This window comes from Malania oleifera, chromosome 8 (genome assembly GCF_029873635.1).
Source record: "Malania oleifera isolate guangnan ecotype guangnan chromosome 8, ASM2987363v1, whole genome shotgun sequence".
Taxonomy (NCBI): Eukaryota; Viridiplantae; Streptophyta; class Magnoliopsida; order Santalales; family Ximeniaceae; genus Malania; species Malania oleifera.
The window spans coordinates 13,120,299-13,264,477 of record NC_080424.1 but is presented as its reverse complement, the minus strand read 5'-3'; the positions used below and the strand labels follow the sequence as shown (position 1 = coordinate 13,264,477).

Here is a 144,179-nt window from a genome sequence, read left to right as displayed (position 1 = left end):
CCTATTAAAATCGGCTATTCCATGGACAAACTGGCAGAGATATATGTTCAGGAGATAGTTCGTGTTCATGGAGTACCAGTATTCATAGTCTCAGACCGAGATCCTCCGTTTATTTCACGATTCTGGAAAAGTTTTGAGGAGGCTATGGGTACGCAGTTAGCTTTTAGCACTGCTTTTCATCCCTAGACAAATGGTCAGATTGAGAGGATAATACAGACGCTAGAGGATATGCTTTGTGCTTGATTTTGGGAGCAGTTGGATCTAGTTTATGCTGTTGGTAGAATTTGCTTATAATAATAGCTACCAGGCTAGTATCAGCATGGCTCCATACGAAGCATTATATGGTAGAAAATGTCATTCTCCTCTCTTCTGGGATAAAGTAGGTGAAAGGCGAGTTTTGGGTCCTAAAATAATACAATAGGCATCCGACAAAGTTTGATTAATTAGGGAAAGAATTAATACAGCACAGAGTCGGCAGAAAAGTTATGCAGACACTCCCCGCCAAGAGTTGGAATTTGATGTGGGAGATCGAGTATTTTTGAAGATAGCTCCTTTGAAAGGAGTTATTCGGTTCAGAAAGAAGGGTAAGTTGAGCCTTAGGTTTATTAGCCCTTTTGAGATACTCGAGAGAATTGGGTCAGTTGCCTACAGGCTAGCTTTGGCGCCAGCTTTGGCTCGTATTCATGACGTGTTTCATGTTGCCATGTTAAGGAAATACGTCATGAAACATGTCCCAGACCCATCCCACATCATTAGCTATATAGAGATAGAGCTCAAGGATTCCTTGGCATATGAAGAGGTACCGGTACAGATTTTGGACAGAAAGGTTCAGACTTTACACACTAAAGAAATACAGTTAGTTAAAGTTTTGTGGAAGAATCATGCTATGAAGGAAGCTTCTTGGGAGCTTGAGGAGCAGATTAGATAGAGATACCCACAGTTGTTCCAATAGGTATAGAGGTACTCAGGTAAAGTATAACAGTTAGATAGGTCTCTTTTGCAGGTACATGAATTGATTTTAGTTAGTAGATGGTTTTGGTTTTATATATGTAATTTTCCCAGAACGTAAATGTAATCATGGTATTCCTCCGCCACAAGCGAGGGCAAGAAATAACATAAGTAGACCCTTTTTCTTCTACAGAATGATGGAGTGTATAGATGGGGATACAGATAGTAAATTTCGAGGACGAAATTTTATAAAGAGGGGAGGATGTAACGACCCGAAAAATACCGATATTTAAATATTAAAGAGAGAGGAAAATAAAAACAGGAACAGAAAGAGGCAGTAGACTTCATCGACGAACGCAGAACGCTCCACGTTCGTCGACGACATCGCATTAATAATAATAAATTTCAAAGAATTTCCAGGGCTTCGTCAATGAGTACATAAGGAATTTCGTCGACAAATACAAGGTTTCGTCGGCGAGTACATAAGAAAATTCGTCGATGAATACACGGCCTCGTCGATGAGAAAATACCGAGAGAGGGTCTGGGGCAGTCTGAATTTCGTTGATGAATACAGGGCTTTGTCGACGAATTTACTGAAGGATTCCTCGACGAAGTGACGTGTCTTGTCGACGAATCTGGCCCTATAAATAGTGAAAAATCAGGATTTTTATCACTTATCCGCGACTCTCTCTCTTTACGTCTCCCTCTCCCTTCTCTCTTCGATTACGGCCCCACCAGTCACTGGATCAACGATCCAAAGCCACCACGACGCTCCTGGCGGAATTCTCTACAAGTCTGCCGGAGCGGATCGTCGGGAAAACGAAGTTGGATTTCATCCTAAATTCAGGGTAAGGTCTTTTATTCAATTTTTGACTTCCTGACAGTTATAGGAAATGATGTAAGTTAAGAAATACTGATGTTTTGCTCTGGGAGATTGTATTTTTAGGATGTTGAGTTAGGAACCCTACGGGTATAGAGCCAAAATTTTGTAGGGAGCTTTTCAGAGTTAAGGTAAGGGAAATATGCTATGCTAGGGATTTTAATAAAGTTAACAACGATTTCATATATATATATATATATATATATATATATATATATATATTTATGCCAGTTTATTATACAGTTTTTATGGAATATGAGTTTAAATGATTGTGTGGCCTGAGTGATTTTCATAAGATGAAGGAAATTGTATAGTTTTTATAATGTATCATACTATACTGAATACGAAAATATAGATAGCATGTACAGTTTATATGGTTTTTCCTAGTATATGGAGTTACACAGATTATACAGATATAGACTTATATTTACAGAGAAATTTACATGCATATACAGTCTTTATATGAATAATTTTATGAAATAGATAAATACATATATACATATACATGCATACAGTTTTACTCAGATTAGTATTTATATTACAGTTTTATATAGAACAGTATATACAAAGTTATAGTATACCATGTTTCCTATTACCATAACGTACAGAGTATACAGATAGAGTATATAGACAGAGTATACAGGTAGATATACAGAGGTAGCATCAAGATGCTACGGATACAGTATACAGAGATTACAACATTTACAGTACAGAAAGATAGAGTTATGGTAATTTTGGAAACATGATGAAGAAAACAGTAAAAGAATATATATGTATATATGTATATAGTATCAGATCCCTGTGGAAAGATTACAGACAGATACAGTACAGATATAGAATACAGAGCATGGTACCGTTGCTAGATACAAATAGAGTGCAACCACATATCTCAAATAGTGTGTGGGTACTGTCAGCCGTGCTCGGAGAGTTTGCAGCTCCCCAGTTCACTGGGTTGAGGGGGCCGGTTTGACAAGGTAGCAACCAGTCCCGCGCCTAGGAGAGTATGTAGTTTGGTCGAGCTGAGGTGGAGTAGAATATATTGACTTATTTGGAGGGCCGACCAGATGAAGTCCCGCCTACGGGCTGCATAACCCTATCATGAGGGGTCAAATTATGACGTACAGAGTCTAAAGGATAGAGCACATTTATGTATATGTATACAGTTTACAGTATATGATGAGTATAGTATGATATTATCAGTATGAAAAGTAGAAAATATAGACAATACAATATATTTTAAATTGAGAAAGATAGACATGCTTGAAAGATATATTTTACAGATTGTTGCATTACAATTCAGTTGCTATTTTTAAAAGTATTCTTAACTTAGCTGCCACACACTAGTAATAGCATATGTCCACTTACTGAGCGTCGACTCACCCTATTACTCTAACATTTTTCAGGTGAGCCAGTTAGGCGAGCAGATCAGGCTCGCGGATAAAGAGAGTGTTTGATCACCCTGGTTTAGAGTGAGCTTTTGACAGAGTTGGGTATATTTTTGAACAGATGATGATAGAAGGGCATTTTTGTATGGCTATGGTTTGTAGATACTGGATTCTGGTGTTGTTTTGTATATATGTAAATGATTGTATGATTTGTGTTCCCGCTGCTTAGGTATGAATGTTGATACACAGATATATTTTTATAAAAAAAAAAATGGTAAGAATTTTGAGGTCGTTACACTTAATGCTTGGAATGAAACATTTATAAGATTACAAACATAAATATATTAAAGTTTTCCTTTGGGAGAAACACTAATATAAAGAACTTTAAAATGATGCTAATTAAATACTTTGGTAACATTATATGCACTCATTCTATATATATATTATCTTTGGATAAATAGACAAAAGAATAATACATAATAATATTACCAAATTATTATTCTTATATTATAAGAACAATTAATCGACCTTTGGGTGATTCTTGATGTCTTATAATAATTTTTAATATCATTCTAGTATCAAACATATGAGAACTTTGCTTAATGATTTAATCACTTTGGTGATTGAAATCAAAACACTTTATAACATCACAATGTTAAAATATTGTGAGTAACATAAACATGCTGGCAGAATGCTAGCAGATTCATGTTAGCATGCATTAACATTATATATCATATTGACTTTCACAGATCATGTCATGAAATTTATATATTAGCATGCATTAACATTATATATCATATTGACTTTCACAGATCAAGTCATGAAATTTATATAACTTTTGTAGCCCATTCGTCTTATGCGTCATAAAAGGAATAAATTTATACCTTCAGAAATAACATTTCTTTTACTCAAATAATTATAAAATCATTCCAGCCAGTCAATCACATATTGACATTAATATATATTTATATATATTTACAATCACAACAAACGTTCTGTACCATCAGACTTTATTAACCAAGGCATACCACACTTACATCATTATACCTTAGAAAAACACAAGGTTACTGTGCCTTGATTCACGAACTAAAATTAATGAAACATGAACCTTTAATTATAATCGAAAATCATGAGTTTCTATAACTTTGGCTTTGATACCACATGTAAGTTTAGACACACACGATAAACATGATTTATACATCTTAATAACATGATTTATACGTCTTAATTTTAAGGACCTTCGAAACTCATAATTTTACACAATAAACGTTAAAAGAAAATCATACCTTGATACATAGCCTCAAAACATATATCTTTAAACTGTGTTTCTACCTTACAACCTTACGATTCCTTATGCTCTATCTTAATTTGATGGAAATCTTAACACAAGCTTTCTAGATTGAGATAGGACCAGCCCCAAACCTCCTTTATATATTCATCACTTCCATCAAGTGATTAATTAATATATATAATTTATCATAATTATAAACTTTTCATATTTCAAGATATTATTATTATAAATTATGATAATATTATTATATTTAATATTAAAGGCCTTTCATATTACCTCAATAAATATGATAATAATTTTATTTGAGGCTATTAATGTTTACAATGAAACACAAATCCATCATACTGAATGAAGCGGAACAATGGCCGCAATGACAGTTAAAAAGTTACATAATGTTGTCATTAAGAGTGGGGAGGAGTAGGCAGCAGTTTGAGATATGAGAGCCTTCACGTTAGTAGGCGGATTCTATCAGACAGCTAGCTTATTCTGATGAACTGAATTGTCTCCGCGCTATATAAAACAAAGTGGGCTTATTGAGAATTCCATCCACATGCTCCTTAATATTTCTTCCAAGGATTTCTATTTCGCAACGTTTAGAAATCACATCATACAGTTTATGACCTAAAAGGCAGCTAGGCTGTGTTTGGGAGTTGGATTTGCAATGATTTGTACTGAATATAATACATTTTTGTATTGTATTTTGATCAAACTCACGCGCAAGCTCTCAAACATTAGGTTAGAGTAATTCTCGAGATTACCAGTCCCAAAAAGCTCAAGCATTTCTAATGCAGAATGCAATAACTTTCATACATTTCAAGTTTCTTTTCAGGCTAGTCCCTACTGAAATGAGTCTTCGGGGTTAACCACAATGGATCGTCCATGGCAGGACTCCTGTCCCCATAAAAATTCAGCAATTCTTCAGTACATTCTGGCAAAACAGTTCGAATTCTAACCATTGGCTTCCTCGCTGGTAGAACGGGCAGTGGCGCCTCACCTCTAATGATCCTTGCAGCTTCCTTTACCCTCGGCCTCTTTTCGCAGTTTGGGTGCACACAAGACAGTCCAACCATCAACAGTCTCTTCATCTCCACCACATTAAACCTACCCCTCAACCTAAAATCAGCAGCTTCAGTCAACTTCCCATTCTCCCACAAGTCCCACACCCAATCGGTGATCGCAACTGCATCATCATCAACAGGCCTTCGCCCCGTTGCCACTTCCAGCACCACAACACCAAAACTGTAAACATCTGTTTTTTCTGTGGGAACACCGGAATAAACATACTCAGGAGCAAGATACCCCATGGTTCCTGCCGGTATAGTGGCATCCCTCGTAATGGAACTGTGTTCATAAACTTCTGCTAAACCAAAGTCTCCGAGCTTGGCATTGAACTCAGCGTCGAGCATTATGTTGCAGGACTTCACATCCCTGTGAATGATCTGCCTCTCACATTCTTCGTGTAGGTACGCTAGCGCGGAAGCAACCCCAAGGACTATCTTCATCCTCCGTTCCCATGTGAGGAATCTCGACGAATTGGAGCTCTTGTGCAGGATCTTGTCGAGGCTTCCATTGGGAAGGTACTCATAAACTAGGACTAGTTCAGTCCCTTCACAGCACCATCCTTGGAGCTGAACTAAGTTCTTGTGCCGCAGGCAGCCCACCATAGTTGCGAACTCAGTGGCGAAGGGATCACCGAAGCAATTGGTTCGATTTATCTGACTGAACCTTTTCACTGCAACTGCTTCACCAGAGGGTAGGAGCCCTTCATAGACAACCGCCGATGCACCCTCACCGATAATTCTGTTCGAGTTAAACCCTGCAGTGGCAGACTTTACCTGGGATAGTGGTAGTGTTGTAGGAACTCTGTTCATTTGAATTCTAGAGATCTGGCTTTCATTTCGTCTTCTACCCGTGAGCCTCTTCTTCCTCATGAAGCAAAACCCAATTGCAAAAACAGCCACTGCAGAGAATAGAAACGCAGCCAAGCCTCCCAATCCAAGCAGCAATTCTTCCATGCTTGTTCCTCCTTTATGGCGAACACCAGAGCGACTGCTGTTATTTGAATCTTCCGGAGAGCACATGAGACAATCCCCTTCTTCCACCGCAGCCATTGGAACGGCGGAAGCGAGGAACCCTGTGGTTTTGAATCGCCATCTGTCAATTAGATGAATGGCAGAGCCCCGTCCATTAGAAGCAGAGAACCCAACATGCATAAACTCTCTGAAATGCTTGGAAAGGTCGATTTGGGCGACAAGAAGGGGAGCGGGAGGCCTAATCAGAGAGTACCCAATCCAAACTCGCATCAATTTCAGAGTATCTCTGTACTCAATCCAAGCAGTCATTTGCCTGCCGCCTTTAAGATCAATCCCGCTGGAAATGGCATCGACCGAAGCAAAAGAGACGGGGAAGTTGATGTCGATGCCGATGTGATTGCCATTAATGTCGCCGAGAGACGGGTCGAAACTGGTATCGAATTCTACGGCTATGAAGGAATCTTGGGGGCTCATGGCAGACTCCGGAAGGCCGATGCGGCCGTCGGAGAGGCCGATGTATGCGGAATTAGAGGTAATGAGAAAGGTGAGGCCGTCGCCGAAAGGGCACATTGGGGTAGGAAGAATGGTGAAGGAGAAGCGGCAGGAGAAGGAGGCTGTGACATTGTTTGCTGAATCAAGAAAACGAATTGGGTAAACGTAGAAGGCTCTGCCCATTCCAGAGTAGGAAGAAGAGGAGGGAGGAGGAGGAGATAGGCAGTTGAGTTCTTGTGTGAGGCTAATGGAGTTGTTTCTGAAGTAAGAATCGCCAAAAAGAGTGATATTGTTCACAGGCAAGAAGGGAATGGAGAGGGACGACGAGATGGACTCACAGAAGAAGAAGAAAAGAATCAAAAACAGCAGAGAAGAAGAAGAAGAAGAAGAAGAAAAAGAAGAAGAAGAAGAAGAAGAAGAAGAGGAGGAAGAAGGCATTGTCTTACAATCAGTGGGAGGAAGATCTTGATGTTCTTGGCAGAAACGAAGACAATGCAGAGATAGATATGGATTGGGAAGGAAATGAAAGAACAGGGGTACAAAGAAATGAAATTTGCTGCCTGTTTGACCATTTGATCTCTATCTGCGACTGAATGTGCCCTATTGTTAGCCCTCGAGTAGAGAGTTTCTCTCCGCCTTCTTCCGCCCGTAGTTGGCGTTTTAGGACACATTCACAACAGTGGAATGAAATATAAATGAGAGTAAGCAATTCACTAAATTAAATGGGAAAGCAAGCGGCTAAATATTAAAAAAAAAAAAGAAAAAGACAAGTAGGGTAAACATGGTCATAATGACTAGTGAATTTTATAAGATTGATGGACACTTACCTTCCTAAAAAATTTTATATGCTATTTTAACTTTAATACTAAAAAATATCAAATTGTCCGAGAAGTCATACTCCCATTTTAACACTACAACTAAAATATCTTTTTAAAAATTTCCTTTTTTTTTACTTTATTTAATATCAACTTTGATAAAATTAGACCAGAAGCGAGAGGGAAAATAAGGAGTAATGAATGAATTTCTATTATTATGTTATTTCAATTTGTACAACCCCTATTTATACAAAGAATTGGGAAACATTCAAACAATCTGTACACCAAGATTTGCTGACTTTTCTCCTCAACATGATTTCAATCATGATTTGATTTCTTGATTCATGCCGCAGATTGCAGCATTTCCCAACGCTCGATTTATGCCGTGAAGTGCGGCATTCCTCAACACTCCCCCTCAAGTTGGCATGGATATTTATAAGACCTAATTTGCTAAGTAAATAATTAAACTGTGTGAATCCAAAATCTTTGGTAAAAAGGTCAGCAGGTTACTGGCTTTTATGCATGTAGACCGTTTAGATGATGCCACTCTGGAGTTTCTCTTGAACCACTTAACAATCTATATCGATATGCTTGGTTCGTTCATGGAATACTGGATTTGAAGTTATATGTTTAGAAGCCTTGTTGTCACAGTACAAACTGACTGGTTGAGAATGCATTACCTCAAGGTATGAGAGTAGAGATTTTAGTCAAAGTGACCTCACAACATGTAGAGGCTATAGACCTATATTCCGCTTCAGTCGAGGAGCGTGAAATTTTTATTTGTTTTTTTGGTCTTCCAGGAAATGGGTGATTTTCTGAGCAAGATGCATACTCGGTGACCGATTGTCTAGTATCCCTACATCGCACCCAATCTACATCACAATATGCTTAGGGCCGAATTTCACTAGAAGCAGATAAAAGAATTCCTTGACCTGGGGTTTTCTTAAGGTATCGTGAGACTCTATGTGTTGCATCCAAGTGTGGTATTTGTGGCTTATCCATAAACTGACTTAGCACATGCACCGAATAGGCTAATTCGGGTCTTGTGATGGTTAGATAAATTAAACTTCCAACAAGTCGCCTATATGACGAAGGATCTAAAACAAGTTTGCCATCACTTTCGTTAAGTGCAAGATTTTGATCCATGGGAAAGTTTCCAGGTTTAGCTTCAAGGAAGCATGTATCTTCTAATATCTCGAGTGCATACTTCATTTGGGATAAAAATATTCCTTTGGCTGAACAGGTGACTTCGATTCCCAGAAACTATTTAATAATTCTAAGATCTTTGAGTTTGAAATGATCGCTTAAGTATTTCTTGATCTCATTGACCTGTTCCAAGGTGTTTCTTGCAACAATAATGTCATCCACATAGAATAGAATGACAATGAAATTACCCTCATGGGATCAGACGAATAGTGAATAATATGCCTTGGATTATTTGTATCTTTCATCAATAAGAGTAGATGAAATCATTTCCTTGAAGCTTGTTTGAGACCATACAAAGACTTAACAAGCTTGCAAACTCTAGTCTCCCCCTTTCGTCCGAATCTCGGAGGAAGCTACATATAGACTTCTTCATCAAGGTTGCCACAGAGAAAGACATTATTGACATCGAGTTGATGGATATGCCAATTGTGAGCATAAGCAAGAGCCAAAATGGTATGGATGGTGGTCATTTTAGCAACTGGAGCAAAGGTCTCGGTGTACTCAATGCCATCCTGTTGACTATAACCCTTGGCAACTAGGCGAGCTTTGTATCGTTCGATGGATCCATGAGAGTTGTATTTGATCTTGTATACCCATTTGCATCCAATGTGTATCTTACCAAGAGGAAGAGGAGTAAGGTGACAAGTGTTGTTGAACTCGAGAGCATCAATTTCAGTACGCATGATGGTACTTAGTTGGGATATGTCATGACTTGTATAAATGACTGTTGTTCTTTGGCAAAAGATAGAGCTATGGTGAAAACGTGATGAGAAGGAGGCAAAAGGTAATAAGATAAAAAATCAGTCAAACAATAAGGGTTACCTAACGAACGAACCGTTGTAGAGTCAAATGATTAAGCGGGTCGAGATGGTAAAACTTGTTCCATATGAAAATCTTGCAAGTATGTCGGTGGCTGAGTAGGACAACTAGATCGTCAGGGAGGTGGAGAAGAGAGTAAAATATTAGATGGGAATTGAGGAGAGGTTGGTGGTGAAGGTGGAACTTCAGTGATGTCAAGAGAAAAAATAGGAGGTAAGACAGGTTCTGTAGAGGCCTGGGAAATTTATAGAAATTAAATAATAAAGGAAGGAGGAAGAAAATGAAATTTTAAAAGGGGACTTACAGGGTCTCATCAACGAATGCATGACACTCGTTGATGAGCATCCTTCTTGGGGTTCGTCAACGCGGACATGCGTCTTGTCGACGAGAACTTATTGTGAGACTTGTTTCCAGGGTTTGAAACTCGTCGATGAGGATTAAGTGCTCGTCGACGAACCTTCTTCATGGACTCGTTAACGAGGTATCGTTGCTCGTCGACGAGGCCACGTGGACAACACTCTATCTATAGCCCCAAAACGGATTTTCAGCGAGGAATTTCATTTTTTATTAGTCTCTCTCTCTCTCTCTCTCTCTCTCTCTCTCTCTCTCTCCCTCTCCCTCTCCACATGATTTTTATCCTTCTCTCTAGGTTTCCGGCTTTGCCTCTCCCCATTTTGACGATCAGAAGCTACCACGGTGATCCTAAGGAGATTCTGTACAACATAGCCAGAGCAAAATGTTGATTTGAGAAGTTTGGGAACCATCCCAAAACCAGGGTAAGTATTATTTGGGTATTGTTAGTATTACCAAGTTTATTTGAGCATAGATTTTGTATTATATGAGAATATACTGGAGTTTTGTGAAGTAAAATTAGGGTGTTATATTTTCAAGAATAAGGTGTTTTGGAGACTCTAGTGGGTGATATTTCAGGAACCCAGGCAAAATGATACATGGTTTATAGTCTAGAAATTATGCATATATGGATTTGGGGAGAATATGTATGTGATAATTATCTTGGTAAATTCAATTGTTTGATTGGGAAATTATACGTGTGTTATCTCAGGATGTTGAAATTATGAACGCCATATGCGTGAGATTATAAATAGCATTTAGTGCTTAGATAGTCAGGTAAGGGAAATATGCTATGCTAGTTAAATTAGTAATATTATCAGTAGGTTTATGTGTTTCGGGAAAGTATATTCGGTACAAAGACTTTTTGTTTAATTGTGTGGCATGAGTTAGTATCATAACAATATAGTATTTTTATAACTTTCAGATATCATGATTTACAGTATATTATCAGAAAATATTGTTATATCGAATTTTTACGAATTTCAGAATATCATGATGTATGATATATATATATATATATATATATATATATATGTACGTAAAAATATCTATAGATAGATAGATATTATCAGATTTTGCAGAATCACATTTTATGGAATATATTTAGAAATATAAATAATACAACATTTTTAGTATACCATGTTTTTCAAGTTTCAGAACCATAACACTTCAGATATTTAGTATTCAAATATACAGTTTTTTAGATTACATAGCATATTCAGATCAGTTATTTCATGTTATGGTTATTTTAGTTATATCAGAATCATGGTAAAACAGTAATATAGAAATATCAATTACATATATATAGTGTCAGACCCTGATGGACCAGATTAGTTTCAGAGCACGGTACCGTAACTACCGTAACTATTTTCAGTTTAGAGTGTAACCACATAATTCAGATGGTATGTGAATTTTCAGTAGTCGATTGTGCCTACGTTGTGGACAGGCTCCCCGTCAGTTAGGGTTGAAGAGGTCGATCTAACTTTCGGTGTTTAGTTGACTTATCCTAGTCATCTAGCCAATGATAGGTCTCGCCTGTGGGCCGCACAACCCTATTATGAGGGGTTAAATCATGTCTTTCAGTTAACCATCTAGAGAAGTTTTCTCATTTATTTTATATATATATATATATATATATATATATCCAAATTTACAGAAATCGTAGACATACCTGTAAATATTAGAAGTATTATGAATAGAATATTCAGAAAAACAGTTTATGTTAAGCAACATATGTATGAGCTATACTGTCAGCTTTGGTGTATTCCGAAGAGGGGGGGGGGTGAATTGGAATTTAAAACCTTTTCTCCTAGGTTAATCTATTTAGCAGCAGTATATACACAACCTAGGGTCTGTCTATGTAATTTTCAAAATGCACAGATAACTATGATGTGAAAATTAAATCATACGCATCATTCACACCATAACACACACGTATGATAAATATAAAGTGCAGAAATATAAACAAACACACGATATGTTATTGGGGTTCGGCCAACTGTGCCTACGTCCTCGTCTCTAGCTCGCAAGCCCGAGGATTCCACTAATGGCTCTTAACGGGTGGAGCGGTACCTAATACAACCACGTCAATTAACACAGGGCTGACCTCAACCTTTACAAACTCTCCTCGCAGGGTGGAGAAGGCCCTAGGTCAAATTCATAGGGCTGACCCCAACCTGATCCTTTCGGACTAAATCAAACCCTCTCAGGCCATGCTTGGAAATACAACAATATTCACTCAATCAGATGGTATAGTGACTATGCTTTCATGTAAAGTAGATATGTACCCCAATACGCGTAGTATACTTAATCAATCACATACACATCAACAATGTAGGTAGATGTAAGCTCAGTGATGTGTATTTTTGTGCAAGATACACTCAATAAGATATGATCGCTAGTATGCTCAAGAGTGTTCTAAACAAATAGTATCTTGAAATCTAAGCAATGCATAGTTTAGTAGCAAATCAATATTCCAAAGATATGAATAAGATAATCAAACTAGTTCAATAAAATTTTCCTCAATGAAATACGCACAATACTAGTTTGAAAATATTTTTCTTGTTTGAAAATATCTTTGCACAACCAAAAATAAAGCTATTGGACACTTGCAATAACAATGCAAATATCCTAAGCTTACTAGGTTATCCCAACACAAGATTTATAGTATGAAAATCTGTGGGGTAAACCTAAGCTAAACTCCCCAAAAACATTATCTCAATCACACAAGCATACTGGGAGTATTAGCAATACTAGCAATCACAAGCACACTCATTAAGCTCTTACAATACCAAGATTTATCAAAGGAATGAGTATTTGAGCGTATTTGAGCAAAGTGGGATTTTCAAATAGAGAGGATTTTTGCTAATTGTTTTTGGCTAATCTCACACTAATCCTCACAAATGAACCCATATTTATAGGTAGGGGTAAAATTATAACCGTTAGGGACCTATTGGGTATTATTAGAAAAGTTCAAAAAGGCTTAAGCACATTTAACCCAAATTAACCTGATTTTATCGCAGTTAAATTAATTTTAACCCATCGAGGTTCGGTCGCCTGACCAGACTCAGTAATAAAAGGTGTTCAATGCAGTTCAATCGTCCGGATTCAAGTTGGGTGACCCGAAACTAAGTCAGAAACATTTCTTCATTAATTCGGGTGCCTGGTCATAGGTTCGGTAGCCTGAACTTGTGTGTTTGGCTGCCCGGGGCTGTTTTGAACTAAATCGCTCGATTGCCCGAGTTGGTGGAATGTCCCTTTCAAAGGGTTCGGGCGCCCGTGGAAGGTGTGTGCAATTATGTTTGGTCGCCCAAGAACCTAAGTCTACTATTGACTTTTCAAAAGTTCGAGTGCCTAAGGAGTTTTGAACTCTTGGGGTTCGGTCGCCTAAGCTCTCTCAAAATTCTTAGAAATATTCAATTAAGTGCATTTTTAAGACTCCTAAGTTTTGTATGATATATGTGCATGAGTGTTGGGACCTAGAGTCTCACTAAAGTCTTTTCAAGGGCCGTTTTAAGATAGTTCCTAAAGTCATTCAGCCTCTATGGTCATTCTACGGTCATTTTGAGCTTACAAATCCTACATGCATAATATGCAGAGATTATTACAGACCGTTCCTACTTAAATATTACAGACCCAATAATAGTGAAATGAATTATACCATGAAAATAGTCTTCAGGATCTTCAGGCTTCACTTCAGGTTGTTGCATGCCATTATATGAGTATTTGCCAATAAGAACCTGCACACAAACTTGGCAACTATTAAATACCTGAGTATTGACATAATCAAAACAGGGTATGACCCACGGGGTTAACATATACTGTGTATTATTTATAAGTGTTTTCTCAAATTCAATTATTTACGGTACTTCTAAATTAGATCTTACAATTATGTAAACTCATTTGCCACATACTAGCAATAACATATTTCTTCTTACTGAGCGTTGTCTCATCTCAGTGATTTAACATTTTTTAGGTGATCTAGTTAGACGAGCAGATTAGACTCGCAGATAGAGGGGACTACAGTACTGCCTTGTCTGTAGGGTGAGTATTTTTGGGAAGTCAATTTTGAGTAGTCCCTAGGTCCATGTGAGGGGATTTTGGGAATGACTATGTATGCATATTCTGGAAAATTCTAACACTCTGGTATTGTATATATTGACGTTGTTATATGTATTCTGCTTTTCGCTGCATAGATAATTTATTGAGTTCCAGATTCCACGGTCCCTATCTTGTCCATGATGATGGTTTGGTTTATAGTAGAAGGTATCAGAGTAGTGAAATTTTATAGTTTATATATATATATATATATATATATATATATATAATATGGCATGAAAATCAGGTTGTTACAGGTTCCATGGATTCGGGTGTAGTAACCCGAAAATTTGTTCTAATACCAATTGTAATAATTCAAAAATTTCAACAACGGAAGACCTCAAATATATTTGCTAGAGTACTAAAAACCTTTTATTACAACAATATCTCCAATATCAAATTTAATACATCCTTAGGAAATTTCAAGATAAACAAAAAATAACAAAATTAGCATTTAACCTAAACCTCTCTTTCTAATCCCACCCACGCTTCCATTGCGCTACTCTAATTTTGATTATGCTCTTCAAGATATCTGAAATGTATAATAATAATTGGGCGAGATACTTCTTAGTAAGATGGAATAGATTAGTATTAGTGTGTAGCAAAAAAATGAGTTTTTATGTAAGCAAAATACATCCATTAATTTAACTTTAAATACAAATGGCATTTGTAAAATGTAACTCACACCTATATAGTAAAAAAAAAATACTTATTTTCCTTTAGATAATAACTCCGGTTCAATAATAGCCCCAATTACATAAATCTACAAATATGTATAAAAGAACCTCTCATTCTGGACTAACGACATGTTTAACTCCCATGACGGGTTGTGCGGTCTGAAGTCTGGACTTAGCCTTGGTTGGCCTACCAAGACTAAATCAAAATAACTTGTTTGTAAGTCCGATTTGCCTACCGCTTCCTAGTCCGGACTCCAGGAGGGTACACAACCCTTCTTCGGCCAAATTGACTTTTCATCCACCAACACTCTTAGAACAATGTGGCTGCACTGATTCTCGTCTCTAGCTATGGTACCAAGCATCCACTGGTCCATCAAGGTTTTTAGAATATATAATGAAATTTACATAATATAACAGATAGCATGATCTCAATTCTCAACACATAATTCACAATAGTCTTCCCAAAAATTTTCAACCATCCATGTGACTAGTATTAAATCGTCAAAATCAAAATATTCGCATTATTCCCAACAATTCTAGAAATCAATATAATACCACAACTTTTGTCATATAATATCATAAAAATTCCAACATGTTTAAATATGCAATATAATAAATTATTTTCATGCAACACAATTTGAATGTTAATATCATAGTTTAATAAAACTGATCGGAGAAAGTATATCCTAATATAATCGGTATATTTTGCTGAAAATAGAGGTATCATCACCTCCACTGTTCTTATTCAACACAAAATATATATTTTATAGGAAAAAAGAGATGATCACCCTACTCACTTTAATTTTTTCCAAATACGTGTATAATAAACCAAAAATCATAAATTTCATACACCTGATTCATTCAGAAAATCCAATATAATATTTATGTATCCAAATACTCAAGTTTAATTGGTTCAATTTCAAAATAAACTGACATAATGTATTCCCCTTACCTTAGCCCTAGAGTGGTACCTACGACGTCCAAACGACGAAATCTCTCTGGTTAAAACGTTGAGGAGCAGAGTTAGGACCCATAAATGATGTTCGTTTTTCAATGTTAAGGAGGCCAATCGTACTACAAAGGTTTATAGTTTGACTTAGCCTGGTAGGCTAGCTAGAGTTAAGTCCTGCCCACGGATCGCACAACTCGAGCATGTGGGGTTAATTAATGCATACAGTTATCCATTTAGGAAAGCTTTCACACTTAAATAGATAAATGTATATAGTTTTTTTTTTTCAAAGAACAGGATCTATCTATTACAGTTAAAAGTATGTTTAATAGAGAACTTATTTTAAAAGACATAGGAGTGAGTTATGATATGTTTTACACAGAAATGTTATCATAGTTACAGTTGAATTAATAATTATGTTATTCAAGTAAAACTCATTTGCCACACACTGGATGTAACTTATTATGTCTTATTGAGAGGTGTCTTATCCCAGAAATTCCAAACATTTTAGGTGATCTAGATAGGCGTGCGGAGCGTGCTCTGAGATAGAGGGGACTTTTGTATTACCATAGCTCCAAGGTAAGTTTTTGAGTTGGGAGTTGTATTTTTTGGTATGCCTCTAAGGCATTGTGTTTGGCTTTGGGAGATGTATATTTATATTTTGGGAATTACTGAAACTTTGGTATTGTAAATAAGGTTAATGTATTTTTATGCTTTCCGCTGCATAGGTGGCATGTTTTGTGAACAAGTATCCTCGGTACCACTTGAGGTCCGAGACGTGATAATGGATATTGTTATGGGTATCAGAGTAATGCTATTTTGTTACAGGATATATAGATATAAGTAATAATAATAATAAAAAAAATGGTAGTAATTTTGAGGTCGTCACATACTCAATCAACCTGTCAAATATAAAAACAACACCATCTCGTGCATGGAAATCAATCTCTTAATCAAATTAAAAAACTATTTTATAATTTTTTTTTAAAAAAATTAAATTTGTACTTTTAAAAATAATTAATTTTGGAGTTTTTGGAATTTTAGAAATTAAAAAAAAATTGCACGGATGCATGAATGATTGAAGAGAGTTTATACACTTTTGCAAAAAAATCAAAAAATAAATTGATAAATAAATAACTTGTAAGACTACCAAACTTATGCCTCCTCCTAGGTAGACACTTTGACCATTTGAAAATTAGATTTAGTCATTCAATTTTATATCATACTTGTATATTGTATATTGTATATGATACTTACCAAGTTGTATATTTTGATGTACATTATATCTATATTAATGTTAGATATGATATATATATATATGTTTGCATTTTATCTATAGTGACTAAAAGTTATTTGTTCAACATTCATTTTTGTTGGCACATGTTTACTTTAATCCTGTGAAATAATTTTTGTTGAAACCTTGGCTATTTAGTCTTTTTCAAAAAATCTAAATTAATAAATTGTAATGATAAATGATCACCTTATTTAGACCCTTTGTTCATCAATAGGAATAGGTTAATATGGACATTGAGAGTAGGTGGCTCTATATAAACACGAAGACAAGTCTCTACCCTTATCCTTGGCTATTGTAATTCCCCATCAGCTCACTGCTAAAAAAAGAGGGAAGATGGTATTACATGAATTTCCAAACAAAAAATTATTCTAATGGATTAGATGGTGCAAATTATATGTTAACCTTGATGCATATTTTATGCCCTCATTCAATGGCTTGATTGGATAATGAAATTAATATTTATGTTGTATTATTGAGATTCATATCCTACCTTGATAATTTACATTCTAATCCGGAAGACAAAATAATAATAAGATAAATCAAAATCTTTCATTGTATTTCAAAACCCCTAAGAAACCAAACCAACCAAATCGCAAACATGTCCAAACCCAGTAGTGCTGTGCAAGCTTAGGTTGGGTTTCAGGCTACATTTGGTTAATTAAATATCTATTTTTAGTAGTAGAAAAACTATAATAAAGTAATTGATAACTTGCAAATGAATATGCATTATAATCATAAACAAATGACAATGCAAAAATAAATAATGGAATAGATAAGAAATGACAATTCCTAACTTTTATCACGAGGATGTCTATTATCATCCCATTTCACAAAGGATGCAATAAACACAAGTTTTTGCATGAATAATTTTTTCTTAAAACAAATTATTTTTCCCTAAATAATTTTAATTGCATTCCCAACTTATTACATTTTAATGCTGCAAATAAACATTTTACGAACTAGATGTAACCCAAGTGTTTCATTAGGATAAGAGAAACCAAAGGAGGCCATGTAACTTATGGCTAAGTGACCAAAAAAGCATCTTGAATATTGGTTCTTGATATTTCAGGATAACAAAGGAAAAAAGCAAGAATGAGTAAGGAGCTAAAAACCAAAGAGCGACCTTTCAAAATTGCAGCCCCAACATTAATCCAATTTTGGCTCCTTTTGTCTTTATGGAGTAGAGCAAGCATATCTATGAATGTAAGACGATAGTCAATATCCAAATGGTCCAAGCAACTACAAAGATCACAAAATCAAAAGAGTTTAAGACAAAATAACCAACCTTTTAGTTTTTCAAACTCTTTTCGATCTTTCTAAGAGCACGGTTGTCCATACGAAGTAAAGTATTTGTGCTTCCCTCACAAAACACTAAAAGTTGGATTTTTCTCTAAAATAATATTATTTTTATTAGAAAATATTAAAATATGCTGTAATTTGAGTTTTTTGCTCATGATGATGTTGTGTTGGAGTCAGGAGATGTGTGAGCTGAGCTGGAGACGCGTGAGTTGCAAGCTGGAGACGCGTTTGCAAGCTGTTATCCGCAGCCAATTAATTTTGATGAATGTAATTTCTCAAATTTAATTTATTGTAATTTATTATGATTGATTACCAGCTACCTATAAATAGAGGAGCTGTGGAGAGATGAAATGAACAGAGAAAAACAGAGAGGAAGAAGAGAGTGTGAGGAAGAGAGAAGAAAGGCCTGAGAGAATCGTATTTTCTTTCTCGGAGGTTTAAGCGAATTGTGGTGTGCTCCATGGACATAGGTTAATCTTGACCGAACCACGTAAATTTCTAGTATCTCAATTTTTCTGGTTGCTCACAGGGTCTCAACAATTGGTATCAGAGCCCGGTTTGGAATAGAAAGGCCAGATTAGAGTTTTTCATCGAAATCAGAGCTTTATCCAGTGGCTCAAAATTAAATTTTGAGGTCACCATCACGTTCACCTCACCGAGACGAAGCCAACAGTGTAAGTTGGAGCTCGAAAGGAGTTCAGACGGACGCACATGCGCCAACACGTGCTTTGCCGGAGTGGTTCGCCTCGTCACGCTCCATCACGCACCAGTGACCTATCGGCCACGCACCTGCACGCGCGTCACACGTCTTCCTCGCCCGACCGCCTCGACCCGACCCAGAGACCCGCTCCACACCCGGACCAACCCGACGCACGCTCCAGACCCAGTCTGCACCCGACCCGGATCTATATCTAGTCCGACCTGACCAGTCCACGTCAGCGGCCTATCAGCACCGTGTCAGCCACCACGTCAACATGTGGGCTCCATAGTGCCACATTAGTAATGGGCCCCACCGTGCCACATTAGCATTTGCCACGTCAGCACTGTTGACCAGATTTGACCTGATCTTTAACCGGATTTTTCGGAGTCATTTTGGGTCCATTTTCCAATGACTTGAACCATTTTTAAGGTTTTCGACCATTCTGGATCCAATTGTGCTTTCCTTTTGAACTAATTCCATATTTAGATTAGAGAATCAAGATCTTGAATGAAAAGAGCTCAAAGATCGAGATGTTCAATGACAACAATTTCGGTTTCTGGAGGATGCAGATTGAAGATTATTTGTTTGGGAAGGAGTTGCACTTACCATTGAAGGGTAAGTTAGCATCTATGAATGAGGACGAGTGGGAGTTGCTTGATCGTAAAGCTCTCGGAGCTATCAGAATGACGTTGTCAAAGTCTGTGGCATTCAATATCAAGCATATATCATCCACCAAGTCTCTGATGAATGCATTTTCTAATATGTACGAGCAACTGTCAGCCGCTAATAAGGTACATCCTATGAAAATATTATTTACTATGACCATGTCTGCAAGTGAAAGTTTTAGCAGACATTTGAATAATTTCAACGAGTTGTCGGATCAACTCGTCTCAATCGGGATTACATTTGATAGAGAGATTCATGCCTTACTGATTCTCAGTTAGTTGCCCGAAAGTTGGAATGGTATTGTTACTGTAATCAGTAGCTCCACAGGAAAATCAAAGCTTGTATACCATGAGGTCGTCAGCATGATTTTAACGGAAGAAATCATAATACAGTCAAACCATGGTTCCACTTCGAGTTCAGCCTTGAAACATGGAAAGTCGAGGCAGAGGAAACAGGCATGGATGATCAAACAATCACAGCAGATCTAGGCCCAGGCGGTCTAAATCTAGAAATCTCATAGGTTCTCAGGACATAGGTTCTTAGGGCACAAAAATTATTGAGTGCTAGAACTGTGGAAAAACTGGTCATTATAAGAACCAGTGCAAAAGTTTGAAGAAAGAATATAAGACGAGGGTAAATACAGAAGAAAATGTTGCTTTAGAAAATGATGATATATTGATATGCTCTTTGGAGAGCAAAAAGGAGTTTTGAGTTTTAGACTCTGGAGTTTCATTCCATGCCACTTGTAGTAGAGATTGCCTAGAGGAGTATACATTAGGTAATTTTGGTAAAGTATATCTTGGCAATTATCAACCTTGCGACATTGCCGGCAAGGGGACAGTGAAGATCAAAATGAATAGGTCAATATGGAAACTGAGAGATGTCAGATATATTCCAGACCTGAGAAAGAATTTGATCTCAGTCGGTCAACGGGTAGATGAAGGATATAACACAACTTTCATTAGTGATGAATGGAAGATTTCGAAGGGTGCACTGACGATTGCACGAGGTAAGAAAAGTGGTACTCTTTATGTAACTCCTAATGCATGCATGTCTATTATAGTTGCTACAAGAAATGATGATAGCAACATATAACATCAATGACTCAAACACCTGAGTGAGAAAAGACTTAGGGTGATGCACTTAAAGCGTAAGTTGAGTGATTTACATTCGGTGAAGATTGACACATGTGAGCATTGCATATTTGGGAAACAGAAGAGGGTTAGTTTCCAGAAAAACATCAGTACCCCAAAGAAAGAAAGACTTGAGCTAGTCCATTCAGATGTATGGGGACCAACGACTATTTCATCCACAGGTGGGAAGAAATTACTCCGTAACATTTATTGATGATCATTCACAGAAGGTATGAGTTTACTTCCTGAAATATAAATCTGATGTTTTTATGCTTTTAAAATTTGGAAAGCAATGGTAGAAATTGAAACTGGTTTGAAAATCAAGAAGCTGAGAACAGATAACGGTGGTGAGTATGTTAACACCGAGTTCAAGAAATTCTGCTATGAGTATGGTATCAAAATGGAAAGAACTGTGCTAGGTACGCCTCAACACAACGGCGTAATCGAGTGGATGAACAAAACATTGACAGAAAAAGCCAAAAGCATGCGTATGCAATCAAGGTTGCCAAAGATGTTTTGGGCAGAAGCAGTCAACACAGTAGCTTATTTGATTAACAAGAGTCCATTAGTACCATTGGACTATAATCTACCAGAAGAAGTATGAAGTAATAAAGAGGTAAGACTTTCACATTTGATATTTTTTGGTTGTGTTGCATATGTACATATCAATGATCATGTTAGGAATAAGCTGGATCCGAAATCTCGAAAATGCACTTTCATTGGTTATGGTGGAGATGAATATGGGTATCGCATTTAGGATGATGAAACCAAAAAGGTGATCAGAAGTAGAGATGTGATTTTTGATGAAAATATGATGTACAAAGATAGACACACAACAGAATCTAAAGAGTTTGAAACAACCTTTGTAGATGTGAATGATGTTTTGGAAGGTGTGAGGACACGTTAATGGAACACCGAGAATCCTCAGCAGAATACCGAGAATCCTCTGGCAGAGGAACCTATGGAGCAGATTGTTGCACCACCACCTCCTACTCTAGCACCAGAGTTTAGGAGATCTTATCGGCAGCATGTACCAAATAGGAGATATGTGAATCATTTACTTCTTACAGATGGAGGAGAACCTGAATGCTATGTTGAAGCATGTCAGGCAGGAGGTTCGAGCAAGTGGGAGCTTGTAATGAAAGACGACATGAAGCCTCTTAACTCCAACAAAACATGGGAACTAGCTAAGTTGCCCAATGGTAAGAAGGCTCTTCACTAAAAATGGGAGTATAGGATCAAAGAAGAGCATGATGGATCCAAGAGGTATAAAGCTCGGTTAGTAGTCAAAGGTTTCGAACAGAAGGAAGGAATTGACTACACTGATATTTTTGCACCAGTTGTCAAACTGACAACCATCAGATCTGTTTCGAGTATTGTTGCCTCAGAGGGTTTACATCTTGAGCAGTTAGACGTGAAGACGACATTTCTTCATGATGATCTTGATGAGAAAATTTATATGCAACAGCTAGAAAGTTTCTTAGTTAAAGGTAAAGAGAATCTTATATGCAAATTGAAGAAGAGTTTGTATGGTCTAAAACAAGCTCCTAGGCAGTGGTACAAGAAATTTGACAGTTGTATGCAGAGGAACAATTTTCAGAAGTTCAATGCTGACCACTGTTGTTACTTCAAGAGGTATCGTACTAGTTATATTATCCTATTGTTATATGTTGATGATATGCTAGTCGCACGATCAGATATAGAAGAGATCAGAAAATTGAAGCAATAATTGTCAAAGGAATTTGATATGAAAGACTTGAGTCCTGCAAAGCAGATTCTTGAGATGCGGATCTCTAGAGATAAGCAACAAGGTATGTTGCGGTTATCTCAGTCAGAGTACGTTAGCCGTGTTTTACAAAGGTTTAACATGAGCAACGCCAAAGTTGTAAATACACGATTGGCAGGTCACTTCCGTCTCTCTAAGGATCAGTCTCCCCAGACAGATGAAGAAAAAGACTTCATGGCTAAGGTACCATACGCCTCAGTCGTTGGAAATCTCATGTATGCTATGGTTGGTACCAGACCAGATATTGGCCAAGCAGTGGGAGCTGGCAGCATGTATATGTCAAATCCAGGGAAGACATATTGGGAAACAGTGAAGTGGTTTTTGAGATATCTACGTAGCATTATTGATGAGTGTCTATGTTTCGGCAAAAGTGATTTGAAAATCCAAGGGTTTGTAGATGCTAATTTTGTAGGTGAAATTGATCATCGCAGAAGCACCACCGGGTATATATTCACTGTTAGCACAACAGTTGTTAGTTGGATGTCACAGATACAGAAGATTATTAGTCTATCCACTGCAGAAGCTGAGTATGTAGCAGTGATAGAAGCCAGTAAAGAGATGATTTTGCTTCAGGGTTTGTTAACGGAGCTTGGATTAAAGCTGGAGAGGAATATTTTGTACAGTGACAGTCAGAGTGCGATGCATCTGGCAAAGAACTCCGCATTTCATTCTAGAACTAAACATATTGGATTGCGTTATCACTTCGTCAAATTTCTGATAGACGACGACGTGTTGACACTTGAAAAAAATCCAAGGTAACATAAATCTGGCATATATGTTAACTAAGGTGGTGACTATAGAAAAGTTAAAGTTGTGTTCAACTTCAGTTAGTCTTCATGCCTGAAGACACATTTTAAGCACATCATTTATTCATATACTAATACTGGTTAAGGAGGTGTCTCTGTCTCAAAGTGGGAGATTGTTGTGCTGGAGTCAGGAGACGCGTGAGCTGAGCTGGAGACGAATGAGCTGCAAGCTGGAGACGCGTTTGCAAGCTGTTATCCGCGGCCATTTAATTTTGATGAATGTAATTTCTCAAATTTAATTTATTGTAATTTATTATGATTGATTACCAGTTACCTATAAATAGAGGAGTTGTGGAAAGATGAAATGAACAGAGAAAAACAGAGAGGAAGAAGAGAGTGTGAGGAAGAGATAAGAAATGTCTGAGAGAATTGTATTTTCTTTTTCAGCTGTTTAAGTGAATTGTGGTGTGTTCCGTAAACGTAGGTCGATATTGACCAAACCACGTAAATTTCTGGTGTCTCAATTTTTTTTGTTGCTCACAGGATCCCAACAAATGATTCTCATATTTGAAAGATACTATTTTTTTTTTCTTTATTTTACATCTTAGTTTAACATAATACTTGTACAAAGAGCAATTATATTTCCTCCCTCTTCTGTTGCGTCTTGAACCACAATAACCTCGTGTTCATATTAAGTCTAAGGTAAGACCTTACCAATGCATACGCGCGCTAGCCTAATTCTATTGGTGCATAAAAGGAGCAATATGAAATATGATGATCATATACTCTCTTTTTATTTAATGCTTAAATTTAACATGGGTTTCACAAAATTGGCTGCCTTGGTTTATGAAATTCTAAATTGCTTTTCAATCATTATATGCTTTTGGTTTTTGTTTTTAGTACAATAATTTTAATTATAAATAAAATAATAGTGCACAATCATATTATATTATGGAGACATTAAAGAACCAACCAACCAAAATAACAAAGGCACTTCAGCCCCAAAACTAAGGTCCTAAATGAAATTCACATAAAACTTATGGGAGACTATAAAATTCCCATGTTTTGTAAGAATTCTTTACCGTGAAAACGTCAAAATTATAGCCATACCAGTTCCAGCTCCAAACAAACATGGAAACAGCATCACATTCTCAAGTGTTCAACAATGTTATGGACCAGCATCTGACTTTGGATTATTCCCTATATAATAATTTGCTCGAGGACTTTTCGAATTATATCAATAAAAATCATAGTAGACATTGACCTAAATTTTGCAAATCAAGGGAGGATGGTGAATTAGGTTGTCGTCAATCTTGACAATTGGAAAATAAAAAATAAAAACAAGAACATATTGTATAAAGAAGGTCAGAAACTGAAAAAAATGAGAGAAACACAACTAATAAAATAGTGGTTTGAACCATCCCTACGCCCACTCGTCAAGAAGCCTTCTAAAATTTTCCACTAAATTCAATATTTTTCAGGACGAATATCAAGCCAAATTTATATAAATTGATTCTATAAACTTCGGAAGCACAAATTACCTAACCTTTACAACTGTGCAAATTGAAATTTAGCATCTTAAAACTATGCGAGTTGATATTTATACTCTTCCTTAATGATAGAGGTAATAGCAAAAATTATATTCTTCCTTGATGATAGCGGTAATAGTAAAATTTCTAACCATCATTATGATTGGCTTGTAACTAATCAAGAGACATATCAAGACACAGTTCCTCGTTTACCCACTACAAGAGAATAAGTTCAAATTTTGGTACAAACAGCCAGCCATGAGTTTAATTCATGATTTTCATTTTGAACTTTAGTTCTAATGATCAAGAGTTTAATTCAAAGCCATGTGAATCTTTAATTTTAACAGTGACAAGAATTTGCACTTCTTCAAATAATAATTGAAATGTCCAGTTCATCTCCTATCCAAGCCGAAGCATGAGCAATCAGAGAAAATATTGCAAGCACTCCAATACAGCTAGAGGGAGGTTTCAATCTTCTCTGATGCTGAAAAGATGATCAAAGACATTCAATAGGTGCTAGGCTTTTGATGATAATTGATATTACTGATGAAAAAACATGTTTACATCTAGTTCATTTTTGTTCATAATGGGCTAGCTAACTACATTGCCTAATGTACAAAAGTTTTGTAAGGAAGAATTCACTAGGAATCCTCCCTCTGGGCTGCTGTTACGTAATGGCAATGTTTGTAGTGACCCTCCTATGGGAAGGGCCTAATGTTTGAATGATCTAGGCCATTTACTTTAAAAGAAAAAAAGAAAAAAAGTAATTAAATTTGCACAAGGATTAAATCCATCAACATAAAATTAGAATGAATAATCAACACACAACACCACATAAGCTAGCAAAGTGGAGGTTAAGCAACATTATTAAGAACAACAATTCAATTACGCATATTGCTACATTGTTTTGTTATCAACAAGAGATCATGACTTCACATTATCACTCATCCATGCTCATTCATGAAAGTATCATATCCAATTGGTACAAGTTCAATCCTTTCGACCAAATGATGAGCAAATGCATTCATCTAAAGTATGCCTCCCTATCCATGGACAAGAAATCTAGCAGCTGACTTTATTAAATCCTACTTCGTGTCTCTGAATCTCATACTCAGAATACAGCAAAATCAAACATCAAGTTACATTGATGGCCTATTTGATCAACCACAGGCCCACTCCCAAGAATTACGTTAAGAAAACAGATAAGACTAGGAAAGCAAGAAGAAAATTCTCAACTGATACATCATCAAAGCCTAACCATTATTGACTTTCTGAGACTCTCAGTTTGAGCTGTCTAATCTAAACTAGGTGTTTGGACAAAGTTTACTACATTCATTTTTCCTAATTCCACAATAAAAGCATGTCCCGTGGATTAAAACAAAGTCATTCTTGCATGTTGATTCTGCTATTTCTGTTTATCTAGTGTGTTGATAAAAGAACAAGATAGGTTAATTATGGGTTACCTCAACCATGCAGCTCATGATTACTTAGAAAACCACTACCTAAAACTCATCAACCATCTCATTTTCAAGAACTACAACCACCTGACAGTCTTCTGGCCCACAGACTTTGATTAGGTAGCCATGAAATTGAGATTCCAACCATTGCACACCATCTTAAATTTAGAAGTGCAATGGCCATATTATCCTTGGAACATTTAAAAAGCTGGAGAATCCGTGATTCGGCTTCCAAATCTTCAGCTAGGATAAGATCCTCGTATTCGGATTTCTTCTCTTCCAACATGCTTTCTTCTTCAGAAATCATTCGCATACTCAAAACCTGCAATGCTTCCATGGCTGTTCTGTGAAAACCGGAGGCTACGTATGCAGTGAACACATAAGAGCAGGTTGATGGGTCAGGTTGAATTTTTTCTTCATGCATCTGCTTAACAATAAACTCAACTACGTCGATTCGTCCCTGAAAAGAAAGGCAATGGTACATAAGTAAAGGCACAAAGGAACAAAAGTTTTATCCAAAAAAGTGTAGAATCATTTAATCTAATCACTATAAACATGGAAATTTTATTCATCACAAGTGATGTAGAATCCCATGATTTGTTAGAATTTATTGAGAGAAAAACTCTAATTAATTCCAGAAAATCAATGGATTCCACATCATTTGATTTCTTGTAGTTCTCTTGCTATAAATAGCACAACTCTTACAAACATATGATTCACTAAGTGGGTTTGGGGGCCTAAAGCATAAATAAAAAAAAAAAGAGATTAAAAGTGCCTCCAAAGCATGCATAGAAGAATATATTTTATATTTTATTGATAAATGTTGTGATATGGATCGAAAAATTAAGATGCATAGCGGAATAAATACAACAAGTAAATAAAACACAACCAGAACAAGAACAACAAGATTTACGTGGTTCGACAAAACCTACATCCACGGAAGCAATGGCACACAAATTTCACTATGGAAATTACATAGTACACAATACACTTCTCAAATGATCACACACCTTCTCAATACATACCCAGAATGACATATATAACACTCTCAGAGGTTTTCCTCTGTTTATCCAACCACCCCAACATTCAAATTCAAAATTCAAAAAACTGCTCGCAGCCCAGAACTTCTGGTCGACGAGACCAAGAAGAACACTCATTGACGAATCATTCCACTCGTCGACGATCCCATTTTTCTGCTCTCGGTATCTCAAAAACTCTGAACTTTTGAGCCTCTAGGGATCTTCTCGTCGACGAGCACAGGACATTCGTCGACGAGTCCTTGCTGTCTCCTCATCGATGATCACAGGGCACTCGTCGACGAGCCCCTGCTGTGCTACCCCTTCAGGTTTTTCTTTCTTCTTTGTTTATGAAATCTAAAGTATAAGAGCCACACCACAAACAACAATCTCCACCTTGGCGATTATACGCTCCTTAGGAATCCCGAAAAACATGTCTAACTGCTCCACCTTGAACTTGAAACGCTTGGTTGGGTATGTCTCCCTTCTATCACTTGGAGACAAGGAGTAAGTCCAAGCAATGCTTGAACTTCTCAAAAGCAACTGATTTCGTCAAAATATCTGCTGCATTTTCAGACGTGTAAACTTTCTCCAACACAACCTCACCCGAAGCAATCAGTTCCCGAACCCTACGAAACCTCACATCAATGTGCCTGGTTCTAACATGGTATATCTGATTCTTTGCCAAGTAAATGGCACTCTGACTATCACAATGCAGTACCACTCCATCTTGTTGTAACCCCAGCTCTTTGACTAAACCAGTAAACCATAAGGTTTCTTTTGTAGCTTCAGCAACTACCATATATTCTGCCTCAGTCGTGGATAATGCTACCAGAGACTGTACCATGGATTTCCAATACACCGGTCCTCCTATAAGGGTAAACACATATCCCGTCGTAGACCTTCTGTCATCTATATCTCCAACATAATCAGCATCAACAAATCTTATAACTAAAGCACAGCCCTGTTGCTTGCCGAACATGATGCCATATCCCGATGTACCCCGTAAGTATCTAAATATCCATTTGATGGCTTCCCAATGTTGCCATCCTGGATTAGAAAGAAACTTACTTGTCATGCTCACCGCATGAGCCAAATATGGTCTTGTACACACCATGGCATCATGGTTTTAATAGCGGTAGCGGGTAGCATAACGTAACGGTAACGGGTGTAACGGGAAGCACGAGTAGCGGATGTTACATAACGGGAAGCGGGTGTAACGGCTGTGAATATTTTTGAAGCGCACACAACCTTGTGCATATTAGCGTACTTGCATGTTTTAAACTTTTAACCCTTCTTAGAAAGAATTTTAGTGTATTTTGGATCCTCTAGTTCGAGTAACTAAGTTATTTGGTAAGGGCAACAAGTTTACATTTGTTTTAAACCACCACCGATAGAAAAATTACGTCTGTGTGTGTATTTATACTTCTCATTGTTGTTATTTGTGATAAATTCTTATGTGTGCTAAATTAATTAATAAAACAAAATACATTATACACTTCATTAATCTATTAGACACATAAGACATACGAATAATACAAATATAAAATAGCTAGAAAAGAAAGAAGGTTGAAGTTGAAAAATATAGAACATAAATATCACATTACTAATATTATCAAAATAAAATATTTTCCTAACAAGTTAGTATTTTCAAATTGTTAATTAATGCATCTATTGTGAGTATTTAAAGAAATAGTAAAATTTGTATCATTGTCATCCTCTTTATAATCTTTTCCCCCTCTTGCCACTTGGTATATTGAGAATAATACATGAAAGAGAGGGAAAAAGTGAGAAGAAAAAGTAAAAAATAAAATAATTTTTTGGTGTAACAGTCTTGTAGCGGTTACATAACGGCTGTAGCAGCCTTTACGTAACAGTCACGGTCCGTAACGACCACAACGGCCGTGATTTTTCTTCCCACTGATTTCACAGTGTGTAACGGTATCAGTAACCCAATAAACCGTTATGTAACGGCGTTACGTAACGGTCGCGACCTTTATTTAAAACCATGCATGGCATACATCAAACTCCCCACAGCACTAGCATAGGGGACCTTTGACGTGTCCCGGATTTCCTCATCCATACTTGGGCAATTTTCAATAGACAACTTGAAATAATTTGTTAGAGGTGTACACACTGGTCTTGCATCAGTCATGCTAAACCTCTCCAACACCTTCTGTACGTAACCGCCCTAAGATAACCATAACCTCCTTACAGTTCTGTCACGGCGAATCTCCATCCCAAGTATTTTCTTAGTTAAGCCAAGATTCTTCATGTCATATTTCTTATACAACAGATCCTTTAACTGATTCACCTCAATTAAATCTTTTGCAGCTATCAACATATCATTGACGTACAATAACAAGAAAATAAGAGAACCATCCTCAAGCTTGTTCACATATACGCAACAGTCATACTCACACCTCTTGTAGCCAATCTTGATCATATAGGAATCAAACCATTTATATCATTGCCTTGGAGACTATTTCAGCCCATAAAGAGATTTTTTCAACCTGCAAACTAAATTTTCTTTTCCCGATTCAATGAATCCCTCGGGTTGTACCAAGTTGTTCCTCCAAGTTGCCGTAAAGAAACGTCATCTTAAGATCCATTTTGTTCCAAATGAAAATCATAATGGGCTACCAACCCTAACACAATTCTGATAGAAGTATGTCGGACTACTGGAGAAAAGATCTATCATAATCTATCCCCTTCTTTTGTGAGTATCCTTTTACCACCAATTGTGCCTTGAATTACTCTAATTCTTATTCTGAAATTGTCTCCTTCTTCCTATATACGCATTTGCAACCTATCGGTCTCTTCTCATCTAGAAGCTTCACCAAATCCCAAGTTTGGTTCTTATGTAACGATTCCATCTCCTCAATCATTGCACCCATCCACCTATCTTTCTCCTGGCCGTGCACAGTCTCTTGAAAAGTAGTTGGATCGTTGCAACTAGTAAGGAAAGCATAAGATGCTAACTCTTCAAATTCATACCTTGGTGGAGGCATAATAGTGCGTCTGGATCTTTGTATAGGAAATATTGTCGACTTGCTAGTTTCCTGCCCTAGAGCTCCCTGCAACCATAGGACCATGATCATTTCCGTTGCTCTGAGCTTCCAACTCCACCTGCACAACATGTTCATCACTGCCCCAGCTTTCTAGCTCCTGTTTTTGTTCATCATACTCTTGAGTATTATCACCATAGCTTTTTCATCAAAGACTACATCTCTGCCGATCACCACCTTGTTTACCATTGGGTCCCTATAGTTTGTACCTCTTCACACCCTCTGGATATCCCAAAAAGATGCAATGACGAGACTTTGGGGCAAGCTTAGACCTCTCCTCACTAGATACATGAACATAGGCTGAACACCTGAATACCTTCAATCCAAAGTAGTCTACTGCATTTCCCGTCCAAAACTCTTCTACCACTCTACCCTCTAGTGATGCCCTTGGTGATCGGTTTATCAGAAAATAAGCCATATTCACTACCTCGGCCCAAAAGTTCTTCGGTAGCCCTACATTTAATTTGAGACACCGAACCCTTTCAGAAAGAGTCCGGTTCATCCGTTCTGCCACACCATTTTGCTGAGGTGTCCAACGAACTGTAAAATGTTTCTTGATGCCCTGCTCTGCACAAAACTTCATAAACCGAGAATCAGCATACTTGGTCCCATTATCCGACCTTAAGTATTTGATTATCTTCCCTGTCAGGTTTTCCACTTTAGCCTTCGAAATCGTAAACTTGGCAAACATACTTGATTTGTGACGCATGAAGTAAACCTAGACCCCTCGTGAGTAATCATCAATGAAACTCACATAATACACATGTCCACCCTTTGATGCAACTCTAACCGGGCCCCAAACATCTGAATGCACATAAAGAACACAAATCTTGCAAAATTCCAACTAACATGATTTCAAGCCCTTCAAAAGTTTCCTCTTGTATAGTTCCTTCATGCCGTGTTCCCCCATATGCCCAAGACGCATATGCCACAAGACGGTCTCATCTGATTCAGCATCTACGGCTGCAGCTCCACCTACGACGGTAGTTCCCTACAATGTGTAAATATTCCCATCTAGTTTTAGTCCTTTCATTACAGTCATATTACCTTTCCATACCGTTAGAACTTCACCTTTGGACTTGTAATTAAAGCCATTACAATCCAAAGCACCAAGTGATATCAAATTCTTCCTCAACTCTGGTATATGTCTTACATTACACAACGTTCTTACAGCACTATCAAACATTTTTATCTTTACATTTCCTATGCCAATGATCTTGCAAGAAGCATCATTACCCATAAGAACTGATCCAGAATTCACTAACATGTAAGTGCTGAACCACTCCTTGTTCAGAGTCATGTGAGAAGAACATGCCGAGTCAAGTATCCAAGAGTCCGTTGGATTATCCGACCTCGCTAAACTAATAGAACATCACCATCACTACACGCTAAACCTTCTTCTTGAACAACATTCACAGATTTTGAAGTACCCTCATATTTCTCAGAATTTCCCTTCTTTTAATCCGAAGACTCTAGTTTCACATGCCCCTTTTTACCACATTTATAACATCGGGTTTCTTTCTTCTTCTTGGATTGATTTCGGGATTTCTGACTTGATCCATGTTTGGATTTTCCCTTGCCTTGCTTGTTATTACCCTTTATCACAAGTCATTCTCCTTCATCACATATTTTCAATCTTTGATGAAAATTTGGCAAAACACTCATTACCTCTTCTAGATCAAGACTTTCTTTTCCCCACGTAAGAGTGGTCACAAGATTTTCATAGGTATGAGTCGAGGCCAAAGAGTTTAACAACATCAAAACTTTGTCATCCTCATCAAACTTAACATCAACTCTCATCAAATCACTAATAATTTGATTGAAAGCATTAATGTGTTGATCTAAGTTTGATCCTTCAACCATCTTAGCCAATACAAACGTTGTTTAAGAAAAAGTTCATTATTAGGAGATTTGGACATGTATCGGCTCTCTAACTTTCGCCATATAGCCGCTGGAGAATCTTCCTCCATCACCCAATAGAGTACTTCGTCGGTCAAACACAAGCGTATTGTAGAAGCGGGCTTTGCTTTCAAATATACCCATGTTGCCTCATCCATTCCTTCCGATTAAGTATCAAGTAGAGCCTTAGCCATTCCTTGTTGCATAAGAATGTCCTTCACTCTCCTCTACCATAAACCAAAGTTCCTGTTTCCATCAAATTTGAATGTCAAATCTTGCAGAAGACGATCCCGATGCCATAACAACAATCGCTCTAATACCAATTTGTTGTGATATGGATTGAAAAATTAAGATGCATAGTGGAATAAATACAAAAAATAAATGAAACACAACCAGAACAAGAACAACAACAAGATTTACGTAGTTCGGCAAAGCCTACATCCACGAAAGCAATGACACAAATTTCACTAAGGAAATCACAAAGTACACAATACACTTCCCAAATGATCACACACCTTCTCAACACATGCCCAGGATGACATATATAACACTCTCTCGGAGGTTTCCCTCCATTTACCCGACCACCCTAACGTTCAAATTCAAAATTCAAAAAACTGCTCGCAGCCCAGAACTTCTCGTCGATGAAAACAAGGGATTCATCGACGAGATCAAGAAGAACACTCGTCGACGAATCATTCCACTCGTCGACAATCCCATTTTTCTGGTCTCGGTATCTCAGAAACTCTGAATTTTTGGGCCTCTCGGGATCTTCTCGTCGACGAGCACAGGAAACTCGTCGACGAGTCCTTGCTGTCTCCTCATCGACGATCACAGGGCACTCGTCAACGAGCCCCTACTGTGCTGCCCCTTCATGTTTTTCTTTCTTCTTTGTTTATGAAATCCAAAGTATAAGAGCCACACCACAAACAACAATAAAATATATTCTTACTATATGGTTTCAAACTATGTAATAATTTATAATGTGTACAGAGAAATAATTGATTTTGTGTGTATAATATCGAATTAAATTTTGAACGTGTGCCTATAATCTATATATAGTTAAATGTTTATTGAGGTGACATATTTTAAATGAAAGGCTTACGCTCCTCAAATAGACTTAGTAGGAAACCTTAAAAGATAATTTTGGGAAGATATTAGGGACTAAGAAAATATTCATAGTCACTATTGAATGAACACATTGGAAAGGATAATAAAGGTCATGAGAGGATACATGGATGACATGGATACAGAGATAAAAAAGAGTTTAGAGATAAAATCTTAAACTACACCATGTCATATGATCCTATTACAATGAACACATGCTTTAAGAAGAGCACACTTAAATAATCTTCAAGGGTGGACAAAATAAAAGCCAAACTAATTTTTTTCTTACCTAGGAGGAAAAATTATTCATCAAGTAATGATTGTAAAGTTATTCTAGGTGAAAGTTTTAACTACACAACATTAGATATATGCATTAAAAAAAGGAGGAGAAAGGGCATACACAAGACAACTTGGTTGTACACCTAAAGGAGAAAATATGATAAGATAAAATTATCAAAGAAGGTGATTGGGTAATAGGGGATAGAGGATAGTGCAAACACGAACACTCTTTGAAATAGGATGACTAGCACTATAAAAAAGATAGAGAAAGAGCTTTTAAAACCGAATTTAGAAGAAGGTTCTCGGCTAGTATATAAGGTGGTGGGATTAAGATGTTCAAAAAGCCATAAACACAAAGAATTTGTTATGAAACATGGCAAAATATAGAAATATGGAAAAATTTGAAAAAGTATGAAGAGGCAAGAAAAGATACAAAAAAAGACACTAGTGAAACAAAACATACAGCATATGATAAGTACTACATTACACATAATAAGGCAAAAGAGACATATTTAAACTTGCTAGAGTTAGAGAAAGGAAGAGCAAGGGATTAAACAATGTAAAATGCATAGTTGTAAGAATCATACAATTCGTTTACAAAAGGCAGGAAATCAAGTCGTTAGGGGAATCGAGTTTAAAGCTGAATTGAAGGAGAATTGAACGATTCAGGCAGTGAATCGATGAATCAAATTGAATCATGTGATTCGATTGATTCTTTTCTCACAGCACACGTAAATATCTGACTGCTTTAAAGGCCAAGAAAAATTCAATTTTACCCCTATTTTTTTGCATGATTTAGTTAGTTGTGCCCTTTTACGTAGCTCCTGTCCCAAATGAGAGAAGAAACGAGACCATTGGCCTTCTCTTCAGCACCCCTCTGTTCTCCCTTCAACCAATCCTCTGTGCTCTGCTTCTGCCATTGAGCTATAAAGGACTGCCAGTCATCTCCTCTGTTGTTCTGTTCTGCCATAGAAGAAAGACCAGAGACCACCTTTTCTCGGCTTTCTTATTCTCTGCTCTTTCTGTCATTGAAGAACCAGCCGTGAGTCTCATAACAGGGGAGAAGATACAGTGCTGATTGCAGTACAGAGAACCAGAAGTGGTGCTGGCTTAGAAGAAAAACACTCATCTATACTAGTACGTAACTTTACTTGGTTGCCTTCCTTTCATTTTTTATTCACTTTTTTTATAATTCAATCAGTATTGCTTTTACTTCTAATTTATTTTTTCAACTTATTTTAGTTAAAGTTTTAAAGAAAGCCTAAACATTAAAAAAAAAAAAAAAGAAGATATTTTTTCTTATAAAACACAATAAAGTTCAAATCATTATTGCTTTTGATGACACATTATCTTAAATATATTCTTGAAAACCACTCAGTTCAGCTTTTTATTAATATTTTCTTGATTCCTTCTCTTAATTTTTTTAAGAACGCATCAAGGGAAAGATTCTTGAATAGCCAAAAAAGTTGGTGGTGGGATAAAGATGTCCAAAAAGCCGTAAAGACAAAAAGAATTTGGTATAAAATGTGGCAAAATTGTAGAAACATGAATAACTTTCAAAAGTATAAGGAGGCGAGAAAAGATGCAAAAAAGGCCATTAGTGAGGCTAAATATAAATCATTTAATAATTTGTATGATAGATTAGATACAAAAGAAGGGGAACGAGATATATTTAAACTTGCTAAAGCTAGAGAAAGGAAGAGTAAGGACTTAGGAAATTTAAAATGTATAAAAGTGAGGATGATATTGCCTTGGTTAAGGACGAAGACATTAGCGAAGTTATTTTAGTAAGTTGTTTAATGAAAACCAAATAGAAGGCTTAAACTTAGATTTGACAAATGAAGAAAAGACTAAAAAAATGAGATTTATTCGCAAAATTGGAGTTAACGAAGTTAACTTTGCACTAAAAAAGATGAAAAATAGGAAAGCTATAGGACTGGATAACATCCCAATTAAAGTTTGGAAATGCTTAGATGATAATGAAATTATATGGTTAACTAATTTATTTAATACAATTATAAAAACTAAGAAAATGCTAGATGAATGGAGGAAAAACACTTTAATACCTATATACAAAAATAAAGGTGAAATTCAAAATTGTAATAACTATCATGGAATTAAACTTATGAGTCATATAATGAAACTATGGGAAAGGGTAGTTGGACAAAGATTAAGGTTAGAAATGAAGGTCTCAAAAAATCAATTTGGTTTTATGCCTGGGAGATCTACCATGGAAGCTATATATCTATTAAGAAGATTAATGAAAAAGTTTAGAGAAAAGAATGGGGACTTGCATATGGTATTTATTGACCTAGAGAAAGCATATGATAGAATACCTAGGGAAGTTCTATGGTGGGTTTTTGAAAAAAAAGGTGCATGTAGTAGGCATACTGATGTCACTAAGGATATGTACGATGGAGTAATGACTAGTGTAAGGACAATTGATGGAGAAACTAGACAATTTTCAATCACCATAAGTGTACATCAAGGATCTGCTTTGAGCTCTTATCATTTTGCTTTAGTGATGGATTGACTGACTAAGAGTATTCAAAATGAGGTTCCATGGTATATCTTGTTTGCAAATGATATTGTATTAATTTATGAAACTAGGGGCGGAGTAGAGGTTGAATTAGAATTATGGAGAGAAACTTTGGAATCTAGAGCCTTTAGGATAAGTAGAAATAAGAAAGAATTTATGAAATGTAATTTTAGTAATGGTAGGAGGAATATTAGAGGCAAAGTTAAACTTGATGATAAAGAAATAAATAGCACTTGTAGATTTCGATACCTTGGATCTATTATCCAAGCTGAAGGAGAAATTGAAGATGATGTAATGCATAGAGTTAAAGCAGGTTGGGTAAAATGGAGAAGTGCTTCAAGTGTGCTTTGTGATCGTAGAATACCTTTAAAATTAAGAGGGAAGTTTTATAGGACGACTATAAGACCATTTATGCTATATGGATCAGAATGTTGGGTGACGAAGAACAGAATATCCAAAAAGTAAAAGTTACCGAGATGAGAATGCTTAGATGATAGATGTGTAATGCCCCCAAAAATATTCCATATTAAACATTAAAATGAAATCAACATATGATACCTCTGATACCACAAATGCAACATCCACAAACCCAGTGGGGTCCGAGGCAATACCATCCCATAATTATTTTAAACGAACAAACAATGGAAGCAAAATATTCTTTTACTACCATACATACCAGAGTACTAACTCTCAACCTTTGTATCAATATCTCCCAAAACATATTACAACCCAGAATGGCCAAAAACAACTAGATGAACACAAAATAGTGTCCCACCAACACTCACTCTCAGCTAGCTCGTCTAGGTCCCGTTCTGGAGCTCCTAGACTCGATTTCCCATAGGCCCTAAAAAGTTGATATATTTATAGGGATGAGACACTTCTCAGTAAGACGAAATAGATTATTGTCAATGTGTGGCTAATATGAGTTTCAATGAAATCAAACACATTCTTTAATTACTTTATCAGACAAATATGACCTTTGTATACTTACACTTATTCAGTTGAAAATACACATTTTCTTTCATAATATAATTCGGCTCAGCAAATAACATCATTTACACAAATTCACATATATGCGTAGAAGAAACCCCCTTTTGGACAAACAACGTCATCATGTAATAACCCCACATGATCGGGTTGTGTGGTCCGAAGGTTGGACTTAGCTCTAGCTAGCCTACCACCAAGCTAAGTTGGTGAAATCTCGTCTGTTAGTCCGATTTGCCTACCCAGCCTGGTCCGGACTCCAGGGGGGTACAACAATTCTTCGCGGCCAAATCGACTTTCCATAACCAACACTTCTCAGTACAGTGTGGCTGCACTAACTCATTCTCTAGTTACGGTACCGTGCTCTCAATACATCTGGTCCTCAGGGTTCTTAAATCATATAATGCAATTTAAGTAGTACAAACAGTATTATAATCTCATGTTCATAAATTAGTATAATACCTGTCACGTTCATATTTCCATATAAAATCTGTCATATCGTATCTCGGCATAAAGTTGTCATAACATAACCCGGCATACAGCCGTCATTTCTCATCCTGGTATAAAACCGTCATTTCATATTCCCAATATTTCCATCAATCAGTATAAATCATATTTTCACTGTATGATACCATAACAATACTTAGATTCAATTATGCCGTAAGATAAATAAATCTCATGCCACACGATTTGAATGTTAATTCGAAATACAATAAACTGCCCGGGAAAATATATTTTTTTTTTGCTGAAAACTAGGTCTGATCATCTCTATATATATTTTTCTTTTCTTTTTTGGGTTCGGGTTCCTACAGGATAAGTGGTATAATACCGAAAGATAAATTAAGTAATGAACATAGAAGATAAGATAAGGGAGGAACAACGCAGATGGTATAACTACTTGCAACGTAGGCCACATAATGCGTTAGTGAGGAAGAGTGAGTGAGTTAGTTACTGTTGGGGGGGGGGGGGCAATAGAAGGAGTAGGGATAGACCTAAAATAACTTGGAAGGAGATAGTGAATAGGGATTTAATAGCCCTCAAAATGTCAAAAGAAGTGGTCCATGATCGCATAAATTGGAGGAAAATGATTCATATAGTCGACCCCACCTAGATAGACTTAAGGCTTGGTTTTGTTGTATACACTTGTTAAATACTTAAATATATTGCATTTGCATCAACTATTTAACAATTAATAGAATATTATAATGGACTATTGAACTTAGTGATATTTTTATAATATTCAATTATTCATTAATCATTTATAGTATTATACTTATATACTACAATTATTATAGAACGTAGAGTTATAATAAATTATAAGTAACATAGTTATAGTATTATATATTTATATTATACTTCTTTAGTTGTTTCTAACTCTTTTTGAATATGTTATTCATTTATTTGTAGGTTAAAATTGAAATTAGGCTTGAAAAGTTTGTGCTTATTTGAGTGTTGGTGTATGGGAAGATGGCTTCTAGTTGAAGTGCTAAGCGTAGAAAAAAGAGTTCCAAAACTAAAAGTGAAGATACTACATGGGATCATTGTTCCTAAATCAATTATAATAGGATGGACTTGAAGTGCAACTATTGTGAGCTTGAAAGACGAAGTGACATAAATAGAATGAAGCATCATTTTGCGAGGGATCATGATAATGTTGCTCCTTGTAAGAAGTGCCTAGAAGAGATGAGGGAAAAATTTGTGAATATTTGGAAGGAGTAGAACACACGAATGTTGACAATGGAAAAGAAATTTTTCAAAAATAGTTCAGAGAACAAGAACAAGAAGTTCAAATTATAAGAGGGCAAAGAAGAGGCACCATGGATGCTTTTGTATACAAGGGCAAAGGAGTTAAAGGAAAAGGGTTTAAGCAACAAACCTTGAATGCATTGGGGAAAAATAGGGAGCTAGTGGTTCAAAACATTTTCCAGTTTTTATATGGACACACTTTACCATTCAACGTGGTGAAGAGTCCATTATGTGCATCAATAATAAATAAAGGGATTAAACCTCCCAAGTTATCACAAAGCTAGCATGACATTTTTGTAGAAAGAAGATGATAGATTCAAACAAGTTATGAAAAAATATATGAAAGAATGGGTAAAGACCAAATGCACTTTGATGTCGGATGGACGGACCGACCCAAAATAGTCCTAGTGGCATGGATTTTCTCAAATCAATAGACACTTCAAGTATGGTGAAGGATGCCTATTAATTTTATGAATTGTTTGACTCATTAGTGGAAGAGTTTGGCAAGGAAAATATGGTTCAAGTGATGACGGATAGTGCCTCGGCTTATGTAGGTGCCAATGACTTGCTAATGGAGAAGAGGAAATATATATTTTGGTCTCCATGTGCAACCCATTGCATTGACTTAATTTTGCATGATACTGGAAATTTGCCTATTTTTGATAATACAATTCAAAAGGCTAACGAGGTGTGTCTTCATTATGGATGCTTAACATGTTTAGAGAGGTTTCTATAAAAATAAAATAAAAAAGAATTGAAGAGAGTCAGGATTACAAGGTTTGCTACATCTTTTCTCACATTGAAGAGTTTTGATGAAAACAAACTTGCTCTTCAAGCCATGTTTGCATAAGAGGAATGTGCCATGTGTCACTATGTTTCGAGATTGGAAGCTAAGAAAGTGGAGGCCATATTATTGTGTGATAGTTTTGGAAAGCAATAAAGTATTGCTTGAAGTGTGTGAGCCCACTTGTAAAAGTTCTGAGGCTTGTTGATGGTGATGTGAAACCGACAATGGGGTATATAAATGAAGCCATGGATAGAGCAAAGGAACAAATTGCCAAAACTTTAATCATAAGAAATGATCGTGTTTGGAGCATTATTGATATTCCTTAATCTGAGGTAAGTTGCATTGTCCAAAAACTAAATAACTTTGATAACATTTTATGTGAGCGGTGAGCCTATTACCTACACATTTATCTTTATCACTTCTTTTATTTGTACATTCCAATATAGTAATGGCTTTAATGTAGACAGGGAAGTCAAAATTGGTCTATATAACGCTATTAAAAAAATGTATCCGAATGTTGAAACAAGGATCAAATTAATCAACAATTTGAAAAGTTCAAAAAAGCAAAAGGAATATTTGGCTTAAGCATGGCCACTCTAACAAGAGACAAGAAACAAACCAGTGTTATATCAATCCAATAGCTGCCTACTTGCCTTTATGATAATTTTTTTCATTTTTTAGTTTTTCCTTTTTGGTTCATAACCAAAAATATGATATGATGTTTACTCATTTGTTTTGATCATATATATAGCTTTATGATGGGAAAATTGTGGAGAGGAGTGCAAAGAGAATCAAGTACTTGCAATATGAGTCCTTAGCCCTCACATTTAGTGCCACGGGGTGTGAGAGAAAATGGAGCACATTTGATCATGTCCACTTCAAAAAAAGGAATTGGTTGGAACAACAAAGATTAAATGCTCGTCTTTGTTAAGTACAATGTTTAACTAGAGCTAAGGCAAGCAAGGAAGCAACAAAGTGGTGAGACATATGATTCAAATTGTTTATCAGACATGGTCAAATGATGAATGGATTATCGAAAAGGAAGATCCTTGTCTACAGGAAGACATTTTATGGATGAATGACAGAGTGCTTTTAAGATAATGGAGGAGTTGGAACTAGCAAGAAAAGAAAGAAATATGAGTAGTATGATGTTATATTTGTTGCTTGATGAGTAATTAGCTTATGAATAGAGGATGGAGCTTTAAAAATAATTGCCATGTTTTAATAGTTTTATATTGTCATATGATTATGTAGGACCAAGGAAACTGAGATTTGATCGTAGAGGGAACGGAAAAAATGTTGAAGAAGATGACGTTGAGCTAATTGATGAAGAGGAACAAGAAAATATGATTATGGTAGACGATGAAGATGATGATGATGGTGATGATGACGATGACCTTGCATTAGGGGAATGAGATGATGAATGATGATGCACTACATTGCACATTAGTAGTCTGTATGCTATTATAGATAGTTTAGAGTTTAGCGTGTTTTGTTTCATGAATATGATATATGGGCTTCTAAATACTATTTTTTTTTTTTGGAAGATGACATCTTATAACACATGTTATAGTTATAGTTTTGTAGCAAACTACCGTAACTTGATACACGATAGAGATGGGATGAATAGATCATGGTTTATCGTCTTGTATATGGCTAGTTTTTCCTTTATATAAATATATGTAGATTTAAATAGATCATGATAGGATTCAGACCTACAAAACTTGGTTCAACGGCAAGTGTCGTTCTAGTTAACAACACGATAGATCCACATTTGCTAAAATTTCAACGTCTTGCAATTTTATATTGTTGTACATAAGAGCATGTCATTTGGAATTAATTTTGAAATTTTGTACTGAATATTACAATTCGATTCGATTCTCGATTCACAATTCACTAAATTGAAATTTCGATTAATGATTTGAATCTTAATTTAACAATTGTGCTAAAATGTATAAAAAATGAGGATGATAGTGTCTTGGTTTAAAAAGTAGAAATAAAAGAAAGCTAGCAAAGTTACTTCGATAAACTATTCTATGAAAAGCAAGTAGTAGACTTAAACTTAGAATTGAAAAATAGGAAAAAGGTTTTATTTGCGAAATAAAAGTTAATGATGCTACATTTGCATTTAAAAGATGAAAAATGGGAAAACTATATGAGATGACATCCTAATTGAAGTTTGGAAATACCTAGGTGATAATGGAGTTATATGGTTAACTAATTTGTTTAGGATAATTATAAAAACTAAGAAAATGCCAAACAAACGGAAAAAAAGCATTTTAATACTTATACAAAAATAGAGAAGATATTCAAAATTTTAATAATTTACCATGGTGTTAATGAAGTTGAATTTGCATTTAAAAAAATCACAATTGGAAAAACTATAGGGACCTAATGGCATCTCAATTTAAGTTTGGAAATACCTAGGTGACAACACAATTATATTATTAACTAATTTATTTAACACAATTATAAACACTAAGAAAATTTCAGAAGAACGGAAAAAGAACACTTTAATACCTATATGCAAAAATAAAGGAGTTATTCAAAATTGTAGTAACTATATGGAATTAAACTTATAAGTCGTACAATGAAATTCTAGAAAGGGCAATTGAACAAAGACTAAGGTTAGAAATGAGAATCTTCGAAAATCAATTTGGTTTTAGCTATATAGATTTAAGAAGATTAGTGGAAAAGTTCAGAAAAAAGTAGGGCTTGGATATGATTTTTATCAACTTATAAAAATCCTATGATAGAGGACCAAAGGAAGAATAGTGCAAAGAGTAATGACCAACGCTAGGACTACAATGGATTTTCGAATCACAGTAGGCATACATCAAGAACCTACTTTGAGCTGTTATTTTTTTTTTTTTTTTTTTGCACTAGTGATGGATGAACTTACTAGGAGTATCCAAAATGAGGTTCCACGGTGTATGTTGTTAACAAATGATATTTCATGATTGATGAAACTAGGGTTGGAGTAGAATTTAAGTTAAAAAAGTGAAGAGAAGCTTTGGAATCTAGAGGTTTTAGGATAAGTTGATATAAGACAAAATATAAGAAATATAATTTTACTGGTAGGAGGAATATTGATGATCAAGAAATTAATAGAACCACTAGATTTTAATACCGTGGATCTTTTGTGCAAGTTGAAGGAGAAAAGGAAGATGTTATGCATAAAGTTACAGCAGAATGGGTAAAATAAAGTTCTCCAGGTCACAGAATACCCTCAAAATTAAAAGGAAAATTCTATAGAACAACTCTAAGACCAGCTATGCTGTATGGGTTAGAATTTTGGGCACTTTGGAAACACATTCAAATAGTAAAGTTGTTGAAATGAGAAGGCTAAGGTGGATGAGTGGTATAATGTTAAAAGATAAATTACGAAATGAACATATTTGCAGTAAGTTATACATAGCACCTATAAAGGATAAGATTAGGGAGGGGTGGTTTAGATGGAATGTAGGAGCGAGGAGTTCAGCTATTTACTGTTAGTGGTAGTAGAATGGGTAAGGATATATCTAAAATAATTTAGAATGATATAGTAAGGATTTAATAGCCCTTAAATTATAGACACACGATTGTGCAAATTGGGAAAAAAAGGAACTACATAACCACCCACTTAGTGGGAGTTAAGGCTTGGTCTATTGTGTTATAAGCGCATCAGTCATCAAGTTCGAATCTCACCTGTGACATTCTCTGCATAGTTCTAAAAACCGGAATGGTGGTCAACCTGGTAAAGCCACTAAAATCAATTAAACTAGTGGATCAACCAAGTGGTCAAACCAATGATTTGAATATATTCCTCAAGGGTGAAAGAATCCAAAACTCAACAAAAAACTAGCTTACCAACTTCTCTTTCATTAAGATATTAAAAAATAAATAAAATAAACAAATAATATTTAAATAAACATAAGAACAAGAGCCCTTGTCCAAATAATAAAAAAAGTGATTGGAGCATTGAAGAAGGCCTAAAAGGGCAAGGCTCCAAGGCTGCCAAAGAAGTCTCACCACTCACAAATCTTCCAAAGAGCAAATATTATTACCATTACCAACCTTAAAATGGGTAAGAGGAAATGAAAAGGAGAAAAAAAGGGAAATCTAAGGAAAGGGCTTGCAAGAGAAACATGGCTGCTACATTTGACATCATCCTTATTATGATAAATATTATAGTTACTTTTTAGAACCTTGTGCCATAGAGTCAACTTCTAAGGGAAACCTCCACAACCATTTCTGCACTAGAGATATGTTCATTAACAAATTTCCAAGTCTAAGTCAATCAAATTTAGGTCACCAAACCCCATCCCAACTAACAAAACCCTTTTAATCTCTCATCAACACTCACTGAGATCTTAAAAAGGAACAAAAATAAATGAGAATATTCGAAAAACTAACACTAAAATCAATGTGATCCCCTAAAGACATGTAACCATCTTCTAACACTCTAATCTCCTAACCACTCTCTTAGTCGCCAAATCCCCAAAAGAAACAAATCTTGGATTAATCCCTTAAAAAAAAATCCAAATAACCATATAAGATGAAACCCTACTAATTTCCTAGTCTAAGATGGTTTGACAACTAAATAGTTCAGTGATGTGGACATTCCCCACATGATTGAAATATCATTTCCTAACAGTTAAAATAACTACTAGAAAATTAACATAAATCTAATTTAAAATGTTCTGCAACTTCGATAGAAAACACTAAACCCACATCGAAACAGGCCACAATGCTGAATGTATAGTGCATCAAGCATTCATTTAGAAGCCAACTTTTGGGCACCAGGCTGCCCTTTTATTTTTAATGCCTATTTAGCCTCTTTCCATAAATAAAAATATAAAATCATCAAATTGTTTTTGACATCTATACCAACTGAATTATTTATCATTTGAGTGGGACCACCAAAACTGAATATCATAACCAACCATTGAAATTCAAAGGCTTGATTGTGTCATGAAGCATCTATAGGAACAAATCCTACGTTGCATTTATACTATTGTCGAACACAACAGCCGCTAACTAGACACACAACTGCACAACATTACAGTCCAACTTTTCAATTAAGTTACCTCAGGTCCAACATAATTTTTTTTAAAAAAAGAAAAGGAAACCAAGCAGAATACTATAGAAGGTGAATAATCAATAAGGTCATGGGGGCCATGCGTGGGTCTAAATATTAGGCCAAAGGGCAAACAATTACCACTAGTTGATTGCTGAAATTAAAAATGTCTCATCACTTTTAGTGTTGATGTAACAATCCTTAGAATGCAGTAATAGCTTTATTTTGGCAGGCCATTTCAGACTCCAAAAATAAAAAGTATTTCTGTTCGGTGTCACACCACATCTACACAGCATTGCTATCCTCAACTAAGACGTATGAAATAGGCCACTGAGAATTTGTTCCTGGGTGAAGTAGCTTTTTAAAATGCATGACATGGGCAGGTGTACAAAGAACTGCATGCTTCTCCATTGTAGCAGTTTCACACGATTCTGTCAATCATATTCTCCGAGATGAATATGTTTAGCCAAAGGTTTGATATGCTTAAGCTAATCACCCTTTATTCACAGTGAAAACATAGTTAGCCAACCTTTATATCTCTTTACAAGCTATAAATCATTAGTGGTTGCAGATCCAATACAGCATGCTGAGTGGAGCAGTTTGACTACCTGGAAGTAACCATGTTAGGGGGTGTTTGTTTGATCTAAATGACCTTTGATTTGTTTGATCTGAATGACCTTAGAATAAAGGCAACGTCTAAACTAGTTCACTAAATAAGTGAACCAATTAGATGTAAAAACATTTGGTGGCAACTACAAATTTTCTTAAAATTCCTCTAATAGAACCAGAAATGGAAACATGTTTAATTCATACTTAGAGGTCTCTTTTCCAATTGTATCCCTTATAAAAAATGAAAATGACAAAAAAATCAATACCCAAGTGATTAAAATTAAGATAACAGTTTTTTTATACAATAATAAATTATATTATTTTTATTTATAATTATTAATTAAATAAATGACAAGAAAATAATTATGTTAAATTAATAACTTAAGCCCATGTAATTGTTCATTAATTTTATCAAATATTTATACTCTCAAGCTTTTAGAAGGTTAAAATTGAAAAATAATACATATTCAGATATTAGATACCAAACAGTTAAAAATAATTCAGATTTTAGATTTAGTGACCAGATCAGAACTGGTTCACAATATCATATTTGAATTCAATGCACTCAACAGTTAATTTTATCAAATGCCCCCTTAATGTAAATTCAAAGCCTAGTGCATGGTTTAAATGGTACCAATTCCCAAACAAGCACTACCAGGTCCAAATGTGAAGCAAATATCACTGTTCAATTTAAAACGTAAGCCTTGCATAATTTTATACGGATGAATACATTATACATTTAATAATAGTTTTTGAACTCATGCATCTATCATAAATTTAAAAAGAAGAAAATTGATCAATATTTTGCCCCTATTTATTGATAATTTTCCAATTGGATCTATAATTGAATTAATTTTGAACCCTTAAATACTATTTACCTTTCAAAAAAGTAATATCACAAAAGAAAAACTAACTAAACAGAGCTCGAAGATCTAAATCAACAAAATAAAGACAAATATCATTTCAACTTATTTGGCATAGAAAAAATTGAAGATGCAATACCTTCATGCATGCTTCTCGAAGAATGGTGTTAAATAATAATAAATCAGGTTTTATTCCTTCCAAACGTGCTTGATCTAGAAGATTTAGTGCTTCATTAAAATATTCATATCCCAACAAGATCTGCCATGAAACACAATAAGTGAGAAGATGGACCATTCAAAAGTCAAGTTACATATTTAACAATAGTTGTTTTAAAAGGAATAATTAAAGCTTGCCCCAACACATGCCTAAAATATCAAAAGGCCTAGTCTAAACTACTAAAAAGTCCTGGAAGACAAACACATGATACATTAATGCTTATGCATTTGTGCAAAAATGTGCACTTGTTTGGCTAAGGGTTTCACATTTTGAGTTCGTGAGTTTTAAGTTACATTTGGTTAATAAATTTAGGGCAGTCGAAATTTTTTAGCTGCTTATGAAAAGATTAAAGAATGTTCTAATTGGAGTGAGTCTCAGAACTCTTGAACCTAAACATTAGCAAAACAATTGAGTTAAATCTTGGATCGTGGACACAATTTGAACTTCGTAACATTATGATCATTACTTAGCATGATTTTCTTAGAAAAAATATTTTTCTGATAATTTTCCAAATTATTTCTTTTTTTTTCAATATATATGTAACTTATTTATTTATTTTTATGTAAAAATAATATTTTTTAAAAGGCTCCTGCCTCAATTCCTTGAGTTACCTTAATAGGGTAAAAGCATCTGGAATTAAGATTTTGCATTTTTAAACATTGAACAATACCATAAGAAAAACTAATAAAGAGGTTCGTGCAATCAGCCCTAGGGAAAGGTCTACCATATTATTATGAACGGAACACTTTACACAATGCAACACCTTGTGAAGGGCCATGCAGCACTAGTTGCAGTGCGAGCTTAACTAGTCAGCTGCCAAAAGTAAACCGCAGATTCACAACATGAACATGTTCACAACTATTGAATACAAAGTGCGCAATAAGTGGTAAACACAAGAGTCGTGGTAACTAGTAGCGTAACAACAGAATTCATCTAATTACACCTTTGGATGTAATGTGTGTTTAGCAAGGGGGGCAAGTAGGCTCATAAGAACACAATTCATTTTATTAAACCTCCATATGTAACATGAGTTTAAAAAGGGAGACAAATAGGGTAAACACGTTTGCAAGAACTAGTGCATTCACCCTCCATAAAAGAACTTTCTTTGCAATTTCAAGTCTAGCACAAGGAAATATAAACATGTACAAGGAGTCATACTCGCCTTTTTTTTTCCTAGACTACCACACAACTTAAAGAACAAACCCTACACTACCATCTGCATGACAGTTGCCCACACAATGAGCACAAGACAGTATGTATAAGCAAGCACCTTGAACACTTGACTCGTGACATTCTCCCCTATTTATATGTTCAACACCCTCGTAGATTTTGATACTAAGTACACTTCAACTTTGTCCACAAACAAATGCATGTCATCCACTAACATCCATTTCTTCATCGTTGAGGCCCTTACACTTCACCAAGAATTTGTGCCATTGTCGTTTTAATGATGTATCGATTTCGTAAGGACCTCTTCAACTTTCCTTCTATTCGGCTACATGGTCTTCAATGGTGCTCTAGTTAATTGATTGCATATTGGACCTTTAGTGCCAAAGTTGAATGGTTTGTGGTAGCTGACGTAAAACACAAAGTGCCCTTTCATCCAAGTTGAAAGATCAACCTGTATTAGGCCTCCTTGACTTTGACCGACTTCGCTCAGATGAGAATTGGTCCTTCATATTAGCAAAGTAGTCTCCTTTCTCGATCCTATAGCAACATGATCTATTCTAGATGAAGCTTAACAAGCACGAGGTATCCAACAATGAAGAGCTTCTCCTTTGATCTATCCATGTCTCCATCTGCTTGGTAGCTTTCATCAGTAGGCATGGGCAATCACCACATTTTATCCCCATTCTTTAGTGAAGATGTACGCTTTTAGACTCTTTCCTTTGTATAGCTCATCCACCATGTGAGGCAACAATAGTTGCTAGCCTCTAAGTTATAACAAGCTCAAAAGGACCTTGTTGGCTGTTGAGCTTTTTTTAGCATTGAAACATAAATGAGGCACATGGAGTAGGTGCACCCAATTCTTCTAGCTGGCATTGGCTACTTGGCCATCAGTCTGCAAGTGACAACAAGAGGAGATGCCAAACTGTGAATTGAAGATTTTGAAATGCTTTTACCAAATGTTTCTTGTGGATCTTGTGTCTTAGTCATTGATGACATCTCGAGAACACACAATGTGCTTGACAAAAAGTCAAGGTTGCAATACTTCAATTAGAAATATAGTCTTTGAAAACATTACTATTTTTAGAAATAAAAACTTCATTAAAGCAAGAAGAAAGAAATATAGGAAAAGAGGATAAGACATCCTTCGAAGCAAAACACAAAATAAAAAGGATTTACATCAATGTTGCCTTCCAATGGGCCCATGTCCCCTTGTTTATAAGTATATACCACATGTCCTTGACTATGGGCAAGTCAGTTACAAGAAAGACACTCCAAAAGTCTCATTGGCACTTAAAAGGGGCTCCAAGAGCGCTACAATATTCTTCCACCTAATCTTTTCTTGCTAGCAGGTGAGACAAGTTCAAGTGTACTCAGCCTCCTTATGTCACATGTGTGGCTTGTAGTACCATTGGTTCAATAATGGGTTTCCATATGTCCACTGTAAGCACCATCCTTTCACTATAACTAGCTAACTTTACCCTTTTCCACTAACTTTATAAGGTCGTGAGCCACTAGATCCTTTGAAGAAATCCTCCTAGATGCGCTCCTACATTGTCGTGATAATCTTACTTATTGTCAAATGTGTTATTGAAGGGCAGTAACCTTCTACTCATTGCATCAATTTGCTTTGCCTCGTTCTTGAAGAAGAAATCATATTCCACCTAAAATTCTTGCCAACAAGCCTTCAGCGGTTAACTTAGGCTGTGTAAAAAATGGTAAGAGCTTACTTCGCCACCCTCAAGGACAATGAATCCTTCTCTTGATTTGTGTATCCATTCATATTCACTTACAACTTTGGGAAGACAATACTGATGGCATAGTTAGATGCATGTGAGCTTTGATGGTTTTCATGATGTTTGAAAAAGCAAGTATCAAATCCTTTGGCATGGCTTCACTCAAATTGTCATAGGCTCCTTGGTAGTCACACATTCAACTCCAATTATGACCCTTTTAGCAAATAAGTCAATGATATGAATTTAATGAATTTGTTAGCAAAACCAAGAAAAGAATACACTTCCTTAGGTATTGTTGGGATCTTCCAATCTCAAATAGCCCTCACCGTTTCCACGTCCATACAAACATGACCTCTTTCAATCACATAGATGGGGAATTTAATACTCGTTTGTAGAAAAAAATGTGTTGAAGAGTCTTGGCAACTCTAAATATAGAGTGTGTCGAGAATCACAATTAGTGGGTCCTAAATTATACTTGCCTTATTAGCTATAATTTCATAGAATTAATTGTATACAGTGTGAGTTGATTTCTTTCTATTTATAGGCACCTGACTTTATGTATAAAAGCAACAGTATGTAATGACATTATACACAACATAATACAAAAATTCATTCATTCGTTTTTTCTACTTGGTATCAGAGCCTAAGATTCTTAACACCCTAGCCTCACAGTCCTGAAAAAATCCTAGCTGCACATCCCATCACTGGGAGAACCCTAGCCACCATTAGCTTCTCGAGCACACAGACTCAGGACAACAAAGAAGCCTAGCCACGAGGTTCAGCTGCCACCCTCTCAGACTGAGAAAGAAATTCAGCTACCACCCCCTTCTCAAGCAAAACCCTAGCTGCCACACATCCCTACCCTGCCACACATCCATACCCACTTGCAACCAGAAACCTCACAAATCACAATGTCTGTTGATAGTACATCTCATGTCAGCTATGCAATTCAACAGCCAGCATGAACAATCCAACCTCCCGATGGTGTTTGAGAAGCTGAATTCCACCAATTATGTCAATTGGGCACAATCAATCAAGATGGCCATCAGAGGAAAGAGCAAGTTAGGATATCTAGATGGCTTTAAGAAGCGGCCAAAAGAGGATGAAGCTGCAGCAGAGATATGGGAAGATGAGAACTCACAGGTGTTGGCTTGGCTGATCAACACAATGCAGCCAAACACTGGGCGTATCTAGCTATTCATGAAGAAGGCAAGCAATCTATGGGCAGCTGTGGAAGAGAAATTTTCAAGTGGAGGTAATGATGGTTCAATATATGAGTTGAAGAATCAGATCCAAGACACTAAAAACGTGATTCCGAAGTTAACTCCTATTTAAGTACTCTAAAGGGATTATAGATGGAACTGGATTATTATCAAAATTTAGAAACAAGGTGATTCCGAAGTTAACTCCTATTTAAGTACTCTAAAGGGATTATGGATGGAACTGGATTATTATCAAAATTTAGAACTTGAGAATACTCATGTGCCAATTAGAGTTGCTTGCCTTGTTGAGAAGAGTAGGATGCATAAATTCTTGGCTAGTTTATGATCTAAATTTGATAATGTGTGCTCCATGGTGATTAGTAGAACTCCTTTTCCTTCCCATAGTGGAGCTTTCTCGATGGTACGAAGTGAATAGAGTAGAAGAAAGGCCATGACTAAGGATCGGAGTGGAGAATCTGTGGCTATGGCAATCAACAGAGATCGTAGACCTCCAAATAAGAGGAAGAAAGGGGGCGACAAGGACAATCTTTGGTGTGACTGATGCCATAAATGGAGGCATACTATTGACACTTGTTGGGAGATACATGGAAGATCAGAAGCTAATAAAGACAAAGGTAAAAAGGTGAGTAAAGCACATATGGCTGAAGGTGCTCAACAACAGGAGACTGAGTCAGCTTTTACCAACAAGCAGCTAGTAAAACTAATGAAGTTGATAGAAATTCATGCCGATACTGCTAACTCCACAGGGCGTGGTAAAACTTCCTATGCTCTCTCTACTACTTCAAATAACTATAACACGTGGATTGTTGATTCAGGTGCTTCAGACCATATGACACGAAATATTTTTGTCTCATGTAAACCTAGTAACCATAAAGTTGAAATTGTTGATGGTTCAACAGAAGTAGTTGCAGGAAAATGAACAATTCATCTTGGAGGGAAACTGACATTACCTAATGTTCTGCATGTCCCTCAACTATCAGCAAACCTAATCTCTGTTCAAAAGTTATGGTGGCAACTTAACTGTTTAGTGTGTTTTTCTGAATCTGGTTTTTTCTTCAAAATTTGACCTCAATGCCAAATAGTGGTTTGGGTGAGGAACAAAATGGGTTGTACTTGGTGAAGATGCACAACGGGCACCAACAGCAGATACGATCCACAAGTTTTCATGGAATGCAACAAATTGGTGATCCTCCTAAAGCTTGGCTATGGCATATGAGACTTTGTCATCCCATTTTTCTTGTTTATAGTAAAATGTTTCCTAGCCTAATAAAGCCCTCTTATGTATCCCAATTTCATTGTTCTAATCGTGGATTAGCTAAACATCATAGAGTGTCTTATCCTTCAAATACTAATAAAGCGTCTACTCCTTTTCCAATTATTCATTCAGATGTGTGGGAACCTTGTCGCATATCTTTTGTCTTTGGTCATCGTTGGTTTGTAACATTCATAGATGAGCACACTAGACATATGTGGGTGTATCTGATGCATGAAAAATCTGAGGTTCTTTCACTATTTGTTATTTTTCACAACATGATCCAAAATATCTTTGACACAAAAATCAGAATACTTCATGGTGACCAAGGTAGAGATTATGTCAATAATGACTTCAAAACATTCTTTACTGAATGTCACTCACAGCTTACTCTTTAATCATAATGTTCCTAAGCATTTTTGGGGTGATGCACTCTTAATTGCTACCTTTCTTATTAAGAGGATACCTTCTATAGTTTTAAACTTTGAATCTCCACTGGACAAACTCAGAGCTATTTACCCCACAGTTAAATTCTATTATGATCTCCCATTAGGTGTTTTCAGGTGTGTTGCCTTTGTTAAGAATGTGTCAAGCAATATTAGTAAGTTAGAACCTCGTGCAACAGAGTGTATTTTTCTTGGGAATTTGATGTTTCACAAAGGGTATAGGTGTTATTGTCCACAGACTCGCAAGTCGTTTATTAGTAGAGATGTCACCTTCCATGAGTTGGTCTCATTTTACCTCTCTACTGCTCGGTAAGGGGAGAATAGAGTCAATCCCAAGCAGTTATGGAGTCCTAATCAAGGTCGAAATCAAATCTCTATTCCAATTGCTATGCCTAACGCGTGAAAGAATATGAAACTATCACTAAACACCCTGACCTACGGCCTGATCTCCTACAACCTGAACATGCACCTGGAGACATCCTACCACCAGACACTTTGCAACCTAAACCTAAACCTAAACCCACAGACAGCCTGCAGCAAACTGACTCTTCTAAATTGCCAAAAATAGCAGATTTTTTGACATATCAGAGAAGGATAAAGACACTACCGATACCAAACAAAGAACCAGACGCAACTGAACCCATTCATTCTTCACAAGATCCCTTGGATGCAATAGAGGAAAGTATATCTAAAGGTACAAACTCGGCTTTAGATTTACACAGTGAACTTGATATGCCTATTGCTATTAGGAAGGGGGTTCGAACATGCACTAAACATATCATAGACTTGGACCAGTGTTTAAAGCTTTCACTACCAACCCAACAAGTCTTTCTATTCCAAAGAATGTCACAAAGGCACTTCAACAAGACAATTGACAGAAAGCAATATTTGAAGAGTTGGGAACATTAGAAAAGAATCATGATGTGGAAGTTGTGCACACTACCAAAAGGAAAAAGGGTAGTTGGTAGCAGATGGGTATTTGCAATAAAGTATAAACCAAATGGAAGTGTTGAAAGGTTCAAAGCACGTCTAGTAGCTAAAGGATATACTCAAGCTCTAGGTGTTGATTACTTTGAAACTTTTCCTCCAATGGCTAAGATCAATACAGTTAGAATCCTAATGTCTCTAGCAGCAAATTTGTATTGGGAACTAAAACAGTATGATGTTAAGAATGCATTTCTTCATGGAGAACTTGAGGAAGAGGTCTACATGGAAATTCCACGAGAGCAAACAAGAGAAGATATAAAGGGGAAAGTGTGTCACATTCAAAAATCATTGTATAGACTAAAGCAATCACCTAGAACATGGTTTGGGAGATTTACAAGGTTCATGAGAGGAATGGGTTATAGACAGAGTCAAGGTGATCATACTTTGTTCATCAAACACTCTACAAGTAACAAGATTGCTGTCCTAATTGTCTATGTAGATGATATTATTGTTACAGGGAGTGACAAAGAAGAAATGGAGAATTTGAAACTAAGGATGGCCCGAGAATTTGAGATCAAAGACCTCGGAAATCTACAGTATTTTCTGAGAATAGAAGTTGACAGATATAAAAGGGGAATTTTTATCACTCAAAGGAAATATGTTCTTGATCTATTAAAAGAGGTTGGGATGGAAGGAAGTAGACCAGCAGGAGCACCAATTGAAGCAAATGCCAAGCTAAGAGTGAATGAAGGGGGTGAAGCAATTGATAAGGAAAGATATCAACTATTAGTTGGTAGATTAATTTACCTATCACATACTAGACCAGATATTGCTTTTGCTGTAAGTTATGTGAGCGGGCTTTTGCAGTGTCTAGGTAAAGAACGTATGAAAGTTGTGAATCGAATCCTAAGGTATTTGAAGTCATGCCCAAGAAAGGGCATCCTATACAAAAAACATGATACACTAAATGTAGAAGCCTATATCGACTCAAATTGGGTAGGATGTCAGGAAGATAGAAGATCCACTACAGGATACTATGTGTATATGGCGGGAAACTTAGTTACATGGAAGAGCAAGAAGCAAAATGTTGTTGCTAGATCCACTACAGAAGCAGAATTACGAGCCCTAGCTAAAGGATTAGATGAGGTACTGTGAATTAAACTAATCCTGAAGGACTTGCGAATGAACATCAATGGAACCATGAAGCTCTACCTTGACAACAAGTTAGCAATCTCATTAGCTCACAATCCGGTACTAAATGAAAGAACTAAACATATTGAGATTGATAGACAATTCATTAGAGTGAAAATTGAGTCTAGAGAAGTATGTATGCCATATATCCCTATAGCTCAACAAGTGGCAAATCTGTTTACTAAAGGGCTAGACAAGAAGACTTATGAAGCTCTGGTGGACAAGCTTGGAATGATTGACATCTATTTGCTAGCTTGAGGGGGAGTGTTGAAGATCTGCTGCATACAGAAAGCTATCATTCTCAGCAACTCTAAATATAGAGTGTGCCGAGAATCACAATTAGTGTGTCCTAAATTAGACTTGCCTTATTGGCTATAATTTCTTAGAATTAATTGTATAGAGTGTGAGTTGATTTCTTTCCATTTATAGGCACCTGATTTAATGTATAAAAGCAGCAGTATGTAATGACATTATACACAACATAATACAAAAAGCCATTCGTTAGTTTTTTCTACTAAATGTTTCACATAGGTTGTTTCCCTTTAGCCTAAACACCTTCTGCAAATGCTCTTGATGGTATTTTAAAGTAGAACTATAGGCAACAATAGCATTGAGATATAGCATGACAAAATTGTCAAGTAAATCAGGAGACACCTCATCCTCACTAGCACACCTTCCGAAAGTTAAGTTTGGTGTTAACATGACTTAGCTAATCAAACAAATTAGCAATCAATAATATGGGATACTTGCTATGCACAATAACTTTGTTAAACACGCGATAATCCAACCACATGCTCCTATCATGTTTCTTCTAAGACAACAATGGTGATCCGAACGGTGCTTTAGAGGATTGTATGTAACCTGCTTTTAATAGCTAATCAAGTTGCTTCCGTAGTGTTGCTAATTGGTGCCATTTGATATGGCCTTCTAATAAGAGAAATACCACTAGTAACAACCTTATGTTCTATACCTCATCGCAGAGTCGAGCAGTTCGGTAGCTTATCCAACATTACAACTTTGGTACTCTTTCAAATCATCATAGATGGTAGTAGGCACCAACTCTTGTCCTATATCTTCCTCCCCACTATTACAGGTGGAACACTTCACACCTTGTGAAAGGTTGTGCAGCACTAGTTGTAGCACTCTTAACTAGTTAGCCAAAAGTATGCTATGGTTTCACCACATAACCAAATAAACAACCATCAAATGTAAAGTAGAAACAGTCCAGAAAACAAGCTTCAGAATCACTTGCTTGACTACTCCTAGTCTAGAGTTAATGACTCTAAGCATCTAGAGTCTTTATCCAACTTGTAATTGAGTCTTTGAGCCTCAATAGCCACCATGCTCTTCCCATTGATGTTTATATTGACAAACATTAACTCTTCAGCTTGGGCAACTTTGGGTTCTTCCCATTGATGTTTATATTGACAAACATTAACTCCCCCACTCAGGTTTGTTTTCTTGAAAAACTTCATACTATTTCTACCCAACAAGCCACTCTCCTTAGGCATGGGGCCTTTGCTTTAGGCAACTCTTGAACTCTTTCTCAATGAAGGACAACACTTCCCATGGCTTCAAATCTTTTACAAGTTGAAGAGGTATTTTTTCTCTAACATGTCCTAGATATCCAACATTGACACAAAGAATGTCGCACCAAGCATTGTACTAAACCTTCATTAGCTCTTTAACTTTCATTACCATCAAGTCCACACTAACTATGCCAAAGTATTGTTGCATGTCAAACAAGATGTTCACTAACCCCTTAGGACCACAAGACCCACTGAAAGCTCGTGGGTTCGGTGTTCTATCAGATTCTACCTCATTGATTTTGGCATTTCTTAAAGGACGTACCAAAGGTTCACTTGATGGTAAGCTCCCTTTGTTCATGTTGTAGAGTTTCCACCATACCTTAGAAATCTTTCAATAACTCCTCATGAAACCTTGTAATTTTTGGGTTTGGCACACCTCTTTTTGGCCACCAAGTTGACAATCTTGACATGATTTCTAGCCCCTCAAGTCTCTCCGTATTAGTGCATAGGAGAGGTCCTCTTACCGATACTTCACACAAAACCACAATTAGAAGGTAATCGAATTAGAAAAAAAATATGAATGATTACAAACTGAATAGTTCACATTGTGTCAAGAGTTTTGCAACACACAAGATTAACTAGTCAACTGAAAGTAAGCCACAAATTCGCCACATAAATGGGTTCACAAGCATTAAATACAAAGTGTGCAACATGCGGTAAGTGAGCAAGTAGTTGTGGGATGATCAATAAAGCAACACAAGTCATATTATTACACCTCCATTGACAACGTGCATCTAGCAAGGTAGACTAATAGGCTAAACACGTTTACAATAGCAAGTGAATTAGACAATGATTGATGAACATTACTCCTTCTCTAAAGAGCATTCTATGCAATTCCTAGTCTAGCACAAGCCATTGTGCGAGGAGTCATACTCCCTTTTTTCCCTGGGGCATCACACAACTTAAAAATAAACACTATGCTACTACTTACATTAGGGTTACTCACTTAACGAGCAGAAAGAAAGGCATCCATAAGGCCCTGAACAAGTGAGGCTCACAACATCTAGAAAGGTGCAAAGCATGCATCCATAATGTTTCCAAAATCCTAACCAAATGATTTGGTCCAATTGTCCAGTAAACACGTGACTGTAACATTTTAAATTGAAAATTATTACAACCAATCAAGCTCCGATGAAAATGGATAAAAACTAGAACTTTCTGGTCAAAATTTGTTACTTAAATTTTTTATATATTTTAAAAAAAAAATATCAAAATATACTCCAAATGAACATAAGTTTTGATTTTAAGAAAAAGGAAAAGAAAAAAAAAAGCATGAACTCTCAAATGAACAACACCACTTAAATTAGCCATTAGACTAATACAAATGTTGGCAAGAGGGAACATTTAGAGTTGGAGCCACTTTGGCTAGCTCCTCTTTTGGCTACGCATTCTACAAAAGAGTTTCCTCCCCGAAGTGCATGCTTTAACCTAACTCGCCAATCATAGCTGAGATAATCATATATATCATGAAGGACCCAAGTAGGGATGAAATTTACTAATTCTCTTTTGGGCACAATGGAGTGCATCGAGGGAATCAGCTTCCAAAATGATTTTGCAATAGCCAAACTCCTAAGCCTTGGCAAGACCATAAAAGATGGACCAAATCTCCACACACATTTTCTATTTTTAAGTGTAAAAATATATGTAAATACTCACTATATGTTAATAAATACATAGCTTTTTTTTTTATACCCTAAAGAAGACTGGGAGATAATTATATGTAAAATTTATTTAAGCTGCCATGCTAATGTCACAATTCTATCAAATCGGTCAAACAAATGCTCCCCCCCCCCCCCCACCCCCGTTTAAAAAATATTGGTCCTTAAAGTAAACGCACATTAATGTAAAATATAAATGTTCTCTCCAATACACGTGGGTTAAAAACAAGCCATACATAATACATGAAAAAATATATATCAATACAATGTATAAATATATGAATAGTTGTGTCCTTTTTATTGCATCTGAACTAGCATGTGCTTTTTCTATCTGTACATGGTACACTTAACAGTATCCATGATTTTAAAACCTAGACTAGTGAACAACCATGTGCAGCCACTAGGGTTAATTGGACTAGCTAGGTCAGTGGGTCAAAGGAGTGCTCTCAACATTAGAAAATACAAATACGCACAAAAAATTAGTATGAGTAACAATTAATAACTCATAGCCGCAACCAATTAAGACCATTTTTATTCCATTTTGCTTAGTTTTATATCTTCTTGAAACATATCTTCTTCTTCTTCTTCTTGTTATTGCCTGTTTTATTGTTGTTGATAATGTTTTTTCTATTACATCATTAATGTTTTTTTTATTGTTGTTGTGTCTGCTCTTGTTGTTGTTGTCATTATTATAATGAGTCAAACAATTATTACTAGTTGACCCACCAAGTGGGACTTAAGGCTTGGCTCTGTTGTTGTTGTTTTATTCAACTTCAAATTTATTTTAGAGTATGAGTTAAGTGTTTGATTAATTTGCATGCACACATGTGCATATACAACCCTATATAACAAATTTTAAATTTAGACTATGCCCAAAATTCCAAGGCTTTAGAAGTATGTAATTTTGATGCTACTTTTGATTTCGATTATACAAATAACGGAAATCGGTAACGCATGGAATTTTCTTATGAAACATGTGAAAATATTAATAGAAATAATAATGCAAGATTTAGAACTAAAATATTGTAAATAAAAAATAAATAAATGACCAAGTTTGTGGTGTATGAGGTGCAAAATTGATAATACAATAATTATATTAAACATATTCACATGGTTTTAAATAACGGCCGCGACCATTACGTAATGCCATTATGTAACGGTTTTTTGGCATTACACACCACGAAATCAGTGGGAAGAAAAATCAGAGTCATGATGTCGTTTACAGACTGTAACTGTTCTGTAAAGGCTGCTATGGCCATTATGTAACCGCTATAGGATTGTTACTACCAAGAAATTTTTATTTTATTTTTTTACTCTCTTCTCACTTTTTGTTTTTTCCCCCTAAGTAAATCATTCTCAATATATTATGTGGCAAGAGGAGGAAAATATTATAATGAGAATGATGATGATGCAAAATTTAAAATTTTTTTAACACTCAAAAGAGATACATTAATTAACAATGAAAATATTAACTTGTTTGGGGAAAATATTTTATTTTAACAATATTAACAATTTGACATTTATGTTCTATATTTTTCAAGTTCAACCTTCTTTTCCTATCTAGTTATTGTATATTTGTATAATTCGTATGTCTTATGTCTCTAATAAATTAATGGAGTGTATAATTTTTTTTGTTTTATTAATTAATTTATCACACATAAGAGTTTATCATGCATTATAATAATGAGAAAGTATAAAACACACACACACACACGTACTTGTTCTACCAATGGTGGCTTAAAACAAATTTAAATTTCTTACCCTTACCAAACAACAAAGTTGAACTAAAGGATCCAAAATACACAAACTCTTTCCAAGAAGGGCTAAACTCTTAAAAGATGCAAATACACTAATATGCACAAGATTGTACGAGTTTGAAAAAAATTCACCGTTGTTACACCTGCTTCCCGTCATATGACATCCGCTACTCTTGCTTCCCGTTACACCCATTACTGTTACATTATGCTACTAGCTATCGTGATTTAAAACCATGCATATTCAATTAAAATAATTGAAACCCATATATCAATCAATCTTTGTTTTCAATAAAATAGAAGACATTAAGAAACAAATTTCAATTTTGGGTTTTGAATCTTAAATTTCAATTTTCAAGAATTTGTGTTCCATTGTAAATTTTCAAGAAATTTCATTGAAATTTCACGATTTTGACAAATTTCAGATATTTAGCGAAATTTCAATAAAAATTCTGTAATAACTACCATTTCGATTTCAAGGGCGATGGAAAGTGAAAATTTTGACAAATAATTTGGACAATTTCGTGCAAATATAAGACCATGCTACACAAACATATATATATATATGCGAAGTATCTTTCATAATTGCATGTATATTATTGGTGGTTTCGTACTTCACTATAAATAAATAAATTTAAAAAAAAAAATCAATGGCTGCTATGGTAAGCCCTTGTCCTATCTTGCAATTGAACCTAGACAACTGGTGCCTTTAAATTTTTTGGATAAGAGGTAGGTCAACACTATTAGTCCAATAGGTCCAGCCGAGTCAGGCCTAGTTGCTTGGTTCTGTCGAGTTGATCCTACTTTACAAAATTTCAAGCCCAAGGACATAACAAGACTGATTGTCCGATGCCTGTTTGATCTGGGTTTCAAACTATGCTTTTATTTGATTTACATGTAACATTGAAAAAAAATAAAAGTAAATTAATCATAAATTAACTCATATCATATTCCCAGCATTTTATTAATATAATTTCTTATACTAAAAAATATTTACACGAAAAATTTACTAATAAATAAATATATACACGAGAGAGAGAGAGAGAGAGAGAGAGAGAGAGAAGAAAAGTGGGACTAATAATTCTAATCTACTACAATAATTCTATTGTTAATGGTGCAGTCAAGGTTTTAAATTTCAATCACAAATAAATTTCGAAGCATTAAATGTGCAGAAATTTCAATATTGATTTTGATTTTAAAAAAGGATGGAAATTAATTAAAGCATGTAATATTTTTATGAAACTTCCGAAATTGATGATAAACATAAAATACTACAAATAAAATACATTCAATCGCACAGATCTGGTGTATAAGGCAGAAAACAGTGCTGCAATAACCATACTGAACATATTCATATTCAATTAATATAAATAAAAGGGCAGCCCAGTGCACAAAGCTCCTGCATATGCAGGGTCTGGGGATGAAATTCCTAATTAGTTAAAAATCAGCTATTATGCAAATAAAACCAATTTAGACATTAAAGTTCTTATAATATGCTGTAGACAATATCTAAGTTCAAATTTTCATAAAACTACAAAATTTTAAAAAGTGTTATTCATATCATTCTAGTAATAATCTTTATTCTCAATAAAGAAAATATTTATTAAGACAAAAATTTCAGTAAGTTTTGAATCTCAAAATTCAATTTCAAGGAAATTTTTCCTATAGTCAAATTTTCAACAAACTTCATTGAAATCTTTGAGATTTTGATAAATTTCACATGCTTCACAGAAATTTCACATTTTGGTAAGATGGATTTTTATTTTGAGTGTGGTGTAAAGTAGAAATTTAGATGGAAATTTCAATAATTTCCTAGAAATTTAAGGTCATGGGCAGTGCTAATACAAGTCCTGTATTCCTGTATTCTTATGCACATTGATGACTTTCAAAATATGAGTGCATAGGTTACAAAGTAAATGCATTTGGCGAAGTTTAAAGAAGCCATAGACAAGTTACTCAAGTGTAAATGATGAAAGATGCCCTCTCTAATTCCTTCAACCTTCTCACACCAGTAACTAAGAATTCTACTATTCTGTTTGCAAGGATCTCAACTCATGATTATCCATGCTTGGTTTATATTTCGAGCGTGATCACTGGCTGAAATGTGGAGGGAAGTGGGGCAATGGCTGAAACTACTAGAAGGATTCTTCTCAGACTAACAGGTGTGTTAAGGCTTGATATGTAATGTTGGCCCACAACCTAACAGCTTAAGCTTTTAGGTAAAGTGGAAATCTAGCATGGTATCAGAGCTGGTTACCAAGAGGTCCTATGTTCTAGTCTTGTTGCCCACGTCTATTGTTTGCTGGTTAAGAATTATCTTATTCCCTATAACGGCTGTTGTTTACTGTTTCTTTACCTCTCCACACGCTGCCGAGCTGCATGTGCAGGGGAGTGTTGAGGCTTAATATAATTGTTGGTCCACAACCTAATAGAGGTGCAATTTGTATACCACCAAAATTTATTAATTACATGTTTTTGTTTCATATTCCGCAAAATTCTACCATATATGTTCATGATCATGACAATACATTAGCCAAATGGTATCCAAGCACATGTTTAACCCAAGTCTTTGGTTTGTTGTTGCAATTTATTGCAAACAAAGTCCCCTTTGCAATCTCAATTTATTTCTAAAGGATTCAATTTGGCTTTAAGACTTTAGAACTTGATTGATGGTTAAAATCTCTCTCTCTCTCTCTCTCTAATCCTTTGATCTGTGCTTGGACAAGGTCGGGGGAATCTCCTCTTTGCTCATGGTCAAGAACAATGTCATTCATAACAGGTGAGTCTGGTTTTTAGAAGAGACAGCATCATGGATTGTTAATGGGTTTTTGGTCTTCGGTTGGGTAGGAAGCGGTTTTCATGAGTGATTTCTGCAAGTTAGCCAAGGAGTTCCAGAAGGTCCTTGGAGGAGTAGTTGCAGATGGTCCTATGCATACCAGATCATGGAGTCAGGTGGTGCTTGAAGGCGATAAACAAAGGCCCAGGTTGCAGTTATCAAGATCCTTTTGGAAATCAAGGTATGTTAGTCGGAAGAGAAGAGAGGTGCAGTAGGCATGGAGGTACGATTCAGATGAAGGAACCTGGTCTTTCGAAGACAGAGTTCATTACAAACCAGACGGTGGAGTTCCGTAAGGTCCTTGGAGGAGTAGTTGCAGATGGTCCTATGCATACCAGATCATGGAGTCAGGTGGTGCTTGAAGACGATAAACAAAGGCACAGGTTGCAGTTATCAAGATCCTTCTGGAAATCAAGGTATGTTGGAAGGAAGAGAAGAGAGGTGCTGTAGGTGTGGAGGTGCGTCTCAGATTAAGGAACCTGGTCTTTCAAAGACAGAGTTCATTACAAACCAGACAGAATCGAATGAGAAGGAAGCTAGGATTCCAGCTGCGCTGCATTTCTCTCAGAGGCAACTAGGGTTGTGCTCAGGGAGGAGATCGCAAAGAAGAGTGGCCGGGGAGTAGTACGTTTCTCATCTTGGACCTGGCCCAATTAATTGAAAAAGGAGGTTCCTTTTTATCTTACTGGGCCATTTATTTGAGCAGGTGCAAGGTTTGGTAAGTCTGAGTTGGGCTATAATGAGGACTTTAAGGGAGGATCTCATTCTTTGGTCTCCAAACTGAAGGATCATGCCGGTAGTCAGGCTGTTGGTTGGGGAAATGGGGATTCAGGTTCCTTGCTGAACCCCAGTAACGTGAAGGCCTAGATTTCAGTCCCTAGAATTCAGGAGATGAGCAGTGAGGAGGAGAATTCTATACCCTTAGATCATGAAATCCATTCCCAGTCTCCAGCGATCCAAGTTACGAATTAAGCAGAAAGAGCTTCGGATCAAATCCAGAATATTAGAAGTTCAGAGTCAAAAACTAGATCATTGTGTTAAAAATGCAACTAGTCTCAAAGAGGGTTTAAAAGATGGGGTGAGAAGGAGAAAAAAAACAGAAGCTTTTTTGGAGGGGGTTGCTGATGTTTTTTGTCCTAATTCTGACAGATTCGAGAGATGTAAGGTGTATGCTCATTGAAAAAGGCAGTTTGTGTGGGTGCTGAGATGAGGAAGGTGTTCGAAGAAGAGAGAAAATTCTGACAAGATAGGGGCAAAATTTTAAGGAGAGACTCTAAAGGAGAAATTAGTATAGTGGAAGACTCTCTTGCAAAGGAGGTTGGGGGTAGCAATGGGGCAAGAAAAAAAAAAGGAGGTAAAAAAATGGGGTAATTTTTCAGAAACAGAAAGTGATGATATTAGTGAGTTTTACTAGTGGGGGGCAGTTGTTGGACCAGATTCAAAAACAATATGGGTATGTTTCTGATCCTTGTGAAGAAGTCGGGGATTTATCTTATGTTCATCTGCCCCCATTGGAAGGTTTGGAGGGAGTGTATATTTTTTATAACGACGGGTTGGTTAGCAATTGACAGCGTAGGGGTGGAATTTTACCTACTCCCGGTGGAGTAGATCCCTAAGAAGGAGTTAAAAGCTCAAGATCTTTTGGATAAAATGGATTTAAAGATGATTGATATTGGAGGAAATGAAACTCTTGGATGGTGGCAAAAGTCGAAAGATGAAGGATCAAAGGGAATAAGAAAATTTGAAGAGCTCGGTAAATTATGATGGAAAGGGTTTGAAAAGGGGTTTCCTAGGTTAATATTGTCTAGTTTTATTTTATGATCGTGTTTTTTTGGTTTCCTTTTTCTTTTTTCTGTAGTTATTTGGTGGACTCTTTATCCTCACGCATTGTACCTTCCTTTTTCTCTATCTAATATAGCTTCTTCTATTATCAAAAAAAAAAAAAAAAGATATATGCAAAAGAAGTTTCCAGGTCTCATGCATATGCCTGAAGCACTTTTCAGACATGCACATAAACTCAACTATGGAGAAGGAGACGGAGAATACCTTTATGAGAGCAGTGTAAGTTACTGTCTCAGGAAAGAAACCATCACGCACCATCATAGAAACTAGTGCAGAAGCAGACTTGAAGCATTTTATAGTGCTGCAACAATCGATCATAATATTATAAGTCGCAGCATCAAACAGAATGCCACGTGATTTCATTTTCTTAAATAATTCAATCGCGGTAGAGCTCTGCATTGATGCAAAAATATTATTACACTCCAAAAAAAAATGGAAGTACACGCATCATGTAGGAGGTAACTTATTAAAGGTCAAGATAAGATGCAAAGGTCGTACTTCTTTAGCCTCAACAAGTGAATGCAACACGGTATTGTAGAGGGATGTACCCAGATAAGTGTTACTCAGACTAAACTGGTTATCCATTAAGCGCAATAACTGGATCATTTCTTTCACCATCCCCTCTGCTCCAAGTGCTTTTAGCTGAAGAAACCGCCAGAAATAAATGCAATAGCCAATGTCATGAACCATGCTACAACAAATGGATGGACTGTAATGCAATAGCCAACATCATGACTTCATGAATTCATTTTGTTTTTTTTTTTTGAAAGTCATACTTCAAGAGAATAGACCATAAATGCATCTCTAACAACTATACAAATGGCTTAATGTTTTGGTCTCTGCTTTGGTTAATCTCAGTACTTTCCCCTTCGGCAAGTTTTAGCATTATTTAAAAGAACAAAAACAAGCATAAAATCATCACAGTAAGATTCATGATTTTTGTGTAGCAAGTTCAAGAAGCGAATTCTAGAGAGATTAAGATCTAAAGGCAAAGAAAAGGCAACAATAAGCATCATATAGAAGAAAATACTTACATGCATGCATATGTTGTGCATGTCTTCATGTTTTTCAGAGTACAGGAATCAAATCACCCCAGGTGAGGACCCACATTTAATCGACTTGGGGATTAAACATCATCATTTAATATACAAAAAAAAAAAAATTATAAAGAGAAGAAAGAGGAAAAAAGCAAAGACAAAGACAAGGCATCCTCCTACGAAATGAGAAAAAATAAATAAAATAAAGACATAAAGCTCAACAACAACCAAGCCTCAAGTACCACTAGGTAGGGTTTCTGCCACTTTGCGTGATCTATGGCCGCAATAGCCTCTGACAATTGGAGAGGTGCAAAATGCTAACTCAATACAAGTTATTCTAGATCTACCCCTCAGAACCCCCCCCCCCCCCACCCGCCACTAACAATAACTAGCTGACTCCTCATGGTGTGTTATTTGGCCTGCTTGCAAGTAACCAAACCATGTCAGAAGGTGATGCAGATTCCCTTGGATCATCCTGCAAACAGAAATAAGGTGACTGGATAACTCCAGAAAGACCCTCCACTGCTAAAAATATAAATGGGTTTGTCAATATAAGAGAATGACAGGTTGGGAGCAACCCACCAGATTATTGGAGGGCCACATTCAATAACTTTTCCTCAATATTCTTTGGGTAAGAAAACAACCTTGTGAGGAGAAGTGGGTCCAGAAAGAGAAAAAATTTATCTTTGATTGAGTGCTTTTATGAGTTCTGGACAAATATTCTTGGATGGAAATGATATTAACGAGCTTGACCTCAAGTGGTGCAGGAAGCATATTGGGTAGTAAACTTGTAATCAAGAACCTATGCTTTTTGCTACAAGCATAAGGGAGAACATTCTTGATGGTAAAGATGCTATGACCTTTGAGTCTTCATGAGATCACACCTGCTGCAAAACTTTGACATGCTATTTCTTTCATAAAAAACATTCCTCATAAATAGAAACTCAATAGTGATAAGTTCTTTGCCCTCTAATAGCTTGGTGGGTTGAGATTGGGTACCTTTCCCTAGCAGGTTTCTCTTCGATTTAAATAGGAGTGTTTATCCAAGGCAATCGAGAGAAGTTTCTTATTCAATGATTAGATATATAAGACGGGGGAAGCAGATCAAAACAAGTTCTAATCAATTACTAGTGTGACAGTTCTTCTTTATAGGTAGTTTCGCCTTTCTAGATGCCATTCAATTTTGGCTCCACATGGCTCAACAAGAATTTCCCACATCAATTTTGACTTGCCCCTCAATCCCAAGCCCAAGTTTCAAGTCTGTGCTGAGTGGATGAAATTAATGAGATCTTCACACCCAATTTCTTTTACCTAAATATTTTTGCCCTCTCACGGTCTCACCTTGTGCTTTGGGCAGTACTTTTGGAGCATATCTTATATCTTGGGCAAAATCATCCTTTTGGCCTGTCAAACAGAAAATATAAAGTAGTCATATCACTGGACACGCTTGTGCGTGACCCCTTCTTTGATTCCTTAAGCATCATGTCGTCATTTCAGTTGAAACCCTAAGGCAGTATGGACAATATAGAAATCTCACACAAGATCCATGGATGTAGGCATGCTAACGACCACATAAATTGTTCTGTCCTTGTTTTCTTATGTTTTTCTTTCGATTTGTTGTTGCGTGTCAGTCGTGTCTGCATAACCTTAGGATGTTTTTCACAACACACTATTGGTATTGGCTTTTGGGCACAACTACCTATTTTCTGTCTTTCCTTTCACTTGTGTGTTTATTTCTATGCCCAAATATGTGCATTGTTCATGATAGAGGAGTCTTCTTCCTCTATTTCTTCTTTCCCTCCACGTGTCCCCATGCATGTGACCCCCACATTTAGGGTTTCTTCTAATAGAGAAGCATAGGGAAGCCACCTCATTGCTAGGGAACTCTTCAAGGGCTTATGCATTTCGGGCTAGGTTTAGATTGCGCATTGCTCCCTTCTTCGTTGATGTTACTATAAGAGTTCCCCCTCTTAGCTCCTTCCTTACTCCTGGCAAACCCTTGCCGAGTTTGTCATATACTAATGGAAAGAGAAATAACCTTGGACGTTAAGTTATTTTGATCCTTAAGGTTGCTCCTTTGTGAGTAGTTGGTTATGGATTCAAGTCTAAGGAAATAGCCTCTTTGCATAAAATCAAGGGTAAGGCTGTGTACATTATGATGACCCTCCCCCTACTCTTGCAAAGCAGGGAGCCTTGTAGCCTGAGGATGCCCCTTAAGTTATTTTGATCCTTATTTCCTTAAAACAGCATCCATGCATTCATGGGTGGTACTATTTTTGTGCCAAAGCCCAAGAAGAAGTTCATGTTGGATGTCAATTCCTTATCCTTGAGTGGGAGGGAGAGTATGTCTTTGTCATGTGCATCAAAAAGTAGCTAGTGAGGAGTTAGTGGCGGGTTCCGCTGAAAGATGGCTTCTTCTACTCTCACTAGTCAAGGATACAGAGGACAAACAGGCAGGCTTTTTCAAGCCTAAATTCAAGCTCTCTCTTAGTTATTGGCCAAGCAATGATTGGTCCAAGCTAGCATTTGACTCGCCAAAAAGACGATTGGTAGGTTAAGATTTGCTTTAAAGGATTTTTTTTTAATGCAACTCTCTTTCAATTTGTAGTTGCTGGGCCTTACCACATGAAATGACATGCTCTTGAAGCTTCATAGCTTGAGCCTAGTGAGACGTGAGGAGGCAAAGGAAGATGAAGATGAAAAGCAAGAAGAAATAATGCTCAACAAGGCAAGGACTAAGGAGGGAGCTATTCACCAAGCTGCAGCTCAAAAGGCTAGGGAAAGAAGCTCCAATCCCATGGCATATGGTGGGGAGAGCTTGAGGAAGATATCACTTAAGTTACGAATGTTAAGGATGGGATGGGAGGTTCGTCCTCCTAGCTCTGACTTTAGGCCAATAATTGGCTCCTTTTTCTCAACAAGCCAATAAGGTCCTTATTGTCTCGAATTGAAACTCCTTGGAGGCTCGGCATGTAGATAACAAAGCCCTTACCATTCTCAGTTGACCTCCAATGAATTGATAGGCTGTTTATTACCTTATCTTCATGTTTATGTACTTTATATTCCTTTGTCCTTATCAATTAGAAGGCCTACTAAATTGCTAATTTTTCATGTAATCCATTAGATAACCACAGCCATCTAGGTTGCTTTAGCCAAATGGTTGGCAACAAAAGAGCAGGTTACCTATCTCCAAGGCAGCTGAAGTGGAGACGAATGTGGATAGTATGTCCAAAAGGGTAGGGGAACTAGTGAGCACAGCCAAGGACGAGGCTTTCAAGGCATATGCCCATGCAAAAGTATTGTAGAAGGTGGCTCAACACAAACTTGAGGCCATAGGGGTGAGAATGAAGCTGAGTTCTCAAATTCCAAGTTTCAAAGAAGTACTAGAAGGAGTTGGACAAGCATACCAGCTAGACAATAGCTTTGTTCTCTGCAAGAAGGCTAACCAGAAGATACCACTAAAGGTTAGGTTACTTCTGCTAATGTCAGCCAGCCTTTCATTGTGAACAATGACAATGACAACAACAGGGTGGCCACAAGGCTCCTTTCTTCTTCTGGTCTAGAGAATTGTCCTCCACATAAAGAAGAATTTGCCCAGTTTGTGTGTGTATGCATGTGTGTTTGTAAATGACTCTTGGGCTTCAACCCCTCTAATTACGTATGACATTTTTTGTAATGAAAATTTATTCTTGTTTATTCATATTTGTGTTTCCATTTTATCCCATACAAGCTCAATGCCCTTGAGAATCTTCCCCCAAGCCATTTTTATTTATTTATTTATTTTTAGGCTATATGCCCTTATATCTCAGCCGAGCTCAAGCCATCTTTTCTAGCTCTTTTCTCTTTTATCCATCCAGACTTAGTATCCTTGGACATTTTACCTTAAACTGTATCGAATTTTCCATGCTCTACATGCTCAATGTGTTTAGGAATCTTTCCTAAGAACTATTTTGGTTTTTTCTACGCTCTGCACTCTAATCCCATCCGAGATCAAAGCCCTTCGCAAGTTTCCCTCAAGCCATTTTTTTGGAGTTCCAAGCTCTACCCTTTATCAGCAACATTAATCAATAAAGTCAAACTAAGAATTACATTAGAAACACAAGAAAATATGTACATTCACTAATATAAATGACTAAGAAGTGAAAAGAGACTAAATACATGTGTACTGGTAGAGATTTTGTAAGCTCCATAAGCAAGGTATGGTTGATTTGGAGCGTGTGTTCCAAGCCAAACTATTTCTCTAACAATGTAGGATGATGAACTTTCTCTACCTGATTATTTCTAGACAGTTCTGAGGAGATCAACCCGCATTGGGCAACAGCCACCAGCTAGTGGTCAACATTAGGATGGGAGCTTGGGATGCTTGAGCATCATGGCATGCATCTCATTTTTTAACGAACTTTAAGGCATCTTTTTGATGGTTGGCTAATAGCACACCCTTGGCAAAGGATTTTACAAGCAATTGGTCTTCCTCGTTCCCACATATGCCCTCGCACACTTCTAAGAGGACAGAATTGGCTTCTCAAGGCATACACATCAAGGAAAATGGCATCATGGATGATCATTTGTACATCTCCTCTCCCGAAATTGAATATTGTGCTACTCTTTGCACAACAATTCTTGCCTCATTCAATCTAGGGTAAAGTTCCATCTTTGAGATGTGACCATGGTGGAGCCATTCCAAGAGGTAACAAGATGATTTCCACATGGCAATGGTGGCATATTGAAACTTCATTTGCATCTATGCTTCTAGATGGTACCACTTCTATAGTGATGAGACACTGCAAATTGAAGAATCCCAAGGTTGCTAACCTAGGTAGAGCATGCTTGCCTTAGAGCTTTGAATCCTCAGGAGATAAAGAATATCAAATAAAATAGAATCGTTTACCTCCTCTTTGGCCTTGGTATAATACCCTTCCATAATCAAATCTAAAGCCTCATAGCTCCTAATAGCCCAACGGACCAATAATTGCGAAATTTCTATAAACTTCCAAGAGGTCTACACTCGTTGACCAGCCAAATTTTAGCCCACTTAGGAATGTTTTCTACTCAGCTTTGTTACCCATGCATTAGAGCCAAACCAAATAGCATATTCTATAACTCTCTAATCCAAAGGGACCAAAAATGAGCCCTACTCCCCCAACCACCCACCCCCCAATCCAGTATAAAAGAGTCATCACCATAAGGTACAAATTGCCTCTCCTTCAACTTGGTTTTTGTCCATGGTGGTGCATTCCACAAAGAAATCGGCTAAGATTTGAGCCTTAATGACCAAGATAAGCTTATCTTCTCTATTGAACTTGCCTAATTCCAAGGACCATTTGACTAGTCTCCTCCATGTGAACAAAATCTAGCAACAACACTTGCTTTATATCGTACCAGTGAGCATGACAAATGGTGACAACTTGAAAGTAGGGGCATAACTTCCAACCTTAGTGGGTGTCCATTTCATATCGTTGCTCAGGTCTTCTAAATAAGTGACCGCCATAGTAGATTGGCCAATTGGCTATAATCAAGCATATAGCACAACAAGATACAATGGCGGCATGGAGATTCGAGGAACCTATTAAATTTCTTTAAAGGTGTTTTGACATTATTACATCCACTTGAGCTTTATAACTTTTCTACAAATAGCGTTGAAAGGAAGAGACTTCTCGGCTTCTTGGGATATGAATCACTTGAAAGAGCACTCGACATGTTAGCTTTTGGATTCATAAAAGCTCTAAGATAGAATTATGTGCATCCAAGGCTTCTATCTGTTTTGATTGTGTTCCAATCCCCCTTCTACTGACTAAGAATTCCAAAGCTTTTTTGGACAAGACCCGAAACCGCATTTGGCCCAATTTAACTTCTTTGAATAGCTTTTTTCAATACTCAAAAGGCTTCTTCTAGGTCTAAGATATGCCCTCTCACCAGAAGACTCTTCAATAGCATGTTGTCAACGTATACCACCATACACCTCCCAATTTGTTCTTTGAGAATTTGAGAAAATAATTTACACACCTCTAGTCAAGAGCTCCCGCATTTTTAAGCCTAAATAGCATTAAATGGCAGCAGTAAGTCCCCCTTTCTATCTCCTCATCCACTAAACATATGAGCATTTGGGTGTAGCACAAATATGCATCCATAGAATAACAAATTCTTGCCCAAAAGTAGCATCTACCAATTGATCATTTTTGAGAAGGGAGAAACTATCCTTCAAGGAAACTTTGTTAAGGTTCATGAAATCGATTCATGCTTGCCATTTTCCATACCTTTTTAACCAACAGTCTAACTAGCTTATCTACTTTACAAAGCTTTTCTGAAGGATCTTGTAGACTTCATGAGTGATTACTTCATTGCATCTAGGGCTAAGGTCTATTTCTTTTGTCTTAGTAGCATCATGTCAAATCCACGTTGAATTATTGCATAATTATATTGGGACTAATACCAAGAGTGTCCTTCGAAATCCAATTGAGCACATTTGCATTCTTGCAACGAAAATTGCTCCAATGCAACATGAAACCAATGTAGATGCCAATGAAAGGGTCCTCCTCATTCACTCCAATTGATTCTAGCTCCTCTACTCGTGTTCCTATCGTCATATCTTCTAGCCATTAGCATCTCCAAATTTTCAGCAATATGAGCTTTACTCTGCTCCTCCTTCACTATAGTTATGTAGCATTATTTGCATAAATTGATTACTCTTGATCTCTCAAGTATTGTATGTCGTGGAAAACTTGATCATCAAGTGGTAATGTTGGCTTTTCTTAGGGCAATTACTAACCAAGAAATCATTCCTAAGGCTACCCTAAGATTTCAATAATAAAACGAGATTATTGATCCTTACAAAGAAGGTTTTCCTTTTCCATCTTCTCAATCGAGTATTAGTTTGTAGACTCTAGGCTATAGCCTTCCAAGCATATATGGTGTCTCCTCCCACAAGACCCATGGATATTATCTTGAGAGTCCCATCAAATTCTCTTCCACCATTAGACTTCCTTCATGTAGCTGCTCATTAGCAGAAATCTAGCCACGTTGTCATCCAAATCTAGACACATTCGCTCAATCCATCGCAGCCTCGAGTCTTCTCCTCAAGTTTGCTTCAATTTTTGTGCCCTAGAAGCATTCACCAATATAAATTGTTTGAATCCTCTCCAAGCTACACTTGCTTGACAACTTCACTTCTCCTATGACTTTTATTTGCATTTTTGCATGGTGTTTTCAACGACTCCTTCCTTTTTTTGTGTCTTTTCCAGCTCAATTTCACATCTAGCTTGTTGAGTTTCCCTAGCATTGCAATATTTCTCTACTCTTGAATTCCAACAGGAGAACCAATAGGAGAAAAAATGACAAGCTGAAGTTGGATGGCAACATAAAGGCAGCAACATCCACCCTGAATCCAAGTTTGTTATCTCTACGACTTTGACGTTCAAGCATCAAACTAACTACCATAGGGTCTCCTCATGACTTTGTCAAACTTCCAATGAGGTTCATGGAGATCTATCGCATCCCATTACTTATTAAATGGTTAATAAGCAAAGCACTAAATGACAAAAAGAACATATTGAGGCAGCCAGATCTGGAATGCCAAGTATGAAAGCTCTACATATTGTAGTGTCTAGAGCTCTACGGGAAGGCCATTAGGGCTTGGAAGGTCTCCGGATGATCTATTAAGCCTAAGCTACAATCATAGGATCCCGCAAGTGGCATTTAGAACACAACCGCCCCGCCCCACCCCTAGGGGAGCAACTCCTTAATGATCATGGTAAGTGGCATTTCCTACTTTAATTTAACAGTGGCTTGTTAATTATTCTGACCAGTTTTTGCAACTACCTTCTCCAATTTCTTTCTAGTTCTTCATGACCCACTGGCTCTTTTATTTGTGCTCTGAGGACAAGAGTAGCTGCAGCCTTTGAGAACCTATCCACATCAAAAGAAGCCCTAGTGTTGATATGTGTTGCACCTTTGTTCTTGATGGGAGTTGTTACAAGTTAGCAAGGTTAGTATGTTTTGAGCCATTTGGATTGGGCTGCATTGGCAATTCAACTACGTGAAAATCATGGAGGGATGATCTGCAGGACTCGCTTCATTTTGTGTATTTTGTTGGAAGCAAGAGTGCACACCATGAATTTTCACTTAGTTCCCAAAATCTGTTGATGCAGATTCTATTCTTAATTCTGCCCTTGGATCACCATGCAAAGAATAGGAGTGTGGATTCTTGAGTTCCAAAAAGACTACTATATTTAAGTTAGAAAATTGGTTATGGCTATAATTTGAGAATTGCTTGGTGGGCTGAGATTGCATACCTTTCTCTGGGGTGTCTTCACTTTAAATTGACTGCTTATTTGAGGACTGAGTAATTTCTTGTTAGGCTGTTAGATGAGGTGAAGGGAGTAGACCAAAACTACTATTAATGAGTCACTAGTTGTGGCTAGGCTATAATTGGTTTTGTTCAATTTGGTATTGAGCCCAGACACCAATACAAATTGATAGGTTTTTAAAAACTATAAGCAACGCCAAACAACAAAATTTTAAATAAAAAAAAAAAAACATCAAAGCACAGGTTAAATGATTGAATTCACTTATCATCGGCTTGTTAAAGTTTTGAACAAAAATCTAAAGCATATGAAAAATTTTAAATGATAATTCTTTACTATTAATTTTCATAAGGCTAAATAGTATAAAGCTCTAAAACAAGTTAAAAAACGGTGGGATATCTTCAGAGCTGTGATATTTCGGCCTCCAAATTAATAATCTTATCTAATGACCAACTCATTGATCATAAACCCAACTGTGAATAAGGTAGTACGGGGTGAGGCTTTTACTGAAGAGGGAGAGGGTTTACAGAAGAGGGGAAGCCCCCCTCTCCCTCCACATATATCCTCTCCTTTCCCCCATGGAGTAAGTCACCTGGTACCACTACGTGGCTGATTGGCTCAATGGTAGCAAGCAATACAACTATTTCATAGTACCACCTATGCCTAAACAATTGGTCAAAATATAGTACCATTCTACAGCCATGCATATACAATTGAAATAATATGAAAAAAAATTATGTAATTAATAAAATAATTTTTAAAATATTAAATAAATATGAACTACAACTCCATAAAAAATAAAATATTAATATTAATAAAATAATACAAGCCAAATTTGGTTGTTGGCTCAATTTCCCTGCAAAACTGAAACTGAAAACTGATATTCAAAACTGAAAAACCAAAAACTAAAATGTAAAACAATTCAATATTCAGGTTTTTGATAATATTTAGTATAGCTAGTGGTGGCAGTTCTTCCCAGAAGTTAGTTTCTTCTTTTCCAAGGGTCAGATTATGGCTCCACGTTGTCCAGTGAGAATTCACCACATCATCAGACATGCTACAAATTTAGACAAAGTTTCAATAATTGAGCTTCAAGTTAACCCCAAAAGTGCCTCTCAACTAGATTCAGAGAGCATTTGTTTGATCTGACCTCTAAATAGAGGCTGCCAGATCACTAAATAAGTGAACAGGCCAAACATAGAGCGTAGGTGGCAGCTCTTAATTTTCTTAAAATTCGTAATCAAACATGGAAACATGTCTAACTTGGTAAGTGGAAATTAAGAAGCCCACTTCCAATTTTATACCTCATGAAAAATGAAAGTGACAAAGAAAATCCAACACCCAAGTGGTTAAAGTTAAAATAACAACTTTTATTTTTGTCTAACAAGAAATTATATTATTTTTATTTATAAGTATTAATTAAGTATATGAAAATAAAATATTATTTATATTAAATTATTAACTTAAAGACTTTAGTCTTTGTAATTCCCTGTTAATTTTACCAAATAGTTATGCTCGACAGTTGAGAATGTTAAAATTGACAAACAACACATATTCAAATATTAGATACCAAATAATTAAAATAATTCATTATTTTGATTCAGTGGCTGATTCAAGTTAATTTTAGAAGTAGTTCACAAAAATGGATTTGAATCCAATGTTGCTAGTGATCACAAAATCCATGAATACAAATATACTCCACAAGTGCTTTTGGGAGCTTTCACGTGAGAATAAAAATAAAATAAAGCGTGGTCCCAATTCTAACTTCTGGTTGACACAGTTGGTTTTAGACCAGATTTAAACAGAATAATAAATATTTAATAAAAAACAAAAAGCAAAAAAAGTGAAAGAAAAAAACCAATAAAAAAAGGGCAAAAGGCATTTACCTCCCCTGAGGTTTGGCAAAAATACAATGACCTCCTTGAGGTTTCCAAAATTCTAGGGACTTGTCTTGAGGTTTCAAGAATTCCAAGAACCTCTCTTGAGGTTTGCCAAAAATATGTTAACCACCCCTTGTATTTTACACTAAGATAAGTCTTTTTAAGAGATGTGTCTTTTTGACAAACCTTAGGGGAGGTCTGTTGCATTTTAAAAACTTCAGGGGAGGTCTATCGCATTTTTGAAACCTCAAGGGAGGTCTCTATCTTTTTGTCAAATCTCAGGGAAGGTGAGTATCTTTTGCCCTAAAAAAAATTGAAGAGACTCACCTTGTTCTTGATAGATAAATGACTGTGCTGAATGCAATTTCTCACCATATCCATTTCTATAGCATTTATTCTTTTCTCAGCATCTACCTGTGACAATATGTTTCCCTCTTCATATGGGGCATTCACAGTACCAAACAAGGAAAATAGGAGCTCATATGTCCTAATATCTGGCTTGATTTTCAATTGTTTCATTTTAGCCAATATCCACATGGCGCGTTCAGGTTGGCCCTGCAAAATTAATGCAGCGTGACTTTAGGCTAGAAATTGTATTCTAGTAAACTTCAAAAAGAAATATCATAAATAAATAAATATATATACATACATATATATATATATATATATATATTCTAGAGGAAATCAATTCACAGGAGAACAAAAAGATGATTAGCAGTTGATGTTCCTCTGAAAACCTGGAACCAAATAGAGGGAAAAACTGCTATACTGAAAACCTAGGAGATGCATCATATGTGCCCCTCCAATCCATGGCAAGAAAATATTCATGTTCTTTCCGTTTTACATTTTAAAATAACAAAGCATACAAGATGTGCATAAAAAGGAACCTCGGGTTAACAATTAACTCACGAGGGTATCACACGCTGCAATATAAGCATTGTAAGGTTGAGCATATGATGTTTCAGAAATTTGCTCCAGCAAAGCCCCAGCTAAATCCAGTTCTAGAACTTCGCTGCAACCAATCGCTAGGGTAGCAAGAGTTGAGTCATATGGCTTCAGATTTCTCTGCTTCATAACTTTTAACTGCAGAAACATGTACAAAACAAGTTATAGAGAAATTCAGATTTCTTATAAAATGTTAGAAAGTTTAAAGCAATCTTCCACGGGGACAAACAGAGATCAAAGGGAACAAAATATATTAACAGAAGCAGTGAAAACAGGTCCTGAACATGTTTGAATAAAAGAAATCCTGAACATTTTTGAATAAAAGAAACCAATAAAACTTACTATTTCCAAGCCATCGCGTACACCTTTCTCAGAAACAACTGCTCTGATGAAGCCATCATATGTATGGGATGACGGTTCCAACCCAAGGTTTTGCATCTAAAGATAAGTGGACAACTTAAGTACATACTACAATGCTGATCTGCATAAAGGATGAAGTGTGCAACCAAAAAATTAAAGGAAAAAGAAAAAAACAAATACCAAATGCATATTAAGTAGATAATCAAAGTAAGGTATGAAAGATACAATTTCATAGAAAGGGAGGTGGATGAGCAGCATGAATCGTCCTAGAAAATCTATGATGTATACTCTTGAAAGTTGAAACTAGTTACTAATGTCTGGGGCAGTGAAGATGGTAGCAGCATTACACCTTCTGCAGTAATGAAATAACCATAGAATTTTATCATTGTTTGCGCCAACAATGAACTGGACGACTAATATCAAATTATTATACTAAAGTAGAGCACTGTAAGATCGTGAGAAGGAAAAATGTAATTACCTAAAGGACCATTCACAATGTTATGTGTTTTAAAAAATATGATTGACATGAACTTTTCAAAATATCATACTGTCTGTAGATTTTCATTTTTTAAGAGCTTTTTGGACCTTATCTAGTATATTGGGTTTGACCGAGCAAAGTTTGCAGGTGGTATGGAAATAATTCTTTCAGCAGTTTTGCAGCGTACATCAGCCACTCTTAAAAATGAAACCTAAGCCTGTGCTGAAGTGGTCCAGAATTTCACCACTATACAAGTACGTGTTTAAAGATTATATCATTATAATGAGTCCCTAAAATGCATGATTTTAGACCTTCATTTACCTTTGTTTGTTCTTATTTATTTTGTATGTAACCCTTTGTTATCATATTTCGGAGCTATGCAAGATTTGTTCATGTTTCAAGGAAAATAAATTAAAAACCATGGAATTAGGCATTACGAGAAACCAACGGAATATTTGGGACACTCAAAGCCCAAGTCAAACGTTTAGCCAAGTCCCTAGAGTTTTAGTGCATTTAAGGAAGGAAGATCTTATTCGACCATGTGGAGCGACTAGCTTCCAACAGGGGAGACCAAGGCAATAGATGCAACCTCCAAGGTTCAAGCCTGAAATAGAACAACTGCAAGGTTCGACCAAATCCTCGACACAATGACCCTTTGGGGCAACTAGGTCCAGAGGCTGAAGCTGCCTGAAGACAGAACTACCTCGACCAAATGCTCGACAAAGTGACCATTACGGGCGACAGAGTCGAGTTCCTGAGAATTCCTGAAGTTCAAGATCATGCAAGTCTCGACTATCTACTCGACCAACAAGACCCGACTATGCGACTATGTCGAGAAGAGCTGAATTCAAATTCTTGCTTTCCCAGGAGCTCCGACCAAGGCGCAACCGAGGAAGAACATGGATGCGACCTAGTCGAAACTGACGATCTGCATCGCGAGATACTTGCAGAAGTTGCCATTTTTGAATTCCAAATCTTGTAAACCTTAATGGGTATATATAGTAGCTTTGACAATGAGCTTAGGGTTCCTCTTTGGCCTCTTTTAGGTTAGTAACAAACTTAAGACGTCATCGAGAGCCATTGTAGATTAGTTAGAGTAGATTTCAATACTTGTTCTAGTTTGTGCAAGATGTGTTCAACGGCTTGTGACAACCGGCGAGGCTCTTGTGCTTTCCATGTATATTAGAGGATCATTCAGTTGTACCTCTAGTCGTTAGTGACAGACAATTCGAATACAAAGGATTGATCTTTTTACATGCTTTCTCTTTACTGCTTTCATCTTTACATGATTTCATTTAATCGCTTTCCTTTACTACTATCCTTTACAGCTTGATTGTGATGAATACCTGGTAGATAAGACAGCGCTTCTACAGCTTCAGTCAGATACACATATTAGGCTATAGTCTCCCACAGAGGTTCTCATGATCGTTGTGATAAAGTATACTCCGATTCCCAACCGTGCTCCAGACAGTTGGTGCATCCTTGCTACCCTATGCCATCGAATGACTCCTTGGACTGTTTAGCCAGGTTCCGGTTAGTTTAATGCGGTAAACTCCCTAAACTTAGATTACGCACACGACATCATAGTCCAGATTCGTGATTGAGCATTGCTTTGTAGGAGTAGAGTTAAGTTAGATTTACTTGCTTTCATTTACATGCTTTCAAGTAGCTTATAGAACACACCTTGAAAAATACCATCTTTTTACTTTTCTTTTACACAAGGTTACAATAAATTAATTTGGAAGTGCTTTGATAACTGTGTTTTAAGTCCCTGAGGATCGACACCCAACTTCCACACTTTCTATTGAACTTGGGATTGTTAGGTAGTATAAATATTATTTTTGGTAGTTAAGGACCAAGTCTTGGCGAGCCTACCACATAACTTGCATTGCCTCCTGTCTAACTTTATCTCGCTCTCCTTCGTTGCATTGTTATGACAAGCAGCAGCAAGGGAACACTAAGAAAGGTAATCTATAGATTAAAAAAAGATTCAATAATCAATGAACTATGATGTTTTTATATTTTTGATATAAACTCAGGAGAGATACTAGATGAAAATCTAGTGGAGTAAAAATAAATCTTTTTTTCACTCGGTAAAGTGTAGATACTCAACGGACTTAGCCACACATCATCAAGGGCAGCATCAGAGCAGAATGGTGCCTTATAAGCAGGACCCACTATCCAATCACATTCAATTGCTAATCAGAGAAATGGTTGCTGGAACTGAATAAGACTGATGGACTTTGCACCAAATCTCTCAGATGTAGTCAGTTGGTGGATCCCACTTATAATGTACTATTCTGATTTCTACCCAAATACTTCCTTTGATGTGTAGTCAAGTCACTTGACTTTCCCTTCATACCTTTCCTTACCTAGCAAAATCTTCAAGTTTGTTATGGACAAAGAAAATGAACAAGGGAAAAGCAATGATAAAACTTAAATATTAAATGAAACACAATATTTCTAACTATATTTCTGTCTCATCTGACACTTGAAGAAGGCTGTTGGCCTCATAAAGTGAGCATGAAACTAGAAATATCCTTACAGTGGGTAGATCAGCAGCTCCTAATCGCCCTCTTCTTCTTATAGATATGCACAACAGACACAGAGCTTAAACTCATAATATGGAGTGATTTAGACTGAAAGAGTTGGTGGATGTTTGTGCTCGTCCGTGTATTATGGCAGAAAAAAATTGACATGCAATGTTCTTGGAGCTCAAATTGACATCAAGTGCTCCCAAACCACAAAAATGTACAGGAATATTATCATATTCAGTGGCTTTCCTTCAATATATATATATTTTTTTTGGTGGGACAGAATTTCCCTTGATAAATATTAAGCTTTTCATAAAAATAAAAAAAATAAAAAAATAAAAAAAAAGTCCAAAGCAAACTATACCTCATTCAATTTAAATATCAGAAAAAAATAAATTTGGCTACCTGTAAGATCAACTGCTCTGCCATTCCACAAGTTTGACTTTGTGCACACGCATATATTACATCGCTGAATGCCCACCTCAAGACCTTCATGGCAAGCCTGCCTTTTTTTCTTTCCAGCATTCTCATTCCAAGACTCATAGCTTCTCTACTTCCCACACCAACCATAGCACAGTACTCACTATCAACAAAACAAGTGTCCATTTTCTTACAGTTCTCAAAGATTGATGGCATAGACTGTTCATTCTTCTCCATGCTGCATTTCTTAAGTACACCATTTGTAGGTATTGGAATATCCAATCTCGAAACAGACAACTTTCCTTCAGCAGTTTTATTCATCAAATCACTGCCCTTGTGAGCCACAGCCACCATATGTTGCAGAGTCTCATAAGCAGCTTGTAAGTCGCCCAGCCGTGTAAAAGACCATATAAACTTCCGCAAAGAAATGGTGCTCAGACTGTAGTACTTGATATACTCCTTCCAAATTTCATGGGTTGCAGAGACATTCTGCTGCCAAACTGCAAGCTGAAGGAAAAATACTTAGAATAGTTGTGATAATAATAATGCATGGCCTACAACGATTTTACTGATCATTGTCAGGTAAATATTGTATTTGAAGAATAACTGGCCAATTAGATTAACATGGTAGAGAAGACAAAACGACAAAACTAACAGACATGATCTAAAGTCAAAATTATAACAAATAACTTATCTAAACTGTTCAATTCATCCAATTCTCCAAGATGTCCAACCATATGGTAATCCTGTCTTCAAAATGAGCAATGTTTCTATTCCGCTATTCACATAAAACCCATGGTGACTTATCAGCTGCTCTCTTTGAGGAATAATTTCAAATAAATATGGATGAAGTGTACATGTGCACGTGTGTAGCAGCACTATATACCATATATATGCATTTTTAACCTTCCACGTATTCTTTACTTTTCAGCTCTTATGATACTGATGTACAGATTACAAGATCAAAGGGAATTCATGCTTCAAAGATCAAATTTATCATAAAAAGAGCAATCTCGTGTTGTGTTTCAAACTGATCCAAATTCACTAAATTTTCACCTGCATCTGTTATGTGTGGTTTATAGTTTATAAACAAGAAACATTTTTGTGTTTTCACTGGGCAAGTGGACTATATTAAACTGGGAGATTCCCTGCTTGCATGGGCAAAAATAGGCGCAGACAACAATGCATTGCCTGAAGGGACTCAGTTGTAGGAATCATGTTAACTATCCTGATCTCCCTGATGCTCCAATAATCAAACTAAAGAGAGCGGTATGATTTGGGTTGGGCACCTTATAGTATTCCAGCTAGGGGAAAAGGTCCAATAGAAAATTTCAATGAAGATGACAGCAAAGGAAGACCATTTGATCATCAAAACCAGAGATTCCCTTTACCTCTGCAACTAAGTGAGTGAGAATATTGTAGAAACTTCCCAGGGCCAGCCATGCCATGGACCAAGTGTAAAGACCCGAAAATTTAAAAAGATTAAAATAATTTCAAAAAATAAATAAATAAAATAACAGATAAATAAATAAAAGGAATGACGTGGGAAAAGAAAAAAAAATTAAAACTAAAGAAATTAAATTAAATTAAGATAAATTAAATAATTAAATAATTAGTTATTAAATTAAATATTTTTACATTGGATTTAAAAAAAAAAAAAAAAACTAATTGAAATAAGAGAAATATATATATATATATATATATACTTATATAGTAGGTTAATATAATATATAAATATATATATGTATATATATATATAATAAGTATAAGATAAGATTTATATATATATATATATATATATATATATAAAAAGTAACTGACAGAAGATAAAAGAAGAAAGAAGAAGACGCCCCCCCCCCCTGCAAAAGTCCTGCGCCAGCCACAGTCACGCTCTCCTCCGTCTCTCTCCTCTCTCTCTTCAATTTCTTGGTGGATTTGCGGCAGATCGGGAAACGGAAGGTGCCGTTAGATTCCTAATTCCGCTGCCGACATTTATACTAGAGCAGATTTTTCATGGGAACGACTTAGGCACTGCTCCTGGGAAAAAGTAATTTTTCCTCATTTTCTCAATTTTGCCGTTAATATGTGGTTAAATCGACGAACGGACACCACCACAGGGTCCTAGTCGTCGTCATCGTCATTTTGGCGTATGTAATTTTTCAATTGGGGTTTTCTAGACCCTACTCCAAAGCGAGAGTGGAATTTGAGAATTTGGCTAAATTTAAGGAGATAATTATTTATTGGGTATTTAAAGGCTTATGAAGTATTAAATTAATATTTTATTCAGGAATAATTTATTGGAACTAGGAATTTAATTTCAGGGTTCGGGTGAGCGCCGCAGGTATTTTTCGAAGTCCCTGTTGGCGTAATTCAAGAAACCAGGTAAGGGGAAAAATATATATTAAATCATAATTTTTATGAATTTAATGAAAAAATAAATTGTGTTATACGTACGTGTATATGTTTCGGTATGGGTAAAATGTCAACTGTTTAAATTATATTTCCTTCAAGTTTAGGGTTGTTTATTAGATATGTATATGCGAAAATAAACTGATGAAAGTGGGAAATATTTTCAGGATAATTAAGTAAGAAATGAAAAGTATTTTCAACATATAAATATTAAATGTTGGTTGGCTTATTTTACAGGCAGTGTATGAATTTTATTACTAAATTGTGTGGCATGAGATTCTGTGTAAATATATGTTAAATGTATGAGATGCAGGCAAAGTAAGTAAAGCAATGAAAATAAAATATGATATGGACAATGTTGCCTGTGTATGTTAAATGCAACCATGTAAATGTAAGACAGCTGAAAGATAGTCATGTTAGCAGATCTAGCACACTTCTGTGTAGACTAACTGATGACAGCTAAAAGGAGCTGTGTTAGCAGATCTAGCACGTTTCTACATAGACTAACTGATGATGGCTAAAAACCAGCTGTAGTACGAAGTAATGAAATGAAATGTTATGCAATGAAATGACGATGAAATGACAATGAAATGAAATGACAAAGGTAAATGATGTAAATGGGAAAGAGTCACTTAAAGTGAAACGAAATGCAAAATTAAGTTATGAACAGGAATGAATGTGCATGAATGTATAATGACAGAAAAGAATGATGTATTATGATAATAGAAGTATGTATGTACGTAGAACATGTTATGATTGGGCGAAGCGTACCTTTCGCCTGAGAGCTTGTTGAGTAAGGCAAGTGCACTAGTAGCTACAGATGTGGCAGTAGCCACATAACGTACTAGGGCAGAGGGAACCTACTTGTATGAGCGGGTAGAATTCCCTATCCTTAGGGCCTTTACAGGTAAACTATTGTTAAACGCGTGAATACGAGATCAGTTTAACACTTAAGGACTTACTGAGTAAGGTGAGTGCCCTGGTATACTTAAATCATGACTTTCGGGCTGCTAAATGTATCAGAGCAAAGGGATGCTACTTGTATGGGCGGGTAATCACCCCTATCCTTGGGTAATCTCGTGGACTAAACATTTGCATGTGTTTGATTAGGATCAGGGAATGATTTCGGAAATTATGTTAAGGATTTTCAAACGTTAAATCTTATGTTATAAATAAACTCATGTTGGCCACACATTGTTTTAATATATGGTTTCTTCCCTTACTGAGATGTGTCTCACCCAAATATGAATTTATCTTTTTTTCAGGATTCCTTCGAGATCGAGCTTAGAGAGCTCGAGGTTTTTATAGCATTATTGGGAGATATAAGAAAAAGGATATAAACATTTTAATGATGTTTTTGTAGAAAGTAAATATTTAAGTTTTATGTCTTTATGTTTTAAGGCTATTGAGTAAGGAATGATTGTGAAAATACTGAATTATTTTGGGAGTTATGTAGATTTATGGAAATGCAGATGTTGGATGATTTATTATGGATTATAGTTAGAATTAGTAAACTCTGGTATATTTATATGGAGATTATGATTATGTTTTCTGCTGCGTATGTTATGGATCATGATTTATCAGGGATATGATCAGGTATAACGCACCGGGCCCAGGTTTAAGGGTTCAGGGCGTTTCACCAAGGGAGGCTTTAGCTAGGTAATTATCATGATTCTAGAAATTTTGCATTGACCTCACCCATACCCCCTCTTTTTCCATGCTAGGATGTCATGGGGAGACATAAAAGCAATGATGAGATCTTAATAAGCTAACGCACTTTCCAGGCTAACCCTAACATGCATGCAAGACTAAGGACTCCAGTTTTGTTCATGGGACACACGATGATGACTTTGCAGGCTTCAGACTCAAGTGCATTGTACAGAATGGAAACATGAAGCTCCACATTGATGGGTTCTTTAATATTTGAAACAAGAATTCACACTCATCAATGAGAAGCAAGGTCACCGTCCAGGTATGGAGGAGGACATTGCCCTTGTCAATGCCACGCAGAACTGGAAGAAGGAAGTTGGGGCTGGTTCAAAGGGGCCGCAGATACCTAAAGCAGATTCTAACCGATCACAACACACTCTTCTGGATCCATGACTCTCTGAATGAAATGGCAAAGTGAGAGCTTGCTGACGGTCAAGATTTCTCAATGTTTTTTGGAAAATTCAAAAGGGGTAGTTCGGTGGAGAAATTCATAATGGTTGTGGAAATTTCATAAGGACTAGGGTTTCCTTGCACAGCCCGACAAACCAATGGAAATCACCGGATGACATACTCAGAGAGTTCGCGAAGGACGGTAAGCAAGCTTCCCCTTCGCTAGAGAAAAATCATTATTGATCAAAGATTTTGCAAGAGAAATAGGAACAAAAAAATAAGGAAATCAATATTCTGTTGTGGTTTATCCATACCCCATATGTCATTAATAATGAAAATTTATTAAAATATAATTATAAATTAATAAAAATCAATTAATGACACTTAAAAGAGTTTGTTCATGAATTTAGTATACATTTTGTTTTCTTTCTCATTTTTCTTAATAAGCAAACAAGAAAATTTGGATTCTTTCATATTTTCTTTTTCTTTTCCAAGATCCAAATGTAGCCCTCCAAGAAGCTGTACAAAGGGATAGGTAGCCCTGTGATAAGCTGAAGCTAAGAAATGGAAAAGCCTCTATAACAATTGTGATCAACCCAGACCTTGTTCATCTCGGGTGTGCACCTTGGTTGGTATGTTCGTTGGAGGAGATGGAAAGATCTCAACAAGAAGGGAGGTGGAAGAATGTGCAAAGAGGTCTTAGGAGACTGCGCTAGGGGTAAAGATCTGGAGATGATTGATAATTAATTTCTGTTTGAGTTACCATCAAATGAAGCAACTCGTTTTGTAATGAAAAGGGAATTAAAAAATAAAATAAAATAAAACAGAGGGTCTTTTGCTGGATTAGTGCCATCCAGTGGCAATACATCACAAGGTAGGGCAGCTTGAGTCCATCTAGGTTTGACTAGCAGACCTTCTAATGCATAATCCGTAGGACATGGTAAATTTTAGAGCAATTAGCAAGATCTGTGGATGTTTTTAGGAGATCAATAAAGCAACCAGAAACTATCTCGTTTGAATTGAGGAAGGATTCTAGTTAAAGCATGACAAAAAATGGCAGCATTGAGGTTCAAGCTAGGGTTGTAGACTATGGAATAAGTAATGTAGTGTGGGTGGACACAGAACCCATGGCAGAGATGCGGAGGAAGATGGACTGTGGTTCGTATGCACACAATTGAGGATGTACAAGGGAAGCAATTCATGGTAATAAGGTCAATAGGAGAAATTTGACTTTCAAATTTGTAAAGAGGTCAGGTGCAGGGACAGGGGGATTAAAAGTTTAAAGCAGAAAGCAGGCCTAAAGAATGAAAACCCAAAGGTGTTGATGCCAACAAGCGATCGCTTGAAAAAACTGGTCCTTCAAGAAAAAGTAAAGGAAGCCCAAACAGTGACCATATTTCTGCTAAGAAGAACAATAAAGCCCACTCAACCTGTTTTGATGGCAGCCTTCAGCAACAAGGGGGAACAAGGCTTGGAAGTGGCAATTGTCATGGATGGGCAGAATGGGCAAGAAGAGAGGAATAACTTGAAGTCAAGAAGCATAAAAAATGAGGAAGAAAACAATTGCTTGGCTGAATGAATCTTACAACATTTGGGCAGGAACTTGTAGGCAGAAAGCTCGGAGTGGAGAGTGCATAATGGCGAGGAGGGAGGGGTTCAACGGCGGAAGCTGACCAGGGGTACTTCACAATGGGAGATAATGGGGTAACACAAAAAAAGGCTCACTTTGTAGGTTGAAAAATAAATTGGGAGGAAAATATTTTTTACACAAAAATTATGAAGATCCCAATTCCCATGACATGCACACTGTCTGCAATCATGGATCACAGCAAAAGAGTGGTTGAAGAAAGGGGGAGAAAGCTGGCCAAGCATTGAGTCATTGAGATGCGTCAAAATTAGACTCAAGGGATTTGGGAAGTTCCTGTGAAGGTGTCTATTTCAGGCAATGGAAAGGAGGTCATGCATTTGTAATGTTGATCAAAAAAGGATGGATGCAGAACAGTGAGGATAGAGGCAAAATAGAAGCCCTGAACACAACAAAGAAAAGGAGATAGAAAGGGTGGCTTGGTTAGTAAATTATACAAGGACTAGAGACTATTGCACAAAAAAGAGGGGACAATGGTAGTAGAGGAACAAGCAAAGCTAAAAGAAACCTATGAAGCACAAGATGGTAGCTCGTATGGTCTTAAATTTCAACGAAATGGTCGAATGTGTCAAAATTTTGCTTTCCATCACCCAAAAAATCAAAAAAGCATTCAATTTCCATCTTACAAAATTTCCATTAAAATTTCAATGAATCATCTGAAATTTATCAATTCACAAAAATTTTGGTTAAACTTCTCGAAATGTAAAATGAAATTTCCTTGGAATTCAAATGTGAGATTCAGATACAAAGTGAAATTTGTCTCTTAATTTATCGTTTTTTGTTGTTGTTGTTGTTGAAGCAAAAAAACTATTATGAGGGCTTTTGAAATTATATAAAAAATTAAACGCAGCTGTAAGAAACAACATTTTATTTAACCATTCGTGTCTAAAATATCTTTATTTGTATAATAAATAATATTTAATTGATTTATGAATTTATTTATATTAATGCAATATGTTTAATCTACATATTATATTACAAATATTGCACCTCATACACAAACATAGATGTATTTATTTATGCTATATTAGTCCTAAAACTTACATTATTATTATGTCTATTAATCATTTCTAAAGTTTCATTAAAGAATTCCATGTCTTACTACTAATCTCATCATCTTTTCAAATTGAAATTGACATCAAAATCAAAATTTCCAGAAAAATTTCTATACTTTTGGAGCTTTGAAATTTTAGTCAAAATTGAAATTTAAGACCTTGGTAGCATGGAGCATCACAGTTTTACATTACCTTAATAGGATAATGGTAATAAGGGTTGTCTAAAGAGATTAAAATTGGAAGTGGAATGCCTGGTAGACATTTTTTTTTAGGAAATAAAACAAGTCTATTAAAAAGAAAACATAATTATAATGAAGGATAAGAAATCCCCCAAGAAAAAAGCGCAAAAGAAACAAATTACATCAAAGCTGCCTTCCAGTCCCTTTGAATATCAGACAGCAAATACCCCCATAAACCACAAAAGAATGAACCCAAAGAAGCAAAAATAATAACTTTCTTCCAAAGCAATCTTGGATAAGTCTTTTGATCTTTAAAAACTCTTGCATTCCTTTCTACCGAACACGACCAAAAGATTATAAAACAGCGATATCCCAAATATCGTTTCTCTCCCCTTCTTCCCAAAACCCCAAAACTTTACCTTTAAAAAATCCTGAATTGTAGCTGGAGTCACCCAAACCTCACCGAAGTATAAAGACAAATTGTTCAACATGCATCTTGCTACCTTACAATGAATGAACAAATAACTAAGAGTCTCATTAGACTCATTGCACAGCATACAAATGTCTGGACTAAGCGCTTTGTAAGGCCTCCTTTTTTGTAGCATATCATTTGTGTTGATCTTGTTAAGAGTTAAAGTCCAAATGAAGGCCAGCCAGGATTTTAGAAGGAATCTTTGCTTTCCAAACAGCTTTGTGTAAGAGGAAAGGGCTAGGGTTTGTGGATTTTTTATGAGATTGGAAAAGAAAGACTTTGAATATAAAGTCCCTAAAGCATCCCCATTCCAAAGTCTAGCATCCCCTCGCGAATTTGGCACAAAAGAATCCAGCACATCCATTAAAATACTTAACTCACCAACCTCTCTTTCATTGAGAGTTCTAAGGAAATAAAAATCCCAAGAAAGAGAGCCCCCTCAAAAGATAAAAAAGCTGAAATTGGAGCATTGTGAATAGTGGAAGGTCTAAACAGCCACGACACCAACAGATCCAATGAAGACTCCCCAACCGAAATGTCCTCCCAGAATTGAAGTTTATCTCCTACCTGCCTGCTTTAAAATGAGTGAGGGAAAGAAAAGGCTGGCAACCTGGGAAACAAACTTCCAAGGACTCGCACGAATTCTAAGGGAAACTGCCATAGCTATTTCCTATTAATGATACGTTCTTAGAATTTAGAAACCACAACACCAAGCCGCAAATCCCCCTGATTTAGGCCTCTTAACAACATCCCAACTTACTGAATAGTCACTCTTATCCTCACCAATACCCGACCACAGGAAAGCTCTCCTCGTAGATACTAAGTTGGAAGCAATATTGACAGAGGTGGCCTTCATCATCGAGGCACCTATTCAGCATACATATTTTCCACATAAATTTAGGACAGTATGCATGCATTCGGTTTTTGTGTCGTGTAATTTTCTGTTATGTGTCTTAGTTAATTTTCTGTAACTTCTGCATTAGATGTTTATCTGGATAATTTGATCAAATATAAAGGGAGGGGTGGACAACACTCCCAGAGAGAGGCTCTACAGTAGGTATCCTGGTTTTGTGGAATACAACCTTGATTGCGAGAATATGGTACATTCAGTTTCTTGCCCGATGGAGTTCGAGGATGACAAGAAAATGGCTGCTCTCTGGTGTGTATACTTCCACAGAAGATGGAAACAGAGGGAATGTCTGAGCTGAATTGAATGAGATAAAAAATGATGCAGATTTCCCTAGGTGTTTTTTTATTGTGCTCCATACAAATGATGAAAAACTGGAATACAAGGTAGCTTTTTTTAAGCTCTTTTAGAATAATAGAAAATAGAAATTGTTTTCCACAACTAAGCAGGCCCTTAAGGGTTCTAACTCCTTTGACATTTTTTTCTTCCTAGATGTCCCACAAATCCAACCTTAAATCCTGACCGAAAGCAAATCCATCTTATCCAAAAGCTCTAGATCTATATATTGTCCTTCTCATTAGACTCTTCTTTTTATTTTTTATTTTATATATATATATATATATTTTTTTTTTTGCGATAGAGAGAGAGATCAAGACTGGTAAAACACAATCCATTTTCTTTTTGCTCCCTGTCTATCTTATCATGATCTATATCAAAAATATTTCTTTCACCCTTAATAACTGCCAAATGGGTACCCCTTCCAAATCAAACCATAGTAGTGCCACATGGGAATTGGGAAACATCAACTCGGGGATTTGATTCACAACCATGCTGAGCACAAGCATCATCCAATGATAACCAACATCAAACTTAAAAATAATGTCAAAATCACCATCCTCATCTAACACAGCACCCAATATTTGAATCTCCTTGGAAGCTGCTTCTTTACAACCCTTAATCCATTTCCCCAAAACCACCACTCTTTGTATCAATCAAAGTATCCACCAATGTTAATTCCCATCGTTTTTCTCCTGAGAAACCTTTCGGTGTGCAATTCTGGGTGAAGCTTTTGTTCCTAAAAAATTTCCTGCATCTCAAACCCAAGTGCATTGCCTTTGTTCAAGTTGCTGCATTATCCAACCCTGCAGAAATAACTTTCCTGTTGGTATCTTTTCAAACATCTTTCCTTTACCCCTTGCTTCACTATGCAGCATGAGAATTTCTACCCTCACAATCTCTTTTGCCTTCAACTTCACTGAACAAGAACACCCCCCTCCCCACCAAAAAAAAGGGGAAAAAGTCCATTGTAGAGTAGATATGAGACTAACTCTGCCCTCCATCACTCTGACACATTCTCGCGCACACTTTCCTATGCATCAACCACAACCTCTTCTGTGAACGCCAGAAAAGAAAAACCACAAAGCCTAATGAAAATCAGCAGTATTACCTGAACAGGCATTGCTAGATTTGTCAAGCCTAGGTCTCCACCCGTTGTTGCTGTAGCACTTCTGATTAGCAGCTTTTTGGGCCATTGGTTTTCCAGCATTAGGATTGGCTGCCCATTACGTTAACATTGTGTTCTGGCCCACACACAGACTTCTGTTTCAGGTCACCCTCATCCTATCGTTTGTCAAAGCAAAAGGCTTTTTCATTGTTTGAAGCCTTGCCCACTGCCCAGATTAACCAGATTACTTTGTGCTGCACTAAAGGCTTCAACTGATGGGGCTCAAGTAATACATAGGCCTATAAGAGATGATTTTGAACTAGATCAAAGCATATATCAAGAGAAGACAGAACTAGGTCCAAATCTAAACCTAAAGACTGGATCGATCCTGCTAGATCCTGTCCCACAAAGCCTTCTCATTCTCCTGCACATTGATCTGTCGCCACAGGAAGCCTAACTACCACTGACCTATTTCTTCTTTCATCAGCAAAGAACCAAGAGGCCCTTCAAACCACAACATGAATTGCAAATTTGTAATGTTGTCTTCTGATCTCAAATTGCCTTCCAGGTTTTTGAACTTCTTTGATACCTGATGGCACAGCCAAATCCTCAAAACCCACAACCCACTTCAAAGCCTCGGCAAATCAATGCCATTGATCACCATTGAATGTGTGCCTTTTTAATAAATATGAAAAATTCCCAGAAGGCTTGCTGTCATTAAAATGATCCAATCCTAGAAACACAGATGAGCATATGCACAAACATCCTGCCGTTGACATGGAGATATGAATGCACCAATTCTACACCCTGCCTTTCTCCAGCACAAGAACATAGCTCCCATTTTAACTTTCCCAAATTGCAGATTATAGCTTTTCCCTTTGATCTGAACATTTTTCATGATGGATATCATTAAGTCAAAGGTTTTGCCTTATCATTGAGTCAATGAAGAGATAAAGCTTTGACTCAATCTTTGATACAATCAACAGGGAAACCTTTCTCAATCTGTGCAGTATAATAACTAAAATAGAAACCGTCTTGAGTCTTTTTCAATTAATCTTTTCCGATGTTTCATTGTAGGACTCATAAGCTTAATTCCATGATTAATTATATCCATTCTGGATACCCCATTTACTTTTCACATGTAGGTACTGAAAAGGTTTCCTTCCGTGTTTTTTAGACAAGGAAAAAAATCCATTAAACACAACAGTTTTACCTCAATTAATGTGGCATTTCTTTAGTCATTATAATTTTATTAAATAAACCAACTAATCAAATAACCACCTTAATCTCCTAAGCATCTCCATACTTTAATAAGGATGCCATCTGGTCCTAAAACACTTCCATCTTTCATCTTTCTTAATGTACTCTAATTTTGAGAGTACGTCTTAAATATTTAGCCTTTGTATTATTTTCATTAAAAAGCTCATAAAATTAAGTTTGTCATCTTTCTTTTACATTTTCTTCTTTGACTAACTAACATCTCACTTCTATACATTTTAAGAGACAAAATACTAGCAATACTACAGGTAGCAAATTTGGATTTTTATTTTGCTAGCGAAGATTTTCTGAGTAGCCACACCAATCTGCAACACAACTAGTGTGTAAAGTTTGGTTATTCTTAGTTCAGGTTAGACTCAGCATGAGTCGGCTATAAAGTTTCAACACTAGATTACCACAACAAAAGGCAGGCAAGGGTGTGGAAAGAAAGTGGGATATATGTTCATGGCCAAGGCAGCCACAATTGAATCAAATTACCATAAGGCACTCATATTTGAATTCAATGTCAAATTTAAAAGAAAAAATTAAATTTTTTATTAAATAGAAAAAAAAAATATATTAACATCTAAATCAGATATAGTCAAACCTTCCAAGGGGTTCTGAGTGCGGTGGAGCAAGGATTTGACAGCAAGTTTTCTAGAATTTCATCCACCATATGCTTCCTAGCCAGAGCAAATGACTACTATCTAATCATAGATTAATTTGATGTTAGTTTCATCACAAGCGAGAAAGGCAGTTTAGGAGATTAGCTGGCAACCATCACTCTCCATAAGAAACCAGGAGACTGCAAAGGAGAGAAGGCCTCATAAGAGACGGGAGAAAATCTGAAGGAAGTGTTTGGGAAAAACGAAGGGGTATTCAAGTTTGACAAGTATTAAGAAGAGAAATGAGAAAATAAAGAATGGCAGGAGGGAATTATGAGCAATTTGCAGGAGAATGGAATGAGGGAAAGTCAAGAAGGGGAATAATAGAAATAAAGGACAGAAATCTGAAGCATCAGGCAGAGAAAACTCTACTCTTTGGACAGAGTATGTGGAGGTTTTAATATTTAAAAATACACACTTAATGCAGAGCAGTAAAGCCCAAAACTTCATTCTTCTTCCTTGATAAGAGACAACTAAACACTAAAAAGTAAATGGTCAAAACCCAACAAAGCAGAAAGAAAAATCATTAAGTCCTTGGCATTGCACCTCCGATAAATTTTTGTGTCTCCGAATACTCATAAGAAGAATAATGCAAAGAAGTTAAATATACACACCTTTAGCAGCTCCCAATATGTCACTTCATTCTTTCCCATCAAACGATGCTCCATTAAATCTAAACAAAGATTGGCATGTACATGACTTCGCATCTGAGTGCAGCTTCTCAAGAAACTATTGTACAGTGGTAGAATTGGATAGACACCATGGTTTTCTCCAAGAAAGTTTATCAAATTAAATGCCTGAAAAAGATCAAACAGAAAGGTATTAGTAGAGTAAGCGAACACAATTTACTGATAATATCGTTATAACATCTGTTGCAGACTTGCAGTATTTATATAATTTTATAAATAAAGATTTTCCTGTCACCATGAGAAGGTGGGTGGGGAGAAGGAAAAAAAAAAAAAATCTTCCTAGTTAAATTAATTTACTAACTTCCCCAAATATTATCAGGTAACCCACATTTGATAAATTAATTTTTTCAATTAAAAATTCATGGAAAACTAGTCAACCAGGAGAAGAGCTAAACAGCGCCATCAAATGACAGAATGATAAAGCACATAGAATTTGTATACACCTCCTCCAGATAACCCCCTTTACAGAGAGCTCTAAAAATAAGAGTATAGCATCTTGGGCTCATACTAATCTTCCTTTCCTCCATATGTCTCCAAGTTTCCATGACAAACTGCACAACAAGAAAACATCTTCCATAATTAACATATCCAAAAATTGCCAATTAAGGCCAGAATTCATTAGTCAAAATGTGAGAAATAAACAATTACTGCCTCCAACAGTTAACCAGCACTCAATTGTATTCTTACACAAGTAACACGACAGATCCTCTGCAAAGACAAAAATGTAAATCCCATTCACACAATATAAATGCTTTTGAACAGTGCATCTTCTTTTCTTTTCTTTTTTTTTTTGCTTTTAGATATTTGGCCCTCCTGCCCAATATGTTGAATGGGATGAATTAGTTAGCATCATTCAATCTTCCAGATTTTCTCCATATAGCCTCCCTAACATGCATGATTTAAATTTAATAACTATGACGTCATAAAGCTGGAAAGGTAATAGTAGCCATTGACCAGTATATGAACCAAAGCAATACAAGCACAAATTGTCCGGTCCATGGCAACTTTATCTGATATTTTTCCCTTAAAGAAAGGAATGCAGAATCCAAATTGCAATGGTAGATGTTGTAGGCAACATAGAATAAAGAAAAAAACAAGACTAAAATTTGATTCCCAGCTTACCGGTGGATCAGGTGAATTCATACAGTATTCAAGAATATGAACAAAGTCAGCAGCTCTAAGCAAGTTGTTCCCACGGCTAAGATCAGACAACAGATGGGAAGCTTTGCTCCTAGCCCCCAATCGAAGTGCATTAACAATTTGCACTTGCATAGATCCAGTGATTGATTCTCCTCGACGCCCAAATCAATCATAACCTGAAAATAAAAATAAGACCGAGTTTTTCACCAGAAATTGCAGACAATGAAGTAAATAATTTCGGTTCGTTCATTGAACAATTTCTCACGACGCTCTTCTTGCACCCATACATCTACATATTTATATAGACATAGATAAATTTGAAATAAGAAACACAATTTACAGTTTAAAAAATTTTAGTAATGAGAAACACAATTCATAGTTCAACACATATGAGGGATAAAATGGGTCAGGATAAAAAATGAAAGCTCTTTGAGAGCGAAAGAATGGTCGGAGAGTGGTCTTAGGGGTTGTATCTGGCCAGCAGCAATCAGTTCTCAAACAAGGATTATGGGTGACGGCAGTATTGTTATCATGAGAAAAAAAAACAACTTTCTTCGAGAAGAATGGGTCTCTACTCATCACAGAAAATTGATATAAAAAAGTCGATTCCATAACTACAACTTCCAACGAAATACACTGTTGGATTTGCAGCTCAATAAAGACTTAAAATCCATGGATGAAACTTTCAGGGCTCCAAATCATTTGTTATTTTACTATTTTTCATCAGTTTTCCTTCCTTTCCTCACAGAACGGCATGAATTTCAAAGGAATCTGTATAACAAGAATTACAATCAAGCCCTTTTCTTCTGAAGATTACAATGTATGGAATCTCAACAGGCGAATCAGGGCAAATGAGCAAAGGCACCTTGAAAAAACGATGTAGGATATAACAAGGCAGCTGGAGCAGACAGATCGGGGAAGAATGTCACTGCAGTGGATGAGGCGTTGGCAGAGGGGCCAGCGAAGTAGGAGACGAAGGCAGTCAAGGCAGAGGCAAGTGGAAACGTCGGCGACAATAGAGAAGGAGGAGGAAGGGGAAGCGAAGTGTCCGGGGCAAAGGAGACGGCGGCTACGAGATGAGATCACGGCAAGCAAGGAGGAGGAGGAGGCAGTCTGTGCTAGAGCAGAGTCAGGCAGAAAATTTTAAGCATTTATTATTTTTCGATGGCTTAATAATAAAATGAAAATAAGTTATTTTTTATTAAGAATTATTAATACATAATTATCTAATTTTATATAATTAGTTTTTTTTTATAAAAGTGATTTCTACTAGTTTTAATATTATTTTTCTATTGCTTTTATTATTATTTTTTATAATAGTTACTATTTTTCATTTTTTTATTATTATTGTTCTTTTTTATATTATTATTTTATAGTGACAATTATTATTATCATTGTAATTATTATTAGCTGTTATTATTATTTTATTATTTTTTAATAAGTAATAAAATAGTAATAATCATCATTATTTTAAATTTTTTTATTATTATTTTAATAATAATAAATATTATTATTACTTGTTATTATTGTTATTATAATTATTATTAGTTGTTATTGTTTTCATAATAATAATAATAATTAGCATTATAATAATTTGTTATTGTTTTTGTTTGATTTTTTTTATTTTCATAGTAGTAATTATTATTAATATAATTATTATTTTTTACTATTTTTATTATTTTTTATAATATTTACAACAAAGATGACTATTATCGAATTAATTTTTTCAAAAATAATACTTTCGGCATAAGTAAACAACTTTCTAGTTTTAAAGTTACCTAATGAAGATATAAAGATAATGTTAAGATGCTTGACAAGAATTAAAGTTAAGATGTCCAACAAGAATTAAAGTAAGAGTAAAAAAGAACAGTTGAGACGAAAAGAATAAAAAGTAAAAAGAACTGTTGCAATTAGTCGAAGAAAAGTTATCTCGTCTACAAATTGCGAAAATTCATACCATTAAGGGGTAGAGTGGCTTCAAAAGATCTCAACACTCCTTCGAAGCCTCTCCAATTTCCTCATTTTTCCCTTATTCTCTTCATTATAATTTTCCTATAACCGTTATTGTAATTCTATGAAGTGTTTAAGACCAATGATTGAACCACCTCTACAAGATTATTGTAAAGAATTACTGTAAAGATTTAAAGTAAGACTAATTTCATTTTGTTGTCAAAATATTTTTCTATTGCTATTTTGTATCCTTGTGTTATTATGTTCATTGTCACTTATTGCTTTGTACTTCTATATTGTATGTGTTTATATTGCATATCCTGAGTCCTGAATTAGTATTAGAGCCACGTTCTCATTGAAAGTTAAGAATATTTTTTCTCTAGGATTAGTAGCACTTTGTTCCCCTGGCAGTTTAGCCATAGGTAGGCCATTGTACCTCCTAGGTTATATCTTTTGATGTTCTAATGGCAATTGTATCTAGTAGTAGTCTAGATCAAGAAGTTCAAGTAGGACAAACAACATTAAGCCATGAATCATTCTAGGAAGATAATGAACTTGCAAGTTGGGATTTACCAACTTTTGATAAATAGTATGTAATAATCCCAAAAAGAAATATAGAAGATTAGTGAATTGATTCCAAAAATAATAATAATAATAATAATAATAATAATTAATTAATCAGATTTTAAAAAAAATTATTAAATAAAATTTATTTTAATTTTATTAATAAAATATATTATTATTAATATTAATTAAATATATTATCATTATTATTATTATTATTTTTATTATTATTATATCCTGAAGCCGGAAGCTTCAAGATTTCTTCTTCTTCTTCTTCTTCTTCTTTTCTTTTCTTTTCTTTTCTTTCTTCTGTGCAGCCTCTGAATTCTCATTCTCTCTCCCTCTCTCCTCAATTTCATGACGGATTTTCGTCCGATCGAAAATCCGAAGATACTACTGGACTCCATTCTCCGCTGCCGTCATTTCTACCGAAGCGGATCGGTGGTAGAAGCGGCATAGGCGTATCCCCTGGGGTAAGTCAATTTCCCCTTTTTCTTTAATTTCTTGTAAATTATAAGCACAATTGACGAACGGACACTACCACAAGAATTTAGGAATGATTCTATACAAGTCTAGTGGGATGGAATTCTCGTGGGGGTGTCGGACCAAAACCCCAAATTTGAGATACTTATTTTTAATTAATTAGCATTAATTTAGAAATACTAAAATATTGAGCATCTGAGACTGAAGTAGGATTTCTGGAATTTAGGATCCGAGTGAGCGCGGGTGTAATTTTGGGACCCGCAGGCAAAATTTGGAAAATTAAGTGGGGTTGTTAAATGTTAGTTTAAATATTAATTTGAGGTATATGGAGCCTAGGGAAGGTTAGATGGGTATTATTTTGGAGAAATAGATTAATTAATCTAGGAAAAATATAAATTGCAGGAGTTAAATTTCGAGCGCCAAGGGCGTGAGATTTTGGGTTCTAGTGAGTCTCTCAGTAAGTCAGGTAAGGGGAATAAATTATAATAGTCTTTTTATGAAAATTATGGGTTGAGAAATATGTGAAAATGGCCTATGTTATTTTACCTGAAATTTATTATGATATAAATATCAAATGAAATTTGTGTGGCATATGATTTATATTGAAAAATGTTTAAACTGAGTTAGATGATTTACCTTACGAAATATGTGATACTGAAATCTGTTTTGATATGAGAATTGAAATGTGGGAAAATGATGAAAGTGAAATGTGCAAGAAATGTATTCTCTGAGAAAATGAAGAAATGTGAAATATGAAAATGTGTTTTGAGAAATATTGAGTAATTGTGAAATAAGATATGTATATGATAGTATGAGATGAGATGAATTATGAACTGAGAAAATATCATTTAAATGATGAAATCTGTTGAGAATACTGATATTGAAATGTGAATATGTGAAATGAAAATATTGTAATGTTAATTCTGCAATATGAAAATGAGAAATGTGGAAATACGTGAAATATGAATGATAAAATGTCAATACCGCATAATGATTGCGGGTATGTGGTGATAAACCCTGTTGGATGGTTATGATATTAAGCACGGTACCATTGCTAGTGGTGTTAGTGCAACCACACGGACTCTTGGAGCGTGTGGCGTGACAGTCGACTGAGCCATTCTGTAGGTTTGTTGGGTCCCCTAAGTTCGAATCAGGGTTATAGGCCAACCAGTCGTACTACAGACGCAATATGTGATATGATGTTTGATCTAACCAGGTCGGCCAACCGCGGTTAGATCCAGCCTTCGGGCCGCACAATCTTAACTATGGGGGGGAAGCATGGTGTGTATAAAAAGATCCTCACGGTGGCCATGAGTTACAGACGCGATGTTGGTATTTGATACCGAGGATACTCATAAGCCGGAAAGTAAAATGGAAACAAAAAGTGAAAGAATGATAAAATTGGCTAAAATGAGAAATGAAAGAAAGAATGGAAATTGAGAAATAAAGAATGATAAAATTGAGAAATGGAACCGTGTGAGTTAATAATATAAATAATTAAGGTGAAGTGAAACTCTCCGCTTGAGGGCTTACTGAGTAAGGTGAGTGCCCTAATAGGTATCAGATGTGGCCATACCCAGCTACATAACGTGTTAGGGCAGAGGGAAGCTACCTGTATGGGCGGGTAATCTTCCTTATTTTCATGAACTTCGCAGATAATTATGTGTTGGATATCATTGAATTTGATAAATGGTTTTAAAGCTTATAAAAGCTTGTGTTGTATATCTATACGATTATGAGAATGTGTATATCAGTGTATTTTCTCATATGAAATGGTAATTTGAAAAGTAAAGTGTATTATAATTGTACTCATACGACCACACACTGTAAATAATTTATTCCTTCTTACTAAAATGTGTCTCACCCAATTTATATAAATTTTTCAGGGAATAGAGACCGACCGGGTGATAGAGCTCCGTGATGGTAGGGAGCTGAGACCCTGATACACAAGATGAGTTTTTGGACTAGGGGAGATGTAATTCCCCTAGAGTTGAGTTGTTTTTTTTTTTTTAGTATGGGAAGGTAGTGTGAATATTTGTATGTATGTTGATACTATGGGTATTGTATTCTGACTGATATGTATATATTGTCTTCCATTGTTAGGTTGTATAATAAAATAACTTTTTACGTGGTACCCAATGCGGGTGGGGTCGTATGAAGGATAGTAGGATTGTTAACGTGGCCGATTTGTGGGTGTTGTGGATGACGTTAAAATTTATTTATTATGAAATAAAAATTGTACGAAAATCAGGGCGTCACATAGTATATATAAGAAAAGAAAAATCCTAGACTTTAAATTTATATTAGGACAAAAATGAAAGAAATAAATGTTAGTTTTATAGACAAAACATACACTAGAAACTTACACTCCAAAACGTCTTTAAAAAAGTACGTCAAACTTGGATACAATGATTTTCATATAGGATGTATCCAAATAGGAATCAAACATGTTGTTCCCTACACCAACAATCACTCGGGGTCTGATATTGATTGTTGTTCTCAACAATCAACTCTCAGAAACCAATTGCCGGTGTCAAATGTGCACAGCGGAAGACTCACACAAACTCTCACAAACAATCAATGGAACAAGCAAGCAAACACTTGATGATGAACTATACGAACCTAGAAATCACTCAAAAATGAGAATCAATGAGAGCAATAATAAAAACATGAGAATTTATGTGGTTCGGCGATTTGCCTATGTCCATGGAAGCAGCGGTTGTTTTCACTATGAATGAAGCTTACACCAAGTTTAATCTCTTATAGGGTTACATAATAATCATTATATAACAATCTAATGCATACAGAAGACCTATAGTTGCTTTAAAATACTTTTGTAGCAATCCCTCAGAGGAAATCCCTCAAATTAGCCCAATCTACTGATCTCAGATTTGAAAATGCGTAATGTCCGCGAGTGAAACTTTCGACAGTTTAGGCCAAACTGTCGACAATTTGATGCCGAGAAGAACACCTTGTGCAACATTTCCTGAAACCGTCGACGATTTGTCCTCCATGGTTGCACCCTACATCTTTCTCTTGGTCCCTCGCTTCACGGTGCTTTCTCAGGTACATGCATTCTACTCAAAATATGAGCCATATTCCCAACAATCACCACCTTGACAAATATTCACCACTTAGGAGAACTTCGAAAGTATTATCTTCGCTATTCCACTTGAGCCAGTAGATTGGGACCCGCCTCCCCTCTAACACCTGGAGACATAACCCAAGTCCAAGTCACGCTTGAACTTGACCGTGGTAACAAGAACTCTACCTACCTGAACACCCAGCTCCTTGAACGATCCTCTGAACCACAATGCTACCTTGGTAGTCTCAGCCTTTACCAAGAACTCCATTCTAGTTGTAACTAGCGCACCCTGAGACTGTACCCTGGACTTCCAACAATAAGGTTTTCCCACAACCTACCCCATTGTAAGCCTCCTGTAATCCAAGTCCCTTAGGTAGCCTCCATTTGCGAACCTCACAACTGACGGAACCCTCTGTTGCCCACCGAAGTACCCAACTGCACTGGCATAGGAAACCTTTGACACAACCCGAACATCACCGTTCGTCCTTGAGTATTGAGCGGTAGACTGTTTACTTATATTCGCCAACGATGTACCGGTGATCGGTTTAACTCTAACCATGTTAAACCTCACCAACACCTGATCCCTAAAATCACCATGAGATAACCACAATCTCTATGTAGTTTTGTCTATATAGCTGCCATGAGGTAACACCAATCTTCCTGCAGTTATGACTAAAAGTCACCCCGAGATAATTTGAATCTCCTAGTAACTTTATCCTTGCGAATCTCCAACCCAAGAACACTCTTGGAAGCACTCCCATCTAGTGATATCTTTGGCGATCTATTAATTGAGAAACACGTCATACTCGCTGACTTCACCAAGAAGTCCCTTACAAGCCCTACATACACCATGCCCTACTCACAAAACTCCTTGAACACCAACGTACTCAACATCAATATCTGACCTGGAACTCTCTCCTGGTCTGGTACTCCACCTCAGCCACAAGTTACACTTGACAAAAATCTCAAACTAATGCCTCATGAGATACCCCAAACCTTTCGTGATAACCTCATGAAATACACATGTCCAACTTGTGATGCTGCCCTCACCAGTCCCCAAACATCCATAACAATGTAGTTAAGAATGCCCATCGTTTTTTGTGTGGTTATGTTACACAAAACGATATTTCCTAATTTAGAACTCTCAGCTGTAGCTCCACCTACAACTATGTTACCCTACAGTGCATAGAGATTCATTACTATCCTTTGTCCCTTCATCAGCATCAATATGCCATCACTCACCATCATCATCCCGCCTTCAGACTTGTAACTATACTCGTTACAATTCAAAGCACCCAATCACATTCTTCCATAGATCGGGTACATGTCTTACCCCACACAATGTCCTTACCACACTGTCATAAATCTTGATCCCGATATCCCCTATTTCGACAACTTTGCAATCCGCACCGTTTCGAATAGGACTCACCAATCTGTAAGTGGTGAACTAGGCTTTGTTGGGCGTCATATGAAAATAACATCCTGAGTCTAGGATCCAAGAACCCGTGAGGTGTTTTGAACTTGATGCAACAAAAAGCATTTCACAATAATTGCTCCCTAAGTCCCCTTCTTCCACTACATTTACAAATCTTAATGAACCCTCTTAAGCTTTTGCCTTTCCATTCTCCCACTTTGGACATTCTAATTTTATGTGCCCTAATTTCCCACACTTAAAATAGCGAATGTGACACCCTGATTTTTCATACCATTTTTTTCCCCATATAAATAACACCTATATCACATATCAGCCACGTCATGCTCTGATACCACAATACATAACCCAACCCGAAACTGGGTACCGGGTACACAATCATATTCATATACACAAACCTAAAAGCGGAAGTCATTTCATATATATATATATATATATATATATGCATACATACCATAACGAATACACATACCAAAGTACCAACCATCTATAAATACAAGTCTACCATAAAACCTCTAAGGGAATCAAACCTCCCTAACTCAAAATACTCACCCTGTCTACCCAGGGTATCTGCTCTCCTCTATCTCAGAGCTTTATCACCAAGTCTATCTCAGTTTCCTAAAATTTTAAATGATTGGGTAAGACACATCTTAGTAAGACAGAATAAATTATCTACAGGGTGTGGCAGTATGAGTTTCATTATATCATAACATATATTCTGAGAAAATATACCATTTCCACTTTTACAATCATATAGATATACAACACAAGCTTTCATAAGCTTTTAATTTCATTTCCAAATCCACTCATACAAAACCCATGTTTACTAGCGAAGTTCTTGAGAATAGGGAAGCTTACCTACCCATACAAGTAGCTTTCCTCTGCCCTGATATCGTTTGTATCCTAGCCCGATTAACTCAGGTTCGGCTACAACTGATACTTATTAGAGTACTCACCTTACTCAGTAAGCCCTTAGGCGGAGTGTTTTACTTCACTTTAATTAATTATATAATAACTAATGCTATTCCATTTCCCATTTCCATTTTCATATTTATTTCGTTTAAAAACACTCATAATCATATGTCATATTTTACTAGTAAATATTTCTAAATTAGCTGGCATAGCATATTTCTCTTACTTATCTGACTGGGAGGCTTGCCTCTAATTCCATCCTCACACCCTCGACGTACCAACCACAAAATCCTGTAATCACATATATACAAATTTCCTAGTAAAACACTGAATTCCCCAGAAAATTATCACACTCAAATTTCCTGAACTTGCCTACTCATAATTTTCTAAACTATAATTTACCCGAGTTTCTAGAAAAATATCCGTTGGGGTCCTCAACTCATACCAATGGGGTCCCAAAAACACCCTAACCTTAAAATCATGACATCCTAATTTTTACTCCACAAAACACCAATATATTCTCATACAACACAAAATCTGGGCTCAGATAAACCTAGTAATACTGAAAATACCTAAATAATCTACTTACCTCGATTTTGGGATGGTTCCCAAGTTGGCCTAACCAACACTCTACTCGGGCAGACTTATAGAGAATCTCCCCAGGATCAATGTGGTAGCTTCTTATCGTCGAAATAGGGGGAAATGGAGTGAAAAATTAAGAGAGAAGGAGGGTCGATCGAGGGTTTAGAGAGAGAAAATAGAGAGAGAAATTTTCGCCAAAATCTGAATTTTTACATATTTATAGACGACTGGCCATGTGGCCTCATCTATGAGTTATGTCACCTCGTCGATGAGTCCAAGAAAGAGGTTCGTCGATGAACACACAACCCTCGTCAATGAATTTCAAGCCCTGAAATCAGCCTTCTTGGTAAGTTCTCATTGACGAGACACGTGTCCACGTTGACGAGCCCAAGAAGACTGCTCGATGACAAATACTTTGCGTTCGTCGACAAGACCCCACTAAGTCCCCCTTTGAAATTTTCTTTTTTCTCCTTCATTTTATTATTTAATTGCTATAATTTCTCAGGTCTCTACATTCTCCCCTCCTTATAAAATTTCGTTCTCAAAATTTGCTATCTATGCTATGCACCATCCTCTGAGAAAAAAATTGCTACTTATTTTATTACTTGCCCTCACTTATGGCAGAGGAATACTGTGGTTACATCAACGGTTCTGGGAGATTACAAATATACTCGTAAAAGAAAATTTTCTCCCAAAACCAAAACACTATTTTATCCTATAATCTAAAATACAACCATACATTTCTGTTCTGAATAAAACGAAACTGACTTTATCTAAATAATATTGATTATTACTGTACCTCACTAAATAGGTGTGGGTATTTCTGTCTGATTTCCTCTTTAAGTTCCCACGAAGCTTCCTCTATAACATGATTCCTCTACAGGACTTTCACTAACTAAATTTTTTTGGTGCGCGATTCCTGTTCCTTTCTATCTAAGATCAGCACTGGTGTCTCTTCATATGTCAGTGAATTTCTAAATTTTATCCTTGGGTAACTGATCACATAGGAAGGGTCTGGGATATATTTCCTCAATATAGAAACTTGAAATACGTCGTGAATTCTAGATAGAATTGGTGGTAAAGTTAGCCTATAGGAAACTAACCCCACTCTCACAAGTATCTTGAATAGGCTAATGTACCTAGGGCTCAGCTTACCCTTCTTCCCAAACCTCATAACTCCTCTTAGTGGAGTTACCCTAAAAAATACCCGATCTCCCATTTTAAACTCTAACTCCCAGTAATAAGTATTTGCATAACTTTTCTGCCAACTCTGAGCTGTACTAATTCTCTCTTTAATAAGTCAGACTTTATCACATGCCTGCTGCACCAATTCTGGTCTCAAAACTTACTTCTCACCCACTTCGTCCCAATACAGTAGAGAACAACATCTCCTACCATATAACGCCTGGTATGGTGCCATGCCGATGCTAGTTTGATAGCTATTATTGTATGCAAACTCAACTAGCAGCAGATACTGGGTCTAGCTACCCCCAAAATCCAGTGTGCAAGCTCGTAGCATATCCTCAAGTATCTGAATCATCCTCTCCGTCCGCCCATCAGTCTGAGGATGAAAAGTTGTGCTGAATGCTAACTGTGACCCCATAGCCTCCTGAAAGCTCTTCCAAAATCGTGATCTAACTCAAGGGTCACGGTATGAGACTATGGATATCGACACACCATGGGGGTGAACTATCTCCTAAATGTATAACTCTGCTAGCTTGTCCATAGAATAGTTGACTTTGATAGGGATGAAGTGAGCGGTCTTCGTCAGTCGATCTATGACCACCCAAATAGCATTTTGTCTTTGTCATGCTGGTAGTAGCCCTGTTACAAAGTCCATAGAGACGTGATCCCATTTCCACTCGGGGATATAAAGTGGCTGCAACTACTCTGCATGTCTTTGGTGCTCAACCTTTATCTACTGGCACATCAAGCACTGCTCCACCAGAAGGATTCCCATATATCACGATACATTTTAGTACTACCTGGATGCACGGTGTGTAGGGATCTGTGTGCCTCCTCTAAGATAGTCTTCCTAATCTCAGTATCTGCATCAACACATTGTCTGGTATGAAACCGCAGGGCTCCGTCATCTGATATGTTGAACTTCTCCTCTTGTTCGTCTTGCACTTTCTCTATCAACTTTACCAACTCAATATCATTCTTCTGGGCAGCTTTAATTCTTTCTTGCAACATAGGCTATAACAACAGGTTGGTAATGAATGTTTGGTGATCACCTTCTATCAGTTCCACACCTAGCCTCTCCAAATCCATATGGATTGGATGCTGAATCTCCATTACCGACAATGCTGCTCCCACTGACTTTTGGCTTAGTGCATCAGCCACCACGTTTGCTTTCCCTCAATGGTAGCTGATAATACAATCATAATCCTTGATAAGCTCTAGCCATCTTCTTTGTCTCATATTCAGTTCTTTTTTAGTAAGGAAATACTTTAAACTTTTGTGGTTCGTAAAGATTTCACATTTTCCTCCATACAGATAATGCCTCCAGATCTTGAAAGCATACACCACTGCAGCTAATTCTAAATCATGCAAAGGATAATTCTTCTCATATTTTTTAAGCTGCCTAGAAACGTATGCAATAACTCTGCCATACTGCATCAACACGCACCCGAGTCCTTTCTAGGACACATCACTGTATATAACGAATCCATCATCTTTTGATGGAATAGCTAACATTGGGGTGGTGACCAACTATTGCTTCAATTCCTGGAAGCTATGCTCACACTTATCGGGCCATTCAAACCTCACAGTCTTACTCGTGAGTCATGTCAAGGGACATAATAGTCTAGAGAAACCATATACAAAGCACTGATAATACCCTGCCAAGCGTAGAAAACTCCTGATCTCCTGAACATTTCTCAGCTTTGGCCAATCTACCACTGCTTCTATCTTGCTTGGATCAACTGATATACCATTCCCAAGGATCACATTCCTGAGAAAGGTGACCTTCCTAAACTAGAATTCACTTTTCTTGAATTTTGCGTACAACTTTCTTTCTCTAAATATCTGTAACACCAGCCTCAAATGATGTTCGTGCTCCTCAAAACTCTTCAAATAAACCAGTATATCATCTATAAAAACCACAATGAACTGGTCCAGATACTGATGGAACACCCTATTCATCAGGTCCATGAATGCAGCTGGTGCGTTAGTTAGACCGAATGACATAATTAGAAACTCATAATGCTCATACCTGGTCTTGAAGGCTGTTTTCGAAACGTCCTCTGCTTTAACTTTCACCTGATGATAACCTAACCGGAGGTCAATCTTCGAATAGATTTGGGTCCCCTGGAGTTGATCAAATAGATCATCGATTCTAGGAAAGAGGGTATTTATTCTTGATTGTTACTTTATTTATCTCTCTATAATCAATACACATCCTTATAGTCCCATCCTTCTTTTTCATGAACAAGATTGGCGCTCCCCAGCACGACACACTAGGCCCGATAAAACCTTTATCTAACAACTCTTATAGCTGGTTTTTCAATTCTTTCAATTTAGCTAGAGCCATTCTATAAGGTGCTTTAGATATTGGTGCCATCCCTGGAAGTAGATCAATTGCAAATTTTATCTCCTGATCTGGTGGTAAGCCAGGTAACTCCTTTGGGAAGACATCTAGAAATTCTCCAACCACTGAAATGTCAACCTATTTCAGTTCTTCCTTTGGCATCTCCTTTAAGTAAGCAACATATCCTTGGCAACCACTCACAAGTAGCCTCCTTGCTTGAATAGCTAACACCGACTATGGTGAGGTATGCACACGCGATCCCACCAACCTGAATTCCTGCTCTCCCGGGGGTCTAAAGATCACCTCTTTTTGATGGCAATCAATGCTGGCGTAATTAGCTACTAGCCATCCATACCCAATATAACATCCAACCCTTGCATATCTAATACCATGAGGTCGACTGGTAATACCTTCTCTTGGATGCCCATTGGATAGTTTTTAAGTACCCTCCTACACCTCACTATTGATCCAGTCGATGTAACTACAGACAACTCAATATTTAGAAATTGTGTCTCAATTCTAGACAGTCTAACATATCCTAATGACACAAACAAATGGGTGGCACCTGATTCAAACGAAACAACAGTTTTATATGGTAAATCAATAAGTATACCTAAAATAACGTCTCCGAGAGCCTCAGCGTCTCCTAGCGTCAATGCATAAACCCTCGCCGGAGTTGCGTTCCTCTATTGGCCTCCATGGGGCATCTGATAACCTCCCTGGAATGGCCTGGGAGCTGGTGCGTGGATCGGCGATCCTGGACATGCTCGTGCCATATGGTTAGGTCTCCCACAACGATAGAACACGTCTTTCCCTACTCGAAATTCTACTAGATGTTTCTTCCCACACGTCTGACACACCGAGTAGGTCTGCACACCCTGATTCTCACGGTGTCCCGTCATCTGCCTCTGACCTCCATTATATCAGTCTCCTCTCCATGGACCCCGACTAGAAATAGTTTGAAAACTTGAGGGAACAGACCTCTTCTTCTGACTTGATGTTCCTGCATCTCCCTGATTGCTCTCCTATGCTATGGTGGCCCTATCCACTAACTCAGAGAAGTCCTTCACCTTAAGAACTGCCACCTGTTTATAAATGTCCCACCTCAAACCCGTTTCAAACATTCTAGCCTTCTTAACTTCATCTGGGACAATATAAGGGCAAAAACGCGACAACTCGATGAATTTTGCCGCATACCTCTAAACTATCATCTGTCCTTGGGACAAATTCAGAAACTCCTATACTTTAGCCTTTCGGACAGTGGCATGAAAATATCTATTGAAGAATATCTCTCTGAACTGGCTCCAAGTCATAGCCACCAGTATGGGTCTCTGCTCTTCCAATAATCTCGTGGCTGTCCACCACCTCTCGGCCTCGCCAGTTCATTTGTAGGCAGTATATAGGACCCCCTGCTCATCTATGCACTGGAACACTGTCAGTATTTTCTTAATCTTCTACATCCAATTCTCAGCAACTGTAGGATCAGCTCATACTAAAAACGCTGGAGGATTCATCTTTGTAAACTTTTCTATGGCACAGCTTGGACTTACAGTCGGGCCTCCCTATACTCTGAAGCTCCATGCAATCTCAGTCATGACCTGCTGAGCTATACTATGTAAAATTGTATATGAATTAGCTCTACCTGCATTTGAGGGCCCTCCACCCTCACTATCGCTCGCATAAGCACTGCCATTTCCTGGGTCCATCCGGAAAAGACAATAAACATGACTTAGGGACCCTATCCTTATAATTTACTCTAACAAAAATCTCATATTATCCCCCTATCTTGACATCTTATCTTAATTTGTGATTCAGTCCTACACTTTAGAAACAAAACCAGACAATAGTTTACTATGGCTTTCCTGAAATCGTCACCCCTAGAACGAAACAGAAACCACCACGGGAGTCCTGCCTCCAGACTGCAGAACAAAACCTCAAATCCTTTTTCCTATACTCTGGTATTGTTTTCACTACACTCTAGAGTCTATAGAACCTAGCAACCTAAGCTCTGATACCAAATTGTAACGACCTGATTTCTCATGCCATTTTATATATACCATAAAATTATACTACTCTGCTACCCTAAATAAAATTTAGAATGTCATCCCGATCCAAGTGGGGACCGGGAAGCCTAAACATCCATATAATTTCCTATGTAATGGTAAACAAAAGGCATACATCCATATTTACAATACTAGAGTTTCAATATTCCCAAAATACATACATACAACGTGAACATCCCCAAAAATCTTCCATCTAATCTCCTAGAGACCACTCAAAAATGCATCTTCCTAAAAATACTCACCCTACAAACAGGGCAGTATTACAGTCCCCTCTATCTCCGAGCTTGATCTGCTCGCCTATCTGGTTCACCTGAAAAGTGATAAATTATTGGGATAAGACAACTCTCAGTAAGACGAAATATGTTATTACCAGTGTGTGGCAGATGAGTTTACATAACACTAATATTTGATTCAAAAGTACTGCAATCAACCGAGTTTGAGAAAACACATATAAATAATACACAGTATAACTCACACCTATGTTACTTAACATAAACTATTTTTTGAATATTCTATTCAAAATACTTCTAATATTTATAGGTATGACTGCAGTTTCTATAAATCTAGATATATAATAATATATGAGAAAACTTCCATGGATGGATAACTGAAAGTCATGATTTAACCTCTCATGATAGGGTTGTGCAGCCCGTAGGCGGGACTTAACACTAGTTGGCCGACCAGGATAAGTCAACTGAACTCCGATAGTCAGATCGGCCACCTTAACCCTAACTAACGGAGAGCCTATCCACAACAAAGGCACGATTGACTGCTGAAAATCCACATACTATCTGAGATATGTAGTTGCACTCTGAACTGAAATAGTTACGGTACCATGCTCTGAAAATTGATCTAGTCCATCAGGGTCTGTTACTATATATTATAATTGATATATCTATATTACTAATTAACCATGATTCTATTTAACTGAAATAACGATAACGCTGTAATAAACTTATCTGAATAAGTTAAAATGTCTGTATGTTATGGTTCTGAATCTGTATATCATGGTTTACTAAAACTGAATTTCATATTTCTGTATAAGCAGTAAAAATCATAAACTTGCATATATCATAATTCTAGTTAATACTGCATATCATGCTTTCTATATAAATTGTATACTCATGGTACTGAGAAAACTAAACATTTTAACTAGGTAAAACTACATAAATCCTGATAACATGAAAACTACATAAATTATGTACAGTACTAATAAATTCTCATGCCACACAATTAATTAAATAATGCACATATACTGAAATCTGTAGAACTATATAATTTTTTTACTCTGAAAACACCCATAATCATATATCATATTTTATTGGTAAATATTTCTAAATCAGCTGGCATAACATATTTCCTTTACCTATCTAACTAGGAGGCTTGCCTCCAATTCCATCCTCACGCCCTCGACGTATCAACCACAAAATCTTGTAATCCCATATACACAAATTTCCTAGTAAAGCATTGAATTCCCTAGAAAATTATCACACCATATTTCCTAAACCTGCCTACTTATAATTTTCTAAACTACAATTTAGCTGGGTTCCTAGAAAAATATTCGTTGGGGTCCTCAACTTATGCTTAGGGTCCCCAAAACACCCTAACCCTGAAATCATGACATCCTAATTTTTACTCCACAAAACACCAGTATATTCTCATACAACACAAAATCTGGGCTCAGATCAACCTGGTAATACTAGTAATACCTAAATAATCTACTTACCCTAATTTTGGAGTGGTGCCCAAGTTGGCCTAACCAACAATCTACTTTGTGCCCAGGATCAATGTGGTAGCTTCTGATCATCTAAAAGGGGGGAAATGGAGTGAGAAATGAAGAGAAAAGGAGGGCTGGTCGAGGGCTTAGAGAGAGAAAATAGAGAGAGAGAGAGAGAGAGAGAGAGAGAGAGAGAAATTCTCGCCAAAATATGAGTTTTCACATATTTATAGATAGTTGGCCACGTGGCCTCGTCGACGAGCTACATCACCTCATCGATGAGTCCAAGAAGGAGGTTCATCAATGAACACACATCTCTCGTCGATGAATTTTAGGTCCTAAAATCAGCCCTCTCGGTAAGTTCTCATTGACGAGACATGTGTCCTCCTCGACAAGCTTAAGAAGACTACTCGTCGACAAATGCTCTGCGTTCATCGATGAGACCCTAGTGAGCCCCCCTTTGAAATTTCCTTTTTTCTCCTTCCTTTTATTATTTAATTTCTATAATTCCCTAAGTCTCTACATCTACATTCTCCCCTCCTTATAAAAATTTCGTCCTCAAAATTTGCTATTTATCTCATGTATCAATTTCTAACGAAAACCCACTATAATTTTTTTAATTACCCTCACTTATGGCGGGGGAATACCATGGTTACATTTGCGGTTTTGGGAGATTACAAAACCAAACAAAATTCTCCCAAAACCAACCAAAACCGAAAACTATTACATACAATTGATTAACCTGCACAAGAACAAAGATCTACTTACTTACATGATTCCTTACCTGAACCCTTACCTTTCTCTGGCTAATGCTGAACCCCACTAAAATAGATGTGGGTACTTCTCAAGCATTTCCTCCTCTAACTCCCACAAAATTTTCTCAACTGCATGATTCCTCTAGAGCACCTTCACTAGTGGGATTTTCTTGGTACGTAATTCCTGCTTTTTATGATCTAAGACTTGAATTGGTATTTCTTCATAAGATAAGGTCTCACCAATATTCAGTGTTTCATAACTTATTGTGTAAAATGGATCTGAGATGTATTTCTTCAACATGAACACGTGAAATACATCGTGAATTCTGGATAGCTCTGGGGGTAACGTTAACCTGTAGGCAACGTGGCCGACTCTTTCCAATATCTCAAACGACCCAATATACCTAGGGCTAAGCTTTCTTTTCTTCCCAAATCTCATTTTTCCTTTCATTGGCGCAATTTTTAAAAACATATTAACACCCATGTCAAATTCCAGCACTCGTCACTGGATATCTGCACAGCTTTTCTATCAGCTCTGAGTTGTTTTAATCCTTTCCTGAATGTGCTTGATTTTCTCAGAAGCCCGTTGTACCATCTTTGGCCCTAATATCTGCTTCTCTCCAATTTCATCCCAATATAATGGAGATCGACATCTTCGACCATATAATGCCTCGTACGGGGCTATTCTGATACTGGCCTGGTAGCTGTTGTTGTAAGAAAACTCCACCAAAGGCAGGTATTGAATCCAACTGCCTCCAAAACCTAGCACATAGGCACGCAACATATCCTCCAATACCTAAATAGTCCTTTCAGTCTGTCCATTGGTCTGAGGATGAAAATTCGTACTAAAGGCCAACTGGGACCCCAAAGCTCTCTGTAAGCTTTTCCAGAACTGAGATGTGAAGCGTGGATCCCAGTTCGAAACGATGGACACAGGCACTCCATGCAGTCTGACTATTTCCTGTACATACAGCTCTACCAACCTACCTATGGGGTAGTTAACTCTGATGGGAAGAAAATAGGCGGTCTTCATCAGTCTATCAATGACTACCCTGATGGCATCCTGCCCATGCTGTGCCAACAGTAATTTTGATAGAAAGTCCATAGAAATATGCTCCCACTTCCATTTAGGGATGTGAAGTGGCTGCAATGATCGCGCCGGTCTTTGATGCTGAACTTTCACTTACTGGTACGTCAAACATCGATTCACAAACTCAGCAATCTCTCTTTTCATATTGCTCCACCAAAAAGATTTTTTAAGATCTCTGTACATTTTAGTGCAACCAGGGTGTACAGTATACAAGGATCGGTGCGCTGCTTCCATAATAACTTTCTTAATTTCAGCATCAACTGGCACACAAAGTTTGGTACGGAGTCTCAAAGCCCTATCATTTTAGATACTGAATTCTGTCCCTTGACCATTTTATCCATAATTTTCATTAACTCTGCGTTCCAACTGAGTAACTTTAATTTTTTCTTGTAGGGTCGGCTACAGTACCACACTGGCAATATGTAAGAACCCAAACTGTGAGATACGGGTTTATTACGTAAAAAGGGGTAAAAATGGAATTCTGCAGACTTCATCGACGAGGCCATAATTCGTCAACGAAGGTAGAAGGCTTCTTGTCAACGAAATTCAGAGGTTCGTCGATGAGCAAAAGACGAGAGGCGGAAGTTGGAAATATCAGGATTCGTCGATGAAATTTTCGTCTCATCGACGAAATCCCTAAAGACCTCGTCGAAGAGAAACAGTAATTCGTCGACGAAATCCCCTGGGTCAAAGGTCTTTATGAGGATATTTGTAGTTTCTTCTTGGCTAAGTTATGGTTTTCCTCTCTCTCTCTCTCTAGGATTTGAAGCTCTCTCTCTCTCTCTCTCCTCGATTGCTTCGCCTTTTGTTGCCTGAATCGTAAACCAAAGTTACTGCGAGGATCAGTGAAGGATTCTCTATGTTTCTAGCGGATTGGAATCTCGTTTCGAACGATCTTGGGTTTTGAGCTAAAATCGAGGTAAGGCTCGATTTTCGTTTCTAATTCAGTATATATGTAGTAGTACGGATTGTAAGCATGTACTGTACTGTGGTTTGTAGGTTTTGGAGTCCCGGTTCGTAGTTTTGGGGACCGTAAAGTTCGTAGTTGGAATTCAGGTTAAGGTAAGGGGATTCTGTTTATATCAGTTCATTTTCGAAATCGGGATCAGTAAGCTTGTAGGCTATGATCGTGTGTATGTTTTGGCTACTTATTTGGGGAAATCTATCGGGTAAAAATACAAAATTTTTTTGTTACAGTTTTTAGGAAAATTGGGGATTCTGGGTATCATCTCTACTTTGTTTGGAAAATCATTCGTTTTGTTTAAACAGTATTATTGAGATGACTGTTATCCATATTTGCATAAACTGTATACTTGAATTTGTAAACAATATGATTTGCCGTAACCAAATAAGTGTGGTATGTATGGTTGTATGTATTTGTTCCAGGTATTTATGAAATAGTTATGTGGCGGCTTATTATCGTACGTTGAAATGTATAAGAATGTGAGTTCCAAAATGATTCTAGGGATTTGTAAAACAGCCATGTATCAGTTAACTACCGTTGGAGAGAGTGGCCGACTCTATATCTGGGGTGTGAAATATCACCAGTATGTTCCGGATGGTCACCGAAGGGTGTGTTCTACACTGTATGTAGCAATGTAATCACTATGGGCCTGAGTCGTCGCATTGTAGTTGCGTATGTAGCAATGTAATTGATGTGAGACTAGGTGATCTTGTGTAGTTGCGTATGTAGCAATGTAGTCACTATTGGGCCTGATTCGTCACATTGTAGTTGCATATGTAGCAATTTAATCGCTGTGAGATGAGGTGACCTTGTGTAGTTGCGAACTAGTGTGACATTGACCGTATGTTTTGGGCATCGTATGTACTGGAATGGTTTTTTGTGAAAATATTGGAACTGTATGGAAATGTATGGAACTGTATGTATATGTATGAAACTGTATCTAAATGTTTCAAACTATATCGTATTGTATAGTGTTATGAAGTATGTAAAGTAACATTGGTATACCACACACTGATATAACTTGCTTTCTTCCTTACTGAGAGGTCTCACCCCGAATGTACGTACAATGTTTTTCAGGTCCCTTAGGTAGCCGTAAGTAGCATCCTAGCATCTGGGAGCAAGGGTGTCATAGCTACTGCTAGTACCTACTAGGTACTAGTTTTGGTATCCAGGTTGTCAGGATAGTTTTGTGGACACCTAGGGTATGTGTTGTAATTATAGGGATGTAGATCCTAGTTTGTATAGACTCTGGTATGATACTATTTATGTATAAAAGACCGTATTTCGCTACTTATTTTGGATGAGTATGGATGATTGTGTGTATGTATGTGGGCATCCGTTTACCCCACGGGGTCGGACCCTCTATTTGTTATTGTATTATGTATATTTTAATTGATACAGAGACAGGTTAGGGTATTTTATTCACATCCGAGACCCACTCGCGGGTTCGGGGCGTGACACAATAAATTTTTGGTGATCGCCCTCTACAAGTTCCACCCCAAGTCTTTCTAAATCCATTCTAATATGATGTGCAGTTACTATGGCTAATACAGATACGCTCCTTGATTTATGACTCAAAGCATCAACTACCACATTTGCCTTTAATGGGTGATAACTGATGGTGCAATCATAATCTTTAATTAGCTCCAGTCATCTCCTTTGCCTCATGTTTAATTATTTATGTGTGAAAAAGTATTTCAAACTCTTATGATTTGTAAAGATTTCACATTTCCCACCATACGGATAATGCCTCAAGATCTTTAAGGCGTACACCATTGTAGCCAAGTCTAAATCATGCGTCAGATAATTCATTTCATATTTCTTTAGTTGTCGAGAATCTTATGCCACCTATTTTCCTTGCTGCATCAATACACACCAAAGTCCTTTTAGGAATGCGCCACTATAGATCACAAAATCTCCATCCCCCGATGGAATGGTCAAAACTAGTGCGTGACTAGTCACTATTTTTCAACTCCTAAAAGCTCTGCTCACAATCTTGATTCCATTCAAACTTAGCATTCTTCTTGGTTAGGCGTGTCAGAGGCCCTAATAGTCTAGAAAATCCTTCTACGAACTGGCAATAATATCCCTCTAGTCCTAAGAAGTTTATGATCTCCTGAACATTCTTCGGTCTCACCCAATTTACTACTACCTCTATCTTGCTGGGATCTACAGAGATTCAAGCCTAAGTGTTCACATGCCCAAGGAATGCAACTTTCTCTAATCAAAATTCACACTTCTTGAATTTGGCATACAATCTCCTTTCTCTAAGTACCTGAAGTACCAGCCTTAAATGCACCGTACTAGGTTCCGAATGAGCACAAGAAGTCTCAGAGGTTCGAGAGGGGTCTGAGGAAAGACATCCACCGTCTTGTGGGGATGCTGCAGATCCGTGAGTTCTTTGTCCTGGTGGATAAAGCCACCATAGTTGAGACTGATCTTCGAGGAGATGAGGTAGTGTAGGTTCAGGGGAAGAGGCCAGTATCTTCTAGTCCTCAGTAGAGTCAGTGGAAGAAGAAGAAGAATTACAACTCCGGGTATCGGCAGAACACCGAGCGGCCGAGTTCTCAGGGGGATCCATCCTCCGCACCGTGCGCCAAGTGTCGTAAATGGCATGATGGCGAATATAAGCAATTCTAGGGTGTCTGCTACAACTGTGGCAAGTCAGGCCACATGGCGAAGAGTTGTCAGGAACAAAGGAGGATTATGCCTGCACAGAGCCAGAACCGTGCGAGTAATCAGGTGCCTTGGGTGAATTACCAGGCAACCACGACTCCGACAAGAGTATATTCACTTACTCCAGTAGATGCGAAACACGCTGGGAATGTGGTGACAGGTACCATGTTATTGCTTTCGAATAGAGCTGTTGTTTTATTTGATTTGGGGGCAACCCATTCGTTCATATCTATTAGTTTTGTGAAGTTGTGTGAGGCGGAAGCTTGTGTGATGAATGAGATGTTGTCTGTGACTACTCTGATTGGGAGTGTAACAATTTGTAGTAAGATGTTGGGAAGTTGCCCAGTCGTGATTCAGGAGAGACTACTACTGGCAAATCTTGTAGTATACAACATGGCAGGTTTCGACGTTATACTGGGAATGGATTGGTTATTCTCCAGCTATGCGGTGATTGATTGTCGTAGGAAGATAGTAGTGTTCATACCTCCTGGGAAGCAGGAGTATGGGTTTGGGGGATCGTGTGTGCGTTTGACGCAACAGATTCTATCAGCTTTGCAGGCAAGGAGGTTACTTTTGGATGGTTGTCAAGGGTACCTAGCTTGCGTGAAGGAACCATCGCTGGATGAGTTGAGACTCGAGGATATTTGGGTGGTCAACGAGTTTTTGGATGTGTTTCCAGATGACTTACTCGATTTAGCTCTGGATCGTGAGGTGGAGTTTACGATAGAGTTGCTGCCTGGAAAGGCACCGATATCTAAAGCTCCATACTGGATGACTCTAGCAGAACTTCGAGAGTTGAAGGAGCAGTTGCAAGAACTACTAGACCAGGGTTTTATTCGATCGAGTGTTTCACCTTGGGGAGTTCCAGTATTATTTGTGAAGAAGAAGGACGGGTCGATGCATATGTGTATTGACTATCGTGAGATCAACAAGGTGACGGTGAAAAATCATTATCCTTTACCTTGTATAGATGATCTCTTTGACCAGTTGTAGGGAACGTAGGTCTTTTCGAAGATTGACGTACGGTTAGGGTATCATCAGGTGAGGGTTGGATTCGAAGCTGTAGCAAAGATCGCTTTCCAAACCAGATAAGGCCACTACGAGTTCTTGGTCATGCCTTTTGGGTTAACAAATGCTCCGACGGTGTTCATGGATTTGATGAACAGGGTTTTCCATGAGTACCTGGATCAGTTCGTAGTGGTGTTCATTGACGACATTCTGGTATACTCGAGGAGTACAGAAGAGCATGTGGAACATTTGAGGGTAGTATTACATATTTTGCGAGAGAAGAAGTTTTATGCTAAGCTGAAAAAGTGTGAGTTCTATTTAAATCAGGTTGCGTTATTAGGCCATGTGGTGTCTGAGGGCGATATCTCCGTTGATCCTAGCAAGATTAAGGCTGTGGTAAACTGGGCTAGACCAAAGAGTGTGCATGAGGTTCGGAGTTTTCTAGGACTAGCGGGTTATTATCGTCGGTTTGTAGAGGGTTTCTTTAAATTGTTTGGACCTCTGACATGATTGACTAAGAAGGGAGTGAAGTTTAACTAGATTAGTGATTGCGAACAGTGTTTTCTCGAGTTGAAGCACCGGCTGGTTATTGCTCTAGTATTGACCATTCCTTCGGGGAATGGGGGTTTTGTGATTTATAGTGACGCATCCCTGAAGGGTTTGGGATGTGTGCTTATGCAACAGGGTAAAGTAGTAGCTTATGCTTCTCGGCAACTTAAGGAGTATGAGAAGAATTACCCTACACATGATCTGGAATTGGCTGCTATAGTTTATGCTTTAAAGATCTGGCGACACTACTTGTACAGTGTTCAGTGTGAGATTTTCACTGATCACAAAAGCCTCAGGTACTTTTTCACGTAGAAGGAGCTGAATATGTGGCAGAGGCGGTGGTTAGAGTTGATTAAGGACTACGATTGCACGATCAGTTATCACCTAGGAAAGGCTAACGTGGTAGCTGATGCATTGAGTCGGAAGTCAGAACATGCAATAGTATCTGCAGTTGTAGCTCAGCATCATATCAAACGGGATTTGGAAAGCCTTGGTGTGGAGTTGGTGTCTAGTGATCATTAGGCTTACGTTGCTTGCTTGGTGATTCAGCCGACTTTATTTGATCGTATTAAAGTCGCGAAGCTAGCGATGCAGAGTTAGCTGAGATTGTAAAGAAAGTGCAGCAGGGTTTGGCTGCGGAGTTTAACATCTCTGACAGAGGTGTGTTGAGGTTTGGGACCAGCTTGTGTATTCCAAAAGACGATGAGATCAGAAGGACGACTCTGGAGGAAGCACATTGTTCTCTATATACGGTACATCTGGGTAGTACAAAGATGTATCAGGATTTGCGTGAGTCCTTCTAGTGGAGTGGTATGAAGAGGGATATTGCCCGGTTTGTGGAACAGTGTTTGACGTGTCAGCAGGTGAAAGCTGAACATCAGAGGCTGGTAGGGCCGTTGTAGCGTTTGCCTATTCCGGTCTAGAAATGGGAGAACATTTCCATGAATTTTGTTACCAGATTACCGACAGCACTTCACGGGCAGAATGCTATTTGGGTAATTGTGGACTGGTTGACGAAATCTGCTCACTTTGGATCGACGAAGGTTAGCTACCCTTTGAGTAGGCTAGTTGATATGTACATGCATGAGATTGTGAGAATGCACGGGGTATCGGTGTCCATTGTTTTAGATCGGGATTCGAGATTTACTTCTCAATTTTGGAAGAGCTTGCAGGAAGCATTGGGGACGAAGCTTACTTTCAGTACTTCGTTCCACCCCTAAATTGATGGACAGTCGGAGAGGACGATATAGATTTTGGAGGACATGTTAAGGGCTTGTGTATTGGACTTCGGTGGTAGTTGGATTCAGTTTCTGCCACCAGTGGAGTTTGCCTATAACAATAACTTCCAGGCTAGTATAGGAATGGCACCATTCGAGGCATTGTATGGTCGGAGATGTCGATCTCCTTTGTATTGATATAAGGTTCGTGAACGTCAGGTTTTAGGATCTGAACTTATGCAGCAGGCGTCTGAGAAGGTAGGTTTGATCCGAGAGAGGATTAGATCGACTCAGAGTCGGCAGAAGAGTTACGCAGATGTTCGATACTGTGAGTTGGAGTTTGAGGTAGAGGGTAAAGTATTCCTTAGAATCGCTTCGATGAAAGGAGTGATGAGATTTGGAAGGAATGGCAAGTTGAGCCCGAGGTATATCGGACCATTCGAGGTTATTGAGCGGGTGGGTCCGGTAGCCTACAAAATTGCACTACCCCCAACACTCTCGAGGGTCCACGATATGTTTCACGTATCCATGCTGAGAAGGTACATGTTGGATCCATCTCATGTTATTAGTTATGAGGAGTTGGAAGTCGGGGATACTTTAGCGTATGAGGAAATACCTGTTTAGGTTCTGGACCGTAAAGTTCAGAAGCTTTGTACCAAAGAAATACCATTGGTGAAGGCATTGTGGCAAAACCACGAGGTCGAGGAAGCTTCTTGGGAATTGGAAACGAAAATACGCCAGAAGTATCCGCGGTTGTTTTATGTAGTATTGGATAGTAGGGTGGTATGAGTATGTATGTACGTATGTATGTAATACTATGTTATCATATTAGTATTGTGTGGTTAGTCTCTGGTAGAGTTGTGTAGTATTGTGAGCTTCTGAGATCGTGTATGTATGTAACCATGGTATTCCTCCGCCATAAGTGAGGGAATGTATGTATGTATGTATCGTAACAGAGCTGCGTATAAATGGCCGCCGTACTCTCTAGAGCATGTATATATGTATCGTAACGGGGTTGCGTATAAATGGCCGCCGTATTCTCTAGAGTATGTATGTATGTATTGTAACGGAACTACGTATAAATGGTCGCCATATTCTCTAGAGTATGTATGTATGTATCGTGACAGTTTGATTTCGCTTCAGAGTGAGTATGTATGTAGTAGTATAAATGTGTTTGTAATGAGAGATTGCAAATTTTGAGGACAAAATTTTTGTAAGGAGGGGAGGTTGTAAGAACCCGAACCGTGAGATGTGGGTTTATTATGTAAAAGAGGGGTAAAAATGGAATTCTGCAAACTTCATCGAGGAGGCCATAATTCATCGACGAAGGTAGAAGGCTTCTCGTCGACGAAATTTAGAGGTTCGTCGACGAGGAAAAGCCGAGAGGTGGAAGTTGAAAATATCAGGATTCGTCAACGAAATTTCCATCTCGTCGACAAAATCCCTGAAGACCTCATTGACGAGAAACACCAATTCGTCGATGAAACCCCCCAGGTCAAAGGTCTTTATAACGATATTTGTAGTTTCTTCTTGGCTAAGTTATGGTTTTCTTCTCTCTCTCTCTCTCTCTCTCTCTCTCTCTCTCTCTCTCTCTCTCTCTCTCTAAGATTTGAAGCTCTCTCTCTCTCTCCTCGATTGCTTTGCCGTTTGTCGCCTGAATCGCAAATTCAAAGTTATCGCGAGGATAAGTAAAAGATTCTTTACATTTCTAGCGGATCGGAATCTCGTTTCGAGCGATCTCAGGTTTTGAGCTAAAATCGAGGTAAGGCTCGGTTTTCATTTCTAATTCAGTGTATGTGTAGTAGTATGGATTGTAAGCATGTACTGTACTGTGGTTTGTAGGTTTTGAAGTCCCGGTTCATAGTTTTGGGGACCGTAAAGTTCGTAGTTGGAATTCGGGTTAAGGTAAGTGGATTTTGTTTATATCAGTTCATTTTCGAAATCGGGATCGGTAAGCTTGTAGGCTACAATCGTATGTATGTTTTGGCTACTTATTTGGGGAAATCTATTGAGTAAAAATACGGAATTTTCGGGTTTCAGTTTTTGGGAAAATTGGGGATTTCGGGTATCATCTCTACTTTGTTTGGAAAATCGTTCGTTTTGTTTAAACCGTATTATTGAGATGATTGTTATCCATATTTGCATAAATTGTATACTTGAATTTATAAACGATATAATTTGCCATAACCAAATAAGTGTGGTATGTATGGTTGTATGTATTTGTTCCAGGTATTTGTAAAACAGTTATGTGGCGGCTTATTACCGTACGTTGAAATATATAGGAATGTGAGTTCCAAAATGATTCTAGGAATTTGTAAAACAGCCATGTATCGGTTAACTACCATTGGCAAAAGTGGCCGGCTCTATATCTGGGGTGTGAAATATCACCAGTATGTTCCGGCTGGTCACCGAAGGGTGTGTTCTACACCGTATGTAGCAATGTAATCACTGTGGGACTAAGTCGTCGCATTGTAGCTGTGTATGTAGCAATGTAATCGATGTGAGACTAGGTGACCTTGTGTAGTTGTGTATGTAGCAATGTAATCACTATTGCGCCTGAGTTGTCACATTGTAGTTACGTATGTAGCAATGTAATCGATGTGAGACTAGGTGACCTTGTGTAGTTGCGTATGGAGCAATGTAATCAGTATTGGGCCTCGGTTGTCATAGCGTAGTTGTGTATGTAGCAATGTAATCGATGTGAGACGAGGTGACCTTGTGTAGCTACGAACTAGTGTGACGACACTGAAGGTATGTTTTGGGTATCATATGTACTGGAATGGTCTTTTGTGAAAATAATGGAACTGTATGGCAATGTATGGAACTGTATGTATATGTATGAAACTATATGTAAACGTTTTAAACTGTATCATATTGTATAGTGTTATGAAGTATGTAAAATAACATTGGTATACCACATACTGATATAACGTGCTTTCTTCCTTACTGAGAGGTGTCTCACCCCGAATGTATGTACAATGTTTTTTAGGTCCCTCAAGTAGCCGTAAGTAGCATCCTAGCATCTGGGAGCAAGGGTGTCGTAGCTACTGCTAGTACCTACTAGGTACGAGTTTTGGTATCCATGTTGTCGGGATAGTTTTGTGGACACCTAGGGTATGTGTTGTAATTATAGGGATGTAGATCCTAGTTTGTATAGACTCTGGTATGATACTGTTTACGTATAAAAGATCATTTTCTGCTACGTATTTTGGATGAGTATGGATGATTGTGTGTATGTATGTGGGCATCCGTTCACCCCACGGGGTCGGACCCTCTATTTGTTATTGTATCATGTATGTTTTAATTGATACAGAGACAGGTTAGGGTATTTTATTCACATCCGGGACCCACTCGCGAGTTCGGGGCGTGACCCAATAAATGCCTGGTGATCGCCCTCTACAAGTTCCACCCCAAGTCTTTCTAAATCCATTCTAATAAGATGTGCAGTTACAATCGCTGATATAGATATGCTCCATGATTTACGACTCAACACATCAGCTACCACATTTTCCTTTCCTAGGTGATAACTGATGGTGCAATTATAATCTTTAATTAGCTCCAATCATCTCCTCTGCCTCATGTTTAATTATTTATGTGTGAAAAAGTATTTCAAACTCTTATGATTTGTAAAGATTTCACATTTCCCACCATACGGATGATGCCTCCAGATCTTTAAGGCATACACCATTGTAGCCAACTCTAAATCATGCGTCAGATAACTCTTTTCATATTCCTTGAGTTGTCAAGAATCGTATGCCACCTCTTTTCCTTGCTGCATCAATACACACCAAAGTCCTTTCAGGAATGCGCCATTGTAGATCACAAAATCTCCATCCCCTGATGGAATGGTCAAAACTAGTGCGTGACTAGTTACTATTTCAACTCCTGAAAGCTCTGCTCACAATCATCATTCCATTCAAACTTAGCATTCTTCTTGGTTAGGCGTGTTAGAGGCCCTAATAGTCTAGAAAATCTCTCTACGAACTGGCGATAATATCCCTCTAGTCCTAAGAAATTTCTGATCTCCTGAACATTCTTCGGTCTCACGCAGTTTACTACTACCTCTATCTTGCTCGGATCTACAGAGATTCAATCCCAAGATATCAGATGCCCAAGGAATGCAACTTTCTCTAATCAAAATTCACACTTCTTGAATTTGGCATACGATCTCCTTTCTTTGAGTACCTGAAGTACCAGCTTTAAATGCATCTTGTGTTCCTCGAAACTCCTTGAATAGACCAGTATATCGTCAATGAAAATCACTATGAATTGGTCTAAGTATTGACGGAAGACTCTGTTAATCAGATCCATGAATATAGTAGGAGCATTCGTCACTCTGAATGGCATGAACAAAAACTCATAGTGGCTATACTGGGTTTGGAACTCTGTCTTGGAGATATCCTCTGCCTTGACCTTCATTTGATGATACCTAGAGCGTAAATCATTTTTTGAATAAACCCGTGTACCCTGGAACTAATCGAACAAGTCATCAATACGGGGAAGAGGATACTTGTTCTTAACAATTACTTTATTTATTTCTTTGTAGTCTATACATATCCTCATCGTCCTGTATTTCTTTTTTACGAACAGGAATTGCGCTCCCTAGGGTGATACATTGGGTCTAGTAAATCCTTTATCCAACAAGTCTTGCAACTGATAATCTTTTAACTCTCTCAACTTTGCTGGAGCCATTATGTAGGAAGCTTTAGAAATCGCTGCTGTTCCTAGAAGTACATTAATGGCAAAGTTAATCTTACGGTCGAGAGGCAATCCAAATAACTCCTCTGGAAAAACATCTGAAAATTCATTCACTACTAGAATATCGATAGGTTTCAATTCTTTCCCTGTCACTTTCTTTACATAGGCTACATACCCCTGACAACCGTCCCGGAGTGGTCTCTTCGCTTGTATGGCTGACACTAAGTGCGGTGAGGAATGCATCTGCGACCCCGCAAAACTGAACTCTTGCTTTCCAGGAGGCCTAAATATCACCTCTTTCTGATGACAATAAATATTGGCATAATTTTCTACTAGCCAGTCCATACCCAAAATCATATCAAACCCCTGCATATCTAATACTATAAGATCATCCGGCAACACTCTTCCCTGAATTTCTACTAAATAACTTTTAAGCACCTTTCTACACCTCACTACTTATCCTGTCGGTGTGGCTACTGATAGTTCAGTATCTAGCAACTGTGTTTCTACCCTAGATAATTTGATATACCCCTATGACATGAAAGAGTGTGTGGCTCCTGAGTCAAATAAAACAACAGCATTATATGACAAGACATTAATAGTACCTATCACGACATCGCCCCGCAGCCTCAACGTCTCCTGGTGTCAACGCATAGACCCTTATCGGGGTTGTGTTCCTCTACTAGCCTCCTCGGGGTGCCTGGATATTTCCTCAGAATGGTCTAGGAGTGGGAGCATTACTCCGCTGTGCACGACAGTATCGTACCAAGTGATCTGGTCCACCACACTAGTAGTAGACATTTCTCCTTGCTCGGCACTCTCCTACGTGTCTCTTATCGCAACTAGGATAAACTAGATAAGTCTGCTCGCCCTGCATCTCACAGTTCCTTGTCTCTTGCCTCTGTCCTCCACTGTATCCACCTCTCCTCCATGGGCCTCGGTTAGAACCCACCTAAGATCCAGAAGGTGTGGGTCTCTTCCTTTGGTCCTACACCTTAGCACCCCTTTGCTTGCTTGCTTGCGCCACGACGACCCTATCTACCTGCTCTGCGAAATCTTGTACTTTCAAAACCACCACCTGTTCATAAATTTCTTGCCTCAAGCCTCTCTCAAATTTTCTTGCCTTCTTTGCCTTATCAGGAACGATGTACCGGGAAAAGCGGGATAGTTCAATAAATTTTGCTGCGTACTGCTAGACTGTCCGATGCCTCTAGGTCAGGTTTAAGAATTCCTGCACTTTTGCTTCTAGTGGTGGTAGGAAAATATTGATTAAAGAATAACTCTTTAAACTAGCTCCAGGTCATAGCTATAGGTACTAGTCTCTGCTCCTCCAAAAGTCTCACAACAGACCACCAACGTTCAGCCTCCTCTGTTAGTCTTAAGGTGGAATATAATACTCTCTACTCATCGGTGTAGCACAGTATAGTCTGTATCTTTTCCATTTCCTACACCTAGTTTTCTACCGCAATTGGGTCTGTACTCCCTGAAAAAGCTGGAGGCTTCATTTTGGTGAATTGCTCTATAGTGCATCCCTGGTCCGCTGATGGGCCTTCCTGCTCCCTAGAGCTTCGTGCAATCTCAGCTATAACCTGCTGAGCTACACTGCATAGAATTACGTCTGAATCACCGTCGCCCATACTAGAGGGCTCTGCACCATCATCACCACTGGCGTGAGTACTGTTACCCCCAGGGTCCATCTTGAAAAGAAAATAAACATAATATGAGGACCCTATCTTCATAACATAATTAATATATTTATCTAACTAAAATATCATATCATCAATTAACCTGACGTCTTTATTCCCAATTTAAGATTCAGTCCAGCAATTTAGAAACACAACTTGACAATAGTTTACTATGACTTTCCTGAAATCGTCACCTCTGGAAAGACACAAAAACCACTACGGAAATCCTACTTTCAGACTACGAAACAAAATCCTAAATTCTCATTTTAACTTCCCAGCATCGACTTAATAAAATCCTGATCTACCACATTTACCATCCTCTCCAAGATCTATTCTTATACTCTGGTATTGTTTCCAGCTGTACACTGAAGTCTACAGAACCTAACAACTTAGGCTCTGATACCACAATTGTAACGCCCCAAAATCTCAGCTATTTTTTTCTATATAATAATAATCATAACTTTGATACCATAAACATAAACTAATTCAACCTAGACCCCAAAGGAAACCGGGGATATACTTGTCCATACATACATGACAACTATGTAGTGGAAACCATGACTTATTCCACCTTATATACAATACCAGAGTTTTATTGTAACAAAAAATACGCATATACATCCCAAAAAAAGGCCATAAATATCTTAGGGTCATACCCCAAAAATCCATCCTGATGTCAACCCAACTACTTACCCTTCAACCAGAGTAGCACTAGCAGCCTCCTCTATCTCGGAGCTCACTCTGCTCACCTGTCTAGGTTTCCTGAAATGTTTGTATTGCTGGGGTGAGACACCTCTCAGTAAGGGAGATAGACTAATATCAATGTATGACAATATGAGTATTATTGTGTTATAAACATATACTTTTCGTGAAAAATTGCTTGCTACCTGATTGAATGCGTAGTTTAGAATGCCTCCTGCATGGCGAATGCAGTGGATGTGAATTGCATGCTTGTAGTGGATTTAGGTTCTTGTGTGCCTTGAAATGAATTATAAATTGCTTGATTGAACCTATCAGTACAGGTTTTATGGGAAAATGTCTGATTTACAGACAACATGCTGCCGAATTTTTGAAAAATTTGCCCAAAAATGGAACCTTGTACTAAGGATGATTATGATAAAATAAATGTCCTAATATTTTGAAAGGATGAGTGAAAAATTAATTGAATATCAGGTTTCATCCTCACATAATCATCAAATGATTAGAGAAGCTCAGCTCCATCCTTATAGAAAAATCTTAGAGAACTAATATGCATCAATTCCCCTTTTAAATATTGAGGCTCTTCTAAGATCCCTGAGCATCATATCCAACATTTAAAGCTTCATGAAAAAATATGGATTGTTCTTGGTTATGAACATTATTGTACGCCTTAATGTACATTCTTTGATGCATCTATGGTCTCTAAGGACAACTATACTGATCAAGTGACAAATGCAATTGATAAATATTCAGTATAGTTGATTTTAAAGATTTAGATCGATGACTTATGCTACTAGCCATAATGAAACAATTCACTATCTAGTATAAGCAGTTTATTGAATTCAAATTAGAATTCAAATCGATAGGGGGAGCATCCAAAAATTAAAATGCCTATCTTATTATGCTCACAAACTTTTGCTTAGATCAGTTCTTGAATTCCATATGGCTCTTGTGCTTAAATGAAAGTCATTATTGAAAATCATAATTTGAAATATGTTGATTTGCCACAATCATTCAATTTTTCCATATGATCCTTGCTTTAAAGTCTGACATCTTTAGGATCATTGTAGTTGTGTTTTTCTGGTTATATTTTAGTATGTGCTTAATTGAAAAACTATAAAAATGTTGCTTGCTTCTTTTAAATTAAAGTTTCTTTTTCAGCAAGCACCCCCCAGTACCTTTTGAAAAACAACAAAGGGGGAATATTTCTTTTATGCTTTATGGCAAGAACTATTTTCAAAACTAAACTCTTTATCTCTTGCCTTATTATTATTATTATACACACACACACACACACACACACATATATATATATATATATATATATATATATATATATATGTCTTTTAAATTGCATAACTGGTTCGATAACTGCATATGAAAATGCATACGAACTAGTTAGACTGTTTTATGCTCAAACCTTCAACCTGTCATCATACGTTGTATGTTTTAAAATCAAATCTTTTACGGGTCTTATGATATAGTTTAAATTGTTATGGTTTGTGGATAATTCTGGTCTAATCATGTTTGTTATGTCATTTTAAATTTAAATGACCAGTTATACCGTTTGTGTGCTTAATTGCTATATTTTTCAAAAATCAGTTTTTTTTTTTTCATGCCCTTTTGCTAATGACAAAAGGGGAAAAGTGTTATAAGAGAAAAATTAGTCCTTTCTCCCTAACATTTTGTTATTCAATTTGGAAAAAAAAATAGTTGTACTTAAATGAACATCTTGAATCATTCTGAAGTCTTCATGCGTGTATTTGAACTTTATTAAATATCTTTTTATATTTTTGAATATTGTTAGGGGAAGCTTTGACAAGGCAAACCCACATTTTGCTCCTATGTTTGCCATCATAAAAAATGGGGAGATTGTTGACTTTTTGAGTCCATATCCTGTTTTGATTATGACAAACCATAGTATCTCATATGTGTGCTAAGTGTATGAACACATTTATTTTTCTAAGCACGGTTGATAGATGACAAATGGGAGCCAAGAAGTACTTATACGAGCACATCATTCGGCGCAATCCATGGAATTGCCGAGGAGTTGAGCATGAAGCCTTTATTTGTTTTAAGTTGTATTTTTATATTTATCTTTCAGGTCTGTAATAATAATGTAAGGTCTGTAATAATTAATGCATTTGCTTGCATAGTAGGACTATAAGCTCAGTAATTCCGTAGATAGACCGTAGGTTAGTCAAAAGACCTTAGTTTAGTCGATCGACGCTAGGTTTTTAAGCTAAATTAAGAAGCCTAAACCTTAGAAAGTCTCTAGATCCTTGCACAAGCACTTTATGGAAAATCCCCTTAAACTTATAAATCATATTTGTGAAAATAGGGGTAAAATTATACTCTCAATTAGAGCCTAGGCTTAAGTGTGTAAGATTTTTAGGCGACCGAACTTGCGCGTTGAAAACGCCTCGATTCACCGAACGTGGAAAAGTTAATAGTGTTGACCTGACTTTGGGTGACCAAACTGATTTGAACTAAGTGTCCTTGATCAACCAAACATTTCAACTTGACTTTTCCACTAAGCCGGGCACCCAAACCTCATGTTCAAAGTACCCTGAGGCAACCAAAAGTGTAAGTTCGGTAGACCAAACTTAAGTCCGGGTGACCGAACCTTGGATGGATTGGAAAATCGCCTTGTTCAGCCACCCAAACCTGTCCTCGGGCACCCAAACATGGAAACGTTACTTTTTTTCGCGTGTTTGTTCGGTCGACCAAAACTCTTGGGTTGGCCAAATTTTACCATGGGTTAATTGGGGTAAAACATGGTTATTTTGGGTTAAACTTGTTTATAACATTTTTAATTATTCTCTCTATATCCTAACGGTCATATTTTTAGTGAAGGCTATATATATGCCTTCATTTGAAAAAATTAGAGTGTGATTAGAGATTAGATTAAAAAAAAAATTCTCTCTAAAATTCCTTTTCCCATTCAAGCCTACATACCTCACATATACTCATTTCCTTGTAAAATATTATTGAGTGAGAGTATCTTTGAGATCACCCACACTTCCTATACTAGCTCATACTCTCTGGTTGGTGATTGTTTGTTGATTTTGTTGAGATTTGAGTCCAAGAGTTTTTCCCTCAGGATTTAATCAATAAATTCATTTTGTGGGAAAAACTTTTTAAGCTCGTGAGTCTTTGCATCTTCATTGCGAGACTCATAAGCTTGTCTTGTGTTTTGAAGAAAAATATTTTTGATAAGCTTTGTTTTCAAAATATCTCGTGTGCTTGGTTTTTGAAAATCATTTTCGAGATTTTTGATTTTGTGGTTTTGATCTTTGATATTGCACATTGTGATTGAAATTGTTATTTGATTCAAAGATCACTAACGCATACACTCTAACACTTTGATTGTATATTGACATAATATTGAGAGTAGAGTTACTTATCTTCACTAAGCTTATAGATCCTATCATTTGGAAGTGCATTGATTATTGTTTGTACGTATCGGTACAAATCTTCTTGTATTAGAACCATCTTTATTTGTACACAAAATTTGCGCTTACTGATTGTATTCCAGGCGTGGCTTGAGGGGGTATTGATCTAGCCTGTAAGGATTAGTTGTTAGGGCCTTCTCTGCCAATCAAAGAGAGTGTGTAAAGGTTGAGGTCAGCCCTGGTAATTTTACCTAGTTGTAAACGGTGTCGCTCCACTCATTAAGTGAGCATTAGTGGAATCCTTGGGCTTACGAGCTGAAGTGGGGACGTAGGAAGTATTAGTTGAACCCCGATAACATATCGTTCGTGCAATTTATATTTGTACAATTTATTTACTACACAGGTATATTACTTTCAATAGTTTGTGAATGCTGCGCATGACTTAATTTCTGCACTTTATATTTATCTGTGCATTTGAGATTGCATAGGCAGACCCTAGGTTGGGAAATACTATTTATGGAACTGAAATCAACCTAGGAAGTTTTAAATACCCAATTCACCCCCTTATTGGGAATACACCAAAGTCAATAGTCGAGTTGGGGGTCCTAACTGCTATAGGTGCAGTAAGCGGGGGCATATTATGTGGAATTGTCTTGTGTTATTGCCTAATACACCTACACCGAATCAAAACTGGGGAAACTAGCATGTACTCCAAGGTGGAGGTGGCCTCGCATGTGTGTACACGATGGTCCCGATCGAAGTAGATATTGTCAAGTAGGTAGGTACGAGTTTTTGTTTAAGATAATGAAGATTTTGTTTAACTATAGTTAATGTAGAAATGCAGATAGTGATATATACTGAATTGTGTGAAATATAGTGAGTTAGTAAATTGTAGAAATGTGGAGATGATAGGGTAGCAAAATTTCGAGAACAAAATTTCATAAGGGGGGAGAATGTAGAGACCCGGAAAATTTATTTATGGAAAATAATGAAGGAATGAAAAAGGGGAAATTTTTTTAAAGAAACAATAGGCTTCATCGAAGAATCCCCTATTTTCGTCGACGAAGGTCTTTCAATGGTTTGTCGACGAAGTTCATGTGTCATCGCCGAAGAGATCCCAAATGACAAAAATTTTATGATTTGGGTTTGTTGACGAAGTCCTTCTTTCGTCAATGAACGTCCTTTAGTAACTCATCGATGAAGATGTCATTTCGTTAACTAGGTTGGCCAAGTCAACAGCTTATAAAAAAGGTTTCTTATTCCTTCCTCATTAAGAAATCTCAAATTCTTCTGTTTCTCTCTCTAAAAATGACGTTTTTCATCCTTCTCTTCGATTTTTCGCTGATCGTCGCTTGATTCGACGATCGGAAGCCACTACGAGGATCTGGGGGCGATTCGCTAGAAGTCTAGTAGAGTGGATTTTCAAATGAGGTCTTTGCAAGCTTTACCCCAAAGTTGAGGTAAGGGTTGAAATGAACTGCTTGACTAGTATATGATGATTTAAAATGGGGTGTATAAGCTTGGGAATGTTTTATAGTTGTTAATTTGGGGTTTGAGTTGATAAACTAGGGTTTTTGAATCAGGGTTCGGGTGAGCGTCGCAGACATCATTTTAGGGTCCCTGCTAGCATAGGTCAAGAAATTAGTTAAGGGGAATAGATTAAGCCAGAAGATTTGTAAACTTCACCTGTTAAAATGGAAATTTTACGTGTTTATAAATATATATGATTATCATGTGAGTTTTTAAAAGAAATGTCAACCGTTTGAATTATGATTTTGAGCCTAGGGTTGCGTAGATATTATTTATGAAAATGAAATGTGGAAAGTAATGAATTTTCTCGATAATTGTGAAGGATATTAAATGTGTATTTTTAGTAATCTGAATGATGAACATGGGTTGCCTTTTTTTATTTTAAATGATATGATTATGCGTATTATTTAAATGGTGTGGCATGAGTAAAAGGAAAATACTGTGATGAATTATGATATATTTATGAGATGTTGAGAATACTAAAATGTGATGAGAATATATACTACATGTGCATTGTTAATCAGAGCAGGATATGAATGTTAAATTGCAATGTATGATTTGAGAACTCCAGTGGACCATAGTGAGGCATAGTACTATTGCATATGATATTTGGTAGAGATTAGTGCACCCACACGTCTTAGAGAGAGTGTGGAGACGGGATGGTCAATTGAGCTGTGTAGGGTAGAGATTCCCCTTGGAGTCTAGACCAGTGTGAGAAAGCCAATATGACTTACATATTGAAGATGTTGTTTTCTAATTTAACTCTGGTGGGCTAACCAGGGTTAAGTCCAGCCTTTGGGGTGCACAACCTGTCATGGGGGGAAGCATGACAGTGATTATCCATCTGGTAGTGAGTTCTAAATGCATAATTGTTTAATTTAACCAATGAATAATATGAAAACAGAACATGCGAATGCAGACGTAAATACAGAGTAGCATTAAATCAAAGTAATGTGAAATGTGAATATGAAATATGAAATACGTGAAATATGGATATGAGATTCACGTGATGTGAACTATGAAAGTGAATTATATGATATGAGATTCACGTGATGTGGACTATGAAAGTGAATTATATGATATGAGATGTGAATTATGAAAGTGTTTTGTATATTGTAGTATCATATTTATTTGGGGCAAAGTCTACACTCTGCCCGAGGGCTTACTAAGAAAGGCGAGTGCCCTGATAGGTATTAGATGTAGCCATACCAGGCTGCATAACGTATTAGGGCGGAGGGAAGCTACTTGTATGGGCGGGTAATCTTCCTTATTCTCGGGAACTTCTATTAGGTAAACATTTGTGTGAATATGTGAGTGTGAGATAAACTATCCATTTGACGGCTTACTGAATAAGGTAAGTGTCCTGATATGCTTCAGTTGTAGCTATGGGTTGCATAAGGTATTAGAGCAGAGAGTTTCTACTTGTATGGGCGGGTAATCACGCCAATCCTTAAGAACTCTCATTTTATTAAAATACGCTGCATGTATGTGAGTAGGGATAGAGAATGTTTTCATAATTGTGATAACTTTATAAATGATGATTTTATATTTGTACACAAACCTCATGATAGCCACACACTGGTGTTAATCTATTCCGACTTACTGAGATGTGTCTCACCCGATATGGAATTTTAGCTTTTTTATGACCTTCATGTGTTCGAGCTTAGTCAGCTCAAGGCTTGGCCTAGCATTTTTTAGAGTGAGAGGGGGTAGACTTTTGGATGTATAATATTTTTGGGGTTGAATTATATTTAAGTTTTCTGATATGTATATATGTTTGTGAATACTGGTTGTTTGGAGGATACCTTTTGAGATTATAGATATGTAGAAACTCTGGTATATTATTGAGGAATTGTTATTATTTCGGCTGCGTAATTGATGTGAGAATTTCAGATACAGGTAATGGAACACATGGCACCTGAGCCCCACTTGGCGGGTTTGGGGCGTCACAAAGTGGTATCAGAGATATATTTTAAATAACACTCTGGACCCAAGTTTCGGGTTCGAGGTGTTACAATAGCCGTGAAAGAGAGAGCCCCAAGATGCTGCTGCCCAAGTTTGCTGCTCGAACATTGCTGCCCCCAGTCTTCTGTGCGATGTTGGAACTCCACAAGAAAAAGAACCTCCCAGCTGCCTCTCTAAAAAGGTTGCCCTAAAGACCCTCCAATAAATAATCTCCAAAGAGCCTACTCCCACTTTTTAATTTTCAATAGCTCCTTAAGCCACCCAATGCACGTCTCCTCTTTTCGCATGTGGTTTGCATGGGTTCATGTGGTCACATCAAGCCTTTATGTTTGTTCCTACACACGGCCCATTATTTCCCATGCACACGGCTTGCTAGCCCCCTACGAGTTCCTCTCCTTATGCAACACATACCTTCATGCACGCCTAGCTCATATTTCAAGCACCCTCACGCATGGCCCATGCACGACTCCATCACATGACCTAAGATCCTTTATTTTTAAACCCTAAAAAGCCTTTTTTTGCTTTTCAATTCGGTGCTTTTCAATAGAACATGCATAACCCCTGACGGGGTCTTATCACATATGCGTGAAGCCCAACTCACGATAGAGACTCCTTCATGGACAACTTCTTCACGTGTTGCTTGCATAGCTTCTTTCTGTATGCACACGGATCCTTCACACACACACACACACACACACACACACACACACACACACACATATGACTCACGTACACGACCTTTCTTTGCGTGCATGGCTCGAATTTAATTTCCAAACATTATCTTGCCATAATAAAATACAAATATCCATAAATTTATGGCAAGAATAGGATAATTATCTTAAAATCATCAAATGAGCTCAATGATCAAAATATTGGATATAATTAAGTATTTAACTAAAATGGTAACACTTAATTAATGCATTTAAAAATTTAATTACGCAACTTTGACGTGTAATCACCTACATACTAGAATTTGGGTATGACGCTGACTTAGGGGAAAGAAACCCGGGAGTTGGAGGACATCACGAGTGCATTGATGGGGTTCCATCAAAGGAAGAAGGCGAATGATGAGGGTTCACATGGTGAAGGGCTCGTGGTGAAGGGTAATCATGATTATGGGAGAGGCAAAACCTGGAGTGGATCGAGTGGTAATAAAACTCAGTCTAGAAGGAAGAAGGATGTTTGCTATTTTAAGTGCGGGAAACTAGGGTACATAAAATCGGAATGCCCGGAGTGGGAGAAGTTAAGAGGGTTCACCAAGATCTGTGAATGTAGTGGAAGAAAGGGACTCAGGGAATAGTAATTGTGAGATGCTTTTTGTTTCATTAGGTTTAGAACGCCTCAGGGGTTCTTGGATCGTAGACTCAGGATGTTGCTTTCACATGACACCCAACAAAGCCTAGTTCACCACTTATAGATTGGTGAGTCCTGGTTCCGTTCTGATGATAAATGGTGCGGTTTGCAAAGTTATTGGAATGGAGGATATCAGGATCAAGATGAATGATGGTGTGGTAAGGACGTTATCTAGGGTAAGGCATGTACTCGATTTGCGGAAGAACGTGATATCATTGGGTGCTTTGGATTATGAAGGGTATAGTTACAAGTCCAAAGGCGGGATGATGAAGGTCTGTAATGGCATATTGATGGTGATGAAGGGATAGAGGATAGTAGGAAATCTCTATGCACTGCAAGATAATACAGTTGTTGGTAGAGCTACAACTGGGAGTTCTGAGTCAGGAAATGTCATTTTGTGTAATGTAACCACACACAAAATTGTGGATATTCTTAACTACATTGGTATGGATGTTTGGGGATTGGTGAGGGCAGTATGACGGGTTGTACATGGTTATTTCATGAGGTTATTATGAAAGGTCTGGGGGTATCTCATGTGGCACAAGTTGGAGTTGTTTTCTAGGTGTAACTTGTGACTGAGGTGGAGTACTAGACTAAGAGAGAGTTCCGCAAGTCAAATATTGGTGTTGAGTACGTTGGTGTTGAAGGAGTTTTATGAGTAGGGCATGGTGTATGCATGGAACTTCTTGGTGAAGTCAGCAAGTATGGCGTGTTTCTCAGTTAATTGATTTCCAAAGGAATCACTAGATGGGAGAGTTGCAAGAGAGGCTTGGACTGGTTATGAGGTAGACTTTGGAGATACCTTGCATGTTTCTAGTGAAGTGGGATCTAGACTTGGTGTTATGTCTGGACAGTGCATCTTTATGGTATATTAGAAAGATGGGTTCATGCTAGGTGATCCAACGACAAATAAGGTGGCAATTGGTGGGGACATGGTTTTAGGTATTAAAATCGTGGGACAACGTACTAAGGTAGATAAAGCGGGTGCTATAAAGCTGCAGTAGCAGCAATGAGCATGTTGTGTAGGTGGAGTTGGAGACTCAGGGAAGGAGTGCACGAAGTTCTAACTCAGAAGACTTGCAGCATCACAGGATAAACTGGAGCAGAAAGGGGACTGTGATGTAGGTGGAGTTTCAAACTCAGGGCAGAGATGACGTTAGTCATAATTGAGGGAGTTTGAGCTTGGGAGACCAGTAGGATCAAAATGGGCTCAAAGGCACTATCAAGCCACCACCCAAGTGTGATATGATGTCTTATATAACCATTACTACCAAGAAGGATCCTACTACCTTTTAGGAGGCAGTGCACGGGCACGGGAAGGGTAGGTGGATAGGTGCCATGGTGGTGGAGATGGAGGTATTGTATAAGAATCAGATAGGGGGATTAGTGGAGCTCCCAGAGGGGGAGAGGGAGAAAGGCTGCAAGTGGGCAAGTATTATGTTGTTTTATGTGAGTGACATGCCGATTGCTGGAAAGGTTCTAAAACAGGTAAATTAGTTAGGGACTTTCTTGAGAATGGAAGTTGACATGAAGGTTTTGAGTGCTGCCAATGGTGTTCTTGGGTTGGAGATTCATAAGAATAAAGTTACAAGGAGATTGGGATTATCTCAGGGTGACTTTATAGCTACGGGGGGATTGGTGTTTTCTCAGGGCGACTATATGGACAAAACTACATGGTTAGTGTTAAATCGATTATCAGTAAACCATTGGTGAATCTAAGTAAACAGTCTAATGCTTATTACTCGAGGATGAATGGTGATGTTTGGGTCATGTCAAAAGGTTCGTACGCCAGTGCAGTTAGGTACTTCGATGGGCAACAAATGGTTCCATCAGTTGTGAGGTTCCCAGTTAGAGACTACACAGGGGGCTTGGATGATAGAAGGCTTGCAATGGGTTACATTGTAGGAAGGCCTAATTGTTGGAAGTTCGGGGTACAGTCTGAGGGTGCACTGGTTACAATTGGATAGGAGTTCTTAGTAGAGGTTGTGGCTGCCAAGGTAGCATTGTGGTTCAAAGGATCGCTAAGGAGCTGGGTGTTTAGCTAAGTGAAGTTCATGTTACCACAGTCAAGTTCAAGCATGACTTAGACTTAGTTTACGTCTCCAAGTTTTAAAGGGGAGGCGGGTCCCAATCTATAGGCTTGAGTTAAACAGCAGTTATGTCTTCAGATTTTCAAGCTGGTGAATATTCGTCAAGGTGGAGATTGTGGGGGATGTGGCTCATATTCAGAGCGGATCACAGGTACCAAAAGATTCTTATTAGGATTTTCAATGGAATTCCCATAGAAGTTGGGAAGCATTTTGATGATTGGTAGGCTCGTCAAGACTTGGGTCCTTAACTACCAAAAATAAAATTTATAAAACCTAACTAATCCTAAGTTTAGTAGAACGTTGGGTAAGTCAGGTGTTGATCCACGGAGACTTAAAGCGCAGTTATTAAGCTACTTCCAAATTAGTTTACTATAGCCTTGTATAAAAGAGAAGTAAAAGGTGGTATTTTTCAAGGAGTGAAATCTAACCAACTACTGGAAAACGATTAAATGAAAGCAAGTAAATCTACATTAACCCTACTCCTACAAAGCAGTGTTCATACATGGGTTTAGTTTAAGACATTGTTCTACGTAATCTACATCCAGTGAGTTTACTATACTAAACTAATTGGAACCCGACTAAAATATCCAAGGAGCCGTTCGATGGCATAGAGTAGCAAGGGTGCACCAGCCGTCTAGAGCATGGTCGAGAACCAGAGTATACTCTATCACAATGACCACGAGAACCTCTATGGGAGACTATAGCAAAATACGTGTACTTGACTGAAGCAATAAAGGTGCTAATCTTGTCACTAAACATCATCACAATCCAGACAAGTAAATGAAAGCATTAAAAGAGAAAGCAATAAAAAGATCATCCCTTTTATATTCAAATCATTTGTCACTAACTTCAGAAGATACAAGAGAGTGATCGTATAATATACACGGATAGCATATGAACGTCGCCGGTTGTCACAGGACGTCAAACACTTCATGCACCCACCGAAATAGAAATTGAAAACTATACTAATCCTAATCTAACTTGGCTCTTAATGACGTCTTAAGTCTCTCACTAACCTAAGAGAGGCCAAAGAGGAACCTCGAGCTCGTGTTCATAGTGAATACTTATAGGATCTAGGGTTTAGAAGGTTTGTTTCACAGCTTAGGAAAGTCTGCAGCGTATCTCGCGTAGATGATCGTCGCTGTCAACCAAGTCGCCCCTATGTCTTTCTTGTGCATGCCATGGTCGAGACTCACAAAAAATCAAGAATTTGAATCTTCAATGTCTTCGATTGCGTCGCGCCGCAAGGTCTTGCTGGTCGAGTTGAGGGTCAAGACTTGCAGGATCTCGATCTTTAGGAAATCTCAGGACCTCGACATAGTCGCTTCTCAAGGTCTCTTCATTGAACACTTCGTCGAGGCTCTCAGTAATTTTGATCTCAGTTATAGCTTAGTATCTTGACATGATCGCCCTAGAGAGTCACTTGGTCAAAGACTTGGTCAAACCTTGCAGCATTTTGATCTCAGTCTGAACCTTGGAGTCTGCGAGTAAAAACTTAGTCGCCCCTGATGCCACTAGTCGCACCACATGGTCGTGCATCGTCTTCTTATCCCTTGATAATCTGAAGCTTCAGAAGCTTGGCTGAGCATCTGATTTGAGCTTTGAGTCTTCAAATCCTCCTTGGCTTCTCGTAATGCCTAACTCCATGGTTTTAATCTGTTTTTCCTAAAAAGACAAACAAACCTTGCATAACTCTGAACAATAATAACTCTGGTCAATTACATAGTAAAATAAGGATAAACAAAGATAAATGAGGATCTAAAATTATGCATTTTAGGGACTCATCCTAACCCCCAACTTACACTTTGCTAGTCCTTGAGCAAAGCAAAATCTAAGAAAACTACCAAATCCTACCTACCTCCTCTTTCGCGGGAAACATGATTGCATTTACCATATACAACAAGGCTTTAAACCCCTAGGTTGATCCTAGTGGATGAGTTCTAGTCTCGTGAGGGTTTCCAAAGCGATACCCACAAACACCAGCTCAATAAATCATGAAATAAAGTTGCATGCAACAAAATTTATTCCAGTTTACATACAAGAATATATCCTGATTACGTCTAGGCCTTTTCATACACGACTCCATTATACACACACTCCATACCAATTAATCCATGCAAGTTTCAACAATATACATCCATTATCAACACAAAAAACTCACAGAGAATCAACCAGTGATTGCAATTCGGAGCTAGTATTATCATGTAATCTCAAGTATAAATAGGTTATATCATGAGGCATGGGTAAAGTGTGTGATTTTTCACACTTAGGATATCCCTGGACACCTATAGAATGGTCGTCTTGACTTAGCCTTGTTGGTATACTCTTGAAAGCACTCAAGAAAATGGGTTCACTCTCATATGTGAGAAAGAATGTCATGATCAAACGTCCCACATACTTTAAGGAACAAATGCTAATAATATGGAGTGGACTAGTTGAAGTGGAATCCAACCTATTTGTGAGGTGTTGGGTCCTTCACCCTAGCATCTTCTCACCTACTCACCACATCGAATCAAGACCACCCTAGATCAACTTATTCGTGAACCAGGAGTGAATACATCTGATGCATTGGATGGGTGAAGAATCATCATACTCATAAAAATGTGGTGTCATGTCCCTAGCTTTGACCTTGCCACATTCGAATGGAGCAAGTGTTTTTATTTCATGTTTTATCATAGCTCTCCCTTTTTTTTTCTTTATTGTTTTCCTTTTCCTTCCTTTTCGTGGTCGACTAGGACAATCAATACACTTCTTTTGTTGTCTTCATACCACCAATGGGAATTAAGCTCAACAGGAGTCCACAACATAAGCTTGTCTCTAGGGGGACTTAATCTTCATATCTTGAGTAGGATACAAGACCTAGGTTTATATCTACCCACTAGATGCCACCTCTAGGCTAGAAAGTGCAAGAACAAAGGCCAGTAAGCAAGGTATATCCAGAAAAATGAGGAAAGTTGAGTTTTAAAAACTCACAGTTTGATGCCAAAAACTTCAAAAATGAACGAACAGGCTCAACAGTACCTTACAAGGTATCATAGTTGCCACAGGTGTTTTCTTAGTGCTCTCAAAGAACACTAAGTGCCACAAACCATGTGTAAGCGTGTTCTTTGCCTCATGAAGTATCATCTGAATACAAGAGTTTACACAATAGTAGTAACACAAATGAATCACTAGTCGTCCCTCCTAGAGTATTATATTAGTAAATAGGCTATGTCCTGTGAAATGATGCACAAATGGCTAACTACTTTGTTAGTGAGCATAATAAAATCATATAAATGAAAAAGCATATGCAAGTAACACTAGGTTATAAAGGTGTATGTAGATGGTATAATATATGTTAGTCATGGCATGAATTAAGTTTTGTTCATTGTTGACACTATGGGTCATTCTTTATTTTGATTATGACAAATACTCTGGTATTTAATGTCTATCTAGTTTGTGTGTAGGTATATATTAGCAAACCAATTGATGGTACATGAAGTAAAGCATGAAGACCCCGACATATTCTTTAATCATTTTAATATATTTTGGGTCTGTAATAATTTCGTTTCAAATGGGTTTGTAATAGTCACTGCATATCATGCATATAGGATCTGTAAGCTCTGAAATGCCATAGATTGACCATAGGGACCGAATGACCTTAGGGCACTCTTTCGATCGACACTGAATTTTTGGGACTATTTCAAAATGGCCTCAGAAAAGACCTTAGTAAAACCTTAGGTCCCAAACACTCATGCACAAATATCATTCACAATCACGAGTGTTAAATATGAATTCAATTGCACATTATAGGGAAGTTTGAGAAAGCTTGAGCGACTGAACCCTAGGAGTTCAAAACTCCTTGGGCGCCTGAAATGTTGAAAAGTCAACAAATGACCAAGCTCTCGAGCGACCGAACCTTTTTTAAACATATCTTCCCCAGGCGCCCGAACCCTCTAAAAGGGACCCCTCACCAACTCGGGCTACCAAGGAAAACAGTTCAAAATAGGCCCGGGCGACCGAACCTCTAAGTTTGGGCTACCGACCCACTGACTGGGCACCTAAAACTCCAAATGAATGCTACTGACTTTGGTTCGGGCTACCAAGCAAATATTCGGGCTGTCGAAATGTTTTAAAACACTTTTTAAAATGAGTCTGTTTAGGTGACCGAATCTTGGTTCAACCACCTGAACCTTCTCGGGTTAAATTTATTTTACCCGAGGTAAATAAGGATTAAAATGGGTTAATTACTCTTAAGTGTTTTTATACTTTTCTAAGAATACCCAATAGGTCCTGAACGGTTATATTTTTGCCTTGTTCTATAAATATGAGTTCATTTGTGAAGATTAAGTATAGATTACGAAAAATCATTAGCTAAAATTCTCTCAAACTCAAAATCTCATTTTTCCTATAATACTTCCAAACACTCTCATACCTTCATTCCATTGATTAATTTTAGCTTTGTGAGAGTTCTTGCTTGGGTTATTGCTTAGTATTATTGCTCATACTCCTATTACTTTACTTGATTGCTTAATATTATTTTGGGGAGTTTAGCAAAGTTTATCCCACAGATTTGAATATAGTAAATCTTGTGTTGGGATAAACTCATAGGCTTGATGATCTTTGCATTGTCATTGTAAGATTCCTAAAACTTGAATTTGTTGTGCAAAATATTTTTTACAAGCTACAATAGTTTTCAAACTACTCTTGTGCTCATTTCATTGAAGGAAATCCTTTGAGATAGTTTGATTATCTGATTAGCATCTTTGAAATCCTGATTTATTATTGAGATTTGATATTTATTGTTTCAAAGAAATAACTTGATTAGAACACTCTTGAGCATATTAGTGATAATACCCGGTTGAGTGTTGCTTGCACAAAGATACACATCACTGAGCTTACAATTTCCTATGTTGTTGATGTGTGGTTGATTCAGTATACTGTGCGTATTGTAGTACATACCTGTTTAGTTGAGAAGCATATTTTTGTGTACATAAATTTCTTATCATTTGTTGTATTCCAGGTGTGGGCCTGAAGCGAGAGACTAGCCCTGTTGAATAGTCTCAGACCGGCTTAGACCCGGTTAGGAAAGCTAGGTGCGCCATACTAGTAAGGTGTGTTGGTTGAGGTCAGCCCCTTGAATTGACCTGATTATAACTGGTGTGGCTCCACCTGTTAAGTGAGCATTAGTGTAATTCTCGGGCTTGCAAGCTAAAGGCGGGGACGTAGGCAGTATTGGCCGAACCCCGATAACATATCGTGAGTGCACTTTTTATTTTCGCAATTTATATTTCGCACTTTCATTTTCAGCACATGTATGTATTTTGTTTAATTCATTATATGTTGTACATGTGTTAATTGAGTTTATGATTAAATAGAAAGACCCTAGGTTTTGGTAATACTGCTACTAGATTGGTTGATCTAGGGATAAATTTTTTAAATGCCCAATTCATCCCCCTCTTGGGAATACACCAAAGCTAACATTCATTGAGAAAAATTTCAATTTTCGCCAATTTTGTCATTTTTGTGCATAAAATGTGCCATGTAGTGTGTTATCCCCTACCCCTAACTTAGAATTTCAGTGTCCTCACTGAAGTGTGGAAAGAAAGATCATGGTGTGCATGGGCAAAAACACTGCATGGTGCATTGGAGCTCAAATGGTATTCCAGCAGTAAGTACATATAATCCAATGGCCACATGTATGCAAGAATACACTGAAGTACAAAAGTCCAAAAGATCAACAACACCATGTACATTTCATTGCTTTTTAACTGAAGTTACATTATAGTGGAATTCAAAAACACGGTGGAGAAAGCAAAAAAATAGGTCAAAAGTGTGCCACAGCAGCACAACACATAAGGTGGTCGTACAAAAAGAAGCTAAAATGGTCCTCCCAACCCTAACTTAATTGTTCGTGGGTGCCCTACCAGAATCACTATCACCAAAATCACCGAAAGTCACAGAATGAGTGCTCGAAGCACCCTCCAGTCTCATGAACGCATTGGAAACCAATGCGGTTGGTCCCGACGAAGTGGGGGTAGAGGGTGGTACCCTAGAAGGGGCCGGTGGGGCTGTCACAGTTGCCTGAAAGCGGTGTAAGGTGGCCTCATTGGCAATATAAGGAATGGTTGCAAGGATCATCTGAACACCCTAATTAAACTGTTCCCGCAATGCAGCATACGTTTCAAGGACAAAGGATTGGAGGAGTGTAAATTCCTGACGCAACTGGCAGATTTTAGCCCATAGTTGAGAAATCGAAGGAGGAGGTGAAGGCGACGGTGCATCAGTAAGTGGGGAACAACCGTGTGCGGAAGGAGCACCAGACGGTGGTTAAGAAGGCATAGTGGGGAGAAACCAAGGGATGCCTTGATAACCAAAAGCACAGAGTAGGGGGAGGGCAAGCGACCAGAGAGAAATAGGAGGCAGGAGAAGAAGAGTCGGGTAGGAGTCATGTTTTTAAACAATTTTCGGCCTTCTTGACCATGTCGCACTAGTCCTTATGCTATGCGTCCTTGGTCGCACCCATAAATTTAAGTAGAAAAACATAGCTTTCGACTAGGTCACCCGCCAACCTAGTGCTGGTTGTGATCATGGTCGAACCTCTGGGCATTTTCCAATTGCAGAGTAGATCAAGGACTAGAATAGGTCGCTCTTGTGCACGTTGGTCACCCCTATAGTTGAACCCCCAACTTTTTCTAAAGCTTACTCTAAATATTCTAAACTCAAGCTACCCTACAATGTACACTTTAAGGATGCAAAAGGAAAGAAAAATTAGTGGGTTGCCTCCTGGAAGCACTAAGTTTACCGTCTTTAACCAGACGTACTTAAGCTTATGTCAAACTCAACCTGGTTCAAAGTTAAGATTGACCTCTTTTTTTTTTTTTTCCTTATTCCTGGAGTTGCATACCCCCAACTTATTCTCAGAACTAGGGACCCAATCATGATTTGGTGTAAGTTGTTCAAAAGGTTCCTCTAATTCAGTTGGGGTAGGGTTTTCAGGTTGAAATGCATAATCCAACAGGTCTCTCCACAGAATTGATAGGGCCGCTTCCATAACAATTTTATCAATCACATCTTCATCCACAGCTTGGATGACCTTAAGTGTGTGTTGGGGGGCAGTAAATATGTTCAGCCCAAGTTGCTTGTGGCCCCATGAAATGTCCATAATCCTTGTCCTACATTGAATGCAAGCATTGGTTGTGGCTAAGAATGGTCATCCCAGAAGGACAGGGATCGAATTTGTGGAAGACTTCATATCTAAAATGATGAAATCGACAGGGTAATGGAAATTTCCCACCTTTACCACCATATCTTCTACCACACCCCGAGGTTGCTTAAGAGATTGATCAGCAAGAGTCACTATTATCGAGGTGGGCCTCAGCTTCCCAAGGTTAAGTTGTTGATAGGCCGAGTATGAAAGGATGTTCATACTTGCTCCAAAATTTAAAAGAGCCCCATCAATGGCGTAATTTCCAATTACACATGAAACAGTGGGTGAGTCGGGGTCTTTTAGCTTAGGCACGAGGTGTTCTAATATCATGGAGCTCATATGCTCGGTCTGCTTAACCAAACCATCTATATGCTCCCTTAACTCTTGCTCTTACGTTGATAAGTCCTTAAGGAACTCTGTGAACACAGGTGATTGCTTAATGCCCTTTAGGAGAGGCTTGTCAATTCTTACTTGTTTAAACATGTCCCAGATGGACTCTGTTGAGGCCTCTTTCCTAAATATAGAAGGTGCGAGAGGGGTTGCAGGATGTGTCACTAAAGGGATATGAAAAGCCCGATGGGGGGCAAAGTGAGGTTTGGTCCTTCCAGTTGTAGGTGTGGGACTAAAGGGTTTGTGTACCCAACTAGAGGAAGATAAGGTGCACAAATCAGCATTGGACACTACCCTCTTTTCATCCCCATTCTCTCCCTTGCTCAGCTGCTCCTTGCCTCGTTT

General features: G+C 37.3%; 2 protein-coding genes across 4 annotated transcripts; both read right to left on the bottom strand.

Moving 5' to 3' along the window:
* Positions 1–4,778: 4,778 nt before the first annotated feature.
* Positions 4,779–7,668, bottom strand: LOC131161912 (L-type lectin-domain containing receptor kinase S.6). The gene has a single exon (XM_058117933.1). It carries the CDS (start codon positions 7,465–7,467, stop codon positions 5,335–5,337), a length of 2,133 nt encoding a protein of 710 aa, XP_057973916.1. The 5' UTR covers positions 7,468–7,668; the 3' UTR covers positions 4,779–5,334.
* Positions 7,669–26,147: 18,479 nt separating this feature from the next.
* On the bottom strand, positions 26,148–95,406 carry LOC131162465 (pentatricopeptide repeat-containing protein At1g76280). Of its 3 annotated transcripts, XM_058118968.1 has the most exons (12): positions 95,127–95,406; positions 94,244–94,437; positions 93,565–93,672; positions 93,047–93,229; positions 80,285–80,806; positions 76,850–76,945; positions 76,472–76,645; positions 75,890–76,117; positions 64,844–64,987; positions 64,550–64,738; positions 46,647–46,766; positions 26,148–27,014 (listed from the first exon to the last, which is right to left on the bottom strand). In XM_058118968.1, the coding sequence occupies exons 2-12, from the start codon at positions 94,391–94,393 to the stop codon at positions 26,625–26,627; spliced, it is 2,304 nt and encodes a 767-aa protein (XP_057974951.1). In that variant the 5' UTR covers positions 94,394–94,437; positions 95,127–95,406; the 3' UTR covers positions 26,148–26,624. The 3 variants fall into 3 exon arrangements, with proteins under 3 accessions (XP_057974951.1, XP_057974953.1, XP_057974952.1); XM_058118970.1 differs by lacking the exon at positions 46,647–46,766 and having other exon boundaries at positions 95,127–95,382; XM_058118969.1 differs by lacking the exon at positions 76,850–76,945 and having other exon boundaries at positions 95,127–95,382.
* Positions 95,407–144,179: the final 48,773 nt, after the last annotated feature.

What these genes read in the sequence shown, in the direction of transcription:
- LOC131161912 (XM_058117933.1), bottom strand. Translation starts at nt 7,467, where the DNA reads ATGCCTTCTTCCTCCTCTTCTTCTTCTTCTTCTTCTTCTTCTTTTTCT.
- LOC131162465 (XM_058118968.1), bottom strand. Translation starts at nt 94,393, where the DNA reads ATGCAAGTGCAAATTGTTAATGCACTTCGATTGGGGGCTAGGAGCAAA. An exon ending in TACGCGATGGCTTGGAAATA is followed by an intron (nt 76,646 to 76,849) that starts GTAAGTTTTATT and finishes ATGTTTCTGCAG; the next exon opens with TTAAAAGTTATGAAGCAGAG. An exon ending in TTGCAGCGTGTGATACCCTC is followed by an intron (nt 76,118 to 76,471) that starts GTGAGTTAATTG and finishes TTAATTTTGCAG; the next exon opens with GGCCAACCTGAACGCGCCAT.